At 36.9% G+C, this 144,179-nt stretch overlaps 4 protein-coding genes, 1 long non-coding RNA gene and 2 pseudogenes across 11 annotated transcripts; 4 read left to right on the forward strand and 3 right to left on the reverse strand.

The window, feature by feature from the left end:
* Window positions 1–13,445: 13,445 nt before the first annotated feature.
* Window positions 13,446–14,055, reverse strand: LOC125779524 (uncharacterized). The gene is made up of 2 exons (XM_049460881.1): window positions 13,917–14,055; window positions 13,446–13,856 (listed from the first exon to the last, which is right to left on the reverse strand). The coding sequence occupies exons 1-2, from the start codon at window positions 13,977–13,979 to the stop codon at window positions 13,446–13,448; spliced, it is 474 nt and encodes a 157-aa protein (XP_049316838.1). The 5' UTR covers window positions 13,980–14,055.
* A 26,208-nt stretch (window positions 14,056–40,263) lies between these two features.
* On the forward strand, window positions 40,264–65,893 carry LOC105224919 (phosphatidylinositol 5-phosphate 4-kinase type-2 alpha). 6 transcript variants are annotated; one of them, XR_003845797.2, is made up of 11 exons: window positions 40,264–40,420; window positions 48,586–48,895; window positions 48,965–49,062; window positions 49,117–49,366; window positions 61,173–61,303; window positions 61,372–61,537; window positions 61,614–61,765; window positions 61,824–61,918; window positions 62,986–63,050; window positions 63,245–63,500; window positions 64,676–64,902. XR_003845797.2 is itself a non-coding variant. In XM_029550275.2 (11 exons), exons 3-11 carry the CDS (start codon window positions 48,761–48,763, stop codon window positions 64,790–64,792), a joined length of 1,209 nt encoding a protein of 402 aa, XP_029406135.1. In that variant the 5' UTR covers window positions 40,333–40,420; window positions 48,274–48,433; window positions 48,586–48,760; the 3' UTR covers window positions 64,793–65,893. The 6 variants fall into 6 exon arrangements, 5 of the variants coding, with proteins under 5 accessions (XP_029406132.1, XP_049316582.1, XP_029406135.1 ...); XM_029550275.2 differs by lacking the exon at window positions 63,245–63,500 and adding an exon at window positions 48,274–48,433 and having other exon boundaries at window positions 40,333–40,420; window positions 64,676–65,893; XM_049460623.1 differs by lacking the exons at window positions 40,264–40,420; window positions 63,245–63,500 and adding exons at window positions 47,760–48,098; window positions 48,274–48,433 and having other exon boundaries at window positions 64,676–65,893.
* On the reverse strand, window positions 41,853–42,517 carry LOC125779573 (uncharacterized). 2 transcript variants are annotated; one of them, XR_007423347.1, is made up of 2 exons: window positions 42,236–42,517; window positions 41,853–42,047 (listed from the first exon to the last, which is right to left on the reverse strand). It is a non-coding gene; the product is annotated as an uncharacterized LOC125779573 (long non-coding RNA). The 2 variants fall into 2 exon arrangements; XR_007423346.1 differs by having other exon boundaries at window positions 42,141–42,517.
* LOC125779681 (guanylate kinase-like) lies at window positions 47,328–47,941 on the forward strand (annotated as a pseudogene).
* Window positions 65,894–98,301: 32,408 nt separating the features above from the next.
* On the reverse strand, window positions 98,302–98,897 carry LOC125779496 (uncharacterized; annotated as a pseudogene).
* A 4,900-nt stretch (window positions 98,898–103,797) lies between these two features.
* On the forward strand, window positions 103,798–104,975 carry LOC125779475 (uncharacterized). The gene is made up of 2 exons (XM_049460834.1): window positions 103,798–104,301; window positions 104,362–104,975. Exons 1-2 carry the CDS (start codon window positions 103,947–103,949, stop codon window positions 104,670–104,672), a joined length of 666 nt encoding a protein of 221 aa, XP_049316791.1. The 5' UTR covers window positions 103,798–103,946; the 3' UTR covers window positions 104,673–104,975.
* A 2,428-nt stretch (window positions 104,976–107,403) lies between these two features.
* Window positions 107,404–111,131, forward strand: LOC125779437 (uncharacterized). Its single transcript, XM_049460802.1, has 5 exons — window positions 107,404–107,537; window positions 107,595–107,961; window positions 108,313–108,441; window positions 108,498–108,673; window positions 108,730–111,131. Exons 1-4 carry the CDS (start codon window positions 107,433–107,435, stop codon window positions 108,662–108,664), a joined length of 768 nt encoding a protein of 255 aa, XP_049316759.1. The 5' UTR covers window positions 107,404–107,432; the 3' UTR covers window positions 108,665–108,673; window positions 108,730–111,131.
* The last annotated feature ends 33,048 nt before the right edge of the window (window positions 111,132–144,179 follow it).

Here is a 144,179-nt window from a genome sequence, read left to right on the forward strand (position 1 = left end):
CCATAATTGCGCACGTAAGTCATCGCATCCTGGGAGTACTCATGCATGTGTCTAGGACTGCCAATGTATGTCGATGGCAAAATATAGAGTCGACCAATATCTGTAATATCCGCGTCACCATTCATTGCATCTCTTAAGTGAATATACTCTTCAGATCGCAACTTCGACTGATTGTATCGCATGTAATTAAGTCGTTCTGTCTCAACTTTTACGTACATGTCAACTTCATACTGTTGAAATAACCGTCCATATCTCAGTAAGTGGTTGTCATAGTTTTGGCGAATCATCATTCGATATGCGTAAAACTTCATTGAACTGACTTTTTTATTTGTCTCGATACCTAAAAGCTTAAATTACCTATATGAAGTAGCAAACAAAAATTTTTTTTTACTAACCATTCACCGGATTTATCATCTTACTAGCAAATACCCGGCGTACTTTGTTACGCCGCAAAAACTGAAACGATGAGGGTATTGGAAAGAGTTTAATGTAGTTTAAAATGCAAATAAAAGAATACCTTTATTCGTACATGTAAACACACATACATGAGTATAATGTGTATCTTATGTTAGACTTACAAATATTTACTACCCATATTTGAATTAATTGCAAACACTTTCAAATTCATTAACGTTATAAATAATTTGTTTATTAAATTTTTTTTTACAGAAAAATTAAAAATAGATAACAAAAAGGTAACAATTCAAAACTCTTACTTAAAATAAATAGGATTGTATAGAGTAAATATTAATTCAAGATATGAAATAAGGTATACTATAATTGATGTATTTTGGAACAATAACCAAAAAGGATATATTTTAATTATTAAAAACTTTAGTGAATACAACATTTTTTGTTTTATTTCCATTGCCAGAAATGAGAACAGTTTGTTTTGCGGGGAACCAATTCGTGACAGAGCCACATACATATAACTGACCGTGAGAAAATACTTCGTTTCGAAGATCTATGCCAACAGTATTAAATGTTTCCCCTTGGGACTTATTAATGGTAATCGCAAAACACGTCTTAACGGGGAACTGTACTCTTTTGAAACTAAATGGAAGATCTGTAGGTATCATTGGTATCCGAGGGATCATTGTGCTTTCGCCTGCTGCAGGTTCGGTTAAAATGTTTGCTTGAATGATATTAGGCATCAAGTGCGTTATCTTCAGTCGAGTGCCATTACATAAATTGGGAGGCTTAAGATTTCGTAGAAGGATTATTGGCGTACCAATTTTAAGTTCTAGTTGAAATGGAGGTAGTCCCGAGGGATTAAGAGAGTTAAGAAACTCCGTTGGATAGTGAACAACGTCTCCTTCATCTGTCACAGTGTCAAAAGAATTGTAAGTTTTATATTCTGATAATATTCTTTGACAAACGGCTTTGTTGATTTCGTCTGCAGCGGAATTCGTCGAAGTAATTATAGCTCACTCATATAACCACTTAGAATCTTTGTGGTGCAAATTAATAATATCTGGATACACGTTATCAATAAGTTGGTCAACTGTTCTAACACAGGTTCCTGCAATATCTGGCATTATTACATAACCGTCTTTGGTGACAGATTTGCAACCGTTACCTATTTTAAGTAGGAACTCTGCAAACCGATTGGATGGTCCAGCTCCACAAAGATTTATTCGCATATTGGCAGTCAATTTAAATTTTGGTGTTGCGTTCGGCGCTGGCAATAAACTCCCAATAACGTGGTAAACTTGTCCATGTATTTTAAACGTTGGCATGAAATTACCCTCCCTAATTTCATTACCACCAAACGAAGTCACAACCATTGCATTTTCTTATATTTTTTTTTAAGTGACAGGACGACTGATGCTCACCTCAAAGCAGCGCTTTGATTGTCAGCGAAGGCTCACCTATATGTCTCACTTGCATGTCTCTTGCTACAACACAAACCTGGTGCCTCTTTCACCCACTTTTTAGCCTTACAAAAATTGCAAATGCCATTCATTCGACCAATGAATAAAAGGGAATGGTCCAAATAATTACAATCCTGTCTATAGTTAAACGCTGATTTGAAAGCAATCGCCCCTTGTCTATTCTGCATCATTTGCAACCTTACATTCTCTACGCGATTTGCACTCTCGCCGACCGTCTCATTTCATCTTAGCTGAATTTGCCGTCTATTTGATGAGGATCTAAATAATTGAGATTTTGCTTTTGGCATCTCTGAAAGCTTTTATTGTAAAAACCGTATATTTATTATTAACCAAATTAGTTTCGCTTAAATCTAATCTTTACCTTTTGATTTAAAGACAATGAATTTCCAATTTTACTCTACCATTTGCAGAATACGATCATAAATATTTACAATAAAGTTAGAAGAAACCAGCAAGTATTTCGCAGACACACATGAAAACCACATTACATCTTAATATTTGATTTTATTGGTTTTTGGATGTTCCTTACGGAGAGCGTTCTGTTTTTATTTTCAATGTGCTTTGTTACAAAAAAGTACAAAGACAATAAGAAAAGTAATTCAAGCAACGGTGCGTTGCTGCAAAATAAGTAGCTGTAAAACAGAATAAATATAGTTGACACTGTATTTACATAACTACATACATGCATACATACGGCAATTTATGCGAGCATTCACTTGTTCTGCGATCATTTATATATGCAAACTTTTTTGCTTTGTACTTTACTTCAATAAGTTATGTAGAAAAGATGTGAGAGATGGAAGAGAGAGTGCATACATATGTACATATGTATGTACTTTACTTCATTACGTTATGCTGGAAAAGATGTGCAGAGATGGAAGAGAGAGAGAGTGCGTGCCGCAAACGATAAAGGGCACACGCACACACACAAAGCGCGCTTCGCTGTAGACTGCGTTTGGTGAACGAAAAACCTTATGCTTGCAATATTTTTGGTTTTTCAAAAACTTCAACCCGAAAGAAAAAGGATTTGATTTCGGAAAATTAAAAAAAAAAGTATACCACTCGCGAGCCTAGAGCAAATGCTTTATTTAAAAAAAAAATTATAAAAATCGCTTCAGAACTTTAGGAGATTAGCCGTTACAAACATTTTTCATATAAGCGATTTTATATAATTAGTATAGATATTCAAAGTGATATCCGTCTTCTCCACGGCAGAACATGAGCGGATATTGCATTGCGTCGTAAGACCGATGTGTCTTACTTATCCGTTTTAGTGCGTTTTGATTTCTACGTTCGATAACAATATCACGCGACTGCAAATTTTCTCCAACAACAACAACTGATATTTCGCTAACTGTCGTTGCATTATATTGTCTTTCATGTGTCCCTGTTGGTCTTTTGTCCGCTTGTATGATTATACTATGATCATCTGTTGGCATACGTTCCAACGAAATCGTAAACAGTTTAATGAGGCCACTGTGTTCATGTAACATTTGCTCTCTTTTCGTTGTATTGAAGATAGCACAACGCCGATTTACTTCATCATGTGAATCTCCCAGAAAGTAAATTTGGAGATATTTGGATCTGGATACGGCAACAGCGATCTAGCGAGATGAAAAATTTGCCCATGAACCTGTATAATTGGAGGAAAGCTCTGTAGTTTCTGTCGAATATTGTTTGGCAAAAATACCTTAAACGTTGGATTGTAGTTTTGTTCATTTACACTTCCACCGCCAAACGACGTCATTTGAAAACAATCGTTGTACATTTTAGTGTGCTTTAAGAAATGGCTTGAGTGAGGAGATTCACCGTAAAGCAGCTGGAACAATGGCTGTGGTGGTGGAAGCAATTCTGGCAACTTAACCTTTCCCCGGCGCAACATAACCCTGGCGGTTCAATTTTAAATTTGACTGCATTGCAATATTGACAAACTACTGACATCTGACCGATTTGAACAGATGCGCTATATTGAATGTTTGGATCATATCGAAAACCTGCCCGTTCAAAGTTAACAAAAGAAAGATGTTGCCGCTGTTGTCGTCGAATAATCGCATGTTGTGATCTTACTTCATCACTTTGGCGAGCACGAACTTCCCTTCTTCTCGATCGTTGTTGCTGATTGTGAACTTCCCTTCTTCTCAAACGTTCTTGCTGATTGTACGTTTGGTTGACATCTTCTAACTGGTGCGTGCTATTCTCCAGTAGTCTATTTCGTGGTGATATCCTCTCAATAACACTTTCCCTTTGACGTGCTCTGCTATTTCGTATTCTGCTTGCGGCCTGGGAACTCCGAGAAGTGTTACCATACGTACTGATTCTTGGCATCGTAACAAATATCTAATTGTAAATGATCATTCATTTGCATAAAGTTCATATAAGGTTTTACGGACCAATAACTTACCTTTGAAAACTCCAAAAATGAATGAATTATACTAAGGAAGCAGATCAATTGAATGATAAATTCCAATGTACATAAATCGGTATTCACCAACACGCTAAATCACTTTCGCTAAATAATACACTTTTTAAAACAAAATATATCAATATATCAGTAAAGCAAGGCGCATTTTTATTGCCCTCTAAATTTTGCGTGTTCGATTGCAAAGCAAAATTGACGTTTAATTTAATTTGTGTTTGTTTCATAAAACTGCCATTTCCATAAACCAAAAATAGCACGTAACACAACCAAAATTACGATATAACCGCTACTGTCACAAACAAAAATAGCAAGAAACAACCAAAATGTTGTGCTAGGTGGAAAATGAGATAAATATATGGTGGATTAACAACCAAAATAATTAAATATTGTATGGGAGGTACCACGCCCCCTTTTTCGATAACGCCAAGTTCTATGGGTGAGAATGGTGTTGTTTCCTATAGCTCTATACCAATTTTCATGTTCCTACCTTAAACACTTTTGAAGATATTCACCTTGAAAAATTCAGTTTGTATGGGAGGTGCCACGCCCCCTTTTCCGATTACTCCTTCTTTTATGTGTAAGAAGGCTTTTGATACCATATAGGTCTATACCAATTTCCAGGTCCCTACCTTGAACCCTTCTTCCCTTCACAGATATTCTGCTTAAAAACTTTAGTTTGTATGGGAGGTACCATGCCCCTTTATTCGATAGCCCCCGGTTTTATAGGTGAGAGTGGTGTTGTTATCCTGTAGCTCTGTACCAATTTTCATGTTCCTACCTTAAACACTTTTGAAGATATTCGACTTGGAGAATTCAATTTGTATGGGAGGTGCCACGCCCCCTTAATATTTTATTTTGATTTTAAGACATGACCTGCGCGTGGTAATAACAAACAAATCCCCCAAAGGAAGTATTTCATTTGGTTCAGCCGTTTTCGAGTTTTAGCGTTACAACTATACACCATTTCATTTTTATATAAAGGGTGATTTTTTAAGAGCTTGATAACTTTTTTAAAAAAAAAAAAACGCATAAAATTTTGCAAAATCTCATCGGTTCTTTATTTGAAACGTTACATTGGTTCATGACATTTACTTTTTGAAGATAATTTCATTTAAATGTTGACCGCGGCTGCGTCTTAGGTGGTCCATTCGGAAAGTCCAATTTTGGGCAACTTTTTCGAGCATTTCGGCCGGAATAGCCCGAATTTCTTCGGAAATGTTGTCTTCCAAAGCTGGAATAGTTGCTGGCTTATTTCTGTAGACTTTAGACTTGACGTAGCCCCACAAAAAATAGTCTAAAGGCGTTAAATCGCATGATCTTGGTGGCCAACTTACGGGTCCATTTCTTGAGATGAATTGTTGTCCGAAGTTTTCCCTCAAAATGGCCATAGAATCGCGAGCTGTGTGGCATGTAGCGCCATCTTGTTGAAACCACATGTCAACCAAGTTCAGTTCTTCCATTTTTGGCAACAAAAAGTTTGTTAGCATCGAACGATAGCGATCGCCATTCACCGTAACGTTGCGTCCAACACCATCTTTGAAAAAATACGGTCCAATGATTCCACCAGCGTACAAACCACACCAAACAGTGCATTTTTCGGGATGCATGGGCAGTTCTTGAACGGCTTCTGGTTGCTCTTCACCCCAAATGCGGCAATTTTGCTTATTTACGTAGCCATTCAACCAGAAATGAGCCTCATCGCTGAACAAAATTTGTCGATAAAACACATTTCGAACCGAACACTGATTTTGGTAATAAAATTCAATGATTTGCAAGCGTTGCTCGTTAGTAAGTCTATTCATGATGAAATGTCAAAGCATACTGAGCATCTTTCTCTTTGACACCATGTCTGAAATCCCACGTGATCTGTCAAATACTAATGCATGAAAATCCTAACCTCAAAAAAATCACCCGTTATATAGATTATGATAGTTTGTTATATACATATGTACATATAAGTTAATACAACAAATATTTATTTCAACAATATTCATTGCTACAATGTAATTGTTAAAGTTCAATAACTTAAAAGTTGACACAACAAATATTTATTTCAACATAACAACAATCATTGCAACAATGTAGTTGTTAAAGTTGAATAACATAAACAAACATCCGCTGCAACTCCCAAAAGTGATCGACATTATTGCTGATCAATAAATAATAATATCAACAACAATAATCAACTTCAATTCTGCTGACTATTCAACATCCGTTAAACTCTGCCGACGCCGCTGCCGTTGAACCACAGCTACCTTAGGGTATTTTTAAGATTCTATGTTTCAGTTTCTTTTAGAAATTCAATAAAGAAGAACTTAACTGGCGCCCGAGCAGGGACCAACGAGGATAAAAACTTAAAAGTAAACCTTGTTGGACAACATCGGTGGATTGCAAGTCTTGTCAGGTCAGCCCGCAGGACACCCTCTACACTTGTGTAAGCTGCAGGATCCCTAGTAGGAAGCAAACGGGACAAAATCCGAGTTACCAGGAGGAGCGACCACATCAAATTCCCTAATGTATGTAAGTTAGAATTTAAATAATTTTCAAACATAAGTGAATTAAAAAATTAAAGTTTGATATTTGAAAATGAAAAGAAAAGAAATAAATAAAGTACGCCAGAAATTATACCTGAAATGTTGAAAATTTATGAAAAAAATATACAGATATTAAGTTTAATTGAAAATAAAAATTATATTAGAGAATTTTAAATTTTATACCAACAAATTGATATTAAATCTCAAAACATAATTATTAAGTAGAAAACTAAAATTTTATATAAATATTTCATAAAATATTAAACCTAAGTGAAAGTGAAATTAACTAATTGAAATTGTGAAATTTAAGTGCATATAAAATTACAAATAATCAAAAGGGCGTAAAGCGATAAAAAAATAATAACTCCTACTTTTGCAAACAATTAACTTAACGAAGTTTTGTAAGCAAAAGTAGTATAATTTAACCCAATTCTGCGATTCCTACCCAAAAGGACCCTCCAGGATAAAAGGGTAAAACCAGCTACTGGTTTTCAAAAACAATAATAATAAATTAAAATAATGTTATTGATTGATTAAGGCGAATCATGAAAAACTTATGGTAGTAAAAATACTCCAATCAAGTTAATAATACAAAATTAAATTTTCATAAAACAAATGGCTAATCCAAACAATTTAGTTGGACCTCCATTAATTGATATTGAAGAAAATCCCCACCAACGACAAAGACAGTTACAAAGACAAGCGACATTTCAAAACAACAGAAATATGACCCAACCTAGCGACTTAACAAATGCCATTCGGCAAGTGTTATATGAACAATTAACGATTTTATTACAATAAACTGAAAATCAAACATTTGATTTTACCAATGTAGAGAGTCAAGGAATTGACCAAGAGTACCTAGGTAATTTAGGAGAACTAGACAAAGTGCCAGACATAGTAAAAAGTTTAAGAGAATTTTCCGGTGACCCAGCCGAGTTTGGCTCATAGAAAAAAAGTGTGGAAAGAATTTTAAGAACTTACGAACACACAGTTGGTACGCCAAAATACTTTGGTATTTTGCATACCATTCGCAATAAAATAACTGGTAACGCAGACACTGCGTTAGAATCGTACAATGTACCTTTAAATTGGAGTGCCACCTCCAAATGCCTTACGCTACATTATGCAGATAAAAGGGACTTGGGTACATTAGAGTACCAAATGACCACCATAGCACAAGGTGCTAACCAGTCTGTTGAGGAATTCCATCAGGCCGTCTATAAACATTTATCGTTGATCCTTAACAAGATAGGGTGTATGGAATTAGGCAGAGAATCGGAACAATTAATGACCAAGCTGTACAGGGATAAGGCTCTTGATACCTTTATTCGCGGATTACGTAGAGACCTTTCACGTCTTCTCGGCATGAAGGAGCCTGCTGATTTACCAACTGCATTGCATTTATGTTTGAAGCTGGAAAATCAAGCATACCGTACCAATCATGTGTCAAATAGAGGACAACAAAACATATTTAGAAATCAACCCAATAGCCCAACGTTAGTACCACGCCAGGTTCCGACACCTCATTTTTCATATTTTCAAGCTAGACCACTTCTTCCACCTAGAATTAACACACCACAAAACCCAACTATGAATCCCAGACAATTAAATAATTTTTTCGAACAACCACAACAAAGGCCATATTTTACTAATATAGGTAACCAATTCGCACAGAACCATAACATACAACGATCATTATACCAACCACCTCGTCCTATGGTTGCCAAACCACAACCACGACCAGAACCGATGGACATGGACAGAAGTATCCAAACTAAGCAGATTAACTACATGAACCGACCACAATTTGATTTAGGTAAAAGACCACCCATGCCCACTACCCAGATAGCCAAACGACAAAGGAATTTTAATATTCAGACAGATACTTACCAGCAAACAGGTACAGAAGAACCAGTACCAACTATGACTGACTATCAGCAAATTATTTCAGAACAAGAAGAACAGGCAGATACCGATGAAACACTTAGCGACTATACCGAAGTTATTGAAAATAGTGACCAAGAACAGCAAGCCGATTCTATTTATATTAATTTTTTAGAAATAGCTGACTCCTCACTTCCATATTTCGAATGTAAGGTGAGTAGCGGACAAATGCTTAAAATACTGATTGATACCGGATCCAATAGAAATTATATTCAGCCAAAATTTGTTCAGAATCCACTACAGAATGAAACCACATTTAATGCAGTATCCGTAGGAGGTAAAATAAAAATAACCCATTACAAAATGGCTAATTTGTTTAATGATCCAAAATCAATAGTTAAATTCTTTTTATTACCCACACTCAGAACATTTGACGGAATATTAGGAAATGACAGTTTGAAGGAACTTGGTGCAATTATTGACACCGAAAGAGGTAAATTGTTCCTTAGAAACGGCATGAGTATTCCCATAAAAGAGAAAAATTTTGAATCAGTAAATGCAATTATACCCAAATTAGATCATCTCGCAAATTATCAACGAAAAGAATTAAATCATTTGTTTAAAAAATGCCCAAATTTGTTTCCAAAACCCGATGACAAACTGACCTATACCACTAACGTTGAAGCCGAAATACGCACAAGTACAGATCACGAACCAGTTACACATAATTGTAATTGGAAAAAAAGTGGAATAGCGATTAAAAGATTGAAGTCATACCTAGATGAGTACAATAAGGAATTACTCTATAAACCAGGAAGAGTACTAAAACAATATGAAATTAATTCAGTAACAGAAACCCAACACAGTGCTCAAAGCTTTTCTCATAATCTTATTCCCAGCATTGAGGTACCGATAAACGCTTTTAAAAACCAAATCTTTATTTACAAAGAACATCCTCCTGACTACAAGTTTACCATTCCATTCCCTACATTCCATAGACACACTGTTTTTCAACCAACATATTCTGATGATGATTTATTGAAAATATTGAGAAAGTACTTAAACCCTTCAGTAATAATGGAATCTACACGACAGAAGACATAATGGGACAGATTCAAAGATTGTATCCAAAACATTTTAGGTCTTTTAAAATCAGATTTACTCAAATGAAAGTAGAAGACATAACAAAAGAAACAGACCAGGATGAGATAATTTTACAGATTCATAACAGGGCTCATAGGAACGCTCAGGAAAACAAACTGCAACTATCAGAAAAATATTATTTCCCGAAAATGAGACAAAGAATAATTACATTAGTAAAACAATGCCAAGTATGCAAGGAACAAAAATATGATAGGCATCCTCCAAATCCAGCAATTACAGAAACCCCAATACCTTAGTTTCCTGAACATACACTTCACATAGACATATTTTCAACTGAAAAAAAATTAGTCTTAACAGCAATAGATAAATTTTCAAAACTTGCACAAGCAAGAATAATCCAGTCAAAATCAATAGAAGATATAAAAAAACTTTTGCACGACATTTTATTTTATTATGGAGTACCCAAGTGCGTTATAGTAGATAACGAAAAAGAGACTTTTCGACATCTATAAAGGAATAGGGAAGCTACAAACGGCATCCATAAAGTTAATCCACTTAATAGATCTTCAGCAAATAGAAATTGAACTTCTAAAAATTCGTGAACATACCATTAAAGATCTAAAAACAAGTTATCTCTCAAATATGTTAAAAAATGCAATAAAGAAAGATAATTTGTTTAATAATGAAATAGCAATAAGTTTCCAAAATCAAGTAAGACTAATCAAAGAAGAAATAATAAATGTCAAATATGCAACTGAATGGGCAAAACAAAATATAATAAATACTTTACTTTTAAACGAAATAGAATTACAAGAAGTCCACAAAATATTTCAAAAAATAATATAAACACTCTATCAGTCGAAATGTTAGAGTTCGCTGAAGTATCAGTCTTACATAATAAAACAGCTGTTGTTTACATTGAAAAAATTCCAGAATTAGAAGCAACCAATTATCAAAATCTATTAATAAAACCAGTTGTAAGAAATAAACTAATAGTTCACTTAGAAACAGATGAAATATTTTTGTCCGAAAATTCTATGTTAAAAGTACCAAAAAATTGTAAAATATCCAACAATATAAAAATTTGTAAAAAAGATACAACCATTAACTTAAGAGAATCCAAATGTATTTCTAAATTAGTTGAGGGCAAAGAATCGCTGTGTGATTTCAGTAATGCAAACCATATCCCGGAAATCGAAGAGATTGACAACAGCTTAATCCTACTTAAAACTTTAACGGCAGTCTAATACAGAATAATAAAGGGTGATTTTTTAAGAGCTTGATAACTTTTTTAAAAAAAAAAACGCATAAAATTTGCAAAATCTCATCGGTTCTTTATTTGAAACGTTAGATTGGTTCATGACATTTACTTTTTGAAGATAATTTCATTTAAATGTTGACCGCGGCTGCGTCTTAGGTGGTCCATTCGGAAAGTCCAATTTTGGGCAACTTTTTCGAGCATTTCGGCCGGAATAGCCCGAATTTCTTCGGAAATGTTGTCTTCCAAAGCTGGAATAGTTGCTGGCTTATTTCTGTAGACTTTAGACTTGACGTAGCCCCACAAAAAATAGTCTAAAGGCGTTAAATCGCATGATCTTGGTGGCCAACTTACGGGTCCATTTCTTGAGATGAATTGTTGTCCGAAGTTTTCCCTCAAAATGGCCATAGAATCGCGAGCTGTGTGGCATGTAGCGCCATCTTGTTGAAACCACATGTCAACCAAGTTCAGTTCTTCCATTTTTGGCAACAAAAAGTTTGTTAGCATCGAACGATAGCGATCGCCATTCACCGTAACGTTGCGTCCAACAGCATCTTTGAAAAAATACGGTCCAATGATTCCACCAGCGTACAAACCACACCAAACAGTGCATTTTTCGGGATGCATGGGCAGTTCTTGAACGGCTTCTGGTTGCTCTTCACCCCAAATGCGGCAATTTTGCTTATTTACGTAGCCATTCAACCAGAAATGAGCCTCATCGCTGAACAAAATTTGTCGAACAAACACATTTCGAACCGAACACTGATTTTGGTAATAAAATTCAATGATTTGCAAGCGTTGCTCGTTAGTAAGTCTATTCATGATGAAATGTCAAAGCATACTGAGCATCTTTCTCTTTGACACCATGTCTGAAATCCCACGTGATCTGTCAAATACTAATGCATGAAAATCCTAACCTCAAAAAAATCACCCGTTATAACCCATCATCTGAAAGGAACATATCTCGTACACTATTGGAATGAGAACATAACCATAAATAATAAAGAATTCAGCAACAAGGAGAAAACTATTTTGAAACCCGGAGCACCACTCATCCAAATGACCCCAATAGAATTGCAGCGTCTTCAAATATTGTCATTGGAATCCCTACACGCACTCAACATAAAAAATAGGAAACAATTAGACCAAATAAATACAGATTCCTCCTCGAACCGAATAGCTATAATTTTTCTATCGGCCATATAGCAATAGTTGTAATACAAAAATTTTGTATAAAGCCAAAGGAAAACCTAATCCTACAAATTGGAAAAGTTCCGACAGAAATCATGAGTGAAACGAACAATTTTCCTAGATCTGTCCAACCACAATTTAATAACATACCATACTTTTAAAGCTACTTGAGGACAAGTAGGAATTTGAGGAGGGAGAGTTAATACAACAAATATTTATTTCAACAATATTCATTGCTACAATGTAATTGTTAAAGTTCAATAACTTAAAAGTTGACACAACAAATATTTATTTCAACATAACAACAATCATTGCAACAATGTAGTTGTTAAAGTTGAATAACATAAACAAACATCCGCTGCAACTCCCAAAAGTGATCGACATTATTGCTGATCAATAAATAATAATATCAACAACAATAATCAATTTCAATTCTGCTGACTATTCAACATCCGTTAAACTCTGCCGACGCCGCTGCCGTTGAACCACAGCTAGCTTAGGGTATTTTTAAGATTCTATGTTTCAGTTTCTTTTAGAAATTCAATAAAGAAGAACTTAACTTATATAATGAAGTATGCGGGTGTAGCCCCCACTGAATTAACCCCCACCGGGCAAAATGACTTAAGCCTCACCAATTTTACAACAAAATTAAAAATGGCGGAATGTACTCCAAGATATGGAACAACAATAGATGCTGTATTTATTAGATATTTTGATAATGTGATATCTAATGTGTACTTTTATAACATACTCGTACTTCGGTTATCATCGACCAATTGTCACAGTAATACCGTCAGAGGCAACTTCGAATGTAACTATTACGGAAGTCACTGACGAAAATAATTGAGTTGACGTAGTTTTAAACAAATATTTGGATAAAATTTTGTATATAAAGAAAATAAATGTTTATAGAGTAAACCATCTGTCATCATTTTCTGGAAAAAGTCATAATATTGTGATCTTTCATTGTGTACCATATTTAGTTCCTGTCATAATCTGTACTTATTAACCTATTACTTGTATAAATAATTTCGATGTTTCACATCTGCCAGCTGTCAACTGACAACTCACTTTTTTTTAATATTTTTTTTCAATTTCGTACATAGTCACTCTTTCTCTTATATCTAATTCTAACATCTTGTATTTTTTATCAGTTTCTATTTTTTCAATTGTATCTCTAATTTTTTTGACTCAATATGTAACTTTCTTTTCTGAATTTTCTTATCCTCTTCGAATTTATACTTGTCAAATTCCAGCTTCTTCGCTTCCATAGCAATTTTTTCAGCTTGGATAGCCGCCAATTGTCCAACGGATGATTTCGGAGGCCGAATTGACCGTTGGTAGGTTGAAACCGGTGTGGAGATTGGTGCGATCGAAGGTGCGGCATTTGATGGCGCAGCAGGTTCACATTCCTCTTCCAAGAATTCTACATTGAATTCTGGTGCAGGACTAACTGGACATAACTGAGGCGAACGAAGGTTACTTTCGACCAGTAACGGTTTCATGGCCGGCAACCGCTTTCCAAATATTTCCCTCAGCTGGTCGTAATATGGACACAGCAATTTTTGCTGAAATTAGTAAAAAATGTTTTATTTCCAATAAATTTAAAATATCTCTATAATAGTAACCTTCGATGGTTCTGCCGTCAGCTTCATCTTGTAGTCCTGCACCCGTTGACGCGAGCCAGTCATTGGCTTTACTTTCCACTGCACCAGATCCCATGAGACATCCAACTGCGATTTTTGTAAAAATCATTTATAAAACAATTGCGCAGTTGGTGCCTGAAATAATAGAAAACGGAATTAAATCAAAAATTAAAAAAAAACTAATAAACTTATAGTATGTTTACATATAACTAGATTATCTCCATTAACGAGATTAACTCAATAATACGTAATTAAGAAACGAGATTTACCATACAAAATTCCTCTCTAGTTAATCCTAGATTAAAAATTAATCTCAGATTACACAACTAGATTAGCGGTGTTATTCATAATTTTATCGATAATTTTTGCGAAAAAGAGGAGAAATGTCAAATGACAAAGTAAACAAAAATGGCCGACAGCGAGGGAAAGAGGTTAGTAAACTTATTTTTAATATACAATAATTTATATATAAAATACATGTAAATTTGTTAATTTTTCAGGAAAAAGAGATCAAGGTGGAACAAAGAGGAAGTTGAGCTTCTTTTATGCTTGTGGGAGGAAAAATTGTCGCAGCTTCGTGGTGTAAAACGTAATTCTCACATTTTTAAGGATATGTCTGTAGAAATGGCCACAAAAGGGCATGTATATTCCGCGAATGAAATTCGTGTGAAAATACATAATTTGACATATAAATACAGGTAAGTTTATTTAATATGCATGTGCATTTATTCATATAAAAGTTTTCAAAAAATTACAAAAAATTTTACAGAGATGAGAGGAAATCTATTGGTCCCTCTGGCGGCAGCTCTTCGACATGGGAATTCTCAGGAGCTATAAAAGCTTCAATTTGGAAGCATTGATGGAGGAGAGCACAGGTTAGTAAAACAAAACAGAAATTTGAAAAGTTTATATTGTTACAAAAGTAGTATTAAGTTGTATTTGTATTACTATATGCATCCCTGATTATGAACAATAGCTGTAGGTATATGGAATAGCATTTGTCTTGTTTTAAACATCTGGCGCCACGGCTGTCTGCTTGTCGAAACAATAGACATCTGGCGCCGCACTGTCTGCTTGTCTAGGTAAACAATTGCTGAGTCTGGCGCCGCGACTGTCTGCTTGCGTCTGGCGCCGTATAGCCGTATGTTCTGGTAATTTCCAGACGCGATATTCTAGAAGGACACGTCGGCATCAGCGAGAAGTGCGTGGCTATATAAGCCGTGGCAGCGCCAACGTAATCAATCAGTGCTAAGAGTAAACTGCTATAGTGTAGACGAGTTGTGAAATAAAGAGTTGTTGAATTAAATTAAACAGTGTTGATTTTATTTGTCAATCCAGAGATACGAACCTAACAAAGTAAACTAGCAAGAGTAAATTCGTAACAATTGGTGTCAGAAGTGGGATTGTCAAATAATCCAAATTCAAAATAGTTAAATTCGGAGAATTGAGAATTCAGCAATTAAAAAAGGAACTGGAGGGGCGTAATTTGCCGATAAGCGGGCAAAAGGCGGATCTGCAGGCACGATTACGTGAAGCAATGGAAGCGGATGGAATTAATGTCGACGAATTCGAATTTGATGGCCCAGAAACTTCTACAAAGGTAGAAGAAAAAGTAGAAGAACAACGAACATCATCAAGTGTGGACATGAACATGCTGTTAGTGGCTATTAAGCAAATGGCAGAGAATGCAGTGCAAACCGAAAATCGTCTGGCACAGCAAATGACGCAAATAGCTGAAAATACATCACAGTTAGAGTCTCGCCTTACACAACAGATTACGGAAAATACTACACAACTACAAAAACAAGTGCAAGAGAAATTTTCAAAATTTGAAGACGAATTAAGCACTTTAAAAAATGGCGAAGAAAATTCAAAATCAGAAGTTCTGCAATTAAGTAATCGTGTGCGAGAACTGCAACTACATGGCCCTGCACCATCAACAAATAATCAAAGATTGAAGGCACCCACATTCGATGGAAGTATTCCATTTCAAATTTTCAAACTTCAGTTTGAAAAGACAGCAACGGCCAATAACTGGAATGCAGCGGACAAAGTGGCGTCCTTGTTTGTATCATTGAAAGGACCGGCAGCAGAAATCCTTCAGACTATTCCAGACTGTGAACGGGACAACTATGAGGCATTGATGAGTGCGATAGAAAGACGTTATGGTAGTGAGCACCGGAAACAAATATACCAGATCGAACTGCAAAATAGGGGTCAGAAGATGAACGAGTCATTGCAAGAGTTCGCAACTGAAATAGAACGACTGGCTCATTTGGCAAATGCAGATGCACCTGTGGATTACATTGAGAGGGTAAAAATTCAATGTTTCATAAATGGAATTCGTGATGTGGACACCAAACGCGCCACATATGCAATGCCAAAAAGAACGTTTGCTGAAACGGTTTCGCACGCCCTCACACAGGAAACAGCTTCCCTACTAAGTAAACCAGCACACAAAGTACAAAGAGTTGAAATGGAACAACCGGCGCTGATGGAGGAAATATTGAAGACTCTGAAGACAATTGCTGCACCGCGAGTAAATACAACAGGCAGATGTTTCAACTGTGGAAAAGCGGGTCACTTTGCCCGAAATTGCAATATAAAAGTAAACCCATCAAAACGGAAACAACCAACAGATAACGAGGACGGAGCATCCACATCTCACAAGTCGTTAAACTAAAACGGAACAGTTCAAAGGGGCGTGAGCTGGTTCCCACAATTATTTGCCCCGCCATCTCGATATCACAAATAGGTCGCCATGACAACAATCTTACTATCAACGGCATCGTAAATGGACGACTGTCAACGCTTACTTTGGATACTGGTGCCACACATTCAATCATCCGACCGGATGTGGTAAGAGGAACGGTTGAACCATTAGTCGGTTGCAAGCTTCGAACGGCCACCGGGGAGGAAGCAGCTGTCGCGGGAAAAGTGTTTTGCGAAGTGATGATTGGTACCCTGGAAGTTAATCACACCTTCATCGTAGCAGAAATCACGGATGAAATTATAATGGGAGTAGATTTCATGATTGATCACGGGGTTACTTTGGATTTAAACAAGCAAATGCTGTTTTGCCAGAACATGGAGATGCCTATAAACACCGGATATGTGACCAACGTTGAAAGTAAGAGGGTGATTGTTGATGATAATCAGAGTATTCCACCAAAATCTGAGGCGATTGTATGGGCTAAAGTGAATGGAGGAGGTGGGATTGAAGAATTGTGGATTGTGGAACCAACAAAAATAGATACACCCATATTGGTAGGAAGAACGCTTGTGAAAATTAGAGAAGACGCCACCATTCCGGTCAGAGTAGTGAATGAATTCAACACGCCTATAAGTCTGAAGAAAGGAGCAGTAATTGGACAGTGCCAGAATATAAGTGCAATAGCACGATGCGAACGGTCACAACAGAAACCTACTATTGAGCCACAGCAGATAAGTCCTACACTCCTAAACAATTTGCTGAACGAACTGCATGGAAATGAAAAATTAAAAGCAGAAAAACTATTAGAAAAATACGCATCCATATTTGCAAACGAAGGAAACACAGGAAGAACCGGCATTGTCAAACATCGCATAAATACTGGAGACGCTAAACCAATCCGACAAGCTCCGCGTAGGGTTCCACTAGCAAAACGTGAGGATGCTAACAAAATTATTGAAGACATGCACAAAAACGGTGTAATCGAACCTTCAATAAGTCCATGGAGCTCACCTATCGTCTTAGTCAAGAAGAAAGATGGTAGCACCCGTTTCTGCGTAGATTATAGGAAGTTGAATGATGTCACAAAGAAAGACAGTTATCCTCTACCGAGAATCGACGATACATTAGACACCTTGTCTGGAGCGAAATGGTTTTCTACATTAGATCTACAAAGTGGATATTGGCAAGTCGAGATTGATGAACGTGACCGTGAAAAGACCGCTTTCAGTATGGGCGACGGGTTATGGGAATTCTCTGTGATGCCATTTGGGTTATGTAATGCGCCTGCAACTTTCGAGCGACTGATGGAACATGTGTTAAAAGGACTCAACTGGAAGACATGTTTGGTGTATCTTGATGACATTATCATCATGGGAAAAAGTTTTGATGATCATCTGAAAAATCTAGAGGAAGTCTTTCAGCGAATAGCATCAGCCGGATTACGCTTGAATCCCAAAAAGTGTTCATTATGGAAGAAGCAGGTCACATATCTCGGACATAAAGTGTCAACTGAGGGGATTCACACCGAGGAGGGAAAAATAAAAGCAGTTAAAGATTGGCCTCGACCCACCAACATACATGAACTCCGCAGCTTCCTTGGCTTATGCACGTATTACCGCCGTTTTGTACCTGGATTTGCGAACGTGGCTAGAAGTTTACATGTTTTAACAAAGAAGAATCGCCCGTTTGTATGGCAGTTGGAACAAGAAAAAGCGTTTGAGCAGCTTAAGGAACTACTTTGTACGGCGCCGATGTTGGCTTATCCAATACCTGGAAAGAAATTCATCCTGGATACAGATGCGAGCGCTTATGGAATTGGAGGTGTCCTGTCTCAGCTCATCGACGGACAAGAAAGAGTAATTGGGTATTACAGCAGAGTGCTCGGGAAACCAGAGAAAAACTACTGTGTGACGCGAAAAGAACTACTAGCTGTGGTGGAATGTGTAAAACATTTCCACAAGTATTTGTATGGACAACGATTCTTGCTGAGGACTGATCATGCAGCATTAAAATGGTTATTACAGTTTAAGAATCCGGAAGGCCAAATTGCACGATGGATCGAAAGATTACAGAATTACGACTTCGAAACATCGAAAGGGGATTCACCACAAAAATGCGGATGCATTATCACGTCGCCCTTGTCCACTGGAATGTAAACATTGCTCCAAATCAGAAGGAAAAGAAGGTATAATCGACGTGCGATTACTGAATATAGAACCTGAAGATGATTGGACTCCTCACCGCATCAGAATCAATCAGCTGGAGGACCCTGATCTTGCAAAGCTGGTAATGGCCAAAGAAAATGGGGTACGACCACCAAAGGAACAAATAAGTAGCGAGAGTCCAACTGCAAAAGCATATTGGGCCCAATGGAACAGCATAAACCTCGTTAATGGATACCTTCATCGTACCTGGGAAAGCGAAGATGGCAAACAGTCTCGTCTGCTGATCATAGTACCGAAGTCCATGATCCCGAAAGTATTGGAAAATATCACAATGGACCTAGTGGAGGGCACCTTGGGATTACAAAAACTATAGAGAAGATTAAACAACGGTTCTACTGGATCGGTTGTCGAGATTCCATAGCAGAATGGATAAGTAATTGCGTAGAGTGCATGGCAGCTAAAGGTCCTAAAGCCAAAAGTCGCGGTAGGCTACAACAGTACAACGTGGGATCACCATTTGAACGAGTCGCAATGGATGTTGCAGGTCCGTTTCCAACCAGTACGGCCGGAAACAAATATCTACTGGTTGTCATGGACTATTTCAGTAAATGGCCAGAAGTATATGCCTTACCAAACCAAGAAGCGAAGACAGTAGCCGAAGCGTTTGTAGAAAATTGGATAACAAGGTTCGGAGTGCCCGTCGAATTACACTCAGATCAAGGCAGGAATTTCGAATCTTCCATTTTCCAAGAAGTCTGTACATTATTGGGCATCCACAAGACACGGACAACAGCGTTACATCCACAATCAGATGGAATGGTGGAGAGATTCAACCGAACGCTCGAAGAACATCTGCGGAAAATCGTTGATAAAGATCAACGGAATTGGGACAAGTGCATCCAGATGTTCCTGCTGGCGTATCGTTCAGCGAAGCACGAGACAACTGGTTACACGCCAGCAAAGATTATTTTCGGATCTGATCTGCGACTCCCTGCTGATCTTAAGTTTGGAACGAATCCTACAGCTGTAAGAAATGATGGAGATTATTGTTCTGCCTTAAAGGAAGAAATGAATGAATTGCATCTAATGGTAAGACAGCATACGCATCTGATGAGCAATAAGATGAAGGACCGGTTCGATCAAGCGGCAAATTCAAAAGGTTTCGAAGAAGGTGATCTGGTCCTGTTGTACAATCCACTTCGAAAGAAAGGCTTGTCCCCGAAACTACAGACAGCCTGGGAAGGACCCTATATGGTGATGAAACGACTTAATGACGTGGTATACCGCATACAAAGAAATGGAAAAGCACGATGTAAAATGAAAGTAGTACATTTGGAGAGGCTCGCCCCATTTGGTTCAAGAGGATTTGTGCCTAATCGGGACGATTAGGCTTTAGTGGAGGGCAGTGTTACAAAAGTAGTATTAAGTTGTATTTGTATTACTATATGCATCCCTGATTATGAACAATAGCTGTAGGTATATGGAATAGCATTTGTCTTGTTGTAGACATCTGGCGCCACGGCTGTCTGCTTGTCGAAACAATAGACATCTGGCGCCGCACTGTCTGCTTGTCTAGGTAAACAATTGCTGAGTCTGGCGCCGCGACTGTCTGCTTGCGTCTGGCGCCGTATAGCCGTATGTTCTGGTAATTTCCAGACGCGATATTCTAGAAGGACACGTCGGCATCAGCGAGAAGTGCGTGGCTATATAAGCCGTGGCAGCGCCAACGTAATCAATCAGTGCTAAGAGTAAACTGCTATAGTGTAGACGGGTTGTGAAATAAAGAGTTGTTGAATTAAATTAAACAGTGTTGATTTTATTTGTCAATCCAGAGATACGAACCTAACAAAGTAAACTAGCAAGAGTAAATTCGTAACAATATTATAGTTGTAGATTGTACATCACCCCTTAACAGCTCTTCCATTACGCTGGATTCCCAGGAAGAATTGCCGTTTGTAGACGAGAAACCTGCAAGGAAAAGAAAAAAACATACTTCAAACAATATTCAAAATGAATTTTTGTAGGAATTCCGGGCTTCAAATAGAAAAATTAAGGCGGAAGTTGAAGCAATTAAAGAGGATGGCAGGGAGGCGCTTCAAACTGAAAGAGAAAGAAATGCCATCCTCGAAAAATTCTTAGAAGCATTTAAGCGAAGCATGTACAACATATCCTTGAAAAAGTGAGAATTACGTTTAACATCACGAAGCATATATCTAGTCCATGAGAAGATTTTTTTATTATATATATAAGTAATATTTTACACATTTATTTTTATTTAGTAACCAATTTATTAATGTCTTATAATTTCGGCTATTGACTAATGACTGACTTGAGCTTCGCTCAGACCAGCGAGTCGAAATCTTAGCTCTAAGCAGAGAAGGTACATAAACAGTATGTATGTATAAATAATTAGTACATACTTGCATATGTCACTCCTCCCAGCAAAAAGAAAGAGCAGTGTCCTTATTTATCTAAGTACATTGATTTCAGATAATATTTTAGCAATTGATCATGTCTTACACCAGGGATGGGCATATTAGCCCTCAGTGGCATTTTGCCCGTGCGGGCAAGAGTGCACATTTTGAGGGCTAGGTGAGGGGATCATCGCGGGCAAACATGAAGAGGGAAGTAAGAGCAACGTATTTTACCACACCATGTTTACAAATGAGAGCGCACGCATATATGGAAAGTTGCACTGTGGGTAATAACAGTAAAATTGCCTAACAATTTTAAGTTTCTTTATAACTACTATAAATTTATAAAATGTAAGACAAATAACAAAAAGTATAAAAAATATTTGATTTTAGTAATCATTTTTTTAATATGTCTTTATATCAGCATTTAATTTTGTTTATTTGAAATAATAAATTTTATGTTTGTTTTAATGTCATTTGCTATAGCTCCACGCATTATTGTACCAAGTACCAAAATTTAAATCAGATAACCTACTTCTTATTTCATATATAATTTTCGAAGAAAAAAGTTTCAAACCAGGTTATTTCTTTAAACTTCCTTGTAAAAAGTAATTTCAATAATAACTTCAGTTTATGAACCACTGTTTCTTTAAACACATATGACCAAATGAATCTTATGAGAGCGCAATGTAAATAATTACCCAACAACCCTTCTACCACCCGCCAATCCTAGAATTTCCAACGACTCGGCTGATTGCTCTCTCACACCGCAGGGTTGCCAGGCTCGATATACTGTAGTAATTACAAAAATTGTCTTCAATATATTTGAAATTTTCTTAAAATAACTCAAATTCAGAATCCAATGCTATTATTTACAAATATATAAACTAGTTTTAATAGTTTGATTTCAGTTTTGATATTTTTTATTATGAAAAATTATAATTGCAAACTTAGATGTGTACAAAACTACATATGCGTATTGAGTAATGGCATACCGCGCAAATATTGTATATTTTTATTTGATGATTTCTTATATTTTTGAAAATATGTGTTCCCTTTCTATAGCGCATATTATTATTTTTATACATTTCCAGAGGCAACTTAGATTTTTAAAATTTAACAAAACAATTATAGAAAAAAACCTCAATTCATTTAATATTTTGATAAAACATCCAAAGCATTTTCATTAAATGGAACTGCAATATGTTTAAACACAATATACATATATAATGGGCACAAGTATCTTTTGTTTTTTATATATGCAGATATGCATATGTTCGTGTAAAAGCCCACAATTTGAGAAAAGTTTTCCCAATTGTAACTAAAATGAATTTCTACAACTGGCATCACCACCATTAACTGATCTATCACATGTACAGTGATGTGAACAAAATAGGAACAAATATAGGTGTTGTGAAGTTTTAAAATGTGCTGTTTTCTTATTAAATAAAATTGGTTTTAGATACAAGTATAACTTATATATTTCTTCCTAACAGTGATTAGAGTTTCCCACTATGCAAAGGTAAATAAAAACAAATTTTAATGCGAAACTCTAAACCCTGCAAATTATGTTTACCCCTTTTTGTTCACACAACTGTACAATTCCGATATGAAGTAAACTTCCGCTCTTTAATTTGTGTACAATGTCAGTATTGCCGCAACCACTCTGCCATGGATAACATGATACGAAACTCTTTGAATCGAGAGAGAGCTGTCAAAACTCGCATTTTTTATAACATTTGCCAATGATGCCACTGCTGAAAAAAATTAGATTGGGTATATAAAAAATTATACAAAACACTAAATTAAACACTTTAAAAATGCATACATATATAAATGCTAAAATGCAAAATCATTAATTAATTTACATAAACGTTTATTTTGCCAAAATATGTTCGCACAGTTCAATGAAATTTCATTTCACATTAATTTCGTCAAGTAATTATAGCGCTTTACTTCTGGCATCCCGCCTTTTCTGAAATCAACTGTCAAAAATTCCCTGATCTCCATCGTTGTCAAATAATCAGGGAACGCGTTTGACAGAAAAAGAGAGCCAATGCTAAAGTTACGTATCATGTTATCCATGACTCTGCGATGAACATTAAGTTACGGAGGAATGTGATTGATTTTTTTCGCAACTTTTCACAACTTGTTATGCCCTTCTCTCCGTAAACTGATATTCCCCTCATCTAGCCCCCGTGCGCACTTTGCTAACTTTGCGGGCTAAAAATGTGCCCATCCCTGTCTTACACCAAAGAGAACTAGTATTAATTAAGGTTCAATTTTAATACAAAAGACTTAAACTACGAACTTAAATTTCTACTTAGGACTTCAATTAAAGTGAGAGATTAAACAACTGTAAAAAATAAAGTTAGAAAGCAATTGAAACGATATACATGATTTATATGATGTAGAATATTTTAATTTTGTTTACATTTTTTTTTCTTTTAAATTGAGTTTTGTATTTTCTTACCTTACGATTCTTAAATTTTACAATAAAATGTTCATTGTCGGTTTCAGCTTTAACTAACGCTACATTTCTGAAAGGATTTTTCGTCTTGTCAAGGCGTTTTCTAGAATTTTCTGCATTGATTAAAGAAGTATCTATGATGTTTTCTCTACGCGTTTTATTTGCATTATTTATTCTTTTTTCTTTTATAAGTTGGGCATTGAACTTAGGGGCTAAACGATTGAAAAATATGTTACTCGTATATGGAGTTTCACCAGTAGTAGCAGGTATTATACTATGATTGTACGTAAACAGAGTTTGTTCAATTTGCATGTATTTCAGCTCTTTGTCGCCTGAACTTTTAATTATGCGCAGTTTTTCATTCAGAGTTTTGTGAAAACTTTCAATATCTGCAATGCCCGTTTTTCCCGTAGTAACTTCTACCTGAATATTGAGTTGATCACACCACTGTTTTATGTTAACGTTATTAATACCTTGGTCCTGATCGATCTTTAACACCTTTGGAGGTCCCATAGTATTAAAAACTTTTGTAAGAGCCCGTTTGGTCTCTAACCAATTTAGTGTTTCGACTGCTTCGGCAGTTCCAAATTTCGAATACAAATCGATACAAGTAAGATAATGTTTTGTATCCCATTCCCAAAAGTCTATTATAAATTTTTCCCTAGTTTCGTACACAGGTGGTGTTATTTTAAATGGAATTTTGTTGCTAATGTGGTCATATTTGCTCTTATTACAAAGCTCACATTCATTAACAATTTTAGTAATTTCTTTTAAATAATTCGGATAGTAATATTCCCTTTTAAAACGATTCGCAATTTTTTCTGTCTTTCTGAAATTGGAATATAGGATTCAGAGTCTTCTGTTGCAGAGTGAATAATAGCCATGTTGGAAGAAGTGTCATTATAATAGCATTCTTTAAGCTCAATACGTGATAATGCATCAGCTACAAAGTTCTCGTTTCCTGCTATGTACTTAACATCAAAATCGAAATCGTTAAGTTTCCATTTCCACCCTTGTAGTTTTGAGTTCGGCTCCTTCAAATTGTGGAGCCATTGAAAAGGTCAATGGTCGCTATTTATGACAAATTTTCTTCCATATAAGTATGGGCGAAAATATTTAGTGGCCCACACAATAGCCAACAATTCTTTCTCTGTTGTTGAAGTGTAACTCATGTTCATTGAGAGTGCGGCTTGCAAACCATACAGGGTGACCTTGATGACTTAAAACAGCCCCAAGAGCTACATGCCTGGGTATGCCAAAACTGGACCTTTTGTAATTAGAAGTTTTAGCGTATATACAGCATTTGTATACTCTTCGTTTATGACTATTTGGTTACCTTTTTTTAAACACCGTGTTAAAGGCTTTGAAATTTTAGAAAAATCCCTAATAAATTTTCTGTAAAAGCCAACTAGTCCCAGAAATTGCTTTATCTCTTTCTCAGTTTTTGGCAATGGGTACTCCAAAATTGAGTTTATTATATTAGGGTTGGGTTTGATTCTCTCGGGTGTTATAATGTGTCCGAGGAATTCCGTCTCCTTTTTTAAAAACTCGGTCATATCGACATGTACCTTTAAATTTGCTTCATCGAGCCTGCGGAATACCCTTTCAAGAGCTTCGATGTGCTCTTGAAGTGAAGTGCTAAAGACGATAATGTCATCCAAGTAGACCATGCAAATTTTTCCAATCAAGCCATCTAATACCGTATTCATTAGTCTTTGGAAGGTCGACGGTGCATTTTTAAGCCCGAACGGCATACGCAAAAATTCAAAATGGCCGCTCTGAATGGTAAAAGCTGTTTTTATTCTCTCATCTGGATCCATTTCAATCTGATGGAATCCCTAACAAAGGGATTCGATAGCGCTAAAATACATGCATTTACCAAGCTTATCAAGTACTTCATCCATGATCGGAATTGGATACTTGTCGCTTACAGTGATATCGTTCAACTTACGATAATCTACTACTATTCGCCATTTTTGAACATTAGAAGCATCAAGCTTCTTCGGCACAACCCAGATTGGTGCAGAATAAGGTGATTTGCTGTGGCAAATTATACCCTGTTGCAACATTTCTTTTATTTGTTTGTCTACTTCTAATTTGTGTATTTGAGTATACCTATAGGATCTGACGTATATAGGATCTTCATGTATCGTCTTAATTTTATGTTTAATTTTATTTGTGAACGTTAGCGTGTCACCTTCCCTATAAAATATACTATTGTATTTATTTAAAAGTTGTTTTATAATGGTAAGCTCTTCCTTATTCAGACGTTCGAGTCGAAATCCAAAATCTTTGGAATTACTAGTTATACTTACATTTTCGAAAAATTGGCATGGCTTTGTAGCAATATTATCTACGCAATATTTGCGAACAATATCAATTTTAGCGTTTAGTTTTTGGAGTACATCGAACCCTAACAAACCATCACATTTTGACGAAAAATCGAAAACGTAAAATATTAAATCAATTTTTCCGCTCTAATTATGCAATTTTTGAATTTTATTTAATGTTATCTCCCCTGTAACTGTTGTGAGAGTAATTGATTTCGTTTCTAAAACTTTTGATTTGAAAAGGTTAGGGCGGTTTTCGAATTTTAATTCAACTTTTGGTAAGTATCCAAGGCCTCTAGCAGAAAATTTTCGCTATCCTGCTCCATAGGTTCAGGATTTCCGAAACGCTTAATTCTAGACTGATTTGAATTACTTATCCGATTATTGTACATTTGTTGTGGATCCACTACTGGGTTATTATGTGAGGACTGCGGGTTACTAAAATTGTTAGGAATATTAAATTGTGTGTGATATGTTTGATTTTGTGCATTATTACTAAAACGGGCATTGTAGTACGGCGTTTGTTGAACATTAGTAAAATCATGACTAGTTGGGTAATACCGCTGCATATCGGTAAAAGTATTATTATTAAGAGTATATTGTTGAGCATTCACAAAAGTATTGCTAGCTGAAGCTGAAAGTGCATTTGAGTTTCGATGATTACTAAACTGCTGTTTTGTTTGTTTGCTTTTTAAATTTTTTTCAGTTACACTATCGTAAACTAAATTTTCTTTTAAAACGCGAATGCCGGAATTAAGATCCGTAACCATATTAGCATTAACTAACGCTACTAAATGAAATGGCAATTCTCTCTTAAGAGTTTTTAAACTAATTTGCTTTAACTCAGAACTAAGAAAATTTATGGTAGAAGTATTTGACTCTCTTAATTTTATGTTATCTTTTATTTTACAAACGTCTGTGTTTATTTCTTCGCAAAGTAGCCTTACACTACCTTTATACCTAATCAATAATATTGCAGTTGTGACTGGTGTAGGATCTGCAAACTCATCAACTCTCCCACGGAACCATCGATTAAGTATTACTTCGTGGGAGGGACAAGACATTTAAGTCTCCTCTATTGCGCGGACTGACGGACGCTTATTCTGTTGAAAAGATCTCAGTTTGGTCATTATGAATGCTGACGCTTCGCTGACAGCTTTCCATTTATCAGTCGACTGACACATGAGTGTCGTTAAGTTATCGACCGTAAAACTACCACCGAGTGTGGTTTTTAGCTTTTCCCTTGTATTCGAAAAACGAGGGCAATGAAATAATACATGCTCAGAGTCTTCTATGTACCCTGCACATGTCGGAGAATTCGGACTGATGTCGTTGTGAAATCTGAAAAGGTAGCTTCTAAAGCATCCATGTCCACTAAGCATTTGGGTCATATGAAAGTCTAGGTCCCCATGTTGTCTGTTTATCCATGAGTGGATGCCTGGTATAAGTCGGTGAGTCCATCGCCCTTTGGATGAGGAATTCCACCGCTCCTGCCACATTTTAGTGCTCTTGTTTCTCTCCTCGATCCTTGCCGATTCTGTTTTAGGCGTTGATAGCTGATATAGACGCTCGAGTTCGTCTCCCTGGATATCAATGGGCGGCATGCTGGCTAATACTTCAGCAGCGTCGGTTGATATAGTCCGGAAAGCACTTATTACTCGAATTGCAGAAAGCCTATGCACTGCAATTATTTGTTTAGCATACGCTTTTATATCCAATGCCTGTATTCAAACTGGTGCTGCATACAGTATTACGGAACTCATTGCTTTCGCTATTAGAAATCGCCGGCTGGAACGCACGCAGCCTCTATTAGTCATCATTCTCGATAGGGCATTATAGATTTTGTTTGCCTTCGCGGAAGAATACTCCAGGTGTTCTTTAAATTTTAATTTGGAATCCAATATTACTCCCAGATACTTCAGTTGCGGCTGCGAGGTAATCTCGCACTCCCCTATAGTGAGCTCTATTCGTTCTTCTATCTTCCTGGTACTTATGAGTAAAACTTCTGTTTTTTCCTACGCCAGTTTCAGACTCACAGAAGAGAACCATTGGCGTAGACCATTTATGTACTCATTACATTTAATTCTCAGGTCGGCAAATTGTTAGGCTACTGCTACCACCAAGAGATCATCTGCATAAGCTACTAGTTTAATATCTGTTGGTTGCTGTCTTTTTAGCACCCCATCGTACATAAGATTCCATAATAGTGGGCCTAACACTGAGCCTTGGGGTACACCACTCGAGATAGGGTAGCTCTTGGTGCCTTCGTCTGTGTCAAAAAGCAGCCTTCTGTTTTTAAAATAACTCGTTATTATGTTTATGAGGTATTCAGGGGCCCGTATTTCATCCAGGGCTTTGATTATGTGTGCCCATTTTGCTGAGTTGAACGCATTCTTGACATCCAGGGTAATCAGCGCGCAGTACTTTTTTGTGCCACCTTTCCATCTTTTGCCACTTACTGCACATCTCGCAGTATCGACGACTTCTCGTAGGGCGTCAATAGTGGATCTCTTCTTTATAAAGCCGTATTGTCTCTCTGATAATCCGCCGGCTTTCTGGATTGCTAATTCCAAGCGGTTTCGTATTATACTTTCGTACACTTTACCCATTGTGTCGAGCATACACAGAGGTCGGTACGATGAAGGTTCTTCAGGTGGTTTCTTTGGTTTTGGGAGCAGAACCAAACGTTGTACTTTCCAAGAGTCGGGGAATACCTCTTCCTTTAAACAAGCGTTGTACATTTTAACGAAAACTCGGGGTTTTAAGCTTATGGCTTCCTTCAGAGCTCTGTTTGGTATGCCGTCCAATCCAGGCGCTTTGGTGTTTTGGTGTTTTTTGTTTTTTGTTGTCTGTGAAGTAGTTGGTGTATGTAGCTTTGACGTTCATACACACTTATTGCTGACAAAGCTCATTAACTTCCTCGTCACACATACGTATATTAACTCACTCGTGAGAACGAAATTTACGAATATCGCCCAGAGGTTGATTGATGTACTCTCTTACTAATAGAGTTCATTAAAGGTGAACTTGTGCAAATTATTTGCAGTTATTTATATGTATTTTATTTATTAATTTGCAACAGTTGAATAGTTTTTGGTTTTAGTGTTCTTTTATTTTATAACGAATTTTGCGTATATGTTGATTTATATAATATTATGTACTCTCTATATAGAGGTCATTTAATGTTAACTTTTGTACTTCACGTACCTACAGTTAATGTTAAATTTATATCCACACAAAATTTTTAAACAGTTGAATAGTTTTTGGTTTTATTGTTCTACTAGCTGACCCCGCAACCGTTGTCCTGCGTGAAATTATGTATTTTGAAATGAAAAGAAAGTTAAATTTATCATTTCTTTTTTTTTTCAATGTAACGCAGCTTTATAAACAACGTTTTTTGGTTTCTGTTCCGGTGTATAGAAAAGATGGTTTTCCAACTCGTGAGCACGCCACGGCCGTGTGAAAAACATTGCATTTCCTTACTTATGCCGGAATACGTTTGAACTGAAATGGAAAATCGTTAGAACTCAAAGGAATTCGTAGAATCAAGCATTCTCCCCCTTGTATTCGGCGCATGAAGATTTCAAAACATAATAACGACGGATCCTACTTTGAGACGCAAATGATGCGGTGGCATACCAAGCCTGTCCAAAGAATTTAGAAATACCACTGGATAATTTACGGCGTCATCTTCATTGTCAAGACGATCGATCGATTTGTATGAGTGCTAGTCTCCCGGAATTCGACTTTGAATCTTCCAGTTTAAGTCAACAACATCGGTATTTTGGGCAGCTAACATTGCGCGTGCACTTAAGGAATCGTAGTTACGATAATTTAGCCAATGTCCGAACATTTGTGATGAGTTCCTCTTTCGTGCATTGATATCGAGCCACCGGAAGTATCAACCGAAATTGTACCATTTCCAATTTTTAGCGAAGACGATGTAAAATGCCTTTGGCAATGTCGATGTTTATATCGAAAAGTATGCGAACTTCATTTTCATTCCAGTGATTAACGTGTTCCAGCAAATGTAATTGCTGGCTTACTTCTCCAAAACTTGCACACATCGAACCATTCACAGTAAGCAATCACTCAAATATAGTTGAACCGCGTACATTAATCAATAGCAACGGAAGGTAGAAACAATCGTCGTTTTTCGGGTGGATTGTGTAAATTCGTCCTAATGCATTAGACACCTGGATGTCAATCTACTGGTTGGCCTTGCTTTCTGCGTAACTATTTCTTCGACGATGCATTCCATGTATAATATCAAGGTATTTCCGAATAGAGCAATGTTCTCACAAACGGATCACTGACGAAAGTTGAGAAAAAACTCGACAATGTTAATTTTGTTGCTGGCGATGTTTCCACTGGCTATACTGTATTCTCTGGGTTGAAATACACCTTTTAATCATTCTCCAAATTAACTGCGAGACCCACAACAGTCGGAAAACGTTCATGAATTGCAAAAGTAAATATCCTACAAAACGCTTTATTGCAGTTCACGTATCGACCGTATCGTTCAAGACCAATAATCGCCATGTTGCTTCCTTTGGTGACGTACTTACAAACGTATTTTATCGATTTCACCAAACTGCAATACTAAACATTGATATGAGTTTTGAATATGAGTTAGACAATAATGGTGAATATAGTACGATCCACGTGTTTTCAACTTCGATATTCACTATTCTAAGTTGAATGCTGAATGTTCTGTTATCTGGTGAGCGACATCGATAGAGTGGATATCCATCATTTCTAGTTTGTGTTTCCGGAAGAAAAGTACGTGGATACTGTTTCGTGCATTTATTGACAGACATTCAAACCAAAATGGGATTGGGGTGTCCGCAAGGTTCATGAACCATATTGGTTTCCACCGCTTCATATAATACTGGATCTTTCTCTACATCAGGAATTTCCGGAGAAATGATTTCATCAATTTGATCTGGTGTAACCATCATTCACCATCCAAAGAAGAATGTGTGCGTGCCGAAAACCTGCCTTGCCTTGCCTTGCCTTGGGCTACCATACGTTGATGGCAAAACGAACGCCGACCGATATTAGGGCGACCTCTTCGTGGCTTCGTAACAAATTTCAATCTGCAATTGACCTCTTTGTGTGGAACACACGTAAAGTTTTCTCTGAATAATTTTCAATAATTTTTCCTTTGAATAGCCGGAATAAAAAAGCAAGCGACCGAAATTAAACTATTCAAATAATTTACAAATCAAAATATTGAAAAACAAAACAAAAAAAAATGTATGGAAAAAAGTTACTATTTGGAATTATCCAATTTTATCGAGTTTTCATTGTTTTTAATATGTATTCTGCTATTCGGGGTGGAGACAAATCCAACGAATCAATAACCATGAAAATTGGTTCAGCAGATCTCGAGTTATAAGTGTTCGAACAAACCCGTCTTTGTTTTATATACTTATTTATGTATATGTATATGTATATATGTAGATAATGTATTAAATAAAATTGAATTACAATAACTAACGAAAGCCGATAAAAGCTTAAGAAAATGCCGATATTTATGTTACTAAACTCAAGTCACATACATATGTCATTACATCTTGCGTGGGTTGCCAACTGTGCATATGCATGCAGCGGTTAAGAGTTGATGCACACAACGCCATCTACTGGCAATAAAGCATTTAAAATCATGTTCGTTTTTATTTCCTTTTTAAAATCGTATGTGAAAATTTATTTTCTTCACAATTTTTTTTTCGGAAAATTTTCCAGAATTTTCTTAAGTACTCTCCTTGTTTGGGTGGAGACCTGTCCGAATTGGTGATAATCACCGAAATCGGTCCAGGCGTTCTCCAGTTATAAGCGTAGTAACTAACGCCACTTCCTTTTATAAATATAGATTATACTAGTATAACTTTATTTTTTAATTTCAAACAGCTTATGTATACTTATTTAGAAAGCAGTACGTAGGTTTTTTAACACATTTTACACATTTATTTTTATTTAGTAACGAATTTATTAATGTCTTATAATTTCGGCTATTGACTAACGACTGACTTGAGCTTCGCTCAGGACAGCGAGTCGAAATCTTAGCTCTAAGCAGAGAAGGTACATACATAAACAGTATGTATAAATAATTAGTATATACTTGCATATGTCACTTATATGTGTATATGTATGTGATTTTTTTTTATTTTATATTGTTATGTATGTATATAAATTTTAAGCTTTTATTAATTATTTTGTTTTTCTTATGAATTATTTTCTTTTGTTAATGAATTAATATTGTTATATTGTGATATATTAATATGAAAAATGAATTGACTGTAAATGAAAAAATGAACTGATAAAATAAAACACATAAACTTACATAGAGATAGAGCTATAGATTTTCTGATGTTCTCTGCGTTACGGTCGTCGGATCCAGAAATGAATAATGGATCAGGTTGCTCTCGTGGATGGGCGCTTTTGAAATTTGTTTGCATTTGCAACCATTTCGTGTTTATGCTATCATTCATTTCATTTACAAAATTGTGCAAGACGCAAGAACATTTTATTATTACTTAATATAGCGTTTTTAATATCGTTGTCAATTCCTTTTCCTATCCTTCTAAACCTTGCCTTCAGGTGGCCAAAAGCGTTCTCTACAACCCTTCGAGATTTAGATAAGTGGTAATTGAAAATATTCTCGTAATGCTCTGTGGCTTGGTTATAGGGATAGGGCTTCATTAGAATTGGAGTAAGGTGAAACGCCGAGTCTCCAAGAACTACAATTGGGACATTAGTGTCACAAAATTTTTCCGCATTCTCTTTAAGCAGAGGGTTTTGCAAAATTTTTTTCAAGTCAGATTTTCAAATATTTGGGAATCATTACAACGACCAGGTGCTCCAACATTAATGTGCATAAACCTATTCCTAAAAAAATGTTTTAAGTATTTTCCAAAACATGTATGTATGTATGTTGTTAACTTACCTGTAGTCTACGAGGGCTAGTAAAACCATTGAGTACCAACCTTTGTAGTTGAAATAGTCAACAGCATCAGAAGCCGAGGGCCTAATCTCAATATGGCATCCATCTGAAATAAATTGTATTTTCATGTTATGGGTAAAATATTTCAAATTCATAAACTTACCTACTGCGCCAGACATTGGGAAAATCCAATTTTTTTAAATCCTTCAACGCACTCCGTAATTTTTTCTTGCGTAAGAAATGAGCTGGCTAAATGTATTATTTCGGCGATAGTATGTCCCACACCGCTCTGCAAAAGTCTTTAAGGATAAAACATACAGACGCTTTGGAAACCCCGAATAGTCTTCCAACTTTCCTGTACTCAGCAAAAGAACCAAGGGCATACAAAGCGATAGCTATTCTTTTTTCTAATGGAATACATTTCCTGTATGTAGTATGACCTTTGCCAATGTTTGTTAGCTCATTACATAAAATTTTGAATGATTCCCGACTCATTCCAAATCTCTCCTTGAAGAATTGGTCACTATTGAAAGCAACGTCGAGCTCCCAAAAATTACCGTGCCTTTCCTACAGTACAACGTCAAGTGGGAATTTTATAAAATGATGTAATTGCTTACGTGTTTCCATAAACGTTTTGGCCTATTGTTATCTTTATATATATAAATCTTCTGACCGTGTGTTTGCATTTGAACTGCTCCTAAACGGATGGACCGATTTTGATGAAATTTTGTGTGTATGTTCAAGGAGATTTGATAATGGTTTACATTTACAATTTGGTCCACTGGACAATGTTTTTTTAAATTATTTTTTCATTTTTAATCAATTGTTAATTTTGGAATGTTTGACCGCTAGATGGCGCTACCATCGCAGTATCCAATATTCAAACCACGTAAACGTGCATTAAACAAAACGATGCCAAAGTAAAAGGCGACATCTGTGGATCAAGTTTTTATATTGTGGACAGAGTTGTTCGTTCTTAAGTAATAAATTGAGTGATTCAATACATCTACGGGTAGCTATAACATTTTTTTCATACCTGCTAACTATTGGAGGAGGTATCTTGACAGGCAATTTAAAATTGCAAAAGGTCTGACATAAAAAAATAGCGGCATAACTGAAGTGTTGATAAAAAATTTGAGATATACAGAAATCTTTTCGAAGCATTGCACAGAGCAATGCAATATTTAAACGGGAACGATGAATACATATGTATATGCGTACAATTTCAAACTAATCCTTCCTGAAAAATAATAAAATTGCTAAATATTGGGAATGGTAGAATAGAACTGCAATCAAATCATTCGATGAATAATATACCACGGCCATCCCAAAGGACTGATGCCATAACCTTGCCAGCCGATTTTTTTGCCTTTCCACGCTTGAGAACCGTTTCTTAATATGCAGTCCACCAGGCTGACAATCGATTGGACTCGATTGATTTCACTGATGCACAACCCAAATTCGATAGTATTTTTACCCCAAAAACCAATTCTTTCTTAACGCACGAAATGCTTTTTGATTCATTTTTGTTGCTTCATCAAAAATGCGATTATTCCTTAACTAATACTTATAATCTAACTAATAGAAATCATATAGATGGTATTAGTAGTACTATCTATGTATCAGCCACAGTAAAATGTAAGCGGGTCCTCTAGTTTATTACAAAAAGCAACAAGGAATTTTGAATTTTTATCTCAGTTAATATTTTTTCCAATTTAAGTTGTCGTCTTTTCCGTATTTCTGCCAACTTCTTATTACTGGCAGCAATCTGCGTAATCAAGTATACAAGCGCGTTCTTTTTTTCTTCCATGTCTATACTTTTTATTATTTTTTCTTTTTTAGTTCACGAGTAAAAATATTGATTCACGAAACTTTACAATTCACCAAGAAGAATACAAATACAACAAATTTGGCAGTTGATAATCTCATTTGCCTATGTAAACGGGTAGATTATTGAACAAGCTTATAACGAGATTAAGTTCATATGTAAACGTACTTTTACCTCAAATTCCGCCCCTTCCATTAAAAACTCTATAATCGAGTGCACCTCACTCTCCTTCCGCTTCTTGTTTGGCTGCTGCCATTTCCTTTTCGCTGGGGCGCAACTTCAGTATTCATTCTTATGCAAAACTGTAAAAATTCTTTAGAATTTAAATAGAAATTATAAAATCTATTTAAAACTTACCTCCCTCAACAATTTAAAGACGTAATATGTCTTTATGTAAAATGACAGCTAAAACAGGTCTGCAATTCTTGCACCGTGCAAGGGTGTTGCAAGAGCAAGAGAATACCCCTAATTTTCTTTTCCTATGCTTTGCAAGAATAGAATTTTATTCAACCACTTAAATTGTATACTAGATTTATTTGTTTGCTTATACTATGTTCAGACCGACACTTAATCACACGATTTCGGCTGTTGAAAGGATTATCCCACTAATCTTTAAAATTTATAAAGATTTCGCCATACAAAAATGACAGTTCCAAATCACTTCATTGAAATGATTTGAAACTGATCCACGCTAAATCTGTCCGTGCGACTCTGATTTTGCGCAATCTACTTGTCAGCACTGGAAAAATACTAGTCTGCACTGGAAATCTGTTACATTGTCACAGCTGATTTAGACACTGCAAAGGGAAAAAAATGTAAACAAACAAATTTCTTTTAAAGCAATGAATCTAATTTCACCTGAAAATCGACCAAACAAATGAAAAAATGCATCCATTATTTCTATTATATGGAAAATATTAAAAAAAGACGGCTTTTATTTCAAAATACTATATGACAATCTTTTCTTTTGATAAATATTAAGCGATGTGAATTCTTGAATGACAATAACAGCTGTTTTTTGATCTTTCTAACGGCAGTGAGAACACTGTTGGATTATGAAATGCTTAAGTGTAATCTAATCTTTGAAATTTTCGGTCTGAACATAGTATTACTCTCTGACCAGATTTTAATAAACGTTCGGACGTTACAGATTTAGCAACAATTGTTAGGGTGATCATAGTTCGTTTGTGTCGAACTACTTTCTGCACCGGGGAGTTCATAGTTCCTTTGTGTCGAACTATTTATATCTCTAAATATGAAACAGAAAAATTTTTACCTATATTTTCAGGACACAAAGTATGGCAACACTGCTATTTGTCATAAATGTAAACACACAAATCTCTTGAAAGTTTGAATGTGCAAAATAGTTTTTAAAATATAATTATTTTCTTTAAAAATACACATTTAGTGTAAATTTTTGATATATTTGAATGTGTACAGTGTAATTAAATATATATTAATTGAAAAATGTGTTGTTTTTAAAAATTTTTTAACTTTAAAGTGAAATATCTCGAAAACTATGAGTTTGAGGACGTATATACATTTTTTAAACCTGAGGACCTTTTTTGAAACCTTTTTATTGGGTATTGAAATGTCAAAAGTCAGTTGTTTTAACATACCATAAAAAGATTTATGCTAACCAACTATCAAATCTATTGGCCTTGAGGATAGCAAACAAACAGGGGTAGCACCTGGAATGTCCAGTCCCTTAATTGGGAAGGTGCCGCTGCCCAGCTGGTTGATGTCCTCGTGAAAATAAAGGCTGACATCACCGCCGCCCAAGAAATGCGATGGACGGGACAAGGACAGAGACGAGTAGATCCTTGTGACATTTACTACAGTGGCCATATAAAGGAGCGCAAGTTTGGTGTTGGATTCGTGGTGGGAGAGAGACTCCGTCGCCGAGTACTCGGCTAGAATGAACGTCTAGCCACAATCCGCATCAAAGCGAGGTTCTTCAACATATCGCTGATTTGCGCCCACGCCCCGACGGAAGAGAAGGACGATGTGACCAAAGATGCCTTTTATGAGTGCTTGGAGCGCACTTATGAGAGATGCCCTCGCCACGATGTCAAAATCGTGCTTGGCGACTTCAACGCCAGGGTGGGCAAAGAAGGTATCTTTGACACTACGGTCGGTAAATTCAGCCTCCACGAGGAAACATCCCCAAATGGGTTGAGGCTGATCGACTTCACCGAGGCCCGAAATATGGGTATCTGTAGTTCTAGATTCCAACATAAGAAGATACATCAAGCTACCTGTCTGTCTCCGGATCGAAAAACCACCAACCAGATCGATCATGTTGTGATAGACGGAAGACACGTCTCCAGTGTTTTAGATGTGCGTGCGCTCCGAGGTCCTAACATCGACTCGGACCACTATATTGTTGCAGCCAAAATTCGCACCCGCCTCTGTGCAGCAAAAAACGCACGCCAACAAACACAAGGAAGGTTCGACGTCGAGAAGCTGCAATCACAACAGACAGCCGAAAGATTTTCCACTCGGCTTGCACTCCTGCTCTCTGAGAGCACTCGTTAACAACTCGGTATAAGGGAACTGTGGGACGGCATTTCAAACTCCATACGTACAGCTGCAACCGAAACCATTGGTTTTCGGAAAGTGCAAAAGCTGGTACGACGAGGAGTGCCGCGTCGCGGCGGAGAGAAAACAGGCTGCCTACCTCGCAACGTTACGATCGACCACAGCACGTACGGGATGCGATAGATACCGAGAGTTGAAGAGGGAAGCGAGACGCATTTGTAGACAGAAAAAGAAAGAGGCCAAAATGTGTGAGTACGAAGAGCTTGATAAGTTGACCGACAGGGGTAATGCTCGAAAATTCTACGAAAAGATGCGGCGGCTTACAGAAGGTTTCAAGACCGGAGCATACTCTTGTAGAACCCCCCAAGATGATCTAGCCACCGATGCCCAGAGCATACTTAAATTATGTAAGGAACACTTCTCCAGCCTGCTGAATGGCAGTGAACGCACAACACCAGGAGAAGGCGAACCCGATACCCCCATCGATGACGAGGGAGCAGACGTTCCATTGCCCGACCATGAAGAAGTTCGAATAGCAATTGCCCGCCTGAAAAACAACAAAACGGCAGGGGCCGATGGATTGCCGGTCGAGCTATTCAAACACGGCGGTGAAGAGCTGATAAGGTGCATGCATCAGCTTCTTTGCAAAATATGGTCGGACGAAAGTATGCCCAACGATTGGAATTTAAGTGTGCTATGCCCAATCCATAAAAAAGGAGACCCCTACAATCTGCGCCAACTACTGTGGGATTAGCCTCCTCCACATCGCATATAAGGTTCTGTCGAGCGTATTGTGTGAAAGATTAAAGCCCACCGTCAACAAACTGATTGGACCTTATCAGTGTGGCTTTAGACCTGGAAAATCAACAACCACCAAATATTCACCATGCGCCAAATCTTGGAAAAGACCCGTGAAAGGAGAATCGACACTCACCACCTATTCGTCGATTTCAAAGCTGCTTTCGACAGCACGAAAATGAGCTGCCTTTATGCCGCGATGTCTGAATTTGGTATCCCCGCAAAACTAATACGGCTATGTAAGCTGACGTTGCGCAATACCAAAAGCTCCGTCAGGATCGAGAAGGACCTCTCCGAGCCGTTCAATAACAAACGAGGTTTCAGGCAAGGCGACTCCCTATCGTGCGACTTCTTCAATCTGCTGCTGGAGAAAATTATTCGAGCCGAAGAACTGAATCGAGCAGGTACAATCTTTTATAAGAGTGTACTGCTGCTGGCGTATGCCGATGATATTGAGATCATCGGTCTCAACACCCGCGCCGTTAGTTCTGCTTTCTCCAGACTGAACAAGGAAGCAACGCAAATGGGTCTGGCAGTGAACGAGGGCAAGACGAAATATCTCCTGTCATCAAACAAACAGTCGTCGCACTCGCGACTTGGCTCCCACGTCACTGTTGACAGTCATAACTTTTAAAATGTAGATAATTTCGTCTATCTTGGAACCTGCGTAAACACCACCAACAATGTCAGCCTGGAAATCCAACGCAGGATTACTCTTGCCAACAGGTGCTAATTCGGACTGAGTAGGCAATTGAAAAGTAAAGTCTTCTCTCGACGAACAAAAACCAAACTCTATAAGTCGCTCATAATTCCCGTCCTGCTATATGGTGCAGAGGCTTGGACGATGACAACAACCGATGAGTCGACGTTGCGAGTTTTCGAGAGAAAGGTTCTGCGAAAGATTTATGGTCCTTTGCGCGTTGGCCACGGCGAATATCGCATTCGATGGAACGATGAGCTGTACGAGATATACGACGACATTGACATAGTTCAGTGAATTAAAAGACGGCGGCTACGCTGGCTAGGTCATGTTGTCCGGATGGATGAAAACACTCCAGCTCTGAAAGTATTCGACGCAGTACCCGCCACGGGAAGCAGAGGAAGATCAAGACCTCCACTCCGTTTTTGGGCATTTAAATTAAAACGCACAACATTTAGTACGTACAAAATTACTATATAGTGGTTAATTAATATAAAGAGAAACTATTTTAATTTTTTATGGTATGTTAAGACAATTGACTTTTGACATTTCAATACCCAATAAAGGATTTAAGCTTTCAAGCTCACAATCAATAAATGTTTTTAAAAATTTTTTTATTGAAAATAATACTGTGTTGTTTGACATTACAAAATGTTTTATCAAATGTATTTAAATTTCACAACTTCGTTTAATTTTCACTGTTTTACATATTTTATAAGTGGTATTGAACAATGCAACAAATCCACTCACTTCCAGTGAGAGAGAAGTTGGACATCTCTTTATCCCTGATAGCAAAATTTTTGTGTGGTCATTTGTTATAATGAGATAATCGTTTGTGAATTTGCATCAACCAGGCAGGTTCGAATTATAGAAGTACATGTTTGAGCTCTTGAACTGTTCAGAATTTTTTTTTTTTATTTAACTATATTTTAAATATTTTAAAAGCAAATGGAATAGTAGAAAATCTACTATTTTTAACAAACGAGTTTTTGGAAAACAATTCCTTCTTGTTTTGTATGGTTCAGGGCTTGAAAGGTTTTTGAATAATGCGAATTTACCAGTTTAAATTTAATTATAAAATAAGTGCTTAGTTATGTGTATGCAAATGCAAACAATTGTAATTAAAATGTTTACTAAACTTATCCATACATACATACATACACACATACATGTATTTGTGTATTTAATTAATATTTTCCACATGTTCTTACAATTTTCTTTTTCAATCTTATTTTGCTATATTGCAATTTTCGCAACAAAACATAAAAACAGCAGACAATGGAACCATGTGACGGAATCATTGTATATGTTGCCGCTCCAAACAAAAATGTGAACTGAGCTGTCATAACACTCAAATGACAGTCTGTTGCTAGCAATATGTAATTGGGACAACAATTATTTAGCAAACAGATTGCTTAACATAAGTAAGAAAATCCATTGATGTATCGAATATCACATTAAAACAAACTTCGATGGATATCGGCCATCACTATTGCAGACTACAAATTACTGATTGAATTCATCTCAATTATTGTTCTTATTGAAATTAAATTAAAAGCGACCAGAGAAGAATTTTTTAAGGTATAAGTGTTAATATAATATTTCTTACGAAAACAAATACTGAAATTAAAACCAACCATGTGTATATTCATAGGAATATGATACGTTCATAAGTTGTTCACATTTCAAATGTGTGTGTATATAATCTAAACTTTTTAGTTGAGTCTTCATGTATTACTGAAATTTGTACAAAGTAAAATGAAAATAGTATTTAAAGTAATTATTAATCACTCTTAATAAATATTTTGGTGAAGAGACTAAATTGTGTTCGAAAATTTTAACTAAATTAAGGTTTATTTGACATTTTCGAGTGAATTCTGGTGAAAAATCCTTCTTTTTTTTGGTATTTATAAATACTCTTTAATTTTATTCAAAGAATTAAAAAATGGGGTTGGGTTTAGTATCGCGCCGGTTAATTTTGGCTCACTGTACTTAAACGAGAGAACCAAACTGAAAATTTTAAACACGCATGTATGCTTAAATTATCGAAATTTATTTTAAAACATATTTTATAAAAATCGGATCACAAATTTTTCCAAAAATTCACTTTAAAAAATGCTATTTTTTGCAAATTTCTCAATATATGCCAGTGTATTTTCATCTGTTGTGCATTGTACCAAACCAATTATGGATACATTTTCACGCACATATAATACTTATGAATTATAAAAACCACTAGTAATGTTTTTAATTACTTTTGATTGTTAATTTCTTTGTAAATCTGGGTCGGCTTTAGTATACGATCCCACGATTTCAGGGTTAAAAGTGGTATGGTTGGATAGAGCTGATGCTCCAGATTAAGAAAATATATAATTGTTGCCGCCGCAAACTTATAGTTTCCGAGATATTTCCATTTAAAGTTGAAAATTTTGCAAATTTTATCTTGCAATTTCTCGATTGCTAGTAGTTATTTAATTCATATTATGCCTTTTTTATGCACTTATACTTCATTACATTGTTTCTACATATTTATTTTTTAGTAATTATTTAGTTATTTGCTTAAAATAAGCATTTTATATTTTACACAATTTTCATTCCATGCACAATAACAAAAGTATTCCGTGTTGACAGATAATAAGTGTTGCCATAATTACACATTTATCAAACGAATAAAAATGAATAAAAAATAGGACTATACCCCAAATACATAAATCATTGCCCTTTTTCTTGATATATCAAGATTTTTGATACACCCCGGTGTTGGATCGACCATGGTTATTTTTTTTAAGCGCGGCCGAAGGCCACCAACGCGAAAAGGAGTTTTACTTAAAAGAAACCAGATACACCCCGGTGTTGGATCGGCCAGGGTTATTTTTTTGAAGCGCGGCCGAAGGCCGCCAACGCGAAAAGGAGCTTTACTTAAAAAAAACTTGATACACCCCGGTGTTGGATCGGCCAGGGTTATTTTTTTGAGCGCGGCCGAAGGCCGCCAACGCGAAAAGGAGTTTTACTTAAAAAAAACTTGATACACCCCGGTGTTGGATCGGCCAGGGTTATTTTTTTGAAGCGCGGCCGAAGGCCGCCAACGCGAAAAGGAGTTTTACTTAAAAGAAACCTGATACACCCCGGTGTTGGATCGGCCGGGGTTATTTTTTTGAAGCGCGGCCGAAGGCCGCCAACGCGAAAAGGAGTTTTACTTAAAAGAAACCTGATACACCCCGGTGTTGGATCGGCCGGGGTTATTTTTTTGAAGCGCGGCCGAAGGCCGCCAACGCGAAAAGGAGCTTTACTTAAAAAAAACTTGATACACCCCGGTGTTGGATCGGCCAGGGTTATTTTTTTGAAGCGCGGCCGAAGGCCGCCAACGCGAAAAGGAGTTTTAATTAAAAAAAAAACTTGATACACCCCGGTGTTGGATTGGCCAGGGTTATTTTTTTTGAAGCGCGGCCGAAGGCCGCCAATAAAGCCTTAAAAATTTTCTTATTACAATGGAAAATTTATTTCAGATAGTATTTGTTTTCTGCGTTTGAGTTTTTATATCCATTCTTATTCGTTTGATATATGTGTAATTATGGCAACACTTAATATCTGTAAACACGGAATACTTTTGTTATTGTGCATGGAATGAAAATTGTGTAAAATATAAAATGCTTATTTTAAGCAAATAACTAAATAATTACTAAAAAAATAAATATGTAGAAACAATGTAATGAAGTATAAGTGCATAAAAAAGGCATAATATGAATTAAATAACTACTAGCAATCGAGAAATTGCAAGTTAAAATTTGCAAAATTTTCAACTTTAAATGGAAATATCTCGGAAACTATAAGTTTGCGGCGGCAACAATTATATATTTTCTTAATCTGGAGCATCAGCCCTATCCAACCATACCACTTTTAACCCTGAAATCGTGGGATCGTATACTAAAGTTTCCCCGTAAATCTTTAAATAAAATACACCTTTTTCTGCATTGAGTTCAATAATGCGAAAAACCAAAATGACTGCCTAATTTGAACTGTGAATGGCGTAGCTGGTGTTGGACCGGCCAGGGTTATTTTTGTAAAGCGCGGCCAAAGGCCGCCCACGCAAAAAGGAGTTCTAGGGTCGGCTTTAGGGTTCAGGGTTAAAAGTGGTGTGGTTGGATAGAACTGATCCTCCAGATTAAGAAAACGCCAACGCAGAAAGGAGTACTACACGAAAGTACTTCGGTCACCACGGATCCCTTTGTATCATTAATAGATGCAATTAAATATGTATGTACATTGCACTGAAACATTTTGGTTTTCTTTATTTCGATTTCTTGTCCATACAAAAATGTTCGCTGGGTTGCATTGGTTTCAGTTTGTATGGAAAAATGAGCGAAAACACTGATTTTTGGTCATTTTCAAAGGGCTCCCTACAGGTCTATAGGGGCTCTAGGGGGTCGGGGGGGGGATTTATTAAAAAGTTCGATCCTTCCTCTTTCCAATAAGGGGGCGTGAGGGGGTAGCCCCCTCCTGTTTTTCTCCATAAACGAGACTAAACCGGCGCGATACTAAACATTTCCCAAAAAATGTATGAACTGCAAATTCATGACAAATCGAAATGAACCCGAAAGTTGTCTAAGGCAACGTAAATTTAATACTAATACGATCGCTTGAATGATGCAAATATACTTATGTATAATGTTCTCTGACAAGCATTTCTCTATATAAATTCTTGATCGTTTAAAAAACTAAAATATGTATATATAAAGGGTGATTTTTTAAGAGCTTGATAACTTTTTAAAAAAAAAAAACGCATAAAATTTGCAAAATCTCATCGGTTCTTTATTTGAAACGTTAGATTGGTTCATGACATTTACTTTTTGAAGATAATTTCATTTAAATGTTGACCGCGGCTGCGTCTTAGGTGGTCCATTCGGAAAGTCCAATTTTGGGCAACTTTTTCGAGCATTTCGGCCGGAATAGCCCGAATTTCTTCGGAAATGTTGTCTTCCAAAGCTGGAATAGTTGCTGGCTTATTTCTGTAGACTTTAGACTTGACGTAGCCCCACAAAAAATAGTCTAAAGGCGTTAAATCGCATGATCTTGGTGGCCAACTTACGGGTCCATTTCTTGAGATGAATTGTTGTCCGAAGTTTTCCCTCAAAATGGCCATAGAATCGCGAGCTGTGTGGCATGTAGCGCCATCTTGTTGAAACCACATGTCAACCAAGTTCAGTTCTTCCATTTTTGGCAACAAAAAGTTTGTTAGCATCGAACGATAGCGATCGCCATTCACCGTAACGTTGCGTCCAACAGCATCTTTGAAAAAATACGGTCCAATGATTCCACCAGCGTACAAACCACACCAAACAGTGCATTTTTCGGGATGCATGGGCAGTTCTTGAACGGCTTCTGGTTGCTCTTCACCCCAAATGCGGCAATTTTGCTTATTTACGTAGCCATTCAACCAGAAATGAGCCTCATCGCTGAACAAAATTTGTCGGACGTAAAGCGCGAAACACATTTCGAACCGAACACTGATTTTGGTAATAAAATTCAATGATTTGCAAGCGTTGCTCGTTAGTAAGTCTATTCATGATGAAATGTCAAAGCATACTGAGCATCTTTCTCTTTGACACCATGTCTGAAATCCCACGTGATCTGTCAAATACTAATGCATGAAAATCCTAACCTCAAAAAAATCACCCGTTATATAATATAGTATTTTTATAAAAGTAAAAACAAAGCATTGCTGGGACTTAGAATAACGTTCTCCGATTTCGGGGTTAAAATGGGTGTGGATAGAGGAGGTCCTCCAGATCCAGACCGCTGACTTATTGTTTTTGAGATATTTGCATTTAATATTAATAAATTTTACTATTTAAAATGCGTGCTTCTCCAATTTATAATGAATTTTACACTTAAATATATTTATAACTTTTGTATCTACTAACACTTAACTAATTTGTTTCTACACCTTTGTTTTGTATTAAATAGAGCAAAAGTAGCTATAATTCCATATTTAACTATCGTTGAAATCCCGTTATTCATACAATAAGAAAATGGTTGCAAACAAAACAAAAAATTTGTGTTACCATATATTGTAATCGAATAAAAATGAAGACTGTGCCGTCAAAAGCATTTGACACGCTCAATCACACAGCGCTCCTGCAGGACATCGAAAAAACCACTCTCCCTCCAAGGCTAGAGAGGTGGACCATGAACTATCTGAACGGTCGTTAGTCATCCGTACTATTTCGCAGTGAAACATCTAAACTGAGAAGAGTTAAACAGGGGGTTCCGCAGGGTGGTGTCCTCTCCCCGTTACTGTTTAACTTCTATATCTCGAAACTTCCTCAACCACCAGGGGGGGTTTCCTTACCTCGTACGCAGATGACCGCACGATATTGACGTCGGGCAATGGCGGTCCTCAACTACGCAGCACCAATATGGTCGCCTGGTTACGCAGATGAGGAAACTTCAGACCTGCCAGAATACAGCATTCCGGAGCACGACAGGATGCCTTTTGATGTCTCCCATTGAACACCTCCACAGTGAGACGCGCATGCTACCTGTAAAGGAGCATAATCAACTTCTCTCCAGGCAGTTCCTGCTGGGCTGTTTCCGTAGGAATCACCCTTGCAGCCACCTGCTTGGAGCGGAACCGCCTCCCAGGAGCATCAAGAGGTCATTCCTCGACTATGTCGACGACATTGAACAGTACGCCGACCAGACTTCGGACGCAACTAACTTTCGACAGGCACTGACCGCCATTCACAGTGGAGCCATCAACACCTTCACCGACTCCCTTCCCCTGAATGGCGTTCTTGGAGTCAAACCACCACCTATTGCAGACGAAGAGCTCCAGTTGCCGCGAGACACGCGAGTGACCCTAGCGCAACTTCGTTCTGGATACTGTAGCAGGTTAAACTCCTATTTATCCAGAATCGACCCCAACATACCTAATGTATGTCCTGCATGCAACGAGTCTCCGCATGACACTGGCCACCTCTTTGCATGCCCTACAAACCCTACCCATCTAACACCTTCCTCCCTTTAGTCCGACCCCGTCGAAACAGCACGTTTCTTGAGCCTACCGTTAGATGACCTCGACGACAACACAAACAACCCTTACCATCCTAACGGGGATTAGCAAACCGTTAACAACAACAACAACAACATTGTGCCGTCAATACGAAATTCACTATCGTTTGATGAGTAATGTAAAATATTTCAGACTTTTCATTATCTTGATAAATCTCGGTGTTGGATTTGCCGACGTTATTTTTTGTAGTGCGGCCGAAGGCCGCCAACGCAAAAAGGAATGCAACACCAAAGAACTGCAAACGCCCAAGTGTTGGCCCGCCAGGGTTATTGTTTTGAAAGGCCGAAAGCAGCCAACCCAATAAGGACGAAAGTACTGAAGACACCAAGGTGCTGGTCCGACCAGGTTGCTTTTCTTATTAAAGCGTGGCCGAAGGCCGCCAATGCTGAAAGGTATTCTATGCGGAAAACTAGTAATGTGTTATTTATTTCCTGCCACGGGGGTATCATTAGTTGTCTTAATTTTTTTTTTTTTTATAAAATATGTACATAAGGCAACACCGATTATTGGTTAGAATGCAACCCTTTTGTTATTGTAATTGATCCAAAATTAAATATTAAATAAAAGTTATTTTTGCACTATTTATTATAAAATAAATGGGTGGAAACGAATTAGTGAAGTGTTAGTAGATATAAAAGTTAAAAGAAGTGTAAAATTCATTTAAAATCAGAAAAACACGCATTTCAAATAGTTGCATTTTTTACCTTTAAAAGCAAATATCTCAAAAACCATAAGTCAGCGGCATCTATGTATATAATTTTTCTTGATTTGGAGGACTTCCTCCTTCCGTACATACTCAATTTTAAATCCGGGGGATGCTATTCTAAAATTTATCCCCAAGCATCAGTATGGTTTCGGGAATTTGTAAAATTAATAATATAAAGGTAATGGTTGTTTGTGCTGATTCAGTTTTGATCCAACTTCCTGACGGTGACTGTCACTAATCCCTAAAGATTCATATAGAATTTTACAAAATTTTGAGTACTAGTTTTAGATATTTCCAAAAGGCTTTATAAATTTCATTGACTTCTATAGCTGCAGTGGTCAGCAATTCAAAAAAAAAAAAACAAAGTTTCGAGAAAAACGCTTTTGAAGTTTTGCAGCTGCTGCTAGCTACCTGCTCTCAACGTTCCAGAGAACCTTTCCTAATTATCGAGTAATTCAAAAAGTACTTGACTGATAGATTTTTTTATATCTGACTTTATGTCTAACTTTCTTCGTTTTCGTCAATATATTTGTTTTGTTTTTTGTTTTTATTTTTCAGAGTTTTTGGTTTGAATGGTTAATCATTTCCACTGTTAAATTGTATTCATGTTGCGTGTTACAGTACCTGAAGTAAAAGGAGTAATTCTCAACTAAATACTGTGTTGAATTTAATGTTTTTGTAATTCACTGCTAACTATAGTTTTCGGCTGGATGTCAATGGAAGGTCCTTCGGGTTCTGGGAAGACTACATTTCTGGAGAAGCTTTTCAAAGAATTTCCTCAGATTTTTGGTTTTAGGATATCATACACAGCACGTTCTCCACGCGCCGGAGAAAAACGTGGTGTTCATTATTATTTCGTTGACAAGGATAAAATGGAGAAAAAATAGCTACACTGAATTTATAGAAACTGCAGTTTTTAGTGGTAATATATACGATACAAGTAAACATGGAGTTCGTAATATACAAAGATCCGGTAAAGTGTACGTTCTGGACATCGAACCACAAAGAGTCGAGCAGATCAAAAAAAAAAAACGGATTTAAATCCTAATCTAGTCTACATCAATCCACCAACGCTGAAGGTTTGGGAGTTGCGTTTGCGTAAGCGTCAAACAAAATCGGAAGAATCATTACAGAAGCGTCTTGCGACTGCAGAACAATAGATAACATATGAGTTACCGAAGGAAATTTCCACACAATTATACAAAATGTGGACATTGACGAATCCTATAAGGAGTTTAAAGATTTTATTTTAAAATAATTGAAAACACAAGAAGACACAGGGGTCGTTGCGAATAAAAGTTGTCGAGCCAATTTCTTGCGTTAAGAGCTGAAAAATCATTTAACTGAAAAATAATCGCAGCATACACTTAGTTGGTCAAATAGAAATATCCAAAGAGTTGTTTGCAATTATTAAAAAATTTATTTTTTAACGCACACAAATTTAAAAGATAAAATGTTTTACTGTCATGGGAACGGTCAAGGTAATTGTTCATTATATGCAGTAAATCTTCATACATATCTACATATAGATTTTTCGCACACTAAACGGAAATCGATATACTGCTATAAATTACAAAAGCTGAAATTATTAGTGGTGAACTTTTGTGGGAGGAATTTATTAATTATGCTACTTTTCCATTTGTAACATCTTTCTAGGCGAAATGATTTATCGAATTATATATTACAACTATATGCTGTTAGACTTCACAAATAGTTTTAAGAAGTGTTGGTGGATAAACATCTGAGTGCATAAAAATCCAAATTTTAATAAAGGCCATTTACATTTTAAGAAACTTTAATTTCAAAAACATCCTAGGTGAGTTCCTTGTTTCGGTAGATAAAGAATAAAGGCAGGGTAAAAGGAAAGATTTTAAAATTTATTTTTATGTTGTTAAATTTTGTACTATAAAATTGTGCGCACATATTCGATCTTTCTGCTTCTATACTCTTGTTTTTATTATTTTGCAGATATCGTATGGTACATCCATCGAAATTCCCCATACGCACAATAACCTCTATTGCAGTTCACACTGAACAAGAGATATTTTTTACAGTAATATTTTTTGATGTCTAACTTTTATTAAAAGGAGGAGACATAGATAAAACCGATTTAGCAATCGTCAAACCAGAAAGTTTTTGTAATATGGACAAGAAAATGTCGTCTTCGCAGCCACGTGTATTAAAAAAAAAACATTTTCGGGTAAAGCATCAAAAAGTAAAACTTTTTCGTGCCAGCGAACCGATTCTGAGCGTTTTTATGTGGGGCATTAATCACACGGTAAAGATAAATTATTGTTCTGTATAACTGGTGTAAAACTAAAAATGTATTTATTGTTTATAATTTCAGATAAATGAACTAAGTCATGTTAATATTCCTGTGATGCTTTTGCCAGATGACTTTCGTGCATTCTCAAAAATCAAAGTTGATAATCATCTTTTTAATAAGTATGAATATAAAAAAATTTGCGAGTAACACAAAATGTACTGTTTGAATTTTAGGGAAAATATGCCGTCACATTTCAAAGTCAAAGAATATTGTCCTTTAGTATTTCGGAACTTGCGTGAGCGATTCAGTGTTGATGATGTTGATTATCGCGAGTCATTAACTCGCTCACAGCCATTACGTATTGACTCATCAGGTAAATCCGGAGCGCAGTTTTACCAAAGTTATGATAAATTTTTTATAATAAAGAGCTTGACATCGGAGGAAATCGAACGTATGCATGCATTTTTAAAGCAATATCACCCAGTGAGTATTTTCACCCATAACTCCATAACATTTATCTTTACGTTTGTTTGCAAAATGGTTCATAGTTTTAACATTTTCAATTGTTTCTTCAAAATCTATGCCAACATTTTTTCCAATACTGTAAACCGTAAAGTAAATTTCCGGAATAGATTTCAATGCGCGTAGCGATCCACGTTTAATCTCTCTAATTGACTCAAGTCGGTTTTCCCAGAGCTGTTTTTTAAGATTTCAGAATAGCCAAAAATCATACGAAGCGGCACAATATTGGTTGAAAATTTGACGGAAAACTCACATAGATCCAATGCAGTATGTGACAGTGCATTATCGTGGTGCAAAAACCAAGAGTTGTCGGGCAAAAGTCCAGTTATCCAGCCTCATATTTTATACTCTTGCAGATTTACTACAGAGATAATATTTTTGTTAATCTAACGGCTGAATATATCACCTAAAACTAAGCGAAATAGATGTAAGTATTTAAAGTTAAAACCCGGATGACGGTCTGTCAGTCTGTCCGTCCGACCGTCCGTGCAAGATGTAACTTAGTAAAAAATTGAGATATCTAGATGGTATGTGGGTCCGTAGTAAAAAAAAATTACGAGTTCGTAGATTGACGTAATCGGAAAACCTATAAAGTGACATAACTAAGCATTAATTTAAGATATAGAACTCTAATTTGGCAAAAATTTGGCCAAAAACGATTAAAAAGGCCCGCTAATAAGTTTTGTACACATATCTCCTAAACCACTCAATCTGTAACAACCAAATTTGCCTAGCGCAAATATTATATTATGAGAACTCCTACCGACAGTGTAAAAATGATGAAAGGGGACTAAATACGCCAAAAATATTAAAGTTTAACTCCGAGATGGTGTGAGACGGCTCTACAACATTTTTGTCATTTATGTGAAAATTCGACCATCAGCGTTGCTTGTCACTTGGCTTGGAGAAATCACATATCTAGCACGAGACATTTTTCGGAGTGGGCGAAATCGGACCACAACCACGACTACATCCCATATACTACAATTTTAAATTTAAGTTGATTCTTTCATTTTCAAGTACACAAATCAAACAGAAATTAATATACATATTATAACGAGATAAAACATTGCACGAATAATGACTGTAGGTACCGAATATCTGTATCTATAGTTGAATTCGCCCGCAAAATTATAAATTCACATATATTTTCCTAATAATAAATCTGTGTATCAAAAATTGGGTTAATCGAGTAAATACTTCCCGAGCCCCCATTTACCTAACATAAAAATTTACGAAAATCTGGTTGAATGTATACTGCATCTATTGTTCTTATGACCAAACGATCTTTCAAAATGGTTTTCACAGATCCTTCCGATATTCCAACCATTCCAGTAAAATCTCTGACTGATAATAGTCGATTCTCTAGCACAAATTCCTTTGTTCTATTGACGTGTTGATCATCAGATGGTTGTTCTTGTGCTTGTAACGGTACCTAACCCCGTGAGGAGGGTAAGGATTAGATAAGTTGGCATCGCCGTCATCCAACGGTAGGCCCAGGAAGCGCGTTGTTTCGTCGGGGTTGGACTAAAGGGAGAGGGGTGTCGGATAGGGTGGGTCGATTCTGGACTTTTTTCGATTCGGGATTTCTAATAATGCGGAAAAGTTGCGTTAGTACTTCCTGATTCCAATGCAACTTTTTGTTTTGAGATCGGATTGCATCTTCAACCCCAACTCCGGCCTTGAAATTTCGGAAATTCGCCTAAAATCGTGAAATTGTCTACCTAGCGCCTGAAATACTCATCTCATGGCAAAATGTATAAATCAAAATTTGTTTGTCACGTCATTTGCTACCGAACCGTTCCCGAGATACGAGCGAAAATGCGGCGCGCCACAGCGCAAGGTGAAAATCGGCTTGCGGTCACACTTCTTGACGTTGATTTCGCCGAGTGCTATCACTCACATTCATTCACCTACGCCAAAGGACACGTTCGGACTGGTCTCCACATAAATATTTTTTCATCGAGTTCCTTCACTCTTGTCCCGTTTCCCGCTCTGCTAGACGACCTGCTACTCCGTACCACGATGATCACGCTCTGCTACTTCTGCCGGCGCTCGCGTAGGCTTAGCTGACGATGTCCTTCGGCGTGCGTTGACGCTCCCGTGCTACGACGACCACGCTCGACTATTTCTGTCGGCGCTCGCGTAGGCTTCGCTGACAATGTCCTTCGGCGTGCCTTGACGCTCCTCTGCTATGACGACTGCGCTCGGCTACTTCTGCCGACGCTCGTGTAGGCTTCAATAACGCTGTACTGGTGTACACGTTTACGCTCCTCTGCTACGCTGGAGAGGTCCTTTTAATCACTTTGCCGCGTAAAGATCCCGGATCACGGAAGACTGCGTTAGCGACCGCGATGTTAAAGGTTGAGTTGGTCAGAGGATGAACTCACTACCAAGCTCACCCTTAACAGACGGTGTTCACAAGTCAGGGTACCAAGACTAGCCAGAGGATAAACTCACTGCGTAGTCTGATGCCAAGCGTGCGTACGCTGTCACAGTCCCGTGCTGACTGACTGATCATCCGCCATCTAACTTCCCACCAAGCCTGTGCTGCGTGCTAGCACATTCGCAACATGTTGCGTTGGGATGGCGTGTGTTGCTGGGACTGCGTATGTTGCTGGCGGTGGCGTGGTTTTACCGCTGCGTATGCATGCTTGTTGTTGAATTGTTTGCGTGGCGTATTTTTACCGCTGCGTATGCATTCTTGTTGTCATTTTATCTGCATGTCTGGTTTCTCCATCTTCTTGTGTTCGTAGAAGTGGCGTGGTTTTACCGCTGCGTATGCATGCTTGTGAACAATAGGGTGTGCCTTTATGGGTTGTGTGGACTAAATTCTGTATAGATAGCATAGCTTCCTGGGTACAGCCTCTTCATTCTGAGATCTACGCGGAATGTGGCGTAAAGTTGACCATCCTTTTCCATGTAACCCGCGCACTTCTCTGGGTTTGCGCGAACTTCTACTCGCTTTCGCCACCATTTGCATTGTGGAGCCATCGTCGTTGCTTGCCTTATACTTTCGAATTTTCGAAGTTCCTCGTCTAAGGAGTCACGTATATGAGCCGCTTCGTTTCTCTGGTCGATTGACCCTACTGCACTTAAGCTTACGTCTTCCTTTCCTTTTCATCCTACGCTTTTGCAGGCGTGTGTCTGGCGTGGTTAGGGTCACGTTGCTTACGGCTTCGGATGACATGGTGCGGGAGGTCGTTGATTGCTGTGCATCTGACGCTTTCAGCACTACCTGGTGACCTCCGCAAGATACTATAGCTCCCATTTTCCCCAGTGTATCCAATCCGAGTATGACGTCTTCAATCGCTCTGGGCATCACGTGTAACACTGCCTTTAGTGATGTCGGTCCGAGTTGAATATTGGTCTCCACGGCGTCGAATACCTTGCTGGTGGTGCCATCGGCCATTTGTATCTCGATAGCTACGGTCACCTTATTACCTTTCCCGGTTGCGTCCATACGTTCTGCAACTCGTGGTGATATAAAACTTTTCGAAGCGCCGGTGTCATGACGGCTTCCGCCGGTTCTCCGCCAAGCGTGATTAGGGCGTATAGCCGGCCGCGTTCCTGAAGCATAATTATTGGTTGTTCGGCGCTGAGTCCCGTGGGTCCGCCGCGCCTTATCTTTGGCGAAACCCTTGGTCGTTTCCTGGGATTTCGACATCTAGCATAGTGACCTACCTGGCCACATCTGAAGCATACATTTCCCGGCCTAACGGCTCTACTCGTGGATGGTTGCTGGCGATGCGCATCCACCGTCGCGTGGTGTTGTGGTGGACCTGGTAACGGCCTACATGCATTTCTCACCTCGAGGTCACTTATGATGTATCTCGTCATCTCCCGTCGAGGTGGCTCTACTCCACGTCGTTGTCCTTCATATATCCCTTCGTACCCTTCTGCCAGTGTGATGAGTTTGGCTAGCGTCTCGAACTCGCCGCCGAATGTAGAGCAGATAATCTGTGTGACTGTTTCGAAAAATTCTCTCCAGTCACTCCTCCGGATTATACCCAGCGTGTCGCATTAAGCTCTGCATAGCTAGAACTTAGTCCTTGTACTTTTCTTGCACGTGTTGTCTTCGTTGCCGTATGTTATCTTCGAGGCGTTCGAAGTAACGTGCTGGTAAAAAGAAGCGCAGAAAGTCCTTTTTGAAAGTTGTCCAACTCTCCCAATGTTCGTTATTGTAGCGATACCATTGGAGAGCGGTACCGCACAATAATTCAGGCATGGTTCTTGGAAGGATGTCCACATTTATCATGTACACTTCGGAGAGCTCTTCTAATCTCTCGACAAACGCTAATGGGTCTCGCCCACCGTCGTATTTCACGGACCACTTCCTCACCTGGTCGATGATGGGTGCAACGTCGTTCTGTTGAAGTAACCTGTTGATTTGTGGCGGCTGTAGCCCGGCTGATTCCACGAAAGTGCTCGCGGTCCCTCTGTCTTGATCTGGTGGGAATGTTGTCCTCTGATCGCCTTCGTCTCGTGAAGCGATCTCACCTGTTTTGTATGCAGCTTCCATTTTTAAAAATTGTTCCTCTACTTCCGGGTCTCCGTGCGCCTTGGCTGCCAATGTAGTTATGCGCTTACGAATCTCCCGCGTGGTGCCTATGTGGTCAACTCCCAGACTCTGTGCGAAGGAGATTAGTTGCTCCTTGGACACGTTCTCATGTGGTTAGATCTGCCATCTCCGTACTAAACGTTTTCCTGATGTTTTACGATCCGCAGGGTCCTTGCTCGGGCGCCAATTGTAACGAAGCTTTTTGCTGCCCCTGCTTCTTACAAGTATAATTGCTGAGGTATACTCGCCGTGTCCAGGGTTCGTTACGGGCCGTCTCGACAGGATAAAATCTATGTCTTACTAACTGTCAAATCTATTGCTATTGTCATTGCCAAATCTGTATGTGGGCATTTGTTATCATAACATAATCATTTACGCAAAGGCGCAGGGTAGGTAGGTTCGAGCTGATGTAGCGCATGCTTTGAGCTCTTAAAAAACTTATTTTATCACATTGCGAAATGCCGTCGGGTAGGTAGCTGATGTAGCGCATGTTTTGAGCTCTTGAACTGTTTAAATCTTTAAAAGGAAAATAAAAAAGGATTACGATCCTTTTGTTTACAAATGTATTAATGGGAAAAATAAAATAATAAAGGATAAAGATCCTTTTCTTACAAATGTATTCCTGGGAAAAATAAGATAGTAAGAAAGGGATAAAGATATTTTTTTTTACAAATGTATTTCTGGAAAAATAAGAATTCATATTTTTGGACTACTATATAATAATTCTGCCATAAATTTTATATACCAATTAAAATAATAAATTTAAAATGAGAAATGATTATTTATGCTTGTATAAGTTTATTAAATTTAAGACTTCGCTCATTCCCAACCCAATTTGCATAATTATTCTGTAAATTAACAATATTAAACTATATATTCATTTTTTTTTTTAATGTTATTTTGAAAATGTACTTTATTTTATTTTTATAATTAACAATATTAAACTAAATATTATTTTTTTTGAAAAATGTTATTTTGAAAATATACTTTATTTTATTTTTATAATATAACACAACACAATCGTCTTAATATTCGCTCTTCTAAATTTCATATTACCGAAATGAAAATGCCGTCGGCATATGTGTAAATGGGATATGTTGCCTCTTCGAAATTTTCATAGAAATGAAAACTGCGCTGTCAAACTGCTGAAGTGACAGCTTATTGCTTACAATATATGGCAAACAATATAGAGTCTCCACAGGCAATAGGCACGGCAATACAGTTAGTAAGACATAGATTTTATCCTGTCGAGACGACCCGTTACAATAAATTTGTAAATGTTGGGGCTCTTCTGCGAATCGTACTTTATTTCAACTTAGCTTATATTAATATGTAACATATATATATTAATTTAAGTTACAAACTCGTCTCCTGCGTTGTACTGTCGTCCCCGAGGACGGCGCTGTTAGGGTAACGGTTCGGTGTGCCCCGTTAGGGCAATACCGTTTCCAGCTCTGCTGCGCTCCTGGGTGCTAGACGACTTGCTACTCCGTACCACGATAATCACGCTCTGCTACTTCTGCCGGCGCTCGCGTAGGCTTCGCTGACGATGTCCTTCGGCGTGCGTTGACGCTCCCGTGCTAGACCACGCTCGACTATTTCTGTCGGCGCTCGCGTAGGCTTCGCTGACAATGTCCTTCGGCGTGCGTTGACGCTCCTCTGCTATGACGACTGCGCTCGGCTACTTCTGCCGACGCTCGTGTGGGCTTCACTAACGCTGCCCTGCTATACACGTTCACACTCGCGTGCTACGACGACTACGTTCGGCTACTTCTGCCGACGCTCGTGTAGGCTTCAATAACGCTGTACTGGTGTACACATTTACGCTCCTCTGCTACGCTGGAGAGGTCCTTTTAATCACTTTACCGCGTAAAGATCCCGGAAGACTGCGTTAGCGACCGCGATGTTAAATGTTGAGTTGGTCAGAGGATAAACTCACTACCAAGCTCACCCTTAACAGACGGTGTTCACAAGTCAGGGCACCAAGACTAGCCAGAGGATAAACTCACTGCGTAGTCTGATGCCAAACGTGCGTACGCTGTCACAGTCCCGTGCTGACTGACTGATCATCCGCCATCTAACTCCCCACCAAGCCTGTGCTGCGTGCTAGCACATTCGCAACATGTTGCGTTGGGATGGCGTTTGTTGCTGGGACTGCGTATGTTGCTGGCGGTGGCGTGGTTTTACCGCTGCGTATGCATGCTTGTTATTGTTGAATTGTTTGCGTGGCGTGATTTTACCGCTGCGTATGCATTCTTGTTGTCATTTTATCTGCATGTCTGGTTTCTCCATCTTCTTGTGTTCGTAGAAGTGGCGTGGTTTTACCGCTGCGTATGCATGCTTGTGAACAATAGGGTGTGACTTTATGGGTTGTGTGCACTAAATTCTGTATAGATATTTAGTTCTCACAAGTTCAATCAAAGATGGCTCGCGCCATCTCTATGCTGCAATTCAAAGGTCGAGATACTTACCTGCTAAACTGCGCAAGGTTGTCGATTCATCCACTCAACAGAATGCTTTCTTTGCTCTTCCAGAAAACATTATCCTTAGTATGAGGACTGATGAACGCATAGGAGTCAGAAAGTTGGCCCTTGGCCGTCTTCTGGCAGCCAGAGAAGCAGAGTCTGACACTGTAAATGGAAGGGTTGGATGTAATAAAGTGCCAAAGCTGAATTTCAAAGCTAATAATTATTACGATATGATTAACTGGAAGACTATTACCTTGATTGTTCCACCAGTTCTTTGTTCAGTTTCTAACGAAGAACTCATAAAAGGGCTGTCGGGAGACACTGCAGAGGTATGGAAATTTAGTGAATTCCCCTCTCACACCGTGGCAGTCGAGAGAACCGTCAAACTGGTGACAGAGGCATCTTCTAAAGTTATTGGCTCCCAATCTCGTGATCGTTTTATACGCTCTACACTGAAATCTAGGCAACAAGTGCCAAAGTTTAGTACAAAATCTGATTTTATCAATAAATTTGACACAGATTCAGACTAAAACAAGCTTGACATATGGTTGGTTGCTTAGGTTGGGCTTGGGAAGAACCCGAAGAGCAGCCATCTCCACGCGGTGGGTTCTGGGTGACCAATACAGGTTAGCTGAGAGCTGCAACAATTTTCACCTTGCGCTGTGGCGCGCCGCCTTTTCGCTCGTATCTCGGGAACGGTTCGTCCTACGACCATGATCACATATACCATTTCGGTAGCAAATGACGTGACAAATAACTTTTGTTTTATACATTTTGCCATGAGGTGCGCATTTCAGGCGCTAGGTAGACAATTTCACGATTTTAGGCGAATTTCCGAAAATTCAAGGCCGGAGTTGGGGTTGAAGATGCAATCCGATCTCAAAACAAAAAGTTGCATTGGAATCAGGAAGTACTAAGGCAACTTTTCCGCATTATTAGAAATCCCGAATCAAAAAAGTCCGGGATCGACCCACCCTAGTGTCGAATGTGTGAGGTCAGCAGGGCATGCAAAGAGATGGCTAGTGTCATGCTTAGACTCATTGGTCGGCTGACATATATTTGATATATCAGGGTCTATTATGGATAAGTCGAAGGTTAATGGAGGCAATTATTTTTAGAAGTTCAAGTAAAGAAAATTCTCTGATAGCCATTCAGTTAGGAGTGGCCAGAAAGGATTCTTTTATATATGGCTCAGGCTGCTCACGAGTTCCGGTCCTAAACCAAGTATCCTCTTGTTAGCCAAAGAACATCCGCTTGAAGGCGAAACATCGCCTCCTTAGGGTTGTGCGTTGGGTTTGGAACTCTACAGGTAAAAAACGCGCCCAATGAAAAGTCTCGGAATGGAAACCCCCATGGGATGTCTGGTCCCTTAATTGAGAAAGTGCCCCTGCCCAGCTGGTTAGTGTCCTCGTGAAAATGAAGGCTGTCATCACCACTGTCCAAGAAATGCGATGGGCGGGACAAGAGCTGAGGCGAGTAGGTCCTTGTGGCATTTATTGCAGTGGCAATATAAATGAGCGCAAGTTCGGTGTTGGTTCGTGGTGGGAGAGAGACTCCGTCGCCAGGTACTGTTAATCACTCCGGTGGATGAACGTCTAGCCATAATCCGCATCGAAGCGAAGCCAAAATCGTGCTTGGCGACTTTAACGCCAGGGTGAGCAAAGAAGTTATGTTTGGCAAAACAGTCTGTAAATTCAGCCTCCATGAGGAAACATCCCCAAATGCGTTGAGGCTGATCGACTTGGCCGGGGACCGAAATATGGTTCTCTGTAGTACTAGATTCGAGTATAGAAAAATTCACCAAGCTACCCTAGATATCTCCGAATCGAAACACCACCAACCAACAACTCGGTATAAGGGAACTGTGGGATTTCATTTCATTTACTTACGTACAGCTGCAATCGGAACCATTGGTTTTCGGATAATGCAAAAGAACAGCTGGTACGATGGAGAGTGCCGTGTCGCAGCAGAGGCTGTATGTTCTATACAGCCTACCTCGCAACGTTACGATCGACCAAAACACTTGCGGCATGGGATAGGTATCGAGAGTTAAAGAGGGAAGCGAAACGCATTTTCCGACAGTAAAAGAGAGGCCGAAATGCCAGAGTATGAAGAGACAGCTGGCCTACAAGGGTAGTGCTCGAAAATTCTACGACAAACTGCGGCGACTAACAGACGGTTTCAAGACTAGAGCATACTCATTTAGAACCGCCAGAAGTGATCTAGAAATCGATGCCCAGAGCATACTAAAATTATGAAGGGAAAACTTCTCCGTACTGCCGATGATAATCGATGACTTTGGCGCAAATGTTCCATTGCCCGACCATGAAGAAGTTCGAATAGGAATTACCCGTCTGAAGAGTAACAAAGCGGCGGGGGCCGATGGATTTGCGGCCGAGCTATTCAAACTCGGCGGTGAAGAACTGATAAGAAGCATGCGTCAGCTTCTTTGTAAAATATGGTCGGACGAAAGCATGCCCAACGATTGGAATTTAAGCATGCTCTGCCCAATCCGCAAACAGGGAGACCCCACGGTCTGCGGCAACTTCCGTGGGATAAGTCTCGTCAACATCGCGTTTAAGTTTCTATCGAGCGGATTGTATGAATCAACAAACTGATTGGGCGTTATCAGTGTGGCTTTAGAGCTGGCAAATCAACAACTGATCAGATATTCACTATGCGCCAAATCTTCGAAAAGATCCGTGAAAGTAAAATCAAAACACACCACCTTCTCGTCGATTTTAAAGCTGCTTTTGACTGCACGAAAAGGAGCTTCCTTTATGCTGCGATGTCTAAATTTGGTATCATCGCAAAACTAATACGGCTGTGTAAACTGACGTTGAGCAATACCAAAAGCTCCGTCAGGATCTGGAAGGACCTCTCCGAGCCGTTCAATACCAAACGAGGTTTCAGACAAGTCAACTCTCTATCGTGTGACTTCTTCAATATGCTGCTGGGTAAAATAATTCAAGCTGCAAAACTTAATCGAGCAGGTATAATCTTCTATAAAAGTGTCAATACGTACGTATTGACGAAAACACTCCCAACGATTACGTCCGTAAATATGGGTAAAGCGGTGATTCAGTGAAGCCGACCGTGACCAGATGCACGAAAAAATGAGAATTTTCAGTATTTTTTTGCTAATAAATCGTGTCAGTTTACAAAAGTAGTAATATGGCATTATTATAGAATGTGTTGACTTGAAGTCACGAAAATTAAAAAAAAAAGTTATTTCCAAAGTTATAGTGGTTTGTGTTGACTAGAGATGAGCGATATTGCGATTTTTCGATATCTGTGATTTCAGTGATTGCTATTTTTAAATCACTGTGATTTTATATTGCTATTGCGATCGCAACTAAGTCAACGTTTGAACGGAGACTTTTTGTTGTTGTTGTAGCTGCAGGTTCTGCCGATTTTACAGTGTTCGTTATTAGCGGCAAATTCTCTTTTGGTTCCTGTAATTCGAGTCAAGTTTTTCCGCCTTTCTTTTCACTACATTTTTGCAAATGTTGGAGCGGTTCGGCTACCTGAAACTTAGAGCTTATTGCATAGTTCATTTGTTTGTTGGTATGATCCGCTTTTAATATTTTCAAAGAAAAACTATGAACTCCATAATCCATCAGAATGTTTTGAATACCCGCTAATAATATTTTCAAGACCAAATTAATAACGGGAGTTTCCTAATCTTTGGGAAAATATTAAAAACCCGTAATTTTTTTATTCCATATTTTTTTCTGAAATTAATTAATTACAGTTCTTGTTTTAAATTAAATAATATTAAATTAAACGAAACGGTTAAACGAAATAATTATAAGAGCATCTTAATAAAAGAATAAATAAATATAAAACAGTGAAAGTAACTCCATTTTTATTAAAATTCATATAATTTATTACTCAGTGTTATTAAAAACTTAATTTAAATGTTTATGAATATTGCAACCATGAAAAGAGTTTCAATTTGTACTCTAAGCTAATTTTTTAAATTCATCACAAAAGCTTTCAAATAAGTAAAATTAAAAATTTAATTATATACTTCTGGTTGTTAAAGATGTTTTATATGAAATTTTTGTTTTGCAAATATTGCATTTTGCATATATTTCATCTACTACTTCAAACATCTGCCATACTTCACTTCTTTTCCTTGATAAATTTCCTGCCATTATTAAAAATTATAAGAACGTTATACTCAAAACTTCAAACCGCTATGACGAAAAATAGCATATACGCATATATGTATATATACAATGCCCTGAAGAAAGCTGCTACTTTTCTGCTATTTGCTATTGTGATCGCATGTACTGTACTATTCGCAGGTTCGAACTGCGATCGCAATTCACAGGTTCGAACTGCGATCGCAATCGCAGTTCATAGAAGCGAACTGCTATTTATAAAATGTGATCGCAGTTGCGATTTGCGATTTTTCAATCAAAGTGAACAAATCACGGGTAGTGAAATATCGCTCATCACTAGTGTTGACCTAGTTCCAAAAAAGGTACTTGCGGTGACAACCATAAGTCCTTGGAGATTCATCTAAAATCAATCCGACAAAAAAATTAGTTTTATAAATAGATAATCCTGGGCCTAATCGAAGGATTTTTTGTTTCAAAAATTAACAAAATGGCGGCCTCAGGAATTTTGTTTCTATTTATGTTAGCTATTTTTTATTTTTCAATAATTGTAAATTGTCTTTATTTATCTTGTCTGAAATTAATTTAAAATTGTGTCTTTATTTTATTAGTACATCGTTGAAAAACATGGCAAAACTCTTTTACCACAATATTTGGGTATGTATAGAATAACGGTTGAAAGCGGTCAACATTATTTTGTCGTTATGAGGAATATATTTAGTTCCCATTTAACCATACACAAGTGAGTTTAAATTACAATCAATTTCAAATTATTGTTAGCATATTTTTTTAACTAATTTATGCTTCAAGGAAATTTGACTTAAAAGGGAGTACCGTTGATCGTGAGGCATCTGAAAAGGAGTTAGAAAAGTATTTACCTACATACAAAGATAATGACTTTATAAAGCAAAAAGTCAAGATTGAAATTGGAGAAGCAAAAACAAAATTGTTGGACACTTTATCAAGTGATGTTGATGTAAGTAAAAAGTTAATTTTTCAATAATTTAATGAACTTTCAATTTTTTTCAAATCGGTTTGTTTTATTACAAAAGCTCCTTACAAAGTTGCACATAATGGACTACTCGCTCTTAGTCGGCATACATGACTGTGTTCGTGCTGAAGAGGAAGCATTACAAGGGGAAAACTCGCAAGGGACTGCACGAAGCGAAAACAGCGAAAGCGAGGAATGTGATAGTGGAGAAAGGTAAATTCACTGAACATCATACATATATTATTCAAACATATAAATACTTAAATTGTAGATGGACTTACAATACACCACCTGACTCACCGCGCGGTGCACAATATAAGGAAGTTGTCTATGAAGTGGATATCTACGCTATTCCGAGCGTTGAAGGTAATATTAATTTTATGTAACTATTTTATTTACGAGCATGTTAGCCTGATAATATTTTAAGCAATATTTTAGCATATTATATTCTTACAAACCATTTTTCTACTACAACTTATGTTATACAAGCAGCGTTCCAACGTAAACAGGACTTTTTGGAACTAGCGCCCTGGTGGCGCCATCTATGTGTTGATGCTGTCTTTTTCGATTGTCCAGTGAGAATTTCATGACATTTCATCGATTGGAAGTGAAGTTATTGCGTTTTAAGTGTCATTACGTTTGTGTTATCGGTGTGAAAATGAGTTTCGAACAAAGAACCAACACTAAATTTTGTTTTAAAATTGGTAAAACTTTTACCGAAACGTTTAAATTGATGAAACAAGTTTATGGCGATGATTTCCTATCCCAAGGCAGAGTGCACGAGTGGTTTCAACGTTTTCAAAGTGGTCGTGAGAACAAATGACGATCAACATATGGGCCAATCAAAATCCGTGATCACCGGAAATCCCATCGAAACTGTGCGTGAATTCATCAAAAATCAGCCGAAATCATCAATGACATTCATGGAAATGGAATTAAACATTTTCAAAACATCAATTTATCGCATTTTGACCGAACATTTGGGCTTACGAAAGGTATATGCACGGTTTATTCCGCACAAATTGACTGATGACCAAAAATTGATCAGAATCAGAATCATCGATCGACGCTCCCTTAACCATTCTCCGTATTCGCCTGATATGGCACCTAGCGACTTCTTCCTTTTCAGAAAAATACATTTGGCTTTCACAGGCATACTGACGGCCATATCGGCCAACGAGCTAAAATAATCTTTTGGCATGCTTTTGAACCATGAAAAAAGCTGTATTGAAGCAGAAAGAGACCCTTTTGAATAAAATAAAGTTTAAGTCCTGTTTACTTTGGAACGCACCTTGTATTTGAAATGGGTAAAGGTAAGGTTATGAAAATATTACCAAATATTGGTTCGGTTTATTGCAAATTTTGTAAATACCAACAGCTTTTATAATCAAATAAATTTCAATGAACAATAACATTCTTTTTTGTAATTACAGAAAGGAGAGAAATTTATTTTATTGCCATTATAGATGTGCTAACACAATATGGTGTAAAAAAACAGGTAAGGACAAAGATAGAATGTAGACTACGTATGTATTGCATATTTAGACTCGCTTCATGTAAAAGTTAATTTTGATAATTCATCTGTTTAATGTGTTGGCCGAAACACAGCTCTATTTATCTAATTTTAGAAGTCTAGAATTTTAAACTGTAATTTATGTTTTAATGTTATATTTTTCATCCAAAACCCTTCAGTTGGTGTTTACTTGCATGAAAGAACGTTAAATGGCAACGGAAAATATTAGGTGCGCCCGAGCTACGTAATAATTACAGCAGTACAGCAACAGTATTGTATATTGGTAGTGACGGCACAACATATTGTTGTTGCAAGTGTTGCTAAAAATTCACGCAGAACGTGATACTTTGACAAATTTGCAATACTGCTGTCGTGATTGCCATCTCAAACGTCCCCGTATCAGTTGCCGTATTTTAAATGGAAAAAAATATTTAGGTAATTTTCTATTTTGGTCCTCTTGTTTAGACGCAATACATTTAAAAAAAAAAAAAAAAAAAAATTAAAAAATCATTTGCTGGGCTTTAAAATAGCATCCGCCAAATTCGAAGCTACCATAAAATGGGTATGCACGGATAGAGCAAGTCCTCTTAAAAAAACTCTGGTCGGTTCAGCACTGGGTTTTATTCAGAGAGAGGTAATTCTAAAACAGATCACACGATTGTGAATTTTTTATTGACGGTATGATCTATCTGTTCTTATTTATTTTTATTCGCTACGGGACCTTAACCAGAATATTACCCATATTTATTTATACCTAAAAAGATGCAAATAAAAATTTGGGGTTTTTGTTTAAAAAACTGAAAAACAAAGCAGCAAAGTTTAGACTTGCCAGAATTCAGAAAAAATAATAACTTTCAAAGTAATGTCTCTTTATGCTGATTGAGTTTCAATCGAAGCTCCCGGTGGTGCCCACCACTAATCCTTGGACATTTGTTTAAAATCAATCAAACAAAAAAATTCGTTTTATTAATAAACAACCTTTATTTTTAGCCAGCAAAATCAAATCAAAAATTTTTTTCCCATATTTTCGGGGAAAAAACCCAACAATTAACTGTTTAAGAAATCGAAATTAGAAATGAAAAATCTTTAGAACGAAATATTTTTTCATGTTTTCAAAAAGTTTTTTCCAGATTTTCGTAAAAGAACCAACAGTTTATAAAAAATCGAAATTAGAAAACAAAAAATCCTTCGAGCACACACTAGATTCAAAAGGCAAGATGTAAATATTTCGTTGAAAGCTATGGAGGGAAACGATTTGAGATTTTACACGCACGAGCTCCAGAGAACTTTTTGCTAATTATCGAACAATTCGGAAAGTTTTTGCTCGACTTACTTAAAATTTTCAGAAAATATTTGTAATATTTTGTACTTTAAGATATAAAACAGGCCTTTTCAAAGTACTGTATCTCAAACTTCTTAATTGGACTGTTTAATATTTCGTTTCGTGAGGACGGATTTTGAAAGTGTTTAACTTTTCACTATGTTTTGTAAAAAAAATATATATATTCATAATCATTAAATGTAAAACATATTTTGTTTAATGTATTGACATTGTTTATTTAACGATCAAAAGGTAAATTCGTTTATTAATTTATAATTCTATTTTTAAGGCCGCCAAAGCAGCTAAAACTGTGAAGTATGGAAGTAATGTAGATGGAATTTCTACCTGTGATCCCGAACAATATGCCAAACGATTTCTTGACTTCATGGACAAAGCGATCGAGTAATTAATTGCTTCCTTGTATGCGTATGCTGGTGCCCATTTTTGAAGATGAACTGTAAACTGAAAGAAATATAGCCCTAAATATGCATACGCCGTGCGAATTTAGTACATATATTTATGCTGTTATTAATGGTTATCGACAATTTAACTTTGATTAACTCTTTAGTAGATTTGTCACTTTGAAGCTTTTTCTTTTCCCTAGAATTTAATTTTTGTTTAATGACGCAGGGTAATGATGATGATAATGGTGATGTAATGATAAGCATTGAGCTCCTAAAAAGAATGCCGCGCTATCATTGTTGGTTCGAAAGCCAGTAATAAATATCGCATCTTATACCTTCATCGCAATTCAGAGAAATTATTGCATTCCATTGGGCTCAAGTTTGCCCTGTGATGGCTGCCTAGAAAACCCGACATCTGATTTAAATACAACCTTATTGTATTTTCAGTTTCATTTCATTTCCATACAAATAATATTTCAAATAACATGCATTGAGTAACATCTTCTGTATTAATAAAATTATATTTTTATTATCTTAAAGTAACTTTAATGGAACAACGTCTCTTTAAATTTATTCCATAAAAAAATCTGAATAAAGTCACGAAATTAATTTCATTATAGAAAACGCTAATTGATATATATTCGGGAAAATTATATGAGGGCATGTAGGTTAATATTTCGATTTTACGTGAACAATTGTTTTACTGTTCTGAATTTCAAACCAAAATTCTTATCCGTATCGAGAAGAGGAGGATATGTTCGTAACAAATCTATCTGCACTAATTTAAGTAGGTTGCTAGATAACCAAAATGAGATAATTGAGGTGAAGAACACCCGGACACGCGGAAACTAAAAGTCCGTTTCATGGCTGCATTTTTAATATTGCTTTTTTAAAATGAAAATGAAAAAAAAATCATTTATATTACAATATATTCGTAAATAAATTACAAATGTATTTTTTCACAAATTTTTGAAATGAACATATCTGGAGGAATTGGCTTGTAATTAAGATTTGTTTGTTAGTCATTAACCATTTATGAATTCTGTAATACGTATCGAGATTTTAAATTAACAAAAAAAATTAAAATAAAAAATAAAACTGAATTTGAATTTTCCCATCTTTAAAAGCTTTGGCATTATATGTTTTTGCATTAATATTATATGGTTTGTTGAACCCACTTGAATACTATAAATTACATAAAAGTATATATAACTGGATTTTATTTTGGTACATTTGAAAATTTCATATAAAGAAACGGATCGCCATGAATTGGATTACTATACATAGTTTTTGACAAAGGAAATATACTTTTGTTCGGATGATTATTATTTTTTGTATAATACTTAAATGAAAAAGGAGGCTGCTTATATTGTACATCTAGTCTGTGTCTATGAGGTAATGTTTTTAATTTCACATTAATAAACACATCAATCACAGAAATCAACTAAAAGGCTTTTTGCAGCGGTTGTTTACAGCGTTACAGCAGTTGAAGTTGAACATTACTGCGTTCATTTAGGAAAAATACGCTCCTTCTTGGCAAGAATATCATTAATCATAATAACAATCTTGCTCTTGCAAGATTGCACGATCACACAAAATGCAAAAATCCTATACCGAAATGGGCAAAGCCAAGAAGGCACCCATTGCAGATTATAGTGGTATATGTATTGACTGTTGATTCGGTCAATTTATTGAGAATGACTTTGTGAATTGGCGCACATTCTGTATTCATTCTTAATAATACCCAACGACTACCCTCCTCCCGCCAACCGCCGCGAGGGGCACAATCCGCGAACGAGCGGAATTAGCCGAGTCATAAAAGGCAAGAGAGTTTTAAGCGTTGCAATCTTAAGCTGCTCAGCTACAGAAACAAAAATTTCAACAGCCAAAATTAAGAATTAAATTAAAGTTTGTAATTTTTAAATGTTACATGTTGAGAGTAGATAAAATAATTTTTTTATTGGTAAAGAGTGAGTCTGTTAGATCAAATGTGCTGGAATGAGAATTGAAATCATGACATATACGGCGGAATGGTTCGTTTAACTCAAAATTTGTTCTAGAAAATTTTAAAAGTAAGAGTCTAAACTGCCTGGTAGAGCGAGCGGGGACGTTAAAATTAATATCAGATAAGAGAGATGGGCTACAGACTGACCCATTCATGAGTTTTACAAGAAATATTATACCAAGCATCTCCCTACGACTAGCGAGTGTCGGGAGATTTATAAGTTTTAAGCGGTTAGTGAAAGGGGGAGGATTTAAACTGGAATCCCAATGCAAATGATTTAAGGCGAAAAGTAAAAATTGTTTTTGAACGGACTCTAACTTATCTGAATGGACTTGGTAACTAGGGTCCCAAACCACAGAAGCATACTCTAATATAGGCCTCACCAGAGATGTAAAAAGAATTTTTGTGGTAAACGGATCTCTAAATTCTTTAGACCAACGCTTAACAAAACTAAGAGCGCCTTTAGATTTAAAAACCGTGGAAGAAGCGTGAAGATTAAAATTGAATTTGGGGTTCATAGTTACTCCCAGATCAACAAAACTACATACTTGTTCCAACCTAAAGTTTTGTATTGCGTATGAAGTAGGGTCTACAGATCTACGTGAAAAGCACACCGTTTTACATTTTTTAAGGTTCAATGGCATGTCAATTCTATCACACCAAGAAACTAGGTTGTTTAAGTCTGTTTGCAACTGACATCTTTCGCTGTTTGAAGTATACGTTTTAAAAAGTTTTATATCGTCAGCATATAATAAAACTTTTGAAGACTTAACAACAGATGATATGTCATCAATAAATAACAAGAACAGAATTGGGCCTAGATGGCTACCTTGTGGAACGCCTGAAGGAACATTGATTATGTCAGAAAAATGGTCGTTAATAGCGGGATTCTGTAACCAGTCTCTAGTCTCTATTTGAGACATTTTGAGGCAAAGTCTCAATTCGAGACTAGTTACTATTCACTAAACAGTCTCTAGCGTTAGTCTCAAAATGTTGAGACCTGGTAGTTAGCAGGTCACAAAACTAAAAAGAGCTCTTGTCTGCCATTTTGAATATACTGAATAGAGATCATCATAGATATTAATCGATTGTCGTTTCTTTATATTTTGTAAGCAACTCAAACACGAAAATATGAAAAAAAATCAATTTTACATAAATTTCGTAAATATTATGAAACAAAGTCAACATATATTTTTATTTTTATTGATAATTATGTTTTTTGACTATGCTATAGGAAATTTAATATTTGTTATCGACATATTTATTTTCATTCAAGTGTAAAAACATCTCTGAATAATGAAATGTAATAGATTTTGAGACTGTCACTTACAGAATAGCAAAATCATCTCAAGTCTCAAAAATTGTCTCTAACTCAAAATCTCAAATTTAGAGACTTGAGACTGTCTCACGTTACAGAATCGCACGGTAAATATGACTTGTTGAAATCTATTACTAAGATAAGCAACCAATTTTAGAAATATTTGGTTGAAAATCAGGAAGATCAAGTTTATTCAAAAGAATTGAATGGTTTACTTTATGAAAAGCTTTACTAAAATCTGTGTATATAACATCAGTATTCTTATTCTCCCTAAAGCCCGTTGATACATGTGATACAAATTCAAGGAAATTAGTTATTGTAGATTTCCCTTTACGAAAACCGTGTAATTAGTGGAGAGATTCGGTAGGTTATGTCGTCTGTTATAATTGCTTCAAAAAGTTTAGGTATTGCAGACAACTTTGCTATTTCCCTATAGTTTTCAATAGATGACTTAAATCCACTCTTATGTAAAGGGATTATAAATGACTTTTTCCATATGGATGGAAATAAGCCTAGCATAAGAGATGAATTAAATAGTTTTGTTAGGGGTTGGTATATATATTTGGCACATTTCTTAAGAAAGCATCAGGGAATCATATCTGGGCCATAATTGTATGATTGTTCTAACATATTTAACTGATATAAGACGTCTGCTTCGGAAATGGTAGGTGCATTAATGACAGAAATCGGACATAACTTGTGCTGATGCGGAACATTTTTTGCAGATTTTGGAGAGTAATTGGACTTAAAGAATTCAGTGAACATATTAGAAATGATGTGATTGTCACTAGACGTACTAGACTTATATTTCATAGCGGACGGAAAATTAGAAATCCTGCGTTTGGAGTTGACGAAACCATAGAACAATTTTGGATTACGTATAATATTATTTTTTACTTTATTTATATAATTATTATAACATATTTTGTTAAGTTCAGCAAATTGTCGACGCAGTTTAGAATATTTTGAATAGTCAGCAACTAAACCTAGTTCCAAAATAGACGAAATTATCCACAACTTCAAAGTTATGACTGTCAACAGTGACGTGAGAGCCAAGTCGCGAGTGCGACGACTGTTTGTTTGATGACAGGAGATATTTCGTCTTGCCCTCGTTCACTGCCAGACCCACTTGCGTTGCTTCCTTGTTCAGTCTGGAGAAAGCAGAACTAACGGCGCGGGTGTTGTGGCCGATAATATCAATATCAGCGGCATACGCCAGCAGTTGTAAACTCCTATAGAAGATGGTACCTTCTCTATTTATTATTTAATATTAACTTTAGACTTTAAATAAGTGATCAGCGACCCTAAAAACCCCTCGGTACAAAGTTTTGTGAAAATTCAAGAATTTTTTTTCTGACCGCCATTTTATGTTTTGAAAATTTACCTTTAATTTTGAAATCAGTGACCTCAAAAATCCCTTGATACAAAATTTTATAAAAATTGAAGAATTTTTTGAAAATTCAACAAATTTTTGAAAATTTTGACGGCCATATTGGATCCGCCACTTTGTATTTTGAAAATTTGTCTTTAATTTCGTAATCAGGGACCCTCCAAAACCCCTCTATCCTAAAATTAAGCTAAATCCGTTAATATTTTTAAATTTTTTTCTGTCAAGTAAAATCCGACATGTATTTTGAGGTTAGGAAAAAATCTTGACGTGATGGAGCAAAACGGACTTCAGATTCGGTTTCAGCGGCCCAAAATACATATGATACACCATATTGGGTCAAAGGAACCTTTCATCGTTTTTTTTTTTTTTTGGGGACCTGTGTTTTCAACAGAAGATAAATTTAACTCTCTTTTCATTTAATAAAAAAAAAATGGCACGATTCCGATTACTTTGGCGGAGGGGTAAAAAAACCGAAAACGATGTACGGATAGGGGGGCTTCTCCAGAGGATGAATATCCAAAAATTATGTAAAAATAGCTAATATTTTTAAAAATATTCACGTTTAAAAATTCAAAAATTTGCACTAAGAACACATGGTATTTCTACATGTTTCACATAATATTTTCACGTTTTTCACTCACTATATTTAAATATACACTCTTAACATTGAAATAAGTTCACTTTTCACTTTTGTTTTGTAATTTTTCAGCCAAATTTAGTAATTTAAAATCACTTATAAATTTATGGCTGAAAAGTTTAGAGTGTTTATATTTACGAGGAAAACCAGCATTGCCACACCTTAAAAACCAAAAGTGAAAGATTTTTTAGCGTTTCACAGCGTTTTCTTTGTTTGTACTTTCGAGTGATTCTTTTTTCTTTATTAACTATAAAAAAACTATAAAGAAGATTTTTCTAGCTAAAATTGAATATCTGAACACTTTTCTGTATACATACATACATATATGAATATACTAGCGGGCCCGGTGCCTGCTTCGCACGGCAAAACAAAATAAGAAAAGAAACACACTTGTTTTTAATAAAGATGGTTTTGTTCCCTATTATTCAACTTTTAATTCTAGTTTCTTACGATCTTAGAGTATATATCACTTAAACTATCTTAGAGCTCTTTCGTAGAAACATTTTTGGTTTTGCCATGAGTTGCTGTGTAGATAAAGAGAACTGAAGGCTTGCCAACACGTGAGCACGAAACATATAACTGGCCGTGTGAAAAGCAAGGATATTCTAAATCAATTCCACAGAATTCCAACGATTGCCCTTGCGCTTTATTTATTGTAATAGCAAATGCAAGACGTACTGGAAACATTAGTCTTTTGAATTCAAAAGGTAAATCTGATGGAATCATTGGAATGCGTGGAATCAATACATCTTCACCTTTAAACTTCCTCTTTAAAATTGTTGCTTCGATAAAATTGTTCATGACCTTTTTAACCGCTAATCTTGTCCCATTGCATAATCGTGATTGATTTATATTTCGAAGCATAATAATGGGAGCACCCACTTTCAATTGTAAACGATGAGGTGGAAATCCGGGTAAATCTAAGGAATTCAAAAATTCTGTCGAATAATTAACAGCGTCGTCTTGATTCGTAACCTTGCCAACTGATTGATATGTTACAACCTCGCCAGTAACATGGGTTAAAATGTCTGCATTCGTTTGACAAACGTCTTTATTTTTAGCGGCCAGTATAGCTCTTTCAGCCAACCAATTATGATTGCAATAATTTTCTGCAATATTTGGAAAAACACTTGACACCAATTCTTCTTTTGTTGGTGCAATATTACAAAAGTTATCTGGTAAAGTAATTAAGCCAGTTTCACGATCACCAGCAAGTTGACCATTGCCTATTGCCAACAGTTGTCTTGAAAATGTGTCGGCCAATGGATCGTTTTGAATTTGTACTCGCACATTTGTAGTCAAATTGAGTATTTTTACATGTCTCCATAAATAAGATGACTTTTAATTCATCTGCTGGTGTTGAACGGGGAATCACAGGCAAAGTCTGACGAAAATCCCCAGCCAACAGAATCAAAGCGCCACCAAATATCTGTTGATCATTACTACGCAAGTCTTGCAATGTCCTGTTTAACGCTTCCACTGATTTCTTATGGGCCATTGTACATTCATCCCACACTTTTAATTTGCATTGTTGCAGACTTTGCCCATTCCCGAATTTTTGAAAACATTAGAGGTGGGATTTTCATTTACATTCATATTCAGTGGTAATTTAAGCGCAGAATGGGCTGTCCGACCACCATCTAATAACGTCGCTGCTATTCCAATGATGCAAGTGCCAATGCTATATTACTCTGTGATCTTATAGTCGCTAATAGCAAGGAAATCAGAAATGTTTTGCCAGTTCCTCCTGGAGCGTCTAAAAAAAAAAACATTCCTCCAGTTTCGTTTCGTACTGATTCCATTATGGTATCACATGTGTGTCTCTGTTCTGGATTCAATTTACGCAAATTCAAGTTTATAAACGTGGTCAACTCATTCAAATCATATTGTTTTTCACGGTTTATATCTTGACTGAATGCATCATGCATTGGTCGATTTGGAGCTACCAAACCCAATTGTATCATTGCTTTATTTGCAATTACCAAACAAATATCTTCAATGATAATCAATGCCTCATTAAACATTTCAAGTGTAATCATTAAATAGTTATTTCCTGCAATTCGGCGCATTCGATGCAAAATGTCTTCGGTCATAAAATCCTTAAAATTTTCCCATAATTGCAGTGGATCAGATGGAAAACATGTTGCAATAATAATAGCAAATATTGTTCGTATTTCATGATGAGAACCTGTTGCTGATGCATCCCTAAGTGTCGCATCCCAGTGATTATCATTTTCCAGTAAATGCAATTCCTGACATGCTTGACGAAAAGTGTGACCCCGTTACCTCTTTTCAAACTCAAAAAGGCCCACGAACATAAATCAATAATAGATGCAAATAAAAACATTCAGCATGACTGGGATGCACTGTGTAGAGACGTCCAATGGCATCACTTTCAAAAATGCCAGCATAACCTTGAACTGGTCTTCCTTGCTTACGTCTGTTCCATTTCTTTCCAGATGCATTCCAAGTGTAATATGTTGGTACTTGTGAATAAAGCAATGTTTTAGCAAATTAGCATCTAAATTATTGACCCGTAGATTTATTGATTTGCCATTATCATCCGTTGAGCGTCGGCAATACAATGGGTAACCATCTTTTCCATTAATTGTCTCGGAAATCAAATCTCTGGGATACCGCTTCGTGCATTTCCCACCTTTCATACATGGCCAATTAATATTTAAAACACCACATGGTCTATGAATCATACTTTTTGTAACAACATCAAATAAACCTGCATCCTGATCAGGAATTTCTGCTGAGATGATGTCATCTATTTGATCGCTTGTTATTTTGTTGACTAACCATACCAAAATATGGGCATGCGGTAATCCTCTCTTTTGCCATTCCACCGAATACATCCAACATCGAACTTCGCCGAAAACTTGATGTTAAACAATAAAATCTATCAATGACTTCAGCTTCTGTCTAAATACTCGTCCAGTTATGTCATGACGGTCTGTAGAAGATTGCCCTACAGATAAATATTGCTTGATTTCGTCCCATTGTGGATTACATGTAAATGTAATAAACAAATCTGGTCCACCATACAAACGAACATAGCAAATAGCATCTTGTGCATATTCATGCATGTGCCTTGGACTGCCTGTGTGACTTGCTTGTCCAAAATTGTCAACATTTCCATCATTATTGATTGCTTCGCCGAGATGTATATACTCTTCTGATCGCAACCTCCGTTGATTGAATTGAATAAAGTTCAAACGCTCTGTTTCTATCTTTGCATACATGGCAACGACATATTGATGAAAGAGTCTCCGTCATCTATATATATAAAAATGAAAGGTTGTATAGTTGTAACGCTAAAACTCGAAAACGGCTGAACCAAATGAAATACTTCTTTTGGGGGATTTGTTTGTTATTACTACGCGCAGGTCATGTCTTAAAATCAGAACAAAATATTAAGGGGGCGTGGCACCTCCCATACAAATTGAATTTTTCAAGTCGAATATCTGTGAAAGGGTTCAAGGTAGTGACCTGAAAATTGGTATAGACCTATATGGTATCAAAAGCCTTCTTACACATAAAAGAAGGAGTAATCGGAAAAGGGGGCGTGGCACCTCCCATACAAACTGAATTTTTCAAGGTGAATATCTTCAAAAGTGTTTAAGGTAGGAACATGAAAATTGGTATAGAGCTATAGGAAACAACACCATTCTCACCCATAAAACTTGGCGTTATCGAAAAAGGGGGCGTGGTACCTCCCATACAATATTTAATTATTTTGGTTGTTAATCCACCATATATTTATCTCATTTTCCACTTAGCACGACATTTTGGTTGTTTCTTGCTATTTTTGTTTATTTATCGGTGACAGTAGCGGTTATATGGTAATTTTGGTTGTGTTACGTGCTATTTTTGGCTTATGGAAATGGCAGTTTTATGAAACAAACACAAATTAAATTAAACGTCAATTTTGCGTTGCAATCGAACACGCAAAATTTAGAGGGCAATAAAAATGCGCCTTGCTTTACTGATATATTGATATATTTTGTTTTAAAAAGTGATTTATTTAGCGAAAGTGATTTAGCGTGTTGGTGAATACCGATTTATGTACATTGGAATTTATCATTCAATTGATCTGCTTCCTTAGTATAATTCATTCATTTTTGGAGTTTTCAAAGGTAAGTTATTGGTCCGTAAAACCTTATATGAACTTTATGCAAATGAATGATCATTTACAATTAGATATTTGTTACGATGCCAAGAATCAGTACGTATGGTAACACTTCTCGGAGTTCCCAGGCCGCAAGCAGAATACGAAATAGAACGAAACGAACAGAGCACGTCAAAGGGAAAGTGTTATTGAGAGGATATCACCACGAAATAGACTACTGGAGAATAGCACGCACCAGTTAGAAGATGTCAACCAAACGTACAATCAGCAAGAACGTTTGAGAAGAAGGGAAGTTCACAATCAGCAACAACGATCGAGAAGAAGGGAAGTTCGTGCTCGCCAAAGTGATGAAGTAAGATCACAACATGCGATTATTCGACGACAACAGCGGCAACATCTTTCTTTTGTTAACTTTGAACGGGCAGGTAGCGCATCTGTTCAAATCGGTCAGATGTCAGTAGTTTGTCAATATTGCAATGCAGTCAAATTTAAAATTGAACCGCCAGGGTTATGTTGCGCCGGGGAAAGGTTAAGTTGCCAGAATTGCTTCCACCACCACAGCCATTGTTCCAGCTGCTTTACGGTGAATCTCCTCACTCGAGCCATTTCTTAAAGCACACTAAAATGTACAACGATTCTTTTCAAATGACGTCGTTTGGCGGTGAAATTGTAAATGAGCAAAACTACAATCCAACGTTTAAGGTATTTTTGCCAAACAATATTCGACAGAAACTACAAAGCTTTCCTCCAATTATACAGGATCATAGGCAAATTTTTCATCTCGCTGGATCGCTGTTGCCGCATCCAGATCAAGAACACCAATATCTCCAAATTTACTTTCTGGGAGATTCACATGATGAAGTAAATCGGCGTTGTGCTATCTTCAATACAACGAAAAGAGAAATAATCGAACAATTGCAGCAAATGTTGCACGAACACAATGGCCTCATTAAACTGTTTACGATTTCGTTAGAACGTATGCCAACAGATGATCATAGTATAATCATACAAGCGGACAAAAGACCAACAGGGACACATGAAAGACAATATAATGCACCTACAGTTAGCGAAATATCAATTGTTGTTGTTGGAGAAAATTTGCAGTCGCGTGATATTGTTATCAAACGTAGAAATCAAAACGCACTAAAACGGATAAGTGAGACACATCGGTCTTACGATGCAATGCAATATCCGCTCATGTTTTGCCGTGGAGAAGACAGATATCACTTAGGATATAAGATGATAAATCCGGTGAATGGTTAGTAAAAAAAAATTTTGGTTTGCTACTTCATATAGGTAATTTAAGCTTTTAGGTGTCGAGACAAATAAAAAAGTCAGTTCAATGAAGTTTTACGCATATCGAGTGATGATTCGCCAAAACTATGACAACCACTTACTGAGATATGGACGGTTATTTCAACAGTATGCAGTTGACATGTACGTTAAAGTCTCGACAGAACGACTTAATTACATGCGATACAATCGAAGTCGAAGTTGCGATCTGAAGAGTATATTCACTTAAGAGATGCAATGAATGGTGATGCGGATATTACAGATATTGGTCGACTCTATATTTTGCCATCGACATACATTGGCAGTCGTGGACACATGCATGAGTACTCCCAGGATGCGATGACTTACGTGCGCAATTATGGACGGCCGGATTTGTTTGTTACATTTACTTGCAACCCAAAATGGCCAGACATTACGAATCTATTGCATCCCGGTCAATCACCAAGCGATCGCCACGACGTTACAGCACGCGTGTTTAAACAAAAACTCAGATGTTTAATGAACTTTATTACGAAACAACGCACGAAGTGGTGATGGCCAATATGGTTCATGGGCCATGCGGAGAACACGATCCATCTTCGGTTTGTATGTCGGACAGTAAATGCAAAAAACGCTATCCCCGTGCTTTTATTTCGGAAACTCAAACTGGAAACGACAGATACCCTCTCTATCGTTCAGTTTGTATGGCAGCTATATGCTATAGTTAACCGATCTGAACAATTTCTTGGGAGATTACATTGTTGCCTTAGAAAATAATATATACCAAATTTCGTGAATATATCTTGTTTCAAAATATGATTTTCCTGATTTTGTCGCATTATAATTCTATGTGCATAACCACAAACTTATGCAAACTGTAATCAATTGCGTGATTATATCTAAATCTAGCACCCGGCACGCCTTCGAAAATTTTGATTAATACTTGTCGGCCTACGATCTGAAACCGATCTTGCAACACGTTCCCTTGTATTTGCAATCTCTTGTTCTCCGCTGTTCTTGCGATTGATTTTCCCTTTCGTTTGATCTATTTTGCGTTCTACGCGACCGACGTCCAATGTCAGCTCTTGCTCTTCGTGGCATTTTTAGAAGAAACTAAACTAAAGATAATAAAGAACTTCAGTAATAAATTGATGAAATCCAGCAAATTCTGGACTCGAAAAGCTGAAAATGTGTCAAAATTCAATTAAAAATTGACCAAAAAATCGAAATAATTTTTGTCTTACCGTTCGGAAGCGAAAATGAAACGTTCAAGATCGTCTGCACTCGAAAAGCTCCAAAAAGTAACGAAAAGACACGAAAATCTGCTGATCTAGCTCACTGATCGGACATTAAACAAAAAAAATTCACTCAATTTTTTCACAAAATATCAAACTTGTGATTATGTCGTTTGTAACAATCAGAACACTTGTTTAGCAAAACAATCGATTTTTATCTCAGTAATCATTGTTTTTTTTAATTTTCTTTAACAAAATATTCAAATTAAAACGATGATTAGAACGAAAATTAATTTATTTTTATCAAAATACTCATCAAAAAATGCGAAGAAATTAATATTTTCAAAAATCGATTACGATAAGATCAATCACCAATGACGTCCAAAGAGAAAAGAGAAATGATAACAAATTGCTATTTGCATCACTCCGTGCAATGGTCTCCAATACACAAACGACCAAAATGTATTCAATACTAATGAATGCTGTATGCGGTACAAAAAAAGCCTGCGGCAAAAACACACTCACTTCACATACGCACCGCACACACATGCGTTATCGGATTTCAACCAAACATCATATAAACCATATATGGACCACTGCCTACGTAGTGTGTAAGTTTGGTTGAAATCGCACGACGCGTTTATGATTAGTTCGGCGACGTACATATACGGACTTATTTTTATATATATAGATGAATAATATGTGATTTATATTTAATAAACACAGATAAGTAAAATCGTGTGATAATATTATATTATATATATGATTGTAATATAACATTTTTATATACATATTACAATTTTATACTATGTATAATAAAATCATCAGCGAATACCCGGTGTGACCGAAGTACTTTTGCGTAGTAAACCTTTCTGCGTTGGCGGCCTTCGGCCGCGCTCTAAAAAAATAACCCTGGCCGAGCAAATACCCGGGGTGACTGAGGTACTTTCGCGTAGTACCCATTTCTGCGTTGAAAATAAAAAAATATATTGACTTTTTGTTATAAAGTGGTTATAATTTATGGTTATCATGCACTCAAAATTTAAGTTTTCGTTATAAAATGGTAAATTTTGGTTATTATATCTGTCAGCGATTTCCATTTATTTTTGATGATACATTGGTTTGTATTTTAGGTGACAATATATATCTATATATATAAAAATCAATGCCACTTTCTTTGTAATTTCATCACTCATAAACGGCTGAACCGATTTGGCTGATTTTTTTTGTTGTATTTGTTATTATTAGGAGAAGGTTCTTATGTAAGAAAAAATTACGAAAGTTGCCGGAAACCCCTAAAAACAGCAACAGCAAACACCCCTAATACAGCAAGACTTTTCAAACAACAGCTACGGTGTTTGATGAACTTTATCTTGAAGCAACGTATGTATATACAAGTATGGTGCAGTCAGATGCTGGATGTACTCTGTTGAGTTGCAAAAAAGAGGTTTGCCCCAGGCACACATTTTTCTTTGAATGGTGGATGGTGGTTACACCAGATCAAATTGATGAAATCATTTCTACCGAAATTCCTCATGCAGAGAAAGATCCATTATTCTACGAAGCGATCAAAACCAATATGGTGCATGGACCTTGCAGACATCCCACTTGCAATAAATGCACGAAACACTATCCACGTGCTTTTCTTTCGGAAACGCAAACTGGAAATGATGGATATCCACTCTATCGTCGTAGCTCATCAGACGACAATGGCAGGACATTTACCATTCAACTTAGAGTAGTGAATATCGAAGTTGAGAACATATTGATAGTACTATATTCTCCACTGTTGTCTAATTCACATTCAAAACTCATATCAATGTTTAGTATTGCAGTTTGGTGTAATCTATAAAATACGTTTGTAAGTACGTCGTCAAAGGAACCAATATGGCGGTTATTGGTCTTGAACGATACGGTCGATACGTGAACTGCAATAAAGCGCTTTGTAGGGTATTTACTTCTGCAATTCATGAACGTTTTTTGACTGTTGTGCGTCTCGCAGTTTATTTGAAGAATGGCTAAAGAGTGTTTTTTAACCCAGAGAATACAGTACAGCCAGCGGAAACACTTCCAATAACATTGACATTTTCCATAATACAATTGCTAAGTATTTGAAATAGAAGAAAAGAACTGCAACCAAATACGTCGTGAAATAGATTATAAATGGTTCAGTAATCAGTCGTTGAGTATGTATTATACCACGTGCATCCCTAAAGACTGATGTCACAACCTTTCCAGCCGCCTTTTTCGTTTTTCCACGCCTGAAAACCATCACCACCAACTTCATCATGTGCAGTCCACTAGAATGACTGTCGATTGGACTCCAGCGGGAAATGATGGAGCTATATTTCTTTATTTATTGCGATTAGATAAGTACTTCACTTCTCAGAATTAGTTGTTTTTGTTGGATTATGAACTTGCGAGCACCTACTTTGCAACTCAACGGTGGATTTCCCTGAGCCCAAATTCAACAGTATTTTTCACAAAAAAACTATGCTTTATTGACACATGAAATGCTTTATGATCGATTTTTTTAAACTAACACAAGTTGCTTCAGAAAAATGCTATATCTCATTAACTAATAGTTATAATCCAACTAATAGAAATCATATAGATGGTAGTAGTAGTATTATCTATGTATCAGCCACAGTGAAGCGTGGACGACCCGTCTAGTATTATTATACTTAAAATATGAGTTTGAGTGCATAATAACCAAAAAATATAACCACTTTATATCCAAAACTCAACTTTTGTTTCAATATGAGTGCATGATAACCGAAAAATATAACCACTTCATACCCAAAACTTATATTTTAAATATAATAACAGCCATCGACTAAACCCCGCCGTGTGCATACGTTTGCTCTCTTTCGCGGATCTCGTCTGACTTTCTCACCCGCTTCAGTGCAGTTATCTTTAATTATTCTTCTTTTGCGCTCTATCTCACGTGTTTCTTTTGTTTGTGCGAACAAAGGTATGCTCTACCAAGTGACAAGTGACAAGTGACTAATAACCTAAAAGTGCAACATGCCCCCCGGGGCTACTAACCTAGGGGAAAACAGGTTTGCCCTGCTTTCCTCTAGTCCACAATCAAAAAGGAAAAAAGCCAACAAATCTGTTGAAAAGTTTCCTGATCTCCCTCTTGTAAACATTACAAAGAACGACGATCCTAAGTTCATTGTATTAAAATCGTGCGACAACAACAAGCCCCTATCACGTTTTCATGTTTTTTGGTACATAAAGCCCTTAACGCCATAAGTAAAGATGTGAAAATCACAGAGATGAGAGATGGAAATCTCTTGCTACTTGCAAAAAATAAAAAAATTGCCGAAAAGTTCATCAACATCAAAATCGAAGCAAAATACCATGAGCAACTCAATAGTGTCAAAGGCACAATTTTTGCTCCGTTCCTCAATCACGTCCCAGACAACGAAATTGTTGAAGGCTTAGAAGCATATGGTGTAACATCCATTTACAGATTTCAGAGAAAAACTGAAGGAGTTCCAACACCAACAGGTGCGTTACTTTTAACCTTTGAAAGTTACAAACTTCCCGAAAAAATAGATGTTGCATGGAGAAAAATTTCTGTTTGCCCATATTTCCCCAACCCAATGCGTTGCAAATCTTGCCAAAAGCTTGGCCATACACTAAAGCATTGCAAAAATCTTCCATCATGCGTCAATTGCAATTTCCCTCCGCACGAAGAAGAAAAATGCTCAAGATTAATGTGCGCAAATTGTTCTGGTGAACATCCCGCGTCCTCAATTAGTTGCCCAAAATTCCAACAAGCGAAAGAAATATTAAAAATAAAAACGGAAGAAAAGTGCAGTATGCGCGAAGCAGCAAAGAAATACAGAGCGCAAGCTCCCTCCCCCACTCCTCTTCAATCATTCTCTGAAATTACTAAGCGACCTGCTCCCATAGCTAACAACAATATCAATATACCCACTGAAAAAACTACAACAACAAACAATAATGCAAACATCATTCCTATATCTCCACCAATCTATGCACCATCCACCTCTTCATTAAAATCAAATGCAATAAGCCTTACCGCTTTATCCCCATCCCCCCAAAGTACTAATACCAATCTTCCCACCTTTCTAAACTCTCAGCTCAGCGAAGCACTGAAACCCACCTTAGCAAGCGCTAAGTTAAATGACATTGCGCAATTCGCTAATAGCTCAAGTCTCAAACAATCGTCTTCACGAGACTAGACGCGCTATGCCAAGCATAGTTCACTCATAGTTGCCAGGACTCAATTTTCTCTCCCCACTCACTAACTATTTATATTTCTCCCTTCTCTGTTTCTTGTCTTTACTTTTTTCGGTATGCTGTCGATCATACAATGGAATATGAACGGTTATGCCAACAATTATCACGAACTAGAAACTCTTATCAAATCTTACACTCCATCCATGATCTTCCTTAATGAAACTCATATTCCACATAATCAACCTGCTCACACTCCAAAATCCTACGTATGCTATTTTAACAATCTCCCGCACGTAACAGCAAAAAAACAAGGCGCTGCTATTTTAATAAGAAGAAGCATACCCCACAAAGTACTACCTGTTCGGTCTAATCTCTCAGTAGTTGCCATTGAAATTAATGCACCAACAAAACTAGCAGCAGCTTGCATCTACATTCCACCCACACAAGATTTTGCTTCTTCTGATATTCTGCAATTGATAAACCAATTAAATAAACCACTTATTTTAGGAGGAGATATAAACGCCTGGAGTGCAATATGGGGATTTACGCACACAAACTCAAGAGGCGAAAAAGTTGAAGATCCGCTACTTGCATCCAATATTATCTGTCTTAACGATGGATCCGCCACACATTTTTCCACCCACAACACCTTCTCCAATATTGATGTCACGTTTTGCCCCATTGCACATGGCAAGTGCTAAATTCTTTGTTTGGCAGCGACCACTTCCCAATATTCATACAAACAAATCCGCGCAACAATCAAAATACGAGTACATTTAGATTTACATCTAAATTCAAAACTGATGAGGCTGATTGGAAAAAGTTCAGACAAATATGCAACAATCTTTGTGAGACCACGCAAGTTTCCTCCAACTCGAACCAGGAGTCTGCTATAATTTCGAGAATCATACGTACCGCTTCTCACTTTTCCATCCCTCGAACGCTTCCCAACAAAAGTAGGAAAAATATTCCTTGTTGGAATGCTGACTTGTCCAGACTACGGCTCACTAAGCAGAATTTATGGTATGAATACAAGCGAACACGCTCAGTTGAAAACCTGCTCCTTTACAAAAAGGCAAATGCGTTATTCCGACATTCTGCCAAACATTATAAAAAGAAAAAGTTTGAAGAACTCACTGAGACCATAAACCCCCGCACTAGCCCAAAGAAAATATGGGATGATATCAAAATGATAACCGGATCTCCTAAACAGCCTCTATTTTCCTACATTCAAACACAAAGCGGTCCATTAACGGCTCCCGTAGATATTGCCAACCATTTTGCTTCTTTCTTGTCACTCTCTTCTTCCGATGCAAGCTTCTCAGACACGTTCCGCAACCTAAAATCTCAACGAATAAGTATTGAACCACCTTATTTGTTCCGTTTCCGTGTACCGTTTATCGTCTCCCGCTAAGCAACTAGAGTCGGAAATTCTACTAACCGAACTCGAATTCGCCCTTTCGTCCGTTAAAGGCAAAACCCCTGGTCTTGACAAAATTACCTATCTAATCATTCAAAACTTGCCTATCCAGGCTAAGCATCGTTTACTCAACCTCTATAACAATATATTTGAAAGCGGATGCTATCCTCATGCCTGGAAAACTTCGTGTATAGTTCCTATCCTGAAGCCCAATAAGTCAGCGCTTGATGTCAACAACTATAGGCCGATATCGCTCTTACCCTGTTTGGGAAAACTTCTTGAAAAAGTTATAGTTAACCGGCTGATGTGGTATGCCAACAAAAGAAAACTCATAAGCCCCAACCAAACCGCATACAGAAAGAATTATGGCACCATCGATGCTCTTTTGCACCTAGATCACTTTATATCAAGCGCTCTTTCCTCTAAAAACCATGTCTCAATTTTAGCAATTGATTTTCAGAAAGCATTCGACCGTGTTGGTGCCCATATCGTTCTGAGACAATTAGATAAGTGGAAACTAGGCCCTAAAATCAAGAAATTTGTCAAGAACTTCCTCAGTCACAGGCAATGCAAAGTTAAAATAAATGGTTTCCTGTCCTCCATAGCTTCACTTGACAACGGAACCCCGCAAGGGTCTCCACTATCCGCCTTCCTTTTTATAATAGCTTTCGAAGAGATTACTCAACTCACTTACAACTATCGCGGCATCGAGTGCCAGCTTTATGCTGACGATGTAATTTTCTACACAAAGAATGCAAACCTCACCAATACAGCCCAACTGTTTGAAAATATCTTATCCGAAATTTCGACATGGTCCCTATCATCAGGAACTACTATCTCTTACGAAAAATCAAAAACATTACATATTTGTAAAAAACGAACATGCTCAGGTTTACTAACCTATTCTAACAATATTAATATTAGTATGGTAAATGAACTTAAAATCTTAGGGTTAGTACTAGACTCTAAATATAGCTTTAAGGCCCATTGTAAGCATATTAAGGACTGCATCTTAACCCGACTAAATATAATCAAATATCTAACGTCGAAAAAAAGTTTAATTCATCCATTAACGCTTATCAACGTCACCAAGGCTCTAGTGATTTCCAAGATCGACTACGCTCTACCTATCTTCGGCAACTGCCCGGTTTCTACAATGAAAATACTCTCCTCCCCTTACCATGTGGCCATGCGCAGAAGCATTAGAGCATTTAAAACAACACCACTAAAGAATCTCTTTGCTGAAACTGGCCTGCCTACTATAACAGACAGGACTATCGACTATCGACGACCAACACTATTCTCGCCAAAGACGTCCACAATGCTCTCTCGAGGAAACGGAAACCTAAGTGCTTGTCAGCCATCGCGCGATGCGTTAACTTCGCCAGGCAACTTGAGTTACCTTCCTATAAATGTTCTCTTGGACCTGAAGCTCGTCCACAATGGATGATAAAAAATTCTTCCTTTGCTATTAAGACCCTGCAACTGCCGAAGGATAAGACCTCAAGCGAAAAATACAGGCAACTCTTCGCTTCGGAGAAGTCAAAATACTCCAGTTACGGTTAGAACTTTATATACACCGACGGCTCAAAAACAGCAAACAGCTCAACGTTCGCAGTCACAAAAGAAAATGGTGACTTGATTCGACACGGTACTCTCCACACAATATGTTCATCATTTACGGCCGAAGTCGTCGCTTTATTAGAAGCAGTTACTTACGTAAATTACACCAGGGGAAAGTATATCGTATGCACCGATAGCAAATCTTGCATCGAAGCCATAGAATCGCCGGAAAATACACAAAATGAAATAGTCGCCATACGCAACTATTTTTTGAAATATCCAAACAAACTGAAACTGATGTGGATCCCAGGGCACACAGGGATATCCAGTAATGAAAAAGCACACGCAGCTGCGAAAAATGCAGCAAATACACGAACCATAACTTTCGGTTATTTCACAAAACAAGACATTATAACTGAGATTACACGCCTAAGGAAAAAATCAGCAAAAGATAATTGGAGTGGATATATTCATCACTATTCTAAAATCAACCCGTTCGGAATTAAGCCGACCTACACTGCCGACATCACCTTACGCGCCATCAGGCCCTTTACCCGCTTACCTCTGGGACACACCATAATTACACACGCTTATTTATTGCAACGTGCCCCTCATGGAAACTGCCCATTCTGCGCCGAAAGCGCAACGTTAGAACACATATTAACCGCTTGCCCTATAACTGCACTGAATGAGCCCACCGCTAAAAATGTGAATATGATTTATAATTTTCTTAAGGAAACAGATCTACTTCGACGAATATAAAGATTTATAGCTAATCTAATTAACTCACTAACCCTACTTCCTAAGTACTAATCTATCCTTTTACTTCTGTTTTAATATTACATTAAACATACATATGTATGTACGTAGCATAACAGACAGCCGAAGGCCTCTGCTGCCAGTGCTGCTAGATATTTATTTGTAGAATATTAAGTATTGTACAAATAATTTATAAAATAAAAAAATAAAAATAAATATAATAATATATATGTATATCGTCGCCTAAAATACAGACCAATGTATCATCAAAAATAAACAAAAATCGCTGACAGATATAATAACCAAAATTTACCATTTGATAACGAAAACTTAAATTTTGTTTCAATATGACTGCATAATAACAAAAAAATATAACCACTTTATATTCAATATTGAAATAAAATTTAAGTTTTCGTTATGAAAAAGATAAATTTTGGTTATTATATTTGTCAGCGATTTCCATATATTTTTGATGATACATTGGTTTGTATTTTAGGCGACGATATATATATTATTATATTTAAAATATGAGTTTTGGGTATGAAGAGGTTATATTTTTCGGTTATCATGCACTCACATTGAAACAAAATTTGAGTTTTCGTCCTGTACTGTATACTTTACACTTTATTACGTAATATTATTATATAATATTACTAATACATGTATACAATATTACTTATTTGCTTAATAAATTTAAAAAAGAAAATATCCATATGCATGAATAGAGGAATTTTTGCGAAAAAGAGGAATTTCAGCGAATTGCCTTATCATCACATGTCAGCGCTCCATTTCGTCGTAATTTTTGGTAAACAAATGAGGTTCAAACAAGTGTAAAATGTGATTTTTAAAATAAAGATTTTTTAGGTAAAAAACCTGCTAAAAGTGTAAAATGTAGATTTATTTCAAAGATTATAGTGCAATGTAATTAATTTCAAGTGAAAAATGTGAAAAAAGTGTGTTTAATGTGATGAAATATTTATTTATTTATTTATTTATTTACTTATAATAATTCATATAACAAAAGGAGTTTTATTATATAAATACATAAACGCAGCACTGACTACGAGGCCTTCAGCCGCCTTGTAATTATAACTAGGTAAAAAGTTCTATTTGCTAAGGGTTAGTAAAGATGTAAGTTGCTTAAATATATTTTAACAAATCGTTGGTTTTTAAGAATCTATAAACAATCATAACGTTTTTTTCTGAAGGTTCACTTAGTAGTTTTATGAGATCAATGTTGCCAGAGTTGTGGGCTGTTGAGTGAAGCATCGGACAGAGTGTGAGTAAGTGTTTGATAGAAGCGGTGTCCTCGCAAAGGGGGCAAATGGATGGGCTTTTACCCGATAGTAAGTGGGCGTGTGTTATGATAGTGTGTCCAATCCTTAATAGAGTATATGTCTTCATTGCGCTAGTCGGAACTGTTGACTAGTAGATTATTCGATTTCTGGCTGGGTTTATGCCCGCGTAGTGATGTTTAAATGTTTTCCATTCGCTTGCGTTTTTTTGATGCCTTTTGTGCTTAATAAGGTTAGAAATGTCTTGCTTGGATGAGGCATAGTATGTTAAGGCAGGAGTCCTGGCTACATTTTTCGCAGCGAGGTCTGCAAAGTGGTTGCCTAAAATACCAGCATGGCCAGGGATCCACATTACTTGGATTTTCTGAGGGGCACCAATGACCGCGTCCCTGATAACTTCTATTATGGGATTGCGATTGGAAGGAGACGTTATTGCAGACATACACGATTTGCTGTCTGTACAGATGAGGAACTTTCCTTTAGTCTTTTTTGCGTGATTAACTGCGTGAAGGATAGCAGATCCTTCAGCGGTAAATACGATTTGCTGTCTGTACAGATGAGGAACTTTCCTTTAGTCTTTTTTGCGTGATTAACTGCGTGAAGGATAGCAGATCCTTCAGCGGTAAATACAGAGCTCGTTGAGGGGAGAAGCCAATTGCAAATAATTTCTCTTGGGGCAGTGACAACTGCTAACGAAGTGGAATCGATGGACTTGGAGCCATCCGTAAACAATAGTTTCCAGCCATTATTTGTATAATTAGATTCCAGTTCAGCAAAGGTTTGTTGAAAGACTTCGTTTGGTGTGTTTTGCTTGGACAAAAACATAAGCTTATTTTATAGGATTTTATCATCGATCAGCCAGGGAGGATGTCGTGTGGTGAATTTGCATGTTGCGTTACGTAAAATATTATTTTCTTCAGCGAAACTTAAGGATCTCGAAATAGCCGATTGTATTCTTGGAATTTTTCTTTTTTTCGTGGCATGGGTGATAGTTGTATTTAGTAATGGGTTGGTGTTCTCAGCCGTTTTCGCAAGAATTTGGAGCGAAGAATCTATAATTTTATCTTGAATAGTTGGTAAACTAGATTCAGCCATTATCGTTTTTATTGGCGAGGTTGGAAACGCCCGGAGACTTCGCCGTATTGCGCAGTGGTATGGTGCATTTAAAAGGTTGATACTGCTTTTGGAGCAATTGCAATAGATTATGGGAGCCCATAATCTATTTTTGAAGTTAGCAAATCTCTGATAACATTGACTAGTGTGTTCGGATGAATAAATGAATGCTTAGACGAGAGATATTTAACAATATTTAATCGTGTCCATTAACGAGTTTCTGACATATTTACAGTGAGTATTAAAGTTATACTTAGAGTCAAAAATTAATCCTAGTAATTTCAGCTGTGTTTTACATTCGATGTTAGTTTGGTGTGGGTAAGTGAAATACCGTTGCAATTTTGCTTCCTACATACATGAAGGATATGTGTTTTGTCTAAAGAAAGTGAAGCACCAGACTCCAGTGACCAAGTCTCAATTCTGGCGAGTATATTAGTAAATAAGGATTGAGTTAAATTAACGTCAGAGACTTTTGTGTAGATTAGGACATCGTCAGCATAGATCTGGTGCTCAACTCATTTGTAATTTTTTATCATCCTACTAATATCATCGAAAGCAATGATAAAAAGGAAGGCTGAAAGAGGTGAGCCTTGCGGCGTACCATTAGAAAGCGGGAGTGTTGAAGAAAGAAAACCATTTACGTTGACTTTGAGTTTTCTGTTTGTGAGAAAGTTGGTAATAAAACGTATCATATTCTGGCCTATTTTCCATTTTCTAAGTTGTCGAATAATAATATGGGCTCCAATTTTGTCGAAAGCTCTGAGGAAGTCAAGAGATAAAACCGACACGTGGTTTTTGCTGGACAAAGCGTTAGTAATGAAGTAGTCAAGTTGGATTAAAGCGTCTAACGTGCCTTGACCTTTTTTGTTGGCGACTTGATTCGGTGATATGAACTTGTTTCGCTGAGCATACCACATCAAGCGGTTTGCCACGATCTTTTCCAAAATTTTGCCTATACATGGAAGGAGGGAAATCGGCCTATAGTTAGTAAGTTCATCGGAGGATTTGTGTGGTTTAAGTATTGGTATAACACAGGACGTTTTCCAAAATTGGGGGTAGACACCAGTATTGAAAATTTTGTTATAAAGCTTTACCAATCGGAGCTTGAGACTTTTCGGCATATGTCTGATAATTGGATAAGAAATTGTATCTTGCCCCGGCGACTTACCCAACAAAATGCCAACTTTATAATGCCCCTTTCATAGAAGTTCGCTTCCCTATTGGCAAAAAACTCGGAGAGCCAATTTTCACAGGACTCTCTTGTGGCCAAATTCAGACTACCAAGCGCGTTCGCCATTGACAGAAACAGGTGGTAATCACTTGGTGCGAGATTTGGACTATACGGTGGATGCAAAAGAACCTCCCATTCGAGCTCTCGGAGCTTCTGGCGCGTCACTAAAGATGTGTGTGGCCTGGCGTTGTCCTGATGGAAGACAATTCGGCCTCTGTTAATCAAAGATGGCCTCTTCTGTATAAGTGCTGCCTTCAAGCGGTCCAGTTGTTGGCAGTACAGGTCCGAATTGAGCGTTTGGCCCACCGTCAACAAACTGATTGGACCTTATCAGTGTGGCTTCAGACCTGGTAAATCAACAACCGACCAGATATTCAGCATACGCCAAATCTTGGAAAAGACCCGTGAAAGCAGAATCGACACTCACCACCTATTCGTCGATTTCAAAGCTGCTTTCGACAGCACGAAAAGGACCTGCCTTTATGCCGCGATGTCTGAATTTGGTATCCCCGCAAAACTAATACGGCTGTGTAAACTGACGTTGAGCAACACGAAAAGCTCCGTCAGGATCGAGAAGGACCTCTCCGTGCGGTTCGATACCAAACGAGGTTTCAGACAAGGCGACTCCCTATCCTGCGATTTTTTGAATCTGCTGCTGGAGAAAATTATTCGAGCTGCAGAACTGAATCGCTATACGATTCAAAAACGGGTCGATTTTGTTGCGATTCAGAAGCGATTCGCATACGTCGATACGGTCAAAGATGTTTTTTTGTGTCAATTCGTGTGGCACCCATACATCGAGCTTCTTAGCGACTCCAAGCTTCTTCAAGTGGTTTATAACGGTTTGATGACTCATGCCCAGCTCTTGACCGATGCTACGGCTGCTACTATGCTGGTCTCTTCCGACCAATTCAGCGATTTTATCCCAATTTTCGACGGCAGGCCTTCCGGAGCGTGGCGCATCTTCGACCACCTCTACACCAGAACGAAAACGTTGCAACCATCGTTGTGCGGTGGAAATGGAAACTGTATCGGGTCCATAAACTGCACAAATTTTATTGGCGGCTTGAGATGCATTTTTGCCTTTATCGTAGTAGTACTGTAAAATATGCCGTATTTTCTCTTTATTTTGCTCCATGTTTGCGACGCTATAACTCACGAAACTAGAACTACGCACTTTTAGCGCCAACTAGCGAAAATACCGCAAGACTTTTTTGACATTCCATTATATATGTATGTATATTTTATACAAAGTAGGTCTATGACCTCTAATATAAATTAATAATTAAATAAGATTAAATTAAATTATTGTGGTGTAATTCTTTTGAGTCGAGAAGAAGAAGCGTAGAAAAGCAAGTAAATTGTAAACAAATGGGTGAACACTTTTGTTAAATCGTGAAATAAACTTATTAGTTTTGGTGATAAAATTTTAGTGAAATAAATGAACAGGTATTTTTCAAATACAAGGTCTGTCGCAAAAGAAACAGGACTGTTAAAAAACACAACAAAAAATTATTATTTTTCAAAAGTTATATTTTTTTATTCAAAGTAGTTTCCTTGTGCTTCGATACAGCGTTTAGCATTTCAAATGAGTGTTTAAGGTCATTTTTCGGAATGCTCTTGAGAATATCGGTCGTCGCCTTTTCGATAGCTGAAATGTCCTGAAACCAGTGTCTTTTTATGGGCAAATGAAGTTTTCCAAATAAGTAAAAATCACAGGGTGCCAAATCAGGTGAGTAGGGTGAGTGATTAATGGTTAATATAAGTTTTTTGTCAAAAAATCAGGGACAAGCGTCGACCGATGACACGGCGCATTATCGTACAACAGGCGCCAGGACCCTGCCTCACGGTATTGTGGTCGAGCACGACGAATGCGTGACAAAAGACGCTTCATAATACCAAGGTAAAACACAGCATTAATCGTTTGGCCAGATGGGACGAACTCTCGTTGTACAATACCCTCGGAATCGTAAAAACAAATCAGCATTATCTTTATTTTTGACTTCTGAAGACGACTTTTTTTCGGTGATGGCTCTCGTCCTCACGACCTTCTTGGAATCGCTTAAACCACTCATGCATATTACTACGGGATAGGCACTGATCACCGTAAACTATTTTCATCATTTGAAATGTTTCAGTAAACGTTTAAAACAAAATTTAATACTTGCTCTTTGTTTAAAATGCATTTTACGACCAATGACCTAAAGCTGATGTCACTTTGTTCAAATATCATTGAACATGCTTACTTATCAGCAAAGCCGAAATTGTACTAAATAGAAATATCTATTTATATATTAATATACATACATACATATTATAGACATAATGCATTTACATGCAATGCACATCTACGAGTAATAATAATAAAAATGCATGGGACAAAAATCATAAATATACAGCAGAGATAACATTAAACACACACACGCACACTTACAATAAATTATACACTTGAAATCAACCCCATGTCAAGCAGCAATAATAATATGCTGCAATACATAAAAACATACACACATATACATACTTACATAAACTAACAAATAGAAATGCAATAGATGCACACTAGCAAATGCATACAAATGCATTTGCTGATAAACTATACATCTATTTTTAGATAAGACCAACGCACTTATTATGTGTTATGCGTTGGTCTGATAATTAATTTAAGAACATAGGCTAAGAATTTTTGTATAAAAGGAGCTGTTCAATAAAAGTAAAATCAGATTTGAAAGACAATCTCAGCTTAAAAGACTTCTTTTATTTATATTTTTTACTTTCCCCCACCAGTGGTAAGGGGTAAAAGAAAATTAAAGGAAAGAATAAAAATAAAGCAGTGCCTATCACTTATTACCCCCCACCCGAGGTAAGGAATAAGTGACGCAGAGCTGCAATATCTTTACTTAACACACTTTTTGAACGATAACATCGATTGTCTTAAAATTTTTACGAAATGTCAACAAGAGATCAAACTTTTTATTTCATATACCCACCAATAGGCGCCACCAGAAACAATTACATTTAAAAAGTTCTGTTTCTTTTGCGACAAACTTGTAAATACATTTATCTATTGACAGCAAGATTGCCAATCAAGTGAATGGTTAACATATTGTGATAATTTTTCAAATTTATAAGTTTGAACAAGTAAAGCTAAGTTCGGGTGCAACCGAATATTTTATACTCTTTCAACTTGCTAGAATCAAGGCCAGGGAAATACTAAAACCAATTATATTAAAACCAGTCAGCCGGATGTTCAAAAATCTTGAAAGTAGTTTTATAGAGGCTAAGCCAAGCTTTCGCTCAAATTTATCTTTTTTAGGCACAAAGATACACTGTTATGAGTAAAACACGCTCTCTTATTTTCATTTTCATACAGTCATTTTATGAATTTCATATCATACGGTCAAAAATTATTAAATTAAGTATATGGGCGCTAACAGAAATATTGGTCCGATTCAACCCATTTTCGACATACAGACATATCATTTTCAGAGATTTTATCAGTTAATTTCAGTTATATATCAAATATTGACCGACATTTTCGATCAAAAGTCAACTACAGGTACCAGGGTGTAAATATTCGGTACCTAGGCTCTTGAACAGTTTTTATTGGATTTAAACAATTTTTGTTCATAACAGTTCTTAACGGCTATAATTGTAAATAAGATATTTTTGTAAATCTGTATGGAAACAGATATCATGTTACAAATACAATCGTAAGAATAAATATGTACGTACAAATACCCATTTCAATAATCACCGTAATAAATGTTCATTTCGGGTATATTAATTAGAGACTGTAGTATTTAATGTATGCAATGTAAAGGATCGCAAATGATCCTAGAATAATATACGTAATAGATAAGAAATAGTTGTGTATGCCGTTGGGAACACTTATGTTTAAGATATGTGTACATGCTGTCGGTATGTACAATAGATTAGTATTAAGATATATGTATGCACTCTGCATGTGGTGCATTTATGAATTAGGATAAGAAAATCTAATAAAGGAGATCTGGGCAACCAGAGGTATTTTAAATCCTAAACCCATCGCGTTATTTCTTTACACACACACTAAAGACATTATTCGTGCAAAGTTTTATCCCGTTATATAAACTGCTTCTTAATTTGTGTACTGGAAACTGAACGAGTCAAGTAGAATTTAAAATTCTGCCGCATGGGAAGTAGGCGTGGTTATCGGCCGATTTCGTCGATTTTCACAATGTGACATAAGAATGTAAGAAGAAAATTTTGTCAAAATCGATTTGGTCGGGTCTCGAGATATGAGATTTCACCAAAAAGTGGGCGGTGCCACGTCCATCGTCCAATTTTCACACCGGTTCCCATAAAGCTCTCTCATACCATCTTGGTAAACGTGATGAAATAGCTCCTTGAAATGGTTCAATTTTGCGAATTTTTGAACTTTAAGGCCGAATATCTCCTAAACTAAGCGTTTGCGGACCCTATAACCTATATGTTTTTTAATCAAGAGGACTTCCTCTTTCCAACGGTACCTTCAAATCGCGGGGCCAAAGAAATCGGAATTGTGCCAAAAAAATATAATTTTACGCATGACAACGGCTGCGGTCAGCTAGTATATTTTAATAATGTGTATTCGTATTACACATGTTGCAGAGAACCACTGATAATAAAACGCAGTGTTTATAGTTTAAAGGTTTAATAAGAACTCAGAGATAAAGAGATGTTTAACTCCTCTCTCACTGGAAGTGAGAGAACAATTTCTAAACGTCAAAACCTACTGAACTTTGACAGCTAATCGAGTTCAGTAGGTTTTGACGTTTATCAATTGGAAATGAGCGATGGCCAGATTGAAATCTTACCAAAAAAATATGTAAACGGAGGGATTTGTTGCATCGTTTAAGGCCACTTATAAAAGTGAAAAACAATGAAAATTAAAAAAATTTGTGAAATTTAAAGGTATTTGATGAAAGGTTTTGTCATTTGAAGCATCATAGTATTGTTTTCAATGGAAAATGATTAAAAACATTTAATGATTGAGAGCTAACAAGATTAAATCCTTTTATTGGGCATTGAAAGATCAAAATTCAGTTCTTCTAATATACTTTAAAAAGATTTAAATAGTTTCTCCATATATTAAATAACCACTACATAGTAATTTTTATTCGTACTAAATGTTGGGTGTTTTAATTTAAAATGCCCAAGAATTCTTATTTTGTTCGATCTGGCCATAATGGAAAATGTTATAAAAAACGCTTATTTTGAGGCGCTCTCACACTGGAATAAGTTTAACAACCCTTTATCCCTGTAAGAACTGAACCATGGATAAATTGATCCGAAACTCCTCTCTTCGCTTTCTGAGAGAGCCCATGATCTCACGGTTTGGTATGGCAATACTGAAAGTTCATGGGCTACGAATCAGGTGACAAGCAAAACAATGAACTGCCAGACAAAATCCCGTTAAAAATGACTGACAAAATCTGTTCGTTATTTTTCATTGTGGAGTACATAAATAATTCTGTTATAAAAATTTAGTGTTTAGGTTTTTTTTTTATTAAAAATACAGTGTATAAGTGTTTTTACTAAAAATAAAGTTGGTAAGTGTATTATTAAAGCCATCGTAAATACATGTATATAAATATATTATGTTTTCCTAACGTATTATAGGAAAATGCCGAGAACTAAAAATAAGTGTGTGGCTGGATGCGTAGGAGCGCGACGGTTTTTCAATTTCCTCAACAAGAAGTAGGATGGATCCAGGTTCGTAAATAATTTTAATTAGTAGAAAAATATAGTTATTTAGTGAAATTTAGAAATATTTTTTCATAAATTGTGCCTATTTTGATATTGTTTTAGATGCAATTTATTGCATGATAAAAAATATATCATACTTGCGAAATGTAATGTAATTTAGTAAATAGTATTGTAATATTTAATAGATCCAATTTAATATGTTGTTTGGAGTAGCGTACGGTGGTGTGGAAATTACAAACTCCCAAAACATTTACTAAAAATTCCCTAACACATTTCTCCCATAGTGGCATCATTGGCAAATGTTATAAAAAATGTGGACTTTGACAGCGCTCTCTCGAATCAAAGAGTTTAGTATCAATTTATCCATGAACTGAACCATGGATAATATGATACGAGACTCTTTGAATCGAGAGAGAGTTGTCAAAACTCGCATTTGCCAATGATGCCACTGCTGAAAAATATTAGATTGGATATGTAATAAATTAAATAAAACGCTAAATTAAACAATTTTAAAATGCATACATATATAAATGTTAAAATGCAAAATCATTAATTAATTTACATAAACATTTATTTTGCCAAAATATGTTCGCACAGTTCAATGAAATTTCATTTCACACTAAATTCGTCAAGTAATTATAGCGGTTTACTTCTGGCATCCCGCCTTTTCTGAAATCAGCTGACCGAAATTCCCTGATCTCCTTCGCTGTCAAATAATCAGGGAACGCGTTTGAGGAAAAAATGAGAGCCAATGCGAGAGTCTCGTATCATATTATCCATGACTGAACTGAATTCAATGTACAATGTAATAAGTAATTTACGGTTACAGTTAGGAATCTATGATACAGATAATATCATTTAGAAGGTTGCCATACTAATAATATTAAGATTACAACTTCAACGCTTCTTCTTAAGCTTATATATATACTTTTTAACAAAACTTTAATTTAATCCAAGTATTTTTACAAAATTACAGTGCTTTTGCCTAGACAAAGACTTTGTTAAGATATCGGCAACATTCTTATCTGTGGATACATATTTCAAATTGATTTCATTATTTTCAACTTTTTCACGAATGAAGTGATACTTAATATCTATGTGTTTTGCACGCTTGTGGTAAATTGGATTGCGAGCGATATGTTGTGCGCTTATGTTATCACCGTATAGCGTTATTGGTGTTGAGCTTGACCAGCCTATCTCACTTAATAGTCTGCTAAGGTATATTGCCTCTTTTGCTTCCATTGCTAAGGCTACATATTCAGCCTCAGTGCTGCTTAAAGCTGTGATTTTCAGCTTCGTTGAGGAACATGAAAAAGAACTACCTCCTAAGTAAAAAGCGTACCCTGCGTACGACTTTCTGTTAGACGAATCATTTGCCCAATCAGCGTCGGCGAACCCCTTTACGTCTTCACCAGTCTTGCAATATTCAGTGGACATGTCGATGGTGCTCGATAAATAACGTAGTATATGCTTAGCTGCTGTCTCGTGTACAATGTGCGGATCTGTATTGTGCCTGGAAAGTTTGCTTACTGCGTGCAAAATATCTCGCCTACTCAAGACCGATGAGAAGAACCGATTAGTGATTGATATTCAGTACAATTTACCTTCACACAATTTTTGTCTGTGCATCCAACTTGGAACCCAGGATCAAGTGGTGTTGCTACTGCCCTGCAATTTTGCATACCAAATGAATCGAGAACTGCTCTGATGTACTTCTTCTGGTGCAAAGAAATCGCACCTTTTTCACCTTTTCGTTGTATTTCCAGCCCTATGAAATAACTTACAGTACCGTAATCGTGCATCTGGAACTTTGCTGCTCTCTTCTTCTTAATTTCTGCTATTTAATTTTTGCTGGGACATATGATGATCAAATCATCAACGTAGACTGCTATATAACTATACTACTGATTGTTGTTGTTCACGTACAAACATGGCGCATGTTTACACCTTTTGAACCCGATGCTGGTTAAAACTGCATCTAACGTGCTATTCCAAACACGGCCGGATTGTTTCAATCAATAAATTGCTTTCTGTAGCTTTAACACCTTTTCTGGATACTTCTTGCTGATAAAGCCCTCTGGTTGTTTCATGAAAATATTTTCTTCAAGTTTGCTGTTCAAATACGCGTTCGATATGTCAATATGATGCATGTACTGCTGTTTTTCTGCAGCTATCGCAAAAAGCATGCGTATCGTCTCGTAACGTATAACTGGAGAGAACGTCTCCCAGTAGTTGACACCTAATTGTTTAAACTTATAGATATTTCCGCTGGCGTCTCGCTTGATTCGATAAATCCATTTTGAACCAATGGCTTTTTGTCCCTTCGGTAAATCAACTAATAACCATGTATTATTGGCTATAAGAGCATCATATTCCAACTGCATGGATTTTCGCCATTCAACTGCATGTTGACCACTCAATGCTTCCGTTGGACTTCGAGGCGTTTCATCATCTTCTGTAGAGTTTACATTTAAAAGTTGAAACTGCTTCTTTGGCCTGCTTGGTTGACCTGTTCGAATATGTTTTGGTCTACCACGCCCACGTTTTGGTAACTCATCTTGTTCTGAACTTATTGCACTCTGCTCTGCTTCAGAATCACTTGTTGTGGCAAACTCGTCTTCCTCATCGTCGAAGTCGCTCTCACCTATATTTTCAGTTGCTGACTGCTAATTTTTTGGAGACTTAAGGCGAATGATGTTTGTCGCGAAGTCACCATTGCATTGTGATGAACTGAATTTCTGAAGTGATGCTCGTATTAAACTCGCCTTCAATGAATTTAACGTCGCGCATTTCTACTATAATACGCCGCTGTTGATCATATAAACGATATGCTTTTGCTGTATTGGAGTAACCAACAAAAATGTACTCCTTGCCTTTCGCATCGAATTTGCCTTTGTTTGTTTTGTCTAGTGCAAATGCACGTGACCCTAAAAAACGTAGATGCTTTACTGATGGTTTACGCTGCTTCCACATCTCAAATGGAGTACGAGAATTCAATGCCTTCGTTGGGCAACTATTTCGTAAATACACTGTGGTTTGTACCGCTTCAGCCCACAAAAATTGACCAAGATTTGCGTGAATTAATAAACTTTTGGCCATTTCGACTATGGTTCGGTTGGCTCGCTCCGCAACACCATTTTGCTGGGGTGTATACGGGACAGTCAACTCCCTCTTTATACCACAACTTTTCAAAAAATTATCAAATTCACTGTTAATATATTCTTTACCATTATCACTTCGTATCGCTTTTATCTTACAGTCCATTTGACATTCAACAAAGCTTTTAAAATTTCTAAATTTTTTAAAAACTTCAATTTTGGCTTTCATAAAGTATACAGATGTCTTTCTAGAAAAATCGTCTATAAATGTGACAAAAAGTCGATTACCACCCAGCGATTTAACATTCATAGGCCCACACACATCTGTATGCACAAGTTCAAGTACTTTCTTCGTTGAACGCTCAGGCTTTTGTACATATGGTAATGCAGAAATTTTCGCTTTATCGCACGTATGGCAATTTACTTGTTTTGGTATACCCTTTAATTTTATACCATGAACTAATTCTTTTTCACTGAGTTCATGTAAATTTTTAAAATTCAAGTGACCGTATCTGTTGTGTCACATTGTAACTTGCGAGTTAGTTAACATATTTACAACACCAACAACTCTTTTTTCAATATATAAATATAAGTTATTTATTCGTTTTGCTTTTAACACTAATTGTTTTTCTTTATTTCTCACTAAAGCCGTTTCTTTTTCGAACACAGTGGAATTTCCGAACTGCGCTGCTTTACTCACTGACAAAAAATTCATGCGTAGCGCTGGTACATATAAAACGTTTTGTAATTCTATTTTGCGTTTTTCACTTTGCAGTAATACAGTACCTATACCGTATGATTCAACATATTGATTGATAAACAAACTTTTACTCGTATTACAGCACATATGAGAAGTAGCGCCGTTGTCGATGCACCAAATGTTTTTCTTCTGCTTCTCGTCAATGCTTCCAAACATTAAGCAGTTTGATGTTTCTTCATATGAATTTTGTTTATTGGTTACTTTGTTTTAACTTCGGCATTCACTTGCCCGATGACCCGATCGTTGACAATTGAAGCATTTCCCCTTAAATTTAAATTTCTTTTGCTTCTTCACTTCTTCCGTTGCATCGCTTTGCCAATCGTGTGTTCTAACGGTGCTTAGTTGCTTTTGCGCTGAATATGTGTTTTTGTTTGCACTGCTTGCATGTCCTCTCTTTCATTTCGTTCTTGCCTACGCGTGCCTTCTTCAAAAATTTTAGCTTTGACTGTGTCAAAAGTTGGCAATTCGTCGCGAGTCTCAATTGCTACAACAAAAGTTTCCCACGAGCTAGGAAGACTTGACAACAACATTATGACTTTCAAATCATTCATTATTTGTATGTTTAATTCCGCTAGTTTGTTGACCGTTTCGACAAACAACTGTACATACTGAATCACGCTATCATTTTGCTGCATATTCAAACGCAACAACTTTTGATATAACTACACTTTTCTTATTGGACCAACTGGCATATGAATTTGCTTCAATTTTAGCCATGCTTCTGATGCCGTTTTGCATGATTTTATATGCAATAATTGCGTCGGTTTCACATTAAGGAACAAACATGCCAACGCTTTTTGGTCTGCTGTGTTCCATTTTTGCACATCTTGAGGCGTTGCCTCTTCTGGTTTTTTATTAGCACACTGCGCACAGATACCGACCAGACGTCGTAATTATCTTCTGCAAGTTTTTCGATTTGCAGAGACAAACTCATTTTAAAAACTTATTTAAAAACCGCGCACATACGAAATTGAAAATTCACTACAGTTAATATCTGCCGTTACAACAAATGGTGCCCTATGTGTTCTGACCTGGGCCCATAACCATTGTTGCAGAGCACCACTGATAATAAAACGCAATGTTTATGGTTTAAAGGTTTAATAAGAACTGAACTGAATTCAATGTATGTACAATGTAATAAGTAATTTACGGTTACAGTTAGGAATCTATGATACAGATAATATCATTTAGAAGGTTGCCATATTAATAATATTAAGATTACAACTTCAACAACACACATTCTGTGACTTTTCTCACAAAATCCATAACTTGTTGTTTAATCAAGCTGCGTAACATTGAAAAAATGTAGAAAAACCGCAAATAAATGATTTTCAACACAATATAAATTCAACTTTCTTTTCATTTCAAAACACATAATTTCACGCAGGACAACGCCTGCGGGGTCAGCTAGTAGTGTATAAAAGTGCTGGAGTAAAACAGAAGGGGGGAGTCTCACATCACTTAAGGGGTTAGGGGTTGTCAGAGGCACGAAAAAATGAGAGTTTTCAGTATTTTTTTTGCTACTAAATCATGTTATTTTACAAAAGTAGTAATATGGCTATTATAGGATGTGTTGACTTGAAGTCACGAAAATTTCAAAAACAAAAAAGCAAATTCCAAAGTTATAGTTGTTTGTGTTGACCCTCTTCCAAAAAAAGGTACTTGCGGTGACAAGCATAAGTCCTTGGAGATTCATCTAAAAACAATCGGAGGAAAAAAATTTGTTTTATAAATAGATAATCCCGGGCCTGATTGAAGGATTTTATTTTTTCAAAATTAACAAAATGGCGGCCTCAGGAAATTTTTTTCTAAATTTTTGCGAAAAAATCAACAGTTAATTGGTCTTAAAAAATTGATAATGCAATAAAATAAAATAAAAATCCCTTGATCAGGATCGAGTTTATTATGTATTCTAAAAATTCATTAAAATCTACTGAACGGTTTTCGAGTTGCAGTTGTCACCGATTCAAAAAACATAGTTTAGAGAAAAACGCGTTTAAAGTTTCACGCTAGCGCTTTGAAGTGCCCGAGCTCTCTTTCTTATTTCTCGAATAACTCAAAAACCTATAATTAGTAGGATCAACGTGAATGTTTCAGGGAATATTTTTAAGATAGTACGCTTAACGAAAATGGAAAAAAATTTAATTTTTTGAAAATTCTAACTTCCCCTAACCCCTTAAAACATTCATCGAATGTAATCGTAAATCGGCTGCAACCATGATAGTACTTTAGCACATGCAAGTAAATTTAAATATTGTATTGCTCTGTGCAATGTTTCAGGAATATCTGCGAGTTATTTCGCATTCATCACAAATTATGATTCAACTTTTTCTTGTTCAGTAACAACTATCAGTTAATTCCTATACATATGTATGTACTATGCTTTAAGATATTATTTTGTGTTTTTTGTTTAAGTAATGAATTGCTTATGATTTGAAGTATATTTTTTATATGTGAATTGTTCTGACTTTTAATACAAAGCGATAAAAAGTAGAACGTACCCGAACCGAGGTTCCATACTCACCCATTTTCTGCCAAATCGCTTCAACCGTTTTTGAATTTTTAGAATTTTTATACGTATATATGTACATACATATATTGCAAAATCGACGGTGATTTTGCAAAAAATACCTCCGTTAAGAACATCTGCAGGACTAAATTGTATGTACAATTCCACAGAAAGGTGAACATTTTGTTGAGCTTGTGAAATAAAACTCAATTTGAGCACATTTAAATATATACGAGTACAATAGGCTGTTCTTATTTTGTATGGGAAAATTATTTTATTCGAAATTTTTGTCACGAAAGCTGAAAATAGTTGAGACTTGATAAGAGAATGAATCTACGAAAATTTCACGCTTCTCGGACCACGCCTTATAGTGCCGAAAGAAAATTGTATTATTAATTGCACGTCAGTCATACCCCAATGGTATCTTCGTTGAATTATGTATGATACATTACAAAAAATTATTTACATTTCACAAATTATTATTTTATATTGATTCATTCGAGTTTATTTCGTCTCTTACTAGATCCAATTATCAATGCATTGAATTAAGAAAACATTTTTTTTGTTAAAATCAATTTCCAAAAACTATATTTCTCAATTGATGACAACTTACCGTTTCGTCTAGACGCCTTTTGCTAACACTTACGTTATTGTTTTGGTATTGTTTGCACTATGATTCTTTGATGAGCAAGATAGTACCGTTACACCGTCTCGGCGTCAATGCTTTTTGGCGTTTCTCATTTTACGGTGAGCTCATTCTGTTTATATTTACAAGCAAGAAAGAGTGATTTGAAGTGAAATGGATTTAAGAAATAAAAATAAAATATTTTTGGTTGGTTCGATCAACTTGAGTATTCTGGGCTCGAAACTACCATCAAATAAGCAAGTGATACAGGTACTTTTTTTTAATATTCGTGTAGTAAAGTTATCTGTGTGCGAAAGTGCAAATCTTGTAATTCGAGAAGTACTAATATTTTGGGAAAAGGCTCATTTGCCCACTAAAGAAAAGCACCATTGCACTAAAAAATTGCAAAAATTGTATGACGAGTGGCGTTTTCTGCAGAAAAATAATAAAAAGTCCGGTGATTCTTACCGTGAAAAAGAAAAAGATTTTGTTAAAAATTTGGACAATTTATTTGATGTTGCGCATGCAGATGTTATGAAACTCGTAAAGGTTGAAGAAGATAGGCTTTTTCTTCTCGGACAAAGACAGCAGGGTCGTGTTGGTTACCTTGGATCCGTCGATTTTAATTTATGTCAAGCAGAGGAAAAAAGGCAAAAAAGAAGGCATGATGAAGAAGAACGTCGGGAGCGAAATATTGCTGAACAAAAAATTCAACCGGGAGAAATATCATTTAGCAGTATTTCTGATGATTCAAACGAAGTGGATAGTGATCAAGCCGAAGCTATACCGTCACTGAAGAAATCGAGAGTAGTCTAGAGAGGCCAAGAACATTTTATAACGGCAAAATTAGTTTCTGTCCTAGATCGATGCCAAGTAAGTGTACGGAATGCAGTTTATATATTACAAGCGGCTGCAGAAGCTCTTGGCCATAATGTTGACGACTTGGTTATAACTCAAACGTCAATTTATCATCAAAGAAAACACCTGCGCTCTGTGCAAGCTGAGCTGATTAAAGAGAAGTTTAAATCATCACTTCCGCCATTCCTTGTTGTGCATTGGGATGGTAAGATGCTGCCATCATTAAGTAAGTAAAAATTTGATTTTATTTACAAAGATTAGAGGCAGGCATCTAAAAATAACATACATTTTATAATCAAGATGTCCATGATAAGAGTGCTGAGCGGTTGACAATAGTTGTTTCAGGAATGGACCATGACCAACTTCTTGCCGTTTCAAAACTGTCAAATTCAACGGGCAAAGAACAAGCAATAGCAGTATATAATGCGTTGGAGGAGTGGAATGTATCGGAGAAAGTGCAGGCATTATGCTGTGACACTACAGCTTCAAACACTGACCGATTGAGTGGTGCCTGTGTGCTCTTAGAGCAAATGCTTTATAGAGAGCTGCTTTATCTCCCTTGTCGACACCATATATTTGAGATAGTACTGAGAGGAGGGTTTGAAGCTAAACTTCCACACTTCACATCAAGCCCCGATATTCCGTTATTTAAAGAATTTAAGAAATCTTTGTCAAAGCTTGACAGGGAAAAATATCAACGTGGTATGGAGGATGAACATTGCCGTGAAAGCATTAACGATGTAATCGATGACATTGCAGATTTTGCTGCACAACAATTAAAAAAAAGTCTAGTTAGAGAAGACTATCGAGAGCTTTTAGAACTGACATTAATCTTCTTGGATATAAAAAGCGATACACGAATCCGAATTTGCCCTCCAGGAGCAATGCATCAAGCCAAACTTTACTGGCGTAGACACCGCTTACGCGATTATAGCCGAGTTAACAACAGCGCGCCAATCGTTTCTTATCTTCGCTACGTGGCGCTAATTGGATATTCCAAGCGAGGCCAGGTCCTTCTCCACTTGGTCCTTCCACCGGAGTGGAGGTCTTCCTCTTCCTCTGCTTCCCACGGCGGGTACTGCGTCGAATACTTTCAGAGCTGGAGTGTTTTCATCCATCCGGACAACATGACCTAGCCAGCATAGCCGCTGTCTTTTAATTCGCTGAACTATGTCGATGTCGTCGTATATCTCGCACAGCTCATCGTGCCATCGAATGCGGTATTCGCCGTGGCCAACGCGCAAAGGACCATAAATCTTTCGCAGAACTTTTCTCTCGAAAACTCGCAACGTCTACTCATGGGTTGTTGTCATCGTCCAAGCCTCTGCACCATATAGCAGGACGGGAATTATGAGCGACTTATAGAGTTTGGTTTTTGTTCGTCGAGAGAAGACTTTACTTTTCAATTGCCTACTCAGTCCGAAGTAGCACCTGTTGGCAAGAGTAATCCTGCGTTGGATTTCCAGCCTGACATTGTTGGTGGTGTTAACGCTGGTTCCAAGATAGACGAAATTATCTACAACTTCAAAGTTATGACTGTCAACAGTGACGTGAGTGCCAAGTCGCGAGTGCGACGACTGTTTGTTTGATGACAGGAGATATTTCGTCTTGCCTCGTTCACTGCCAGATCCATTTGCGTTGCTTTCTTGTTCAGTCTGGAGAAAGTAGAACTAACGGCGCGGGTGTTGAGACCGATGATATCAATATCATCGGCATACGCCAGCAGCTGTACACTCTTATAAAAGATTGTACCTGGTCGATTCAGTTCTGCAGCTCTAATAATTTTCTCCAGCAGCAGATTCAAAAAGTCGCACGATAGGGAGTCGCCTTGTCTGAAACCTCGTTTGGTATCGAACGGCTCGGAGAGGTCCTTCCCGATCCTGACGGAGCTTTTCGTGTTGTTCAACGTCAGTTTACACAACCGTATTAGTTTTGCGGGGACACGCGCTATTTACTGTTTAAAAATATTCCTGTTCCGAGCTCAATATCCTATGCAGGAAGAACAAAAAGCAGCACTAGCTGATGTCTGCATTTTCATAGTGCGATTTTATATTAAGATTTGGTTCAAATGCTCCGACGCTACTGCTGCTCCCGTTGACGATTTAAATATAATAAAAAGTTTTAAATATTATGAAAGCATTGATTTTACAACCAGCGATGCTGCACTGCGAAAATTGTCTAACCATTTATGGTATTTGACAGAGGAAGCAGCCGCTTTAGCCTTATTTGATGACAGACTATCAGTAGGGACAAAAGTCCAAATGGTCAGTGCTCTTAAAAAACCCGGCAGATGCGATGGATGCAAAAAACTTATTCTAGGTTCACAAGACATGGGACAATTGTTAGGTATAATATGAGAATAATACTCTTAAATTTTTATTTTATTCTTAAATTATTGTCTTACAGACGAGACCATGGAGCATTTCATATCTTCCAACAGTCTCAAATTGTTTTCAAGGCTGCAGATAGATACCAGCTTCTTGGATTTCAACCCAGAAACATGGCAGACGCAGGCTTCATGTATGGATGGCAAAAAAATAATAAACTCTCTAAAAGTAGTTAGCGACACTGCAGAAAGAGCCGTAAAACTAATGCAAGATTACCGTGGATTGCTAACCAAAAATGAAAGTGATTGGGGTTATATTTTGCAATGCATACAAGAACATAGGAAAATGTATCCGAATTGTTCAAAACAAACTTTTAAAAGTTGTAAATAATTATAATTTTGTGTAATGTATCATACATAATTCAGCGAATGTACCATTGGGGTATGAGTGACGTGCAATTAACAATACAATTTTCTATCGGCACTATAAGGCGTGGTCCGAGAGGCGTGAAATTTTCGTAGATTCATTTTCTTATCAAGTCTCAACTATTTTCAGCTTTCGTGATAAAAATTTCGAATAAAAATTTTTAACGAACAGGCAAATATACATGCACAGTATAGATGCTAATGGCTCCACTGTGAATGCCAGTCAATGCGTGTCTAAGTTTGTTGCGTCCGTAGTCTGATATTTGCATTGTTCGATTTCGTGATTGTAATCAAATAATGACCTCTTCATGCTCCTAAGAGTAGGAGTCAAACGCGTTAAAGTGGCCCAGTAACTATGTTCGGGTGATTTCTTGTTAAGCAACATTTAACTGGGAGGAAGTACATATTAAATATTTCGAGCTCGACGTCGCCAGACCGAAATCTGATCTGAAATTTTGGGGTATTATCCACACAACTTTGAGCAGTGAACTTATAACGAATGTTCAGATTATTGAACAACCTTTAACGGCTACAATTTTTTTTAATTTTTTAAATCTGTACGTTAATCGAAACATACTTAGTATAAAACAAAGTCGCTTTTTCTATGCCTTTGTATGCTTAAATCTTTAAAAAACGGATTTTGATGCGGTTTTTTTAATAGATATAGTGATTGAAGAGGAAGGTTTATATGTATAATAACGTTCATTAAATAGTGGAGAAATACTGTTATTTTTTAGGGTTCTAATAATTACATTTTTTCCGCTTACATTGCAAACGCAGGCTGAACCCTACGAGATTTATTAAAGCAATAGGGGTATTCGCTTGCTCTTGCAAGATTGCAGATTGCAAAAATATTATACCGAAATATACAAGGGCACGAGAGCACCTATTGCAGAATCTAGTGATATATGAACGGCTGATTCGGTCAATTTATTGAGAATGATTATTATGTATGGCTATTGTGAATTGGCGCACCTTCTGCATACATTTTTAACAAAAAAAAACTGTAAGAAATCTTTATAATTTAAATAGAAATTTTAAAATCAATTTAAAACTTACCTTCCTCAACAATTTAACAACGTAATATGTCTTTATGTAAAATGGCGGCTAAAACAGGGTTGCAATTATATTTTTGCGTGACATTGCACGCAAATATACACAGGTTTTGGTCTAACATATTTTACAGCCAATGCAAATAATTTTCTGCGTGTGTTTGTTGTTGTGCCGGCGCACCAAGAGGAATGCCTAAAAACAGCTCATCGGAGGTCGCTGTTTTCCCTATAGCACTTTGAATTTAGCAGCAATCGGACGGATTATTATCGGAACTCTCTAGCGAGAAATATTAAAATGAAAACGAGGAAGTATATGCGTATAATTTCAAACTGATCCTTCTTCAAAAATAATACAATCGCTAAATATTTGGAATAGTTGAATAGATCTGCAAGCAAGTAGATAGTGCAATGGTTTATGGCTGGCTCAGTAATCAGTCGGTGAATGTCAGCCGACTTTTTCGTTTTCCACGATTGAGAACCGGATAACCATGTGCAGTCCACTACACAGAGAAAAATATGGCTAATAAAAATAAAAAGATTGTCTCTATGATCAGTTGCAGGGACCAAGAAGAGGACGGACGTCAAAGACGAAGATATTTTCATAGAGATTTCTTCTTATTTATATGTGGGAAATCTTCTTATTTTTATTTAAAAGTTTATCTGCTTAAAATAATGAGAAAACTTCTTGTTCGATAAATTCTGTCTAAATGTAGGAGAAGGCGGTGAGAAGAGAAGGGAAGCGTACCGTTGCAAGTTCCATTGATTTCTTTTGACATCTTTTTTTCCATACTCTTGAATTCAAAAAGTAACTGAAGTGTATGAAAGAAAATAAAAAACAAAAACGAAATGTAAATCACTATAAGCAACAATAACATAATGATATGTGTTGAGCACGCAACCATAACATACATTATACGCGTCGAAGTGCACGGGATGTAGCCTTGCGTATATTAGTTAAAAAAAAGAGCAAATGCACAAACAAAAACAAACTATTCACAAGCATAAGCATTTCAATGTCGCCAATCATAACTGTATTTCTATCGGCTCGTGTTTTTGCATGCTTAAGATGATGCAATAATTAATGGGCATCAGTCAGTATTAACACGTTCCCTGTCCAATGTATCACATGTGATACAAAATTATTTTCTTGTACCATGTGTACAGCGTCCATGTATCATATATGATACATATGATATATGATATCCCTGCCCACATACAAAAATTAATTTTTAATTTTAATTCATGTATGATACATAGAGCGTATGTAATTCAACTTCGTAGTGACACGTTCGTGTATCATAGCTGATACAATTTTTTTTTTACCGTTATATCGCTGTCAAGATGTGTGGGATAGTTCAAAAATACATCGATAACCTCTAAAAACGCCTACAGCAATATAATTTCAAAAATAAGTGTTGCACGTGTACAGTTAAAGATTAATTTTTGTATGGGGACAGGGAACGTGTTAACGTGAGTGTGGCCCGACGCGTGTCTTATAAAAATTGTGACAAGTTTGTAAAATGGATATATTCAGTTCGGATGAAAATAGTAACGCTCCTTGCACATTAGATGCAATTGAAACGCTGCCCATTTTTAAATCGTGGGAGTTAAATGATGATATTTGCTCCATTCTTGTGGACTACGGAGTGACATCAACGATAATTTTAACAAAAATGGATTGGGAAGATATCGACTGTTTATTTGAAAAGCTTCCAACAAAATTTTTTGGCGAATGCATCAAGTTTAAAGCGGGATTAAGAGAATGGAGGAAGAACATGGTAAGTGCAGCATAATTTAATAACTTCTTTGGTATACATTTATGCAAGCATTTTTAGAATATACCGCTTGTACGTGATGCAAGCACCTTATCTGCGAGTAGTCAAATTTTGGAGTGGTTACAGAAAATTTCTGACGACTTAAATGCAGCTAAAAGTTCAAGAGATTCTTCACCAGTACTCCAGCCAACGTATGATAACTGCATGGACAGTCGCAGCTTAACCGACTTTTTAAAAGGTACGGTTAAAGGGCAGCTTGTGCTTCACTTTCAGCAGAAAAATGGTTTCTTGGACGCCAAGCAGCAGAATACATTGTATCACTGCGTAATAGAGAATTACATATATAGGAAGGCGGAAAAAACTGACATATGGAGAAATGCAAAAGTGGGCCAACATCATCTGCGATGTATTCCCCAAAGAGAATCCGGTATGTATATCCATACGTATATGTAATCATTTCATGTTTCAAAATGAAAAAAACAGTTCTGCTTACTATTTTAATTATTTTTGGGAAATCATTTGGCACACTTAAAAAGTTGTGCAAAACATAAACAACCAAATTAGGAGTTTAGTATGAAGTTAGATTTGTACAGTTTATGACGAAGGATAAACTTGTAAAAACTATTACTATTAAAAATTAATAAATAAAAATAGGGCCAAACCAAAATAAAACTAATTTTGTTGCATATGTTTTGCGCAATACTATTGATTTATTTAATTGTAACATGGTCTATTTTTTTAATGCAACTAGTTAATATTTAGGAAACATATTTTCTAGCAAGGAAATATGGTAAGAAAAATCCTACGGGAAAGCTATTTTCACGCTGGACGAATGCTGACAAAACCAATTATAAAAAGTTTTCAACCGATCGTACAACTGCCGCTTCGCCTGCAGCTTTATCCAGCGGTATAAACAAATAGATTGTATACTCTCACCAGATATACTTATTTCTGAATATTTAGATAAGTATTACGAAAAGAAGTGCTGGCTGCAGAATAATTGCACACCATGGGAACAGGTTATTGATTACTGGAAGGAGACATATGGTCAAAGAATTATAGATATCCATAACGCCAGTTCTTTAAGCTGCATTTTTAGTGAATGGCCGCGCTATAAGGACTTTCGTTGATATGAACTTGTGAGTTCTTATATTCAATGCTTTTTTCAAATAATTCAATAACTTATTTTCCATAGGTATAAATACGCTTTGAGACTCTTTACCCCGGGAAAGGAAATATGTTATTTTTGAAATTGGAGAAGTTTTATAAAGAAATCCTCAAAATTTTTGATAGAGATATAAAAGACCGTGTTTCAAGGGAACTATTCTTAAAGTATTTGCACATTGACAACATCTCAAGTGGTAAAGTGGTTTATCAAATGAAATTGCGGTATTCAGGATTTCGTGCTGTATAATATGCAAACGACCATATTACCATGGCAGCGCAATCACAAATTACATATAGATATGTATGTATATGTACAACAATAAATTTTATATTGCGCTGTCGTGGTGATTTGGAAATGCAATGATGCCGGATCGTATGCACGAAATCCTGAATATCACTTTTAAAATAATAAAATTTTTATTTACACAATTTTTTTTACAGAATGTAAATATTGTATAAGTATAATTCTTCTACATGCTTTGCTACAGCCTTTGAGGCTTAATAAGGACAAAAAACCAACAATAGCTGATGCCCAAACAGATTTCGTAACACTCGTTGCAACACGTAATGATATTCAACCCACAATAATTGAATTGAAGAACCAGTTTGCGGTAAGAAAGGAGAAACTACAGCTGAGAATTATCGTCGTTGGATCAGATTGGTCATCCATTTCAGAGTTTTATGTTTTTTGCGATGGTCTGCAATGGAAATGTACTACGTATATGAAGTGCGTTGACTGCATTATTAAACTATCGTACGTTTATAAGATAGAGTATTCACAAAGAAGCAAGCAAGTATGGGCATTTTTAGAACAATATTTTTTTGAGTTGAAATCCGAAGAATTTTCTTCAGTGGCAAATCTTTTGAGTAAATTAAACTAATTTCGTCTAATTTTGCTATAATGCCCAATTTTGCTTGTTTCATTTGTCAAAAAGCTCACTAAAATCCTATAGAGCTGATTAAACATCTAAAGTCAGCACATGGTACTCCACCAGTTTGTAAATTTCAATATAACGAATATAATTGAAAACAAATTTTTTATAACATTCACAGATTTCAAATTCACCTCAAAAAACATTTGAAAATAGAAATTCGCAATAGCCAATCTTGTAAAGAAAATTCTCTTGCTCTTAATATTCCAATTCAAACAACTAATTCATCAAATCAACTAGTACCAATTCAAAATATTACTTCTTTAAAAGATTCAATATTCCAATACGAATTTTTCTCGGAAAGACGTATTCGAAATTCAAAATTCCGTAACAGAGTTAATTTCAACCCCAATATGTGAAATATTAAGAGACATTAGTAATTTTCATGAAAATAATTCTATACTTGAGGAAGTAATTAAAATTATATCTCAGCCATTTTATGATTTAACCACCGAATACAAATTTTTCAAAGAAATAGAAAAACTAGACTTGTTATATAGAACCGAAATAACCCTATCAGACATTCCTTTTCAAATTTTTTGAGAGTAAAGGGATCTTAGAGGCAACGCTTTTAAATATGAAAAACTTTTCAGAAAACCTTCCTTATACTCATTTCATCAATAGCAGCTTTTGGCAAAATTCAAAGAAAAATAATGTAACGATTCCATTTTTTTTTTATATGGATGACTTCGAAATTAATGATCCTTGGGGCAGTAAATCTGGCCAACAAAAAATTTGCGGTATTATAACTTTCCAAGCGTACCTCAGTACCAACTTAGCAAATTATCAAATATATTTGTAGCAGGGTTTGTTAAAGTTCGAGATCTAAAAGATTGTGGATTTACTGTTTGCCTTACACCACTTCTGATTATTTTAAAAACATTGGAAATTAATGGCCTTCAAATAAATGTAGATGGCAAAAGCTGTATAATACATTTTAAACTAGTAAAAATTTTAGGCGATAATCTTGGTCTTAACACTGCATTAGGGTATGTAAGTTCTTTTTCTGCGAATTCTTGGTGCAGAATATGCAAAAGGCGGAAACTTCAAACTCGTACAGATTGTCTTGAAGTCCCGAACTCATTACGAACAAGAAGTAGTTATAATAGCGAATAGTAATAGTTATATTAGCGAAAACCCATACTTATAAACCTAAGTTTCAGAATTTTAAGAAAAAGTTTTTATCAGTTTGTAGTTTGATAATTCATTAAATTTTTGTATGTATGGTTTATGGTATGTGGTTATTAAACTATAATAAAAAAAAAATAATGTGAATTATTTGTGAAAAGATCTCAAAACCTTTCCCATATTTTATTACTTACGAAAAGAATCATGTTAAGTTATTTAAGTTATTTTTTTACCCAACTTATGTAATAAATAAACGTAAAATGTTTAGAATTGAATGAAAACCTTAATATGTAATATCTGTAATTTGTATTATCAACTTATGCTTTTTTAATAAATGCAAAGCTCTAAACTTATTAGAATACTAAAACATGCTTTTTAATAAATTCAAGAAGATAGCTCTATAAAATTAAAAGTTAAACTTTTTAATAAATTCAAGGAGATAAACTTATAAAAATAATAAGGCAAACTTTTTTTTAAATTCAAGCAGATAAACTTTTAAAATTAATAAGTCAAACTTTTTAATAAATTCAAGGAGATAAACTTATAAAAACAATAAGACAAACTTTTTAATTAATTCAAGAAGGTATTCTTTTAAAAATAAAAAGATTGACTTTTTAACGAATTTAAGAAGATATTCACATAAAATATCGAAGATTTCTTCTTGATTTCATTGAAAAAATTTTGCTAATTGGAATAAGAGGCGTTCTTCTTGAGAAAAAACCATAGAGATATCTTTTTACTTTTGTTCTATTTTATTAGGTACTTTTCGCTCTGTGTAGAATGACTATCGATTGGACTCCAGTGTGAAATGATGGAGCCATGTTTCTGTTGCCACACACCGACGCAAAAATTCGTTTTTTTTTTACAGAGCACTCAAACCCACTTTGCACATAGCTTTCGCGTCTTTAGGGCGTCATCGTCCTCGGTGCTCATTTCATTTCTTTCCAATTTAGCAAACCTCTATTCAACGGTTGATTTCCCTGGTGCAGAACCTATATTCAACAGGGTTTTCTCTCAAAAAGCAATGCTTTATTAACACACGCAATGCTTTATGATCAACTTTTTTTTAAACTAACGCAAGTTCCTTCACAAAAATGCTATAACTCATTAACAAATTATTACCTTACCTACTCATCTTAAACCCTCTGATTGCCGAAACCGAAGTAAACAAAGTTAAGATTAAGAACGATAAATTGATGACGACCTTCAGCATGAAAAATGGATTACGAATAGGATCCACGAATGTACTTTCATTGTTGGAACCAATTAAGCTACCGCAATTTTGTAAAGAATTTAAACGCTATAAACTCATTCTTATTAGTCATTGCGAGGTTAGATGGGCCGACTCGGGCGAAGATACAACAACTCCTGGCGAAAAATTAATTTTCTCTGGAAACAAGCCCACTCAAAGAAGAGACAATGGCGTCGGATTTCTTCTTTCTAAGTCAGCCTTTGCGGCGCTTATAGAATGGAAAGCTCACTCGGATAGAATCATCTCAGTAAGGCTGCGCACAAGAGCTAGAAACATGACTATAGTACAAAGCTATGCTCCAACGAATGAAGCAGAAGTCGAAGTGAAGGAAGCCTTATATAATTGCCTCACAAAAGTAATGATTGAAATCAATAAGGGTGACATAATCATCTTAATGGGTTATATGAATGCCCAAGTTGGTCATCACAATAAGGGGTTAGAGGCGACGATGGGCCTGCACGGGTTAAGCATGATGAGTGAGAATGGCGAGATGTTCGCCGAACTTTGCGCTAATTTTAATCTTGTTGTAGGAGGAACACTATTCAATCAGAAACGCGTCCACAAAATAACTTAGACATCTCCAGATCGAATGACTGAAAATCAGATTGATCACATAGCAATAAGTCGTAAATGGCGCGGTTCCCTTATGGACACGCGGAATAAACGTGGAGCTGATATTGCAAGTGACCTTCATCTCATAATTGCGTCAGTCAAACTTAAAGTGGCTGCAGTTAGCGACTCGAAAAATACGACACAGAAAAAATTCGACGTAGAGAAACTGAAAGATAAATCCACCTGCACAAGGTTTATCGAATCGCTAAAGGCATCTGTCGAAACAGAATACACTCTGGCAAAGAACTGGAAAAGTATAAAACAAACTTTCCTAAAAGCAGCGGAATTTTGTATTGGTTTCAAAAAATATAAGCGAAAATCCTGGATTTCAAACTCCACATGGTTGTTAACAAATGAACATAGAGAAATAAAAAGTCAGTTAAATTCCGCTAAGACAAGATCCGCCAAGGTGGCACTACAGAACACTTACAGCAAAACCGACAAGCTGATAAAGGAAAGCGCGATAACGGATAAACGAATCTGGAGTGACAATTTAGCTAGAAAAGCGTAGGATACGATACGGCAACTGACAAACTCCAAACCACCAAACCGCTAAAAGATGAAGATGGCAAAAGCAGACTACCATCTGGAAGCGTTATTATAAAAAATTGCTCTCACCAACTACGTCGAAGGCTATTCAGTCATGCGGTTGCCAACGTCACATACCAAGATGCGAGATTCACACCTCGTACCCGAATGAGACGGAGATAACAACTGCTATCAGGGCATTAAAGAACAACAAAACTCCTAGGCCGGATAACATCAACCCAGAACTCCTAAAAGCTGATCCTCAGACGACTGCCCGGATACTGTTTCCTCTACTCAAAGCTATTTGGGGTTCATAAAAGATACCAGACGAGTTGAAAGAAGGTTTTATTATTTTTTTTCCGAAGAAGGGAAATTTATCGGAATGTAAAAATTGGAGAGGAATAATACTACTAAGTATGGTGAATAAAATAATAACGCACATAATTCACCAAAGGTTATCTGATTCGCTGATGCATGGGCTACGCAAAGAACAAGCTGGTTTCAGACCCTATTGCTCATGTGTCGATCACATCAACACCTTACGAGTGATTGTAGAGCAGTCGGTAGAGTGGCGAACTCCTCGCTACCTTTGCTTTACCGATTTTGAGAAAGCGTTCGATATTCTCAAACATGATGTGATTTGGAGAGCCCTCGTATGCAAAGGAGTTCCGAAAAAATTAGTTAACCTAATAAAACAGCTCGTTGTCTAGAAATGTGTGGAAATATTTTAAATAGTGGCATCCAAGTCAGGACTGGTTGTTGTTGTTGTTTCAACGGATTATCTAATCCCGTTAGGATGGTAACGAGAGGCCCTAGAGGAAGGAGGGTGTTAGATGAGTAGGGTTCGTAGGGCATGCAAAGAGGTGGTCAGTGTCATGCGGAGACTCGTTGCATACAGAACATAGATTGAGTATGCCAGGGTCTAATCTAGATAAGTAGGAGTTTAACCTGCTACTATCCAGAACGAAGTTGCGCTAGGGTCACTCGCGTTTCTCGCGGCAGCTGGAGCTCTTCGTCTGACTCCAAGAACGCGATTCACGGGAAGGAAGTCGGTGAAGGTGTTGATGGCTCCGCTGTGAATGGCGGTCAGTACTTGTCGAAAGTCAGTTGCGTCCGAAGTCTGGTCGGCGTACTGTACGACGTCGTCGACGCAGTCCAGGAAAGACCTTTTGATGCTCCTAGGAGGCGGTTCCGCTCCAATCAGATGGCAGCAGGGGTGATTTCTACGAAAACATCCCAGCAGGAACTGCTTGGAGAGGAGTTCATTATGCTCCTTAACTGGGAGCATAAGCGTCTCACTGTTCAGGTGTTCTATGGGTGACATCAAAAGGCATCCCGTCGTGGTCCGGAGTGTAGTATTTTGACAGGTCTGAAGTTTCCTCATCAGCGTGCCACTGCATCCATTCGACCATATTGGTGCTGCGTAGTTAAGGACCGCCCGGCCGATTGCCTTGTATGTTGCCAGCTACGTTTCTTTGTCTTTTCCCCTTGTGCTGCCAGCTTAAGTTAAAGTCTATACTCCTTCGTTCAGTTGTAAATATGGGGGGAAAGTGTGAGGTTCCGTGCAGTGAGGAAACGCAAAAGGTCGCCGAGGTAGTTGTTTACCTTTGAACACATGTCATCGATTCCATTGCCCGACGTCAATATCGTTCAGTCATCTGCGTACGAGGTTATGGAAACCCCCTCTGGTGGTTGCGGGAGTTTCGATGTAGAAGTTAAACAGTAGCGGGGAGAGGACACCACCCTGCGGAAGCCCTTGTTTAATTCTTCTCAGTTTAGATGTTTCATCTCGAAAAAGTACGGTATTTTCAATATTCTGCAGTAGCGTTGTGTGGTAGACCGTGTCAAAAGCTTTTGACAGGTCCAACGCTACGAGGATCGTTCTTTCGTAGGGTGGTTTCTGGTTGAAGCCACGAGCTATCTGAGCGTTTATGATGCCAAGTGCTGTGGTGGTGCTGTGTACCTTTCGGAATTCATGCTGGTGACTGGCTAGGCTCAGGTGGTGAGAGAAGGCCGGGAGTAGCAAGGACTCAAGTGTATTCACTACTGGGGAGTGGAGAGTTATCGGACGATAAGATTCCCCTTTGGTGTCGGGTGTCAGGCAGGGGTGCGTGCTATGTCCCCTTTAATTCAATTTGGTATTGCATGTAGTGATGCGTCAAGCGTGTGCGACTAATAGAGGAATATCTTGGGATATTAAGGGGTAACTTTGAAGATTTGGATTATGCGGATGATTTCTGTCTGTTGTCCCATAAATATTCGCACATCTCCTTGAAAGTTGAAGCTGTTAGTTATCTCGCCTCACAAACTGGACTTAAAGTTAAAACAGCGAAGACAAAATTCATGCGCATCAACACAACCGACACGCCAAACCTACAGATCGCTGGAACATGTCTCCAAGAAGTCAGAAGTCAACGAGTTTTGCTATTTAGGTAGCGTCATATCTAAAAATAGTGGCTCAGCAGCCGATATACGAAACCGTATATCCAAAGGTCGCGCTGCCTTCGGAATGTTGGATAAAGTCTGGAGATAAACATTATTATATTATATGGCTGCGAGACGTGGAATATTGCAGCGAATGTTTTACATCGCTGCAATCCTTTCTTAATCGATGTCTTCGAAAAATTTTGTGAATATTCTGGCCTAACGTTATTAGCAATGCTAACCTCTGGACCGTAACCAAACAGCTACCGATCCATATCGAAAATCGACGTCGTAAATGGAAATGGATCGGCCACACTCTGCGAAAGCCTCACGATGACATTAGCAGAACAGCGCTAGATTGGAATCCGCAAGGAAGCCGAAGACGCGTGAGACCAGCCAACACCTGGAGACGGGAAGTCGAAGCAGAAGCACAGAGAAGTGGTTATTCTTGGAGAGAAATTAAATTTATAGCTTTAAATAAAATTAGTTATAATTTGTTTATTGAGGGCCTATGTTCCACCTAGGAACTACGGGAAAAAAAAAATATATATATAATCTAACTAATAGAAATCATAAAGGTGGTAGCAGTAGTATTATCTACGTTGTATAACAAATATCTGTATGAATTATTGCCATCATACGAAGGGCTGCTATATATATTTCTGGCCTAATAATGAAAATAACCATATCTATCAACGAGAATGTTTTTTTTTTCGTTGTATTTGGCTCGTCTTGGAAGACCCACACGGTCGATTGCTGTTTTGTTTCGGGCTCATACGCATAGATCCATGATTCGTCACCTGTGACGATCTTATAAACGTCTTTTGAAGCACCGCGATAGTATTTTTTCAGAATTTCTTTATACCAATCCACACGAGCCTTTTTTTGAGCGATTGTCAAATTGTGCGGGATCCGACGAAAACAAACCTTTTTTACGGCCAGGTGTTCATGCAATATCGAATGTATGCTGGTGGGAGAAATGCATAGGCATTAGAGCTCCCACTCCCGGGCTCCCGAAATCCCGGACTTAAAACTCCTCCCGGGATTTAAAATTAATTTCCCGGGATATTCGGGATTATTGTCCTTTTTTTTAAACACTGTTAATTATTATTTTTTCATAAACAAAGTTGTATTTACAATAGATGAACATTGCCAAAAAACAATTAGTAAGAATTTAGTACTTTACAACACTGTTTGATCAAAGTTACAGCACTGGTTTGATCAGCTGTTAATTGGCAAGCTGTAGCATGTGCCAAGCATACGATCAACCGCACTGCATTTTACAAACTTACACTTGTGCTTATTGTAGAAATTGTCAAAAAGTACAATACTAATGATGTTGAGAATCGCGATATCGATTTAAAAATAATCGAAAATGAAAAGGAAAAAACGTTGAAGGAAAGGTTGCAAGAAACTGTCAAAGAATCTCGCGTTTTAAAAAGAGATGTCTCATTATCAGTAGAGGAAGCGATACCAAAGGAAATAAATTTACTTCTTGGGGGTGGCGGGCTTGGCAGCAATCTGGAGGTTGCTTGTAATTTTTTAAAGACAATACCACCAAATAGTGTCGAATGCGAGCGTTGTTTTTCAGTCTCTGGCCGCATTTGCACTAAAATCAGATCTAGTTTAAACGATGAAACAATGGATGCGATTGTATTTTTAAAATACTATTTAAAATTAGTTCCTACAGAAATCGATCTGTGATTTTTATTATTTGTTTTTTGACAAAATAATATATATATAATACCAAATACATAGGTATATTTTTAATTTAATTCATGTAACTGATTCGAAATAAAAAGTGAATTATATATTTTTTTCAATTTATAAGAAATAATAATTATTATTAAATAATAATTTTTTTATTATAAAGAACCCAAGAACATGGGCATACTTAATTGAATCTATGTAACTGATTGGAAATAAAAAATTAATTTAATTTTTTTAAATTTATAAGCAATAATTAACAATTTTTATTTTCTCCCGTTTTCCCGGGAATCCCGGGAAATGAAATTTCGATATCCCGAAATCCCGGGAATTCGAAAACACTCCGGGAGTGGGAGCTCTAATAGGCATGCCTCTACCTGAAGGTATGTTACATGACGGTCTTGCCTTATCAGTTCACGTACGGCATCGATGTTTTCTGGCACAACGGCTGTTTTTGGACGACCTTCACGGAATTCGTCTTTGAGCGAGCGTCGGCCACGATTGAATTCGTTGAACAGTTTTTCACAGAGCTATAGGATGGTGCCTCATAGCCATACAAAGATTTTAGTTCATCGATGCACTCTTGTCGTGATAATTCACGTCGAAAGTTGTGAAAAATGATCGCACGAAAATGTTCACGAGTTAATTCCATTTTTTGGGAGAGATGAATTTTTTAATTCCCTGTAAATAAAACAATTCACCATTAAATGACAAAACGTTCTGAGTGATGTTATGCTAAAAAATGTCAAACTTTCCAATGGAAATGTCAGATTGCACCTGGCAACACTTAGTGTTGCCTAGTCCAGAAATTGCAGCCTATGTATACGAATGTACTATTAACTATCGATACTATGTATGTATTCATCTACTACCCATTTCCATCAACATTTATAATTAATTGAACGTTAATTTCAGGTATCTTAAATAGAGACTATGGTATTCGTAGTATCCAATACAAATACTGCACTGGCTATGTACAGGATAACACATGATAATACCGAAATAAAATAACAAGAAATAATTGTGTTATGTGGTTGAGAACACTCATGATTAAGATACATATGTACGTACATATATGTACATAATGTCCCTATGTGTAGTAGATTAGTAACGGGGTTTTCAATTGGGACGCTACAAAAGTAGACCGGTAGGGGCAAAAAATGACGCCATATTTTTTCGCTCTTTTGACATGTGTCTTCAGTATGGTTTGTCATTTCATCATGAAAAAATATTCGATCCAACAATGACGCGAAATTATTAAAATTTACTACCGAAATTCAAAGTCAGTGGCCTCAACTTTAAGAGCGGGTTTTTCAATAAGAGCGATACAGAAGTTGTTTTTAAATAAAACAAAAACGGTTTGGGATATCAATGAAATTCTTTACTACTGTGAAAGTACATTTATGCGTATTTCATGAGTCATGGGCCGATGGCGTCAAAAGGCCGTACTTCTTGCGTGATGATCAAGACCAGCTCGTTACCGTGAATGAGAATCGCTACTGCTGAATGATAACCGAATATTTTTGACCCGAATTGGATGAAAGGGACTTGGGAAATATGTGATTCCAACAGGCCGGCGCTACAAGCCACATAGCGAATGTCACAATCGTTCTATTGAAAACCAAGCTTGGCGAACGTGTTATCTCACGAAATGGCCCAGTCAATTGGCCGCATCGGTAGTGATATTTGACGCCGTTAGATTATTTCCAGCGGGGCGTCGTCAGGTCTATGGTCTTTGTCAACACCCCAGCGACGATTGATGAGATTCGTACCAATTTTCCAACGTGAAATCGCAGCATTATCGGGCGATTTATGCCTGAAAACTGTCAAAAATTGAGTTCAGCGCCCGTGGTGGCCATGAAAAGAAATCGAGTTCCATACATAATGGCATTAGATGTACTTTCCCAGCAATAAATAATTTCATTGTTATCCCAAACCGTTTTTGATTTAATGAGTTTAACTTTTTAGCGCTGTTATTATAAACCCCGTTATTAGGATATGTGCATGTGGTGTTTACATAAATTAAAATAAGGAAAATTTATACTCGTATATAACAAATTGATTACCCCGATTTTCCTTAAACACGTAAGTGAAAATTAAAAAAAATTAATGAGTAAAAAATAAGAAGAATTCGTTTTTAAATACAGGAGTGAAAGTACAAAATTGAGAATTTTTTTTGCAAATAGGTGAGTGAAATTAAAAAAGTGTGTGTTTAAAAAAAATAACATTTTAAAAACAAAAAATTGTCTTCACTCCATCGATATACCGACAAGAGAATATTTTTATTTTTTTTCTTAAATATCTTCTTAACTTTATATATAAATGAACTCCTAAACTACTGAACCGATTTTAGTTAAATTTAGCATTTAGAAGATAGGATAGTAAAAACAATTCATAAAAAATACAGTGAAATCTCTATTAAATGAACGCTCTATTAAGCGGACGTCTCCATTAACCATGCAGATTGTTAATAGTAGGGGAGCCCAAGAGGGGATTTTTGCAGTTACTTAAGCGTGTCAGAAAACTATATGGGGAGAAACATTGCACCTTTTTAGGTACCCCTACCAAATATGAGCCCTTAATATGGGGGCGTGCGTTGGGGGAGGTTCGTGAGATTAGAGAAAAAAAATCGATCCTTCGGGAAACTCGAGCGCGTCAGATTAAGAGATGGTATGTTAAATGCATGAAGACGAGTGTATATTTCAATATTCTGACAGTTTGAGGGTGGCTTAGAGATAGATAGATTTTTTTTTTTCATTTTAAAGGTAATTCTGTCAGAATCACGAAAATCATATAATCTGACAATTTCCGTGGGGCGATACAGGTAAAATCGTCGACAAAAGGTCCGCTTTTAATTCGTTTTTTTTGCTAACAAAGTCGTCGCCAAAGCAACGGGTAAGTGCCGCTATTTTTTTTATAATCAATCTTTCTAACATCCATTGTAAAAATGAGTGACGTTAGTGTAAAATGTGTTTTCTGTGGCGAAGAAATTTGCGGAAAATTCAAAAAGTTTACTCCACAAACTTTAAATAAATGTATAACTGTTTTGGAGTATCGCAAAGCGAAGCCGGTTGTCAGGAAATCGAGCAACGTTTATGCTACTGTTGAACTGTCAGAAGAAACCTCATTGAACGATGGCTATCATACCCAGTGTTATAAGCTTTTTACAGCACTTAAAATACCATCTGATTTTGGGAGACAAATTCAAATTGGTACAGATAGTGAGCAGGCACGTGTTAATGTACCAGAACTTTCTGGAGAGAGTCTCGAGATATCTACTACTAGCACTTTCATAATAGGGGCTGTTGATACAATAGACGAGTAAGTGTTAATGTAATAGATTATTTATTATATTGTATTAAATTGTGATGTTGAAAAAAAAAATTATTCCTTTCAATCTATATACATAAATAAAAATGAATCGCCAAAATGTATGTACGCTCATAACTTTCATACGACTGAACCAATATTGATGAAATTTTAAGAGGTTGTTCGTTGTGGATCGGGAAAGGTTTAGAAATAAAGAACCTGTATGTCTTTCATGAGGAAAAATCGCTTCGTTGAAAAACTGAATGGAAAAGATACTCTTCATGACACGGTGGGGATAATTTTTCAAAACATTACTCCAAATGAGGATACGATGTCTAAAATACCTTTAGCTGCTAATGAAATCGAAAATCTAGCTCCTAGTCAAACTGAATCCAGCAATACTTCAGAATCTACGCTTTCGACGTCGAGAAATCGAAAACGCCGAACTTTTGAAGAAATAACTTTCGAAATGCGTCCATTCACAAAAAAATTAAAAATAGCAACTTGGCATCAGCTTGACATTTCTGCACTCAACAAAGTTCCTGGAAGTTTAATTACATCAAAGCAATTGGATGTGATGTGGATGCTATCGCATAAGCTCAATGTACGTGATACTCCAATGTGGGTTGGATATAATAGTAAAATTGTTATTGGCAATTCACCTGTCCAAAAAATTTCGTATTTGACTCCCATAAACGAGTCTCCCACTAAGCATTCCACCGTTTTGAAAACTTTAGAATTGTGTCAAGAAGTTGCAAACGAATGTAATGCTCCATACATTCAGGTTACATACGATTTAGCAATAGCTCGAACAGGTTATTGCATTCAAACTCAAGAATCGCCGAAGTTCGATAACATTTTTATTCACTTGGGGGCTTTCCATATCGAAATGGCTTTTTTTTAAAGCAGTTGGCACTTTTATTGAAGAATGCGGACTCACTAATATCATGATAGAATCCGACCTAATTGCTGGAGGATCAGTTTCAGGTTTTATTATAATTATAATAGGTGTAAAAGATTACACTCTATAATGGCGTTATCGCTGCAAATATTTCACTTTAATTCTTTTATGTTAAACACAAATTTCACTGTTGAAGATTCTGTAATTGAATATCTTGCTGTCTTGTCGCAACTGGAATATAATTAGCCTCAAATACAGCACCCTGAAACACAAAATCTTCTCCACTTATATGATCAATATACAGCAGAAACATTACAAGGCAGGCACGGCAAAACGGCCCAATTTTATGCTATGTACATATATTGATTTCATTAATCTTTACCATTTATTTATCAGAAGTATAAGAGTTGGAGACTTAGACCTGTACATTTATGTAGTTGATTTAACGTTGGAGCAAACTATCAGTGGTGAAGCAGCACGTCGGCTCAGAGGAATCGTGAATCTCACAAATTCTATTTCTGCCAGACAACGTTGGGCACGAAATCACGGTGCTCGAACTCGAATTATTTCGCTCGTTTTAAAACGTGCAGGGATGAGTAACAATAGGGAAGACGTCGCCGCAGATCTACATCCAGATAGACTTAAAGAACATGAAAAACAAATCGAAGCTTTCATGCATAGCATCGAGCAGACCACAAATCCATTCACTTTCTCGATAGATAAAGATCAACTGTACAATATCTCTACTGGCCAGGCTACTACCCCACAAATTGCTAATTGCTTGCTAAACGCTGTTTCGCCTGGGATGTTTCTTCGCGATCAGCTTATAACGGAATGTAATATGAATCCGGATAGATTTCACAAATCTCTAAAGAAAAATCCGATACTTATTTTTGCAAGTTTAAAGAAGAAGAAGATTATGAAGATTGGACAAAAAGTTCATGAGGTCAAACTGGAGCGGGATTTATTCGGTAGATTATTAGCTCTGTCTCTGATTACTAACTTGGATCTTGAAAAAGTACTGTGTTTTCCAATAACACTGTGGCCAACTGAGGACCTCTACGGTCAGGAGCTCAATCAGGCAACATAGCTCCCACTCTGACTTGTCCCCCCCCCCAACCTTCATCCCGCTCCAATCCTCGTGCGAGAACCAATCAGCAACTCTTGGTTCCTCGCACAGTCTGTTCCGTGTGTCAGACCGTCATACGTCGGAATGTCACATCAGTCAAGTGCAATTCCTGCGCTGGCTGGTGTCACTTCCCGACGTGTTCCGGCCTGCGCACCACACGTGAGTGGAGTGTATCCTACGTTGCCCCATGCTGCAGGAGTCTGCCCCCGCAACTCACGACAGTGGCGTCGCCTTCCAACACCCCAGTGCGACAACCGCCCCTGCGGGTTCTGCAGCTGCAACAAACACCACCAACACGTCACTCCCTCACCCCCAGGATCACCCACGGACACCCGCGACAAACCCGACTCCTTCAATTTAACTGTAACGGACTCCAGAGCAAGATCGAGGAGATAGTTGCACTTATGAATCGGGAACGTGTATCGATAGCTGCGGTCCAAGAAACCAAGTTAAACAGCCGCTCAGATCTTCTGAGTTGTGCAGGTTTCAACGTTATACGTAAAGATCGCGAGCGAGATAGTGGTGGTGGCCTAGCCTTCATATTGCACAACACCGTGCAGTATCGTTTAATCGAAGAAGACATCGACCCCAGGGATACTACCCTACAATGTCAGGGCATAGCTATCCGGTCAGGCGATGTCGAGCTCGAAATATTTAATATATACATCCCCCCACTTACATGTTGCCCTACAGGAAATCACCCGAATATAGGTGCGCTACTTCGTGGTGAAAACCGTATGGTACTAGGCGACTTTAACGCGCCCCACGATCTTTGGCATTCCTGCCTGTCAAATGATCGTAGGGGGATGGGGCTGGCGGAACAGATTGACGATTCGACATTCTGCACAATGAATGACGAAGCCCCCACCAGAGTTACGGGCACCTGTAATAGCTCGCCAAATATTACCATTGCTAGCGGTGGTCTGATAAATAGCATAACCTGGCGACCTATGCTAACCCTCGCATCAGACCATCTGCCCATAATTATCTCGATCGAGAAGCCTCTTGATTTCGTTTCTGTGGACAACCGCACCTTCATTAACTTTAAAAAAGCTAATTGGGTCGGCTTCACAGAATTTACCGAGAGCACCTTCAACGCTCTACCCATTCCTACGGACGTATGCGTTGGCGAGCGTCAATTCCACAAGGTGATCGCAGCAGCTACCGCTCGCTTCATCCCGGCTGGAAGAATAGCGGAAATCCGCCCCAATTTCCCAGCCGAAGCAGCAGTTCTAGCTAATGAGCGCGACACCTTACGCCATTCCGATCCCGGGGATCCCCGAATGAGGGATCTCAATTTGGAGATTCGGCAATTGGTAAATCAACATAAGCGGATGAAATGGATAGAGCACCTGAAGTCCTGCAACCTCTCCACCGGTGTGAGTAAGCTTTGGGCTACTGTCAAAGCTTTGTCTAATCCGAAGAGACATGACGACCGAGTTGAAGTTCAATTCAATGGTCATGCCTCTTCGGACCCGAAGAAGTGCGCGAGCTACTTTAGCCGGCAGTTTACACTGCACCCTTCGGTAGACAAGGCCAAGAGATGTGTTAACCGACGGCTGCGCAAAATGCCAAACAACTGCGCGCCACTTACTTTGACCGATGAGGAGGTTCAGGGTGTCATCAACAAGGCAAAATCCTCCAGATCCATCGGCCCAGACGGAATCAACATGCTAATGTTAAAGCATCTAGGCTCGACGGGAGTAAAATATCTCACCAAGGTCCTCAACCTGTCGCTCACCACTCTTCAAATACCCGATGTGTGGAAAGTCGGAAGAGTGGTCCCACTACTGAAACCTGGGAAACCCGCCAACAAAGGGGAATCTTATCGACCGATAACTCTCCTCTCCCCAGTAGTGAAGACACTAGAGGCCTTGTTACTTCCGACCTTCACTCACCACCTCAGCCTAGCCAGCCACCAGCATGGTTTCCGCAAAGTGCACAGCACCACCACAGCACTTAGCGTCATAAACGCCCAGATAGTTCGTGGCCTCAACCAGAAGCCACCCTGCGAAAGAACGATTCTCGTAGCGTTGGACCTGTCAAAATCTTTTTACACGGTCAACCACACAATGCTACTGCAGGACATTGAAAAAACCACTCTCCCTCCAGGGCTTAAGAGGTGGACCATGAACTATCTGAACGGTCGTCAGTCATCCGTACTATTTCGAGGTGAAACATCTAAACTTAGAAGAATTAAACAGAGGGTTCCGCAGGGTGGTGTCCTCTCCCCGCTTCTGTTTAATTTCTATATCTCGAAACTCCCTCAACCACCAGAGGGGGTCTCCATAACCTCGTACGCAGATGACTGCACGATATTGACGTCGGGCAATGGAATCGATGGCATGTGTTCGAAAGTAAACAGCTACCTCTCTGACCTTTCTCGTTTCCTCACTGCACGAAACCTCCAACTTTCACCCACCAAATCCACAGCGAACTTGAACTTAATATTGCAGTCGATGGCGTCAAAATTCCGACTGTCAATAACCCTAAGATTTTAGGCGTAACCTTCGATAGTCTATGCTCCTTCTCTCCCCATACGACCACGATTATCGCCAAGGTACAGAGCCGCAACAAAATCCTCAAGTCGCTAGCCGGCAGCACATGGGGAAAAGACAAAGAAACGTTGTTGGCAACATACAAGGCAATCGGCCGGGCGGTCCTCAACTACGCAGCACCGATATGGTCGCCTGGATGCAGTGGTACGCAGATGAGGAAACTTCAGACCTGCCAAAATACAGCACTCCGGACCACGACGCGATGCCTCTTGATGTCTCCCGTTGAACACCTCCATAATGAGACGCGCATGCTTCCTGTAAAGGAGCATAATCAACTCCTCTCCAGGCAGTTCCTGCTTGGTTGCTTCCGTAGGAATCACCCCTGCAGCCATCTGCTTGGAGCGGAACCGCCTCCCAGGAGCATCAAGAGGTCATTCCTCGACTATGTCGACGACATTGAACAGTACGCCGACCAGACTTCGGACGCAACTAACTTTCGACAGGCACTGACCGCCATTCACAGTGGAGCCATCAACACCTTCACCGACTCCCTTCCCCTGAATGGCGTTCTTGGAGTCAAACCACCACCTATTGCAGACGAAGAGCTCCAGTTGCCGCGAGAAACGCGAGTGACCCTAGCGCAACTTCGTTCTGGATACTGTAGCAGGTTAAACTCCTACTTATCCAGAATCGACCCCGACATACCCAATGTATGTCCTGCATGCAACGAGTCTCCGGCCACCTCTTTGCATGCCAAACAAACCCTACCCATCTAACACCCTCTTCCCTTTGGTCCGACCCCGTCGAAACAGCACGTTTCTTGGGCCTACCGTTAGATGACCTCGACGACAACACAAACAACCCTTACCATCCTAACGGGGATTAGCTAACCGCTAAAACAACAACAAGCGGATACGAAAGCTGTATTTTTTGCTTGTCAAATGAAAGAAGACTCTACTGTTACCATTAGGACTTCCGATACAGACATCATTGTTATTATGTTAGCCAATATGGAACATATGAAGTCTTCGGTAAAAGTCTGGTTTGATCTCGGAGTAGGTAATGCATGCCGATATATCGACATTTCCACTCTTTTTGAGAAATTAGGTCCACTTGTGTCACAGGCACTACCAGCTCTGCATGCACTGAGGGTGTGTGATTACAGCCCAGCTTTTTACAGGCGAGGAAAAAAAAGACCTTTTGATATATTAATGGGATCTATAACTATGCAAAAAGCATTTGCAAATTTGGGTTCTACAGATTATGATATTGAAGCATTATTTCCTACTGTAGAATCTTTCATCTGCCATTTGTACGGATTAAAAAAGCTATCTGATGTCAATGGTGCTAGAATGGAAATTTTTCATAAAACCTACAAGGTAACTGATACGTCTCAACTCTTCTCATCAAATGTGCGTAACTATGACGCTTGTAACTTACCACCCTGCCGATCAGAGCTACAACAACATTTACTGCGAACGAAATATATTGCGTGTTTGTGGGCGCACAATCGTATTCTCACGGAGTTGTCGCCAACAGATTACGGATAGAAAAACGTGGATGGAAAGTTGGAGCCGACTTGGTTTGTTGAAAACCAACTTCCTGAAGCGTACGAGGACATCGTCATAACACCTAATATTTTAGGAGATACTTCTGATGCAGGTAAGACTTTTTGAAGACTATGCTGTCATAAAATAAGTAAGGAATTGTAAATTCAAATTTTTTCTTGGTTACAGAAATGCAAAATGACGAGGAAGCTCAAGAAGTGGAAACCAACTTCGACGATGACTCGAATGACGAAAATTGACATATTTTTTTTGTATTTTATTTTTTTTATTTTCATATTAATAAATTATTAAATTTTCTATACATATATATGTAAACAGAATTCTTCCACTTTTAAATCGTCAGATTAACGATATGCCTCTATATAATTGTCAGAATATCTTTTGGGAAGACTCTGACATCAAGTTCATCCCACTGTATAAAAATCTGCCGCGCTCGAGTATCTCAAGGTCACCTTTTTTTTTACAAGTTTTAAAATCAATAAATGACTTTTGTCCACGTCGAAATTGTCAGAATATTAAATGGTACACTTTTTAGAGGTTCATTAACATTCGCTTAGAAAATCTGACGCGCTCGAGTAACTCATTTTTTTTTTTTTTAACCTGTCATTACGGCCTTCAACCCTGACTTGATAGTCAGATTAATATATATCGACTATCAGAAATACAATGCGCGTATATACCATAAATGACGGACGCGCTTGAGTATTTTCATGTGACTGTTTTTTTTTTATATTTTTGACACCAATTTCCCGCTCTTCTCCCCACTAAAATGGAAAACTTCACCTAGACTTTCTTTTTTTTTAAACGTTATCTTGACAATCTAGTAAGTCCCCATGACGCTCCAGTAACTGCAAATTTAGCACTCCGGGCTCCCCTACTATAATGTTTATTAGGTACAATCTATTAAGCAGACAACTCCATTAACTGGACAGAAAGGCTGGTAACCAGACATTGAGAAAGCAGTCTTTAATTCGGTATTTTTTTTCAATGAAATTTATTTGTATGAACATATTTAACCGAAATAGCAGGATTGAAAAGAACACCGTTCCATGACCTTCTAAGCAAATACCAAATATTATAATATTTAGTTTTTAATACAAAGTTTAGTTTTGAAAAAGCTCCTTAATAGAGCTTTTATTGTTTTACCTTATAAGTTATGAAAAATATTGCTTGTTAGTACACTTGTCACTAGTAGCAATTCGAATGAAATGTAAAACCATATCTTGTTACGTTTCATTAAAAAAAAATACTTCAAATTAAACCTGAAGTACAATCCCTTGGATTATTATAATGACACAAACGTTTTCGCCTTAACTATTGTAAACATTCAAATTCTTATACTTACCCCTTTTTTGTAATACATATTAACATTACCACTAGTTTAAGCCGTTAGTTTTAAGATTTAGGCTAACCAACTAGATGAAATGGAATAAACATTGTAATTGTTATTAGACCGCCATAGAATTCGCACGTGATTCTCTTTTTTCGCTATTTCGCCGTCGCAATTTTCTGTAAGTTCAAGACAGTACAGTACAGACAATTGGCCAAGTTGTGTTAAGTGAATATTAAAAAAAAAATAATATTAAACAAACATCCCAAAAAAAAACTTCAATTCTCAAAAACGCTTGAGAAATTTCATGGCGCCCGAGCAGGGACAAATGCGTGATTCAAAAATTTAGTACTTCACTTACAAAAGTGTACATACCAAATAGTGTATAAACAAGTGCACAAAATTCCTGTTGCAACCAATTGCCAAGGTTATCATTTTCGGTTTGCACGGTTAAGTGAAAGTGATCGAAACAAAAAAAATAGTTAAGAAAACTAAGTTAAAAAAGGGATTAAAAATCCAAATACATATATATATACATATATATATTATACATATACACAGTGCGTGCAGCGAACACCTCCAAAACAAACATATATATCTACATACACAGTGCGTGAGTTATAGACAGTTACACATGTATTTGGTTATATGTACATATATGTACATGTTTACAGATACATTGTTTACAACCTAAGTGCAGCTAAAACAACATAAATATTTATGTATACAAATACTTTTCATTATCAGTAAAAATAAGAACAATAAGAATGTAAATACAAATAGTCCCAAAACCATTAATATTTCCATTCCTTTGTTAGAAGTAGATAGGTACACATAAGATTTGAAAAACAACTGACCTGCGCGTATAAATAACGGGTGATTTTTTTGAGGTTAGGATTTTCATGCATTAGTATTTGACAGATCACGTGGGATTTCAGACATGGTGTCAAAGAGAAAGATGCTCAGTATGCTTTGACATTTCATCATGAATAGACTTACTAACGAGCAACGCTTGCAAATCATTGAATTTTATTACCAAAATCAGTGTTCGGTTCGAAATGTGTTTCGCGCGCGTGTTTTGTTCAGCGATGAGGCTCATTTCTGGTTGAATGGCTACGTAAATAAGCAAAATTGCCGCATTTGGGGTGAAGAGCAACCAGAAGCCGTTCAAGAACTGCCCATGCATCCCGAAAAATGCACTGTTTGGTGTGGTTTGTACGCTGGTGGAATCATTGGACCGTATTTTTTCAAAGATGCTGTTGGACGCAACGTTACGGTGAATGGCGATCGCTATCGTTCGATGCTAACAAACTTTTTGTTGCCAAAAATGGAAGAACTGAACTTGGTTGACATGTGGTTTCAACAAGATGGCGCTACATGCCACACAGCTCGCGATTCTATGGCCATTTTGAGGGAAAACTTCGGACAACAATTCATCTCAAGAAATGGACCCGTAAGTTGGCCACCAAGATCATGCGATTTAACGCCTTTAGACTATTTTTTGTGGGGCTACGTCAAGTCTAAAGTCTACAGAAATAAGCCAGCAACTATTCCAGCTTTGGAAGACAACATTTCCGAAGAAATTCGGGCTATTCCGGCCGAAATGCTCGAAAAAGTTGCCCAAAATTGGACTTTCCGAATGGACCACCTAAGACGCAGCCGCGGTCAACATTTAAATGAAATTATCTTCAAAAAGTAAATGTCATGAACCAATCTAACGTTTCAAATAAAGAACCGATGAGATTTTGCAAATTTTATGCGTTTTTTTTTTAAAAAAAGTTATCAAGCTCTTAAAAAATCACCCAGTAGAAGTAGTTTGAAAAAGAATAAACAGAATAAATTGACCACTGAGCGCAAAGCACGCGTATTATCATTTATTTTATTGGCGCTCAACGAGTTTTTGTAAGTCAGTTCCCAAAATCCTTATGTCAGGATAATAGAACAGCAGAAGAACACCCTAAAACAAAAAAAAACAAGTTTTTGTAAGTCTGTTCCCAAAATCCGTATGTCAGAATAATAGAACACCAGAAGAACACCAAAAAAAATAAATCAAGTGAAGTCGAAAAATCGCGCATCGGGGGAAAAAATAGGTCAACAATCCCACGCCAAGGACAATCGGGAAGGAAAAAGAAGTCAAAAATTCCACGCCAGGACAACGGGCATGAAGCTGTACTTAATGTAAGCATACCTATTATCTAAGAGAATTGAAATTGTACGCTAGGAATAAGATCCAATTTTGCCAAGTTTTGTGAAAATAAACAACATTTGTGACAAGCGAAAAAAGTAGGTGTAAAATGTCGTTAACCGCAGAAGCCATTACCGATTTGGTTACTCAAATCACTACAGCTGTAGCGAAACAGCTGGAACAGCGCGTATCTGAACAGATTAGGCAGGTGCAAGCTAATGTTGACGCGTTGAATTTAAATGTTACTCCACCAAAAGTTTTGAGGTACGAGGACATAGAGATAGATACAAATATCCAATGCGATATTGTACTCGATGTTGTGAAGACTGTATCCGAGTTTTTCGGTGAGTCGGTTCGATATCCAGTCTGGCGACAGTCTGCAAAAGCAGCTATGAAGCCTTATGAAAAATACTTAGGCTCAAATAGGTATTATCAAGCCATAGCCATAAACGAAATAAAATAACAGGAGCGGCAGATACCATGTTATCATCATTTAGCACGCCCCTGAATTTTGATGCTATAATAGCAAGGCTTGACCAAACATACTCGGACAAAAGACCGTTATATCTTCTAGAGCAAGAACTCTCCACTTTGCGACAGGGAAGACAATCCATTACGGACTATTACGATTCAGTAGAGAAGCATCTGACACTCCTTACAAATAAAGTAGTTATGCAATATAACGGGGACAGAGAAGCCTTGAAACTTCTTAATGAGAAGTATAGACCCCTTAATGATATTTTGTTTTCAAGTCGCCCGGCAGATTTATCAACCGCTTTAGCCTTAGCACAATAATTAGAAATGAATCAACAACGCTACACATTTGCTAACGCATTCGCAAATAGAAACAGTGGTTCTTACCGAATGTCTCATCCTCAATATCGCACGGTACATAATCATGAAAGGACAGTCTTGTCACAACCACAACCAGAACCTATGGATGTTGATCCCAGCTTTTCTCGGCTAAACAACACGCATAATAATAGGCAGCAAACGCGTTTAATAAATTTCAATCGTTCTAACTATAGAACAAGATCAGGAAATCCCCAAAGACAGAACAATAATAATAGTAATAATAATAGACAAAATAATTGTGGTCAACATGTGAATCATTACCAAATATATGAAAGTGAAGGAATGAAGAATACTTCCAAGGATAGTCGCACTAAATTTTTAAATAACAATTCTCAATTGCCGTATGTGGTAATTACAATACGTAATGGGAGAATCTTAAATTACTTATTGACACGGGAACAGCGAAAAATTATGTATTTAACCATGAATTTCTAACGTCAATCAAAAAACTGGAAAAACCTTTCAGTTTATCATCCATTAATGGTACCACAGCTATTTTCGAAAAATATTGGATAGAAGTATTTGGTACAATAACAGAATCTTATATTTTAAAGGATCTAGAAAGTTTTGATGCAATTATAGGATTGGCGGAGTTTTAAATACAAATACAGGATATTTGAACTATAATAATGGCAGGGAACAGATAAGTTTTTTAAGTTTTTTGGAATGTGTTTAAATTAATACATTGCAAACTACTGTCGAAAATGTTCCGCCCAGGGCAAACCTAAAGTTTCAAAATATGTTGAAATCATATGAAAAAGTATTTGCAGACCTAGAAGAAGCTTTACCGTATAACACTAAAGAAGTGGCGACAATCAAAACAACAACTAGCGAACCTATTTATTCGAAATCTTATCCTTATCAAATGTCTGCAACAAAATTTGTAAATTCCGAAGTCGAGTCACTTCTCGCTAACAAAATCATACAAAATCATTACTGCTGGATGCCAATATGAGAATAGCATTGGAAAAATACAAATTTTTCAGAACTAGCGTAGAGTTCCTTGGTTTTGTAGTTTCCGAGAATGGCCTTAAGACAGCTGACGATAAAACACTTGCCATACTAAAATTTGACGAACCCAAAACTCTTCGGGAATTCCACTCCTTTTTAGGACTGTCAGGATATTATAGGGGATTTATTCGAGATTATGCGATTGCAAAGCCGCTAACGGAAATATTAAGGGGAGAAAACGGCCATATAAACACGAAGCATTCAAGTAGTAAACAAATAACATTGTCAAAGGAGGCTCAAAAGGCGTTTAATGAACTAAAAGAAATCCTTGCATCTGAAGATGTTACTCTTCGCTTTCCAGATTTTAGTAAACCTTTTGATTTAACCACCGACGCTTCTTCTGTAGCAATCGGAGCTGTACTATCGCAGGAGAAAAGACCTATAACTTTTATATCCCGCACACTATCTTCTGCAGAGCAAAACTATGCTACTAATGAAAGAGAAATGCTTGCGATTGTTTGGTCATTGCAGAATTTACGAAATTATTTGTACGGCGTTAACAACCTTAACATATTTACAGACCATCAGCCGCTAATATTTTCCATTTCGGACCGTAACCCCAATACAAAACTAAAACGTTGGAGAAGTTTTGTAGAAGAATTTGCGCCCAAATTCCATTACAAACCAGGTACTGGAAATGTGGTAGCAGATGCCCTTTCGCGGCAGTACATTCAACACATGAATCAATGCGATAATACCGATCAGTGCAGTACACAATGCTGCACAAACAGCGAGCTTTCTTTTACCCAGTTTATTCAGACCGTACCAACAACTATCAATAGTTTTAGAAATCAAATTGTTTTATCAGAAGCGCAAACTTCTGACCGTGTGGTAACTTCTCCGTTTCCTGGATATAAGCGTCAATATATTCAATTTAGCGACATTCAGTCCCTATATCATTTACTAAAAGATGCTATTAATGCAGATGTTGTTAATGGTATTCATTGCCCACTCACTGTGCTAGGAAAAATACAAAATGAGATTGTAGACCTATTTCCATCGATTCGCTTCAAACACAGACAAAACTTGGTTATGGACTTACCAAACGAAAGTGATCAAATTGAAGCAATCGCTACAGAACATAATCGCGCTCATCGAGCCGCTGGAGAAAATATTCTCCAATTAATTAGTGAATATTTTTTTCCTAGAATGAGGAAAAAGACTTTGCGAAAAATTGTAGCATTTGCACGAAAAGTAAATATGTTAGACATCCTAAAAAGCAGATTATGAAATCAACCCCAATACCCACTTACCCTGGGGAAATCCTGCACATGGATATATATAGTACAAATGGCCAATATTTTTTGACGTGCTTGGATAAATTTTCAAAGTTTGCATTCATTGAACCCATAGATTCTCGTTCTATTGTAGATTTAAAAGTACCAATAATTAGGATATTAGGATTTTTCAAAAACCCAAAAATTTTAGTCACAGATAATGAAGCAACATTTTGCTCTCAAACAATAAAGTCAGTCATTCGAGACAAGTTTAATATGACGCACTTCACAGCACCTGCAACGCATAGCGGTACAAATGGCCTAGTTGAGAGATTTCACTCTACACTTAGCGAAATTGCTAGAACAGTAAAACAGGAAAATGGACTTACGGACATAAAAGAGTTATTGCAGGTAGCAGTTACAAAATATAACAACTCAATCCATTCAACGATCCACCGAAGGCCGATAGATGAGAAAGAGAAAATTCGAGAGCTTTTACTAAAAGTTCAGAACCAACAAAATGAGATTCACAATATAAATCGGAAGGATAGAAAATTCTTCCCAGGTCAAAAAATTTTTATTAAGTTAGATAAACGAAGAGGTACTAAAGTAACCAATAGATATGTTGAAAGAACAGTACAACAGGATTTAGGTTCAGCTGTCCTAGTAGATGGAAAAGAAGTACATAAAGACAACATTCGCTAAATATCTGATTTTTACAGGCTCCTCAATAGAAAAACTAGATCAATAAATCTTTTAGGTTCTGCATTGAAATTTGTTGCTGGCACTCCGGATCACAGTGATTTCGAGATATTAGGAGAAAGGCAAACGAGGCTAATAGAAGCTGAAAACCAGCAGATAGAGATAAATGCTGATTTAGTAAATAAGATAAACGGGTTAACTTCTCAAATTAATAAACTCAAATACAATCATTACGAGAAAGTAGAAAATAAAATATATCCAGACTTATTTCAGCTGTTCGTAATCAAAGAGTAATCTCGCTTCTCACTAATGTTGTCTATTCAGTTACGCTCGCTAAATTAAATATAGTAAATAATGTAATTTTATCAGATAACGAAATTAAGAAAGTAGAAAATTACCAACTAGGTATAAATGCCCTTATGGCTGCTGGAAATGTTAAGATCTACTCTAATAATGAGATATTAAAATATTTGGTAAAAATACCAAAAGTGTACTCTGTTTGCCCATTAATAGAAATTTTTCCGGTAGTATACAATAACACGATATTAGATTTAAGAAATAAATATGCTGCTAAATACGGGAAATACCGTAGTCCGCTTTATAACTGCAAGAAAACTGTAACTATCCCTTTCTGTCAAATTGATACATTTGATTCCTGTATGTACCAAATGCTAAACAACATTTCGGCAACCTGTAAGACAACTACAGCATACCATGTACCTCCGGTCATCCAAATCGACGAAAACATTCTGTTAGTCAACAACCAGAATATAATCTTAACGGAAGGAAACCAAACGAATGAATTAATGGAGACAAAAAATGTAAAAGATCAGATACAGTAACCAGCACATTTTCCAACCCATCGCAGCCAAGTAACCTTTTTACAAATGAGCATTTTGACCTGATGATAAAAACTATCGAAAGCAACCTAAAGCAGATTCGGGACGCATCTATTTAAGGGAGGGGATAGTTATAGACAGTTACACATGTATTTGGTTATATGTACTATCACCCCTATTCTGTGCACTTGACAAATTCAACATATTTATAATTTGTCAAAATTTGAAATTTATCAAGCATTAAGTTGTTAAGATGACAGTGCTCGTTATGATTTGAATACATATGTATCTGTTTGTGCACCTTGTTATGAAAATGGAAGATATGTTATTATTGTTAAACGAAGATGAAAATTGTGAGAATAGGAATCGTGCGCGGCATTTAAAATGTTTACGCGAGGATAGTAATCAATTTTCTTTGAGTGAGAATACTTTTGCGCAAAATTTTCGATTAACTCGTGAAATTTGCCGTTGCTTGATTGATAAACTAGCCCCACACGATAGAAAAACGTCACTACCTTTAACTTCTTTGGACACGGCTCATACCAGAAATGTGTAGGTAACAAGGCAAATTGACGTGCCCATGAATCAGGCGTCCATTTCGAGAAGTGTGCGGGCTGTAGCAAATCTTATTGTGAAGGTGAAGGAAGGAGAAATAAAGTTTCCCAGTTCAACAGAGGAAGAAAGTTTTATAAAAACGGGGCAAGTATTAATAATATACTAATTTAAGCAAATTTATTTGAAATATATTCCAGATTTTATAGAAAACTTGGAATAAAAAGCATCATAGGAGCAATTGACTGCACGCATATTACTATCAATATAATTTGAATAGAAATCAGCTGTTGCTATTTACATTATTTTGTTCACCACACGTGTGGGGAAAAGCTTTGCGAATTGAAGCTTTTACTTTTATCAAGATTGTCACAGAATACCAAAATATTTCTCGCTTGATAAATATTTGAGTTAACTGTCAATATTTTATTAATTTGTCAAATGCACAGAATAGGGGTGTATATGTACATGTTTACAGATACATTGTTTACAACCTAAGTGCAGCTAAGACAACATAAATATTTATGTATAGTTATAAGTACTAGTTGTAGATAGTCACATGTGTACAAATACTTTTCATTATCAGTAAAAATAAGAACAATAAGAATGTAAATACAAAAAACCATTCTATTTCTTTGTTAGAAGTAGATAGGTACACATAAGATTTGAAAAATAACTGACCTGCGCGTATAAATAGAAGTAGTTTGAAAAAGAATAAACAGAATAAATTGACCACTGAGCGCAAAGCACGCGTATTATCATTTATTTAATTCGTGCAGTGAAATCTGTAAAAAAAACATACATACATATATAATAAGTAGGGATAGCTACAAGAATTGTTTGTTGTTTTATAATATGTAGTGATAACTACAAGAATTGTTTTTCTGTAAATAACAACATTTTTATTAATTTTAATAAACTTAATTATACTTAGACTAAAATAACAATATAGAACTTATCCTACCTGTAAATAACAAAAAAACAACATTCAATGTTAATTATTCACTATTGTTTTTTGTCCTTTTTTTTAACAAATTAATTTTCTTATTCGAGTTACAACGATGTGTCCTCTAAGATTCGCAACGTTACACTGAATTCGCATATGTGGCTCGTGGCTCACATCGGCCAGCGCGCAATGCTGCGTAAACATTCCGATCCGGACACCGACTTATGTGCTAATAATTTCTTACATCTCCCCCCTTAAAATAGAAATTTTGGTACAAAATTTCAGTAGTAAATTACATATAAGATCAAGTTACACTTGTTTGTGTTTGGGATGTTCGGAGTCGGAATAAGTTAAGAGATATGAAATAAGTTTGATTCTGATTTCCTATGTCCTGTATCAATTTCATACATTGATGTCGATATTTTCTTTAAAATTTTGTATGGTCCAATTCTTAAGTCATCTAATTTTCTACGGTTTAATCGGTTTCCATTTTCAACATACACCAAGTCCCCAACATCAAAATTATAATTTTTCCTATTTTTATCATATAAACTTTTATTATAATTGTGGTTCCTTATGCTATTTTCAAGAGCCTTTATTCTATCGTTTTCTAGGGCATTATCGTCTTCTCTAATTCTCAATTCTTTTGGTAATATTGCAGTATTTTCACCTTGTAATAAATATTTTGGACTGAACTTAGTGACTGTGTGTACAGTTTCATTATATTTATCTACACAGTTGTGCGCAACAGTTGTCCATGCTAATTTATTATTTTCATCATTGATTGTGCATCTGATTTTATTGACTAAAGTTTGATTAAGTCTTTCATTTAGGCCATTAGAAAACGGTGCATTTACTGCTGTGAAAATCATTGTAATATTATTTTTTTCTAGATAGTTTTTAAATTCTCTAGAATTGATACCTGGGTATTGATCTGTTAGAATCATTTGTATTTCGTGTTCTTTTAGCACGTTTCCTGTCAATTTTATAAAATCATTGGCAGTTTTTGTTTTTGACGTTAATATGTAAGCGAATCTTGTGAAATGATCAACAAGAAGATGTAGATATTTTTTTGTCGATCGTGAACCACCGAATCCACCTATGGTGTCTATGGAAACTATTTCGAGTAGTTTTTTTGCGGGACCAAGATGAGACATTAATCCAATTTTATCTTGTCCTCTTGACTTGTTTTTTATACAAATTTCGCACTCTTTACATATTTCTTTTATATGTTTTAAAATATTTTTCGCTGCATAATATGGTAAGACTTTGTTTTGCGTTTGATTTACACCAATGTGACAGAAAGTTTTATGAATGTCTTTAATAAAGTTCTTACAAAATTCCTCTGACAGTAAAATTTTCTCTTTCTTTCGAGTTTTTTTATAATATACATTATTTCTTATAAGTAATCTATCTTTGTTAGAGATTATATCATGATTTTTCTTTTGATCATCAAGAATGTCTTCTATTCTTATCAAATTCACAATTTTTAATTGTTCATAATCGTTTTCTTGCGGTTCTAACACTGGATTTCTACTCAAACAGTCTGTTTCTAAATTATCTTTGCCTGGGCGGTATATTATTTGAAAATCATATTGTGATAAGTAATAAGTGAGGTCACCTAACTCTTCATCTGTTCTAGCTTTGATATTCATTTTTTCGAGTGGTTTGTGGTCAGAAAATACTTTGAATGATCTGTTTATAAGCCAGTGTTGCCAGTATTTTACTGATTCTTTAATTGCTAAGCATTCTAGATAAATAGCTTTCTTTCTCTTTTGTGACTCATTTAATTTTTTTGAAAAATACGCTACTGGTTTTTCAATTTTGTTTGGTTGTGGTTGTTTTAATACAGCTCTTATTCCTTGCAAACTTGTGTCTGTATATACGAGTATATGTATTGGCAGGTCTGGATCAAAAATAGCTAACACAGGTTGTGTACAAAGGAGATTTTTCATGTAATCAAAAGCTTTTTGACAGTCGTCAAACCAATTGAATTTTTGTCCTTTTCGTAATAAATTATGCAAAGGTTCTAGTATTATTGAGATTTTCGGCACATATTCTTTATAAAAATTGATTTTTCCTAGGAATTGCCTAATATTCTTTTGATTTTTCGGATTTGGAAAATTTCGAATTGAAATCAGATTATCTTTTAATGGTGAAATTGAGTCATATTTGATAATATGACCTAAATATTGAACAGAGTCTAATGCAAAAGTACATTTTGAAAGTTTTAATCTAAATCCTTCTTCTACTATTGCTTCCAATAGTTGTGACAAATGATCTATATGTTCTTTGAATGATTTTGAAAAAATTAATATGTCATCAATGTAGTTTACTGTGAAATTTGATAGATTGTGTTTTCTTATTATATTGCTCAATATTCTTTGAAATATCGCAAGTCCATTGAAATTGCCCCTCTTGGGTTACAAATGCGGTTTTTCTTCTATCTTCGATTCTTAATGGAATAGACCAAAACGCTGAATTTATGTCAAGTTTTGAAAATATTTGCAGTTTCTTGTTTTTATAACCAAATCATCAATCAATGGGAATAGTTGTGATTGAGGAACTACTATTTTATTCAAATCTCTAAAATCTATGCATAATCTTGATCTTTTATTTTCATCTCTTTTATATGCTAACGTAACTGGAGCAGCAAAAGGACTATATGATTCTTCTATTAGATTTCTTTTAAGTAACTGTGATATTTGTTCTTCTATTTCTTTTTTATCTTCAATTGTGCGATAAGGATAAGATCGATAAGACCGTTTGCTACAATATTTATCAATTACCAGATCTATTCTGGCTAATCTTTCACAACGCCTATATCGTATTTATCTTTTGCAAATATATTCTTATTCTCGTATATTTATCTATAAGATTCTGTATTATTTTCTTTTCATAATAATTCAAGTGATTTGTTAAAACATTAAAACTGTCCAAATCTACATGTTCATTGAAGTTTATTTCATGTGTATATTTCTTTATGGGGTTAGAGCTTTTCTGTTCTATTTGTAGTTTTTCATTTTGAATCAATTTGAACTTCTGTATGCAATCCAATCCTATCAGAAAATCATATTTAAAGTTTTCACTATCAATTATGAATACATCAATATATTTTTCTATATCCAGTATTCTTGCTTTGATTTTTATCAGTTGTTCTGACTTGTACACACCATTAATTGTTCTTAAGTTAACTTTTTGTTTCAAATCAGATCTCTTTTGTTTTAATTGAACTAATTTTGAATTTATTAATGAAACATTTGAGCCTGGATCATAAATAGCGTTTATCTTCAAAGTATCATTCAAAGTTATCTCAAGTCGAATTAATGGTGGGATTATTAGTTTTTTGGATTATTATCACTTAATTCTACTTCTAAAACTGAATTATTGACATGTTTCATTTTGTTTTCCTCATTCTTGAACCAACATTTAGCTTCTGGATGGAATCGTGAACCTTTACCTTTGCTTTTGCATATTTCACATGGTAGTTTCTCTGATTTTTCCTTATTGATATAATTCTTACTTTTAATTCCATCTGTACTCTTTTTCTGAACCAAATGTTCCAATTTCCCTATTTCACTATATAGCTCTTCCGTCTTTGTTAATTTTTCTCTGTCAATTCTATCAGCTATAAAATTCGGCAAACCAAGAGCAATCAGATCAATTAATGTCCCAATATCAATAGATTTTCTTACTTCTAATAACAATTTTTCTTTTTTTATTGCATATTCTATAAGAGTACCAGTCTGATATTTAAATTGCATTGCATATCTTATTGAAAACCATCCCTTATTTGCAAATGTATCACAAAAATTATTTCTCCAATCGACCCAACGTGCGTTAACAGTTAATTTCAAGAGAGTGCAACTATACCAATCTGTAGCACCTTTCTCCATAAATGATTTTAAGAGTTCAATTCGTTTATCATCTTTAGTTACATCAAATCTTTCGCATTCTGTTTCAAAACTAGTCATCCACTGACCTGCATTTGAATTCTTTTAGCTATTTTGCCGACATGTTTTTCTTCAGTTTTTTCTTGTCTTTTTTCAAGCAACTTTTCTAATACTTGTATCAATGATTGATTTGAACCATTTACAATATCATTATTTACATTCTTCTAAATATACATCTTTGAATTGTAAATTATTTGTTTCATCTAGATACACATTCTGCAATTTCTTAGTTAAATCAATCCAAACTTTCCTATATTGCCCTTTTTTACTTCTCGATTTCCTTACGTTAGTAAATGCCGACGTTTTTCTCAATTCCTCGTGAAATGCTGAATCGAGGTAGTTGGGAGGCAATTCGAAAGTTCGGCCATCTGGAGTGGCAATGCTGGTTACGCTTAGTACTAATGTCTTTGGTTCATCTGTAGTAGATAGCACCGTGAATGTGAACTGCAGCTTGTCCATTGTGAATTACAACGAGAATGTTGTTTTATAATAAGTAGGGATAACTACAAGAATTGTTTGTTGTTTTATAATATGTAGTGATAACTACAAGAATTGTTTGTTGTTTTATAATATGTTATGTAGTTTTATAATATGTAGTATAGAACTTATCCTACCTGTAAATAACAAAAAAACAACATTCAATGTTATTTATTCACTATTGTTTTTTTTTGTCCTTTTTTTTAACAAATTAGTTTTCTTATTCGAGTTACAACGATGTGTCCTCTAAGACTCGCAACGTTACACACACACACATGTGGCTCGTGGCTCACATCGGCCAGCGCGCAATACTGCGTAAGCATTCCGATCCGGACACCGACTTATGTGCTAATAATTTCTTACACATATGTATGTACATATTCGTAAAGTGGAGTGTGTGCGCATACAAACCTCTGTATAAACCTCAGTATTAACAGTAATAAACCTTTACTTTGTTTACATACTCGTATATATACTCAACTCTAGAAAATCTTAGGGTGTTATGTAACACTTTTTTTGCTACTTTCATGGTAATTAGGGTGTTGTGTTAGCATTTAAGCTACATATAAATTTTAAAGCTTCATGAGCAGCACTTTAATAGATATTATGTAATTTAAGTGTTTGCGTTATTTAAGTGATTATTTTGAATTACTTTGCATGTTTCTTAAATTTTACTGAGATGTTACTTGTTATGTAAGTTCGTTTTTTTTAACAAGTTTAACACGCTTCAAGAATTTCTTAAATTTTGCATGCAAAAAGATACAGTCCTGAGCGGTGAACTTTCGTTTTACACATACAAAGTGATTAGCCGTTACAAAAGAAAATGAGGTGGAATTCGCATTTAGATATATGAATACAATTTTACAAATAATTTAATAAAATAAAACAAGCGAATTTTAAGATAAAAAACAAGATTAGATCAGGAAATCAGCACCTTTTTTGCTTTCTGTCGGTCAAATGTAAACAAATACATTCAGAAGAAAACTCACCATCGAGAAATCAAAAAACAGGGCTGCATTTTATTATTAAGAATTCACTACAAAAGAAATATCTGAATATCAGTAAACGATATTTTTATGGGCGAAATATTGCACATTATTGACATTTAAATCACCTATTAGTAAATATATATCATTAATATATAATTTCCTTTTATATTAAGCAACAATATTTACAGTTTTTGTTAATTAATAAAATAAATTTGCTAAGTATTTACTACCTCAATTTATACAGCACTGCGTTGCTACCACTGAAAATCCAAAATGACCGCTATTCACCCCCCAGAAAGCTGCCACGAAAAGATTTATACTGATATACTGTGCCCAAAACAGAGAAAAAATAAGAAGAAAAAGTGGTACAGTGCAAGGTGAATTATTTATGCGGTACACAGGTGGACGCAAATAAGAGCTCTAGCAAAAAATAATAAGAATAATTACGTTACAATAAAAAAAACACAGTTTTATAAACGCCGTATAGTGAAAAAATCGGTAAGCTCAAAACCGTTGTTCTTAAAACCGTTGCTGTCATCACCGTTGCTGCCATCCCGTCGCTGCTGGTACTAAGCCGCTGCTATCGCCACCCCGTCGATGTTGGTATCGCCGCTGCTGTTATCACTCCGCTGCTGGTGCCAAGCCGCTGCTCTTATAACTCCGTTGCTGCCATCACGTCACTGCTGCCGTCAATCTGCTGCTGCCATCACGTCGCTGCTGCCGTCAATTTGCTGCTGCAGTCAATCCGCTGCTGTTTAAGTCGTCGTGGGAATGAGCTGCCGCTGCATCCTGTGCCTAAGGGACGTGAACGCCGGCAAACAGCCGACGCACCAGGTAACGAGTGCGAATTATTGAAAGTGGTGCAAACAAAAAAAAAAAAAACAATACTAATAAAATTGCAAACGCACACTTTCAGTTTTTGGCTCTCCCTTTTCACATTACACGTCTATTTATACATATGTATATATCGCTTTCTACATATATTATATATTACACATATACATATATATTATATACATATATTGAAGTGAATGTGAAGGGATTGTGGGATTACTGATTTCCCTACATTAAGGTGCGATCTTTTTGTAAAAAGCATAAATTTAAAATTTTAATTCGGTCAGTTTTTTCGAATATTATCTCGTGTATCCAAGTGCAGAGCGGATCGATGTCGTGTATGCAATCGATCGCATCACACATTGTTGCACCAGTACCCGGTTTCCTTCCCCGCTGCATCTCATCGGCAACCATCAACCACACATTCCATGCATTCAGCGAGTATGCCGGATCTGGTAATGTTGGCGACAGCTGTTATTCAAGTGAGGACCAGTTATGATGAGTACCTGCCTGTGAGAGCGTTACTGGACTCAGGCTCCCAAGTCAACTTTATGACGGAGTACTTGGCACAAAAGTTGCAGATTCGTCGCCAACACAAAACGTTAAGCATAATAGGAATTGGAAATTCCAATACGAAAGTGGGGACAAAACTAAGCGTGTTTGTTAAGTCACGGGTAAATAATTACGAATTTTAGGCGGAATTCTGGATAAAGCGTTGCATTTCGGCTAATCATCCAGACCATAACATAAATGTTAATGGCTGCGAAATTCCGCTCAATATTAAATTGGCGGATCCAGAATTCCATAAATCAAAAAATATTGATATCTTATTGGGTGCAGAAACCTTTTTCGATCTATTAGCGGTTGGCCAAATTAAAAGTGGCCCTAATCAACCAACGCTACAAAAAACCGTTTTAGGGTGGGTTGTGTCTGGCAAATATGCCAGCAATCTAAGTCCTCCTACTTCTGCAAACAGCACATTATGCCAATCTGAAGATGACTTAACGTCAATTAATACGGTGGTCCAAAAATTTTGGGCTTTAGAAGAAGACACCGCTTACGCGATTATAGCCGAGTCAACAACAGCGCGCCAGTCGTTTCTTCTCTTCGCTACGTGGCGCCAATTGGATATTCCAAGCGAAGCCAGGTCCTTCTCCACTTGGTCCTTCCAACGGAGTGGAGGTCTTCCTCTTCCTCTGCTTCCCCCGGCGGGTACAGCGTCGAATACTTTCAGAGCTGGAGTGTTTTCGTCCATTCGGACAACATGACCTAGCCAGCGTAGCCGCTGTCTTTTAATTCGCTGAACTATGTCAATGTCGCCGTATATCTCGTACAGCTCATCGTTCCATCAAATGCGATATTCGCCGTGGCCAACGCGCAAAGGACCATAAATCTTTCGCAGAACTTTTCTCTCGAAAACTCGCAACGTCGACTCATCAGATGTTGTCATCGTCCAAGCCTCTGCACCATATAACAGGACGGGTATTATGAGTGACTTATAGAGTTTGGTTTTTGTTCGTCGAGAGAGGACTTTGCTTCTCAATTGCCTACTTAGTCCGAAGTAGCACCTGTTGGCAAGAGTTATCCTGCGTTGGATTTC

The sequence above is a fragment of the Bactrocera dorsalis genome, chromosome 6 (genome assembly GCF_023373825.1).
Source record: "Bactrocera dorsalis isolate Fly_Bdor chromosome 6, ASM2337382v1, whole genome shotgun sequence".
Taxonomy (NCBI): Eukaryota; Metazoa; Arthropoda; class Insecta; order Diptera; family Tephritidae; genus Bactrocera; species Bactrocera dorsalis.

Coding starts and splice junctions, on each gene's coding strand:
- LOC105224919 (XM_029550272.2), top strand. CDS start 48,761: ATGGACAAGAAAATGTCGTCTTCGCAGCCACGTGTATTAAAAAAAAAA. Junction 49,063..49,116: donor GATAATCATCTTTTTAATAA/GTATGAATATAA, acceptor TTTGAATTTTAG/GGAAAATATGCCGTCACATT. Junction 63,051..64,675: donor AATATGGTGTAAAAAAACAG/GTAAGGACAAAG, acceptor TCTATTTTTAAG/GCCGCCAAAGCAGCTAAAAC.
- LOC125779437 (XM_049460802.1), top strand. CDS start 107,433: ATGGATTGGGAAGATATCGACTGTTTATTTGAAAAGCTTCCAACAAAA. Junction 107,962..108,312: donor TATTCCCCAAAGAGAATCCG/GTATGTATATCC, acceptor CATATTTTCTAG/CAAGGAAATATGGTAAGAAA. Junction 108,442..108,497: donor GCCTGCAGCTTTATCCAGCG/GTATAAACAAAT, acceptor CTGAATATTTAG/ATAAGTATTACGAAAAGAAG.
- LOC125779524 (XM_049460881.1), bottom strand. CDS start 13,979: ATGACTGGCTCGCGTCAACGGGTGCAGGACTACAAGATGAAGCTGACG. Junction 13,857..13,916: donor TGACGGCAGAACCATCGAAG/GTTACTATTATA, acceptor TACTAATTTCAG/CAAAAATTGCTGTGTCCATA.
- LOC125779475 (XM_049460834.1), top strand. CDS start 103,947: ATGCAGGAAGAACAAAAAGCAGCACTAGCTGATGTCTGCATTTTCATA. Junction 104,302..104,361: donor AGACATGGGACAATTGTTAG/GTATAATATGAG, acceptor ATTGTCTTACAG/ACGAGACCATGGAGCATTTC.